The sequence below is a fragment of the Vulpes lagopus genome, chromosome 12 (genome assembly GCF_018345385.1).
Source record: "Vulpes lagopus strain Blue_001 chromosome 12, ASM1834538v1, whole genome shotgun sequence".
In the NCBI taxonomy this organism is placed as follows: Eukaryota; Metazoa; Chordata; class Mammalia; order Carnivora; family Canidae; genus Vulpes; species Vulpes lagopus.
This window is the reverse complement of record NC_054835.1, coordinates 34323972-34447699: the sequence shown is the minus strand read 5'-3', so window position 1 is coordinate 34447699 and position 123728 is coordinate 34323972. Positions and strand designations below refer to the sequence as shown.

The window sequence follows — 123728 nt, the reverse complement described above, 5'->3', positions numbered from 1 at the left end:
ACAGAGAAGGTGAAATCATGTGGTAGTTGTCTTTCTCCAACTTCACCTAGCATTATACTTTAGCTCCATCCATGTTGTTGCAAATGGCAAGGTTTCATTCTTTTTTATTTTTATAGCTAAATAGTCCTCCATATGTATCTATCCACCTACCACATCTTATCCATTCATCTACTGATAGACACGGGCTGCCACCATAATTTGGCTGTTGTAAATAATGCTGCAAATGAATACAAGGATGCAAGAATCCTTTTGCTTTAGTGTTTTTGTATTCTATGGATAAATACCCAGTAATGCAATTACTGGATGTAGGGTACTTCTATTTTTTAAAAAATTTTATTTATTTATTCATGAGAGAGAGAGAGAGAGAGAGAGGGAGGGAGAGAGGCAGAGACACAGGCAGAGGGAGAAGCAGGCTCCATGCAGGGAGCCTGACATGGGACTCGATCCCGGGTCTCCAGGATCACACCCTGGGCTGAAGGCAGGCGCTAAACCACTGCGCCACTGGGTCTGCCCTAGGGTACTTCTATTTTTAACTTTTTGAGAAACTTCCATACTGTTTTTCAGAGTGGCTGCACCAGTGTGCAATTCCAGCAGTGCAAGAGGATTCCTTTTTCTCTACATCCTCACCAATACTTGTGTTTTTAATTTTAGCCATTCTGACAGGTGTCAGGTGATACCTCATTGTAGTTTTGATTTGTATTTCTCTGATGATAAGGGATGATGAGCCCATATTTTCATGTGCCTAATGGCCATTTGTATTTTTCTTTTTTTAAAAAAGGTTTTATTTATTCATGAGAGACAGAGAGAGAGGCAGAGACATAGGCAGAGGGAGGAGAAGCAGGCTCCATACAGGAGCCCGATGTGGAACTTGATCCCAGAACTCCAGGATCACATCTTGAGCGGATCCTGCTGAGCCACCCAGGTGTCCCTGTATTTCTTTTTTATTAAAAAAAATTTATTTATTTATTCATGAGAGAGAGAGAGGCAGAGACACAGGCAGAGGGAGAAGCAGGCTCCATGCTGGGAACCCGATGTGGGACTCGATCCCGGACTCCAGGATCACACCCTGGGCTGAAGGCAGGTGAGCCACCCAGGTGTCCCTCAAATAAATAAAAAAATCTTAAAAAAATTAAAATGTATTACTGTTGGGGTGCTTGAGTGGCTCAGTTAGTTGGGCATCCACTCTTGATTTTGGTTCAGGTCGTGAGCTTAGGGCTGTGGGACTGAGCCATGTCTGCCTCCAGGCCCTGTGCTTAGGGTGGAGTCTGCTTGTCTATCTCCCTCTCCTCCTTCTCTCCACCTCCTCTAATAATTGAATAAAATCTTTAAAAAATGCATTACTTTTTACATAGTTATTTTTACATAGCCCTTTTTTGGCCTGCTTGTGAGGCTTAGAATTTGTAACAGGCCAAAATGGGTAGCCCTAGCCGCAGTAACAGCCTGCAAGAGGAAATCCTTTACTGTTGTCCCCTGATCACACGAGGCTGGATAACCACCACAGGAGTAAAGTTACTTGTTTGGGGGAAACACTCGGTACTCTTCAAGCATATGTTGGGCATTAAGCACACAGGAAACTAGTTTTCCCAAGAGGCATGTGATGGTTTAAAGAATAATATGTGTATCTCAAAGCTCATGGGACCGTAAATGAGAACCGAGCTGGGAATTGCAACGTACTAGGCGACCGTTCAAGCCATTTAAGGAAGGAAAGCAGGGCAGAAATTAGGTTCTATATTTTTCTTGCAGTGTGTTCTATTTCTCTAAAGTGTGATGATGAAATTAACCCCAGAAGACCCAATCCATCTATTATCTTACATCCATAAAATTCTCTACAAACTGCTCTTTTAGGAAAAGTTGAATAACTTTAGGAGTTGAATAACTCCTAATGAGTTAGTTGTTGGTAAAGGAGTGTGTCTTGCATTTCCTCTTCATAGAGAATAGTAAGAGCCAGCTGGGACCATTTACATCCCATGAATCCTGTCTGCCTTTGAAGTTAATGGAGCTTAAAAAAGCGCTCCCCACCCCGCCCCCACCGCCCCCACCAGCACACCAACCCTGAACCACTATGTTCTAGTTACAGTGATGGGCTCTCCCACCAGTGGTCCATGCTCTCACCTGCCTGTGCTGTAAGCCTTGCCATTTACCTGGGAAATCCTGCCTCAGACGCAGCCACGCCCACACAGGCCCCAAATACTGTTCCTCTCTCGTCAGCCAGGGGTAAACTTTTCCTCACACCTGTGCTGGCTTTCCCCTTATCAGGTCACAGGTTTGGTGAGGAAGGACCCCCCCCACCCCCACTTTCTCCAGGACACATGATTGCTTACAGAAGGCACTTGGGATTTTGAATAAAAAAGGAAACCCCTCGAAGACCAAAGCGTATTAAAGAATTGCTCCGATACGACTTAACTTTAACGTTTTATTTTGTGTAAAAAAAGGGCAAATTTAGTGAATTATTTTCATCTTGTACACAAAGTTATAATTTTAATGCTTTTCACATCCATGCTGAAAATTTGCAGTTTGGTAAAAATGAAAGGAACATAAATTTCTCCGAAGGAATTTTTCACGCCATTATATATACACTTCGTGAGAAAGTCTCAAATACTTTCTCAATGTTCACGAGTTACCAAGAAAATAAAAGATTAAATTTGTACAGATATTGATCTAGATATCAAATACATACAGAAATGATGTAAAAACCTTATGCAGTTTACTTTGACCTCTGTCCTCAAAAGGTTTGCCCAGGGACAGATGCTTTTCTTTTGTATAAATGACTGTGGCTTTATTTAAAATATGAAAGTCAAAGGAAGCAAACCCAGTTTCATCACAGTATTTTTAAAATCCCTTCCCAATAGTAAAGGATCATTACCAAATATATAGCACCATAATACAAGGATTGATGGGAGAGGGTATTCACATCACGCAAAATTAATATAATAAAAACAAACAAACACTGAAAACCCGTGTTAGTATCCGTAGAAGAAGTTGATAACAGCTTTAGCTTTCCTCATACACAGCAAGGAAAAGGTTAAAGGGCTTAAACTACCAAAAATCCCCAAATAATCCTAACAGGAAAAAAAACGAAAACAAACCCAAGGTCAGCAGTACGTTTTGAACCATAAAAGAGAATGGGGCTATTGGGTGGTACGACTGGAGTTATGGCTAAGACGTCAACCTCCCCTGCATTAACTTATTTTCTGTTCAGCAGCAGCAGGAGTTAGAGCCTGAACTCTGAGGAGGGCTTCAGACTGTGTTTAGACTGCAGGAAGTCCTCGCCAACCTTTAACTGGTGGTAGTGGGATCAAGACGAGAAACACTTCATGAACAGGTGGGACACTCGAGAACATACAGAGCCTGGTTTTGCTCTATGATTGGAAGCTTCTAAGACCTGGCTACAAATGAGCATTGTACACAGAGCTAATTAACCAGGCTCCAAATCAAATCTCTCCTGGTTTACTCAGTTCCCCACAGAGCCCGTAAGCCCAAGGCACGCCATGCAGCTGGCATCCTGTGCCCCCGTCATGGAACCAGAGCCTGAGAACAAAGATCGTGCTAAGCCCTGCGTTGGAAGTCTTCTAGGCTTTAAGTTTACGGGAAGATTCTTTAAAGTTAAAGATTTAGGAAGTGTGAGGATGTCACATTTACAGTAGGTCCCTCTCAGTAAGGTTGTTTAAGATAAATATCCAGTAATTTAACAGCTGAATTCACATATATTTGACACATGAGAATCAACTTGGCGTTGATATGATCTGCATTTATGCCCCTAAGAGTCAGTATTAAGAAATGTTGACATGCAATTCCATACATTCTTACACTATAAAGTAACAAATTTTACTTCCAGTAGCAACTACAAAACCTTATGTTATTAACCCCTCTTGCATAGAATGAGGTAAACCTGTGCGTATTACCAATGCTATTATTCCCAAAAGTAGAGCAATATTTTAGAAAATAAATTGCTGGTTTTTAATGTTCTATGCATTTTAAAATTCAAACAAAAATCTTACCTAAAACGGTCTCCTGGGGCTTTCCATTACCATTTATTTTTAAAGCATTCCATAGGCTAAAGGACTTTAGAGGTTAATCATTTTGATTAATTTCTAAGTAGCCCTACCTATATTCCAGAGGAGATGGCCAATGTTACCACTCTGAAGAGGCCAGGCTAAGACCCAGAAGCACTTCTAGAACAGATGCAATTAATTCCTGAGAGTTTAGTTTATGAACCTCACTGGTAAACGCTAGAGCTCTCTCATTCAGTCACAACTCAGAAAGTCAGAAAAATGCAGAGAGCAAACCTTTCACCAATTTACCCTTGTATCCTTTTTTAAAAGGAAGCCATGTGAATTTTAAAGTCAGGGAATGTCTGAAATGGTCCAAATCAGTTATTACTGTTAAAATTAATTTTGAATACAATTAAAAGACAATTCATACTATATATATATATATATATATATTTATATATATGGAATTTTAAGAAAATTAAATTCTCTTTCAAATTAGTTTTCTTTTTTTTAAAACAAATCCAGGATAGTTAAAAGCAGAGCTGGAATGATTTTGAATTCTAAACTGATTTTTGGCTTTAGACAACTTTTAATTTGATCCTACTGGTAATACAGAAGAACATCTGTTTTGGGGTGTGGTGATACCAAGTATTATCTAGCAGATGGAGGGAAGTGGCAGAGAACTGATCAGAATCCCTCTTGTGGGGTATCTCTCAGTAAGAAAAAGAAAATGGACGAAGGACAATATTGCATTTTCCCCAACCCCTCAACATGTAGACTGAGATCCTGTTGATCTTGTCAACCATTCCAGTTTAACACTTTAGTGTTAGGATAATTTTAATCATTTTTTAATTAAAAGAGAACATATAAAAGTATCCAGAGTTCTTCCAGTTTCATATAGAACTCCAAATAAATTTTCACAGAATGAAAAACATTTCTGTACAAACATTTAAAATGGGCTGCGATAAATGCCAACAAGCAGAATTAATTACCCCTTCCATGATCTATGTGGTGACGAACCCTCCACAAGGGGGGGTTCAGTTGCATATTTCTGCAGCAAAGGAAGCTGGAGATGTGACTGGCCTAACTTCTAAAATCCCAAAATCTCCCAACAGGTACCAAAAAGGTTCATTTGTAATGACAGTTCATTTGCATTTACAACTATATCCTTCTTAAATCATTTCCTTTAATCCTGCTACCTAAACTTTAATCTTACCAAAAAGTTAGAATTTCAGTTGTTAACAATGCACATAAATCCAAACTTGGAAAATATTACAAAATTCTTTCAAAAGCTTCAAATACAACACAAAAATTGTCCATCTTTATAAATTGAAAAATTTCCCCCCACGACTAAAATAGTTTCCCCACCCACCTGAAAAATCTGGAACTGAAATTTTCTATGTTTAGCAAAATGTCCCAGTAGAATAGCCCTGCTGTACAGCTCGATTGATAATAAATCAGTCCTGTGTAAAATTCTTCCCCTCCCGCCCTCAGTTCTCGAGCCTCCTCAGGGCTCTTGTTTGATGTAGAAGTTGGCAGAGCCATTGCTTTCCTGATCAGATGCTCCTTGGAGGAAGTGATAATCCTCTCCGTCTATCAACTCCTCCTTCAGCTGCAATGCAGTCACTGTGTGAAAGAGAGAAATATGTGGGATGTTAGTAAGCTTTTCCAGGATATTCAGGTTACTTTCAATCTTCAGGTTCCATCAGCTTTACAGTTAGTAAGACTTCTTCATGTCTTCAATAATTCTTAAAATTAACCTCCTGAAGTATGAACATTTAATTCATTTTAATTTTTCAAGGAAATCAGCAGTTAGGGTAAGTTCCGAAAAGGAACAATAAAATACTGCATGCTGGACAGCTTCAATGAAATGGTCAAGGTAGTTAACACTGATTTGGTGAGAATTATTAGAATTTGGCTTCAAATGAAGTATTCACTTTTATGTCAACGTCTATAAACAATGACATTTTTCTCATGATTTTAAACTATAATGTTTAAGATATGTAAAAAATATGACCTCAATATAATATTATTTCCAAGGAGCACCTTTATTAAAGACTCCCTGTAGAAAAAAAGATATAATTCTGATAATATTAAAATAGTACTATAAATCATACAAAGTATTCTATCATCTCTAAGATGAGTATTATGTGTATACATAATTTACATACTTATAAAAACAAATGATAAATCTGACATTAGATAACTATATTAAAACTAAAATCATGGAAAACCTCGAGTAGTCACTTTAGGTAAAATAAAACTTTACTGACATTGGCAATGTGAAAATCACTGGCACGAAACAGCTAACATTGCCAATGGCATCACCCAACAGCAGTACTGCCTGAGTCCTTATCTGAGGATTCCTTTTCTTGTTTTTTTTTTTTTTTTAAAGTAGGTTCCACGCCCCACGTGGGGCCTAAGTTCACAACCCTGAGATTAGACACATGCTCTACCAACCCTGAGATTAGACACATGCTCTACCAACTGAGCCAGCCCAGCGCCCCTGATGACTTTTTAATGAAAACCACCAACAGTATAGGCAGTCCTCAATTGATAAATAGGTCATAGTCCATTAGGTCTTTATTTTCATGGAGAACTGTTTATCATTTTGTAATATTTTCAGTGGGGGTGAGATTTCTTGATAGCCACTGAAGTTCTGCTAGTCAGAATCCTTAGGGACAAGAGGGAGGGCTCTTTCTAATGCATGGGCAAAGATGAAGAGAAAAATTTTTTTGTTGGGCCTGGCAGTGGTCTTGGGCAAAAACGTTAGACTGTTTAATTCTTGAGATTTTCCTCTTTTTTTTTTTTATAAATGCCTTTTAACTTACTGTCCCTCAACATCATTACCCAGTAACTTCAGATTGCTCTGAATCCACCCTGAGGGTCATGGCCCACTGGTGCTTCCTACAGAACTTCTACCCTTCAAAAAATTACTTCCTTACTTTTTAAATAAAAATGATCTCAGCTTGGTGCTAAAAATTAGTCTCATTACCAACCTCTCAGAGACGTGTCCAGGTTTCTTTAAATGTTACTGTTTAACCAAAATTGAGCTGGTCAAATTCCAAATATTTGAAAGAATGGGTGATCTTGTAAGGCTAACAGTAATACTGACTGGAATCTAACCCCATGGTGAGCAGTGCTAGTTTTCTTCCCCATTTCTTTAGCACACAGATGTGTTACATCAGAGGTCACAAACTGTGTCCTTCCCACTCCCCTCACCTGTGTCCCATGGTTCTTTTGAATTTGACTGAATATTCTGAACTAAGAAAATTCACGTAAGACCTGGGAAGGCAGCACAGGCCTGGTGGCTCAGCGGTTTAGCGCCGCCTTCAGTCCAGAACCTAATCCTGGAGACCCGGGATAGAGTCCTATGTCGGGCTCCCTGCATGGAGCCTGCTTCTCCCTCTGCCTGTGTCTCTGCCTCTCTTTCTCTGTGTCTCTCATGAATAAATAAACAAAATCTTAAAAAAAAAAAAAAAAAAAAAAAAAAAAGACCTGGGAAAGCAGAGAGACTTAGCAACAGGAGGCCAGCATCCTCCAGGGGCTGTAATCAGTGGCAGCTTGCTGGCTGCTATGTTCTTTAGCTGGGCCCCACTTTGCCCCGGTGCCTGTCACAAACGTCTACGTGCAACGTTTGACTCACAGTCCTGCTGGTGTACTACTACTCCCTGAAATAACCTGTCTGCTTCTTGCAGGCACTACCCTCCAAATAAAAGATGCAGATTGTTTCTTCTTGTATGGGTCTTTCTATTATAACTGGAAGGAAAGGATTCACACATATACAGAATGTAAATTGGGAGCTGCTTATACATAGAAAAATGGTTAATTTATGAGAAGAATTAGAACTCAGAATATTTATTTATTTATTAATTAATTATTATTTTTTAGGACTCAGAATATTTAGATGAATAGTAAGCCAATTAAGTTTCATGAAGCACTAAGTAGACAGTGTCAGCATTTGGAAAAATATTAAAATGGTTACACTCTTAAGTCAAATAATATGGTCATAGAAAAATATTTTTCATCCTGATCTTATAGTTACAAAAGATTAGTTCCCAAAACTGGTCTTTGGGGCACCTAGCTGGCTCAGTCTGCAGAGTATGCAACTCTTAATGTTGCGGTTGTAAGTTTAAGCCCCACATTGGGTATAAAGAGTACTTAAAAAAATCTTAAAAACACAGTGGTCTTTGACATCTTATTTAATAATTTAAAGAATAAAGAATAATCTTTTGAGAGAGTCAATTCATTTCATCTTACTTTGGTACTTGTTTTGGTAATGGAATTTCATAGCCCAAAGACAGAAAAGCGAATACACTATGCCTGCAGTAATAGCAAACACTAATCAGACTGTTGAAAGTCAAAAGCAAACAAAACTGTGCAATTCTTTTTTTTTAAATTAAAAATGCTTTTATGGAGAGTATTGAGTATGTAATAGTTATCTTTCAAATCTAACCAATACATATTAATTGTTAAGGACATTTGAATAATACCATGAAAATAAACACAAAAGAAAAACCCCAAGTTTCATTAAAGGTGCAGTACCCACAATAAAAGGTTGATTAAAACAAATCTTATTATAAGATGGTCAGATGGCTACATGAATGAGAAAAGAACTCCCGTGCTTCAAGACCAAACATGTTCCATTCAAATGGATGTTAATTGTTTTGTTTCTTGAATGTCAGAAAGGTAAGTTGATATTCTAAATAGTTCTGAAACTATTTGCGTTTATTATTAATGAATTTCTGTATTATGCTTCTATGCATGTTAAAATATGAAAACAATGTGCTTAAAAAAAAAGTAACTCAAGATAAAGGTGAAACATTCACTCAGATGTGGAATGCTTTGATGTAAAGTTTCCCTGTTTCATGAAACCTAAAATAAAACCTGTCTGGTATCTTTATGCTAATCATCTCTCCTTTCCAGGCCTTATTCTCAAAGAATGATGGATAAAATAAAATAGGTCCTGTGGGTGAATGTCACCTTCCATGCAAGTGCATTTTCTTAGCTCCGTTTTTAAAAGGAAGTCACCTTGCTGACTCTAATCACGAACATCTCAGGAGATAAACTGAAGCTGAAAGTCCTATTTTCCTAGCTGGAAGTCCACAAATAATATACTCTCAGTAGCTAATCAAACTGCAGCTTTCAGGTAGTTACGACAGGAACACAGTGCCCACACAGTTTTAGCAGAGTAGAATCACACCAAGCCCCACAAGATGTACCCCCAGCTCAGAAGACACTACAGACACTGATGGAAGAAGGAGACCTGGTGCTTTCCATCCCATGTGTCTATCCAAGTTCTTGGGTTTTGCCAATCCTAGAAGTTCTGTTTTATACGAATCAATAACCTCTCACAAAACCCGATACACATCTTCCAAATCAGCCTAATGCTCAACGAAAACACCTAAGTCCAATAAAAATTCAAACATATTCAGAGCTCACAAGATCTATACTCAATTACTTAGGTTAAATAAGACTATTTCATAAAAAAACAAGTATAAAAACAAAGTTAAAGAGACAAGAAAAGAAATTGAAGTGCTCTTTAGACTTTGAGCATTTTTCAAGGAAAGAACAGATAAAACTTAGATTTGCAGTCCTAACCTATTTTTTTATACAAAAAAGGTATAGTAATTTCCTCTAGATAGAAGGGTAACAAAGTGACCTTCAGAGAGATGGACTAGGGAGGAAGAAGATAACTTAATACACTGGTATGGAGGCAAAAGTTAAAGCACACATCTTAAAAGGCAAAAAAAACCAACCAAACAAACCCAAAATCTCAGAAAAGCCAAAACCCCCAAAAACTTTAGGTATAAAGATGTTATCAAACAGAGGAAGAAGAAGAAAACAGAGTATTAAGTCCCATCAGCATTTTCAATATACAAAAGGCATTTTGAGGACTACTGATTAAATAAAGCCATCGAGTTTAAAAGCAACAGTTAGGACACCACAGAATATATGCTAAGGCCTGGACGACTCTGGCCGTGAAGCTGTCTCTCCATACTCATGTCTGAAGTTCATCACATGCAAGTGAAGCTTTCTGATATTCTATGATAATACGTTTGTTCTCAGCAAAAGGGTAAAACCTTTTGCAGCTTTCCTGACAATCTACTAGCTTGGCCAAACCAATTAAATTCAAATTAAGTGTCACTTACTGAATCAGTGTAAAATAAACATGAAGTTATGGGAATGAGGTTAGTCAAATTCAACACCAAAATATTGGAGATACAAGTATTTATCTCCAAGTTCATATTATTCAACTACAATGGTGGTCAGTGTCACCACCAGGACCCAAATTCCATAGAAACGCAAAACACATTCTTCCTAATGAATGAGACACTGTGGAATGCTATAAGCAAAGCCTCATCTTTGGCTCTGATTAATCAGGCTGATCCCTAATGGTGTATCTTTCCCCCAGGTCAAGTCACATGGAATTCTGTGATGGAAAATGTTCAACTATTTTAATAAAACCATGAAACAGTACAAGTTGTCTCACAATTCCATCAACTGAAATGAGCTTGATCCTAACTGAAGCTCAGAAGTGGTTTAAAAGAAAATAAAAATCTCTCCCTGATGACTCAACTTAGTGATGTGACTACCAAGGACTAGTGAGGATGAAGTTTTTAGTTGAAAGAAAAAGAAAATTTTAATGAGTCAGCATCTGTCATGCCGGATCATGCTTTGTCTCCCACCACCCTGCCCAGACCTTCACCCCCTGTAGTACCTGAGGTGCTGATATGACTATTACCTGTTTTGAGGCTGGGACTGAACTCTCGGCTAGTGCTGGGAGGTGGGAAGGCCTCCGGGGCTGTCTGTGCTGGAAGGGTTCGATATGGAGGAGGAGTCAACTCTTCGTCACCAGAGAAGCTCCTCCGCACCCCACCTGTCATAGGCAGGCTCGACAAACTGACAGGCTTCTTCCCAACTGGCATCTTCCTCTCTAAATATCAAGTCAAACTAAAGTAAGCTTTTACTTACACGTGTGGTAAGAAACGTGCATTATAACTAGGAAAGACTGTGTTGCATAGGATACTCTGAAAAGAGAACCAACTATGCAAGGTCTGTATTTCTGAAAACAAGGAATGTGAATGTGTGTACGTGTGGGGGTGGATGTTCAGAGGAATGACCAGGGAGATTATTTCTAGTCTCTGAGAGCCTGGTAATCCTGGCTCCTGACTCTTAAATCAATTTAAAAACAAAACAAAACAAAACAAAAAACCAAAGGAGGGCACCTGCCGGCCCAGTGAGTGGAGCATCTGACTCTTGATTTTGGGGCTGTGAGTTTGAGCCCCACACTTGGTGTAGAGATTACTTAAAAATAACATCTTAAAAAAATTAAATAAAACAAAGCAAAATGAACTACCACCTAGAACATTCAGTGTGGAGAATAGCTGGCTAACTTCCTTCAAGAACATTTTATCTAAAAAGGGGAACCTGATCAGCGGTTTGGCGCCTGCCTTTGGCCCAGGGCGCGATCCTGGAGACCCGGGATCGAATCCCACATCAGGCTCCCGGCGCATGGAGCCTGCTTCTCCCTCTGCCTGTGTCTCTGCCTCTCTCTCTCTCTCTGTGTGACTATCATAAATAAAATAGAAATAAAAAAACAAAACAAAACAAAACATTTTATCTAAAAAAAAAAAAAAAAAGAACATTTTATCTGAGGGGGGTTGAAAATACAATGGTAGAGAGAGAAAGTTTTGAAACTCTCCTTGTAGAGTAGCATTTCACTGCCCATACAAAGCCAAACAACACTGGCTTTCAGGGAGAATCCGACAGTTGAATAAATGGATTATCTGGGTGGCAGAATTTTACTGATATGAAATGTGTTGTCCTACCTTTTGGTTTATAATCCAGTCTTTTAGAAAACACTTATAATTCTTACTCTGAAAAGCATTTCTAAAGTTGAAAGCTTGTTGCCTGCAAGCAATCTAATTTCTTTTGAAACACCTTTTGGTTAGTTTCATAAGCAAATATAAGCCTTCAAAGATTTACAGGATGCTTTCACCAGCAAAAAAAAAAAAAAAAAAAAAAGGTAATCTAAACTTTGCAAATACTGAACCAACATATTGCATTAGTCAGGTTGAAAGCTGAAGGATACTTACGTATCTCTGGGGCTATAAATTATGTTTTCTTCCAGAGTATACAAATGACCCAGGCAAGTGCAATCAGAGATTATGCTTCAGGAAATCAGGACTAAAAGATAAATCTAAGTCAGACAGTATTCCTATGTAAATGGTCTGGAAACTAAGTTGCTAGTGAGTACACATTCAACTCCCAACTGCCATACCAAAATCATGTGCAGCAAATCATTTACACCTTTCCTAATGTAGACACACCCAGAGGTAAACATCCAAAGAGGCTCTCCAACTCTCTACTATTTATAAAAAATAGCCCCTGAAGATGGTTCAGAAATCAGTGTGCTGGGTTCCCTGCTCTAGAATTACTAAACCTTGAAAAATATGGCTTTCCAGATTGGACAGACCACACGCATACAACTGTCTATCTGATCCTCCTGGCAGAGTGGCGGAACATTACTCTTATTTTTCAAAAGCACTAGTTGATAGTTATCTCTTTATAGCATGAACACAGATCACTGCAAAACAAGCCAGAACAATGAAGCCAATCAAGTATCTATTTCAGTTAAAAAACAAAAACACCAACAATAACCAAACAAAAACACTACCAAAGAACACACTGATGGATGATTTTAGGTACATAAAGCCCAAAGAGCTAGAAGATGAAACCAGAGCCAAAATATAATAATCTGGAAGCAAACTTAAAAACGAAGGAGTTTGTGGCTGATCTGCTAATGATACTGCATGCAATGGATAAATTAGGTTTACAGACTCCAAATTCTTTATTTGGGCAAGTCAAGTTTTGCAGGAAAAATTTCTAGTGAACTATCTGGTGATGAATGCAAAAAAATAAAAGAATACCCTTGCAATGAAGATTGCTTCTTCTTTATTCTCACGGCACTATAATTCGCTATCCTCAATTCCAAAATTCACAATTTTTCTGTAAGACTTTGGCAATAAAACCAGACCTCACTGGTGATACTATTTATAATCTTTATTTGGCCCCTTTAATGTAAACATTTACATTTATACTGCTTCCGAAAATGTGCCAGAGTCTGTAAGGGGTGTTACATAATATATGCTGCACACACTGTACTTTTCTAAAACCTGAAAAGTTCTTAATTCCAAAACACATCTGGTCCCAAGGATTTCTAATAAGGACTGTGGATTCATAGTCCTTTCCCTTTCTACGACTAATTCTATGACTAAAGGACAATTTAAAGGCATTAGAGATGATGTTGTAATACGAAGAGCTATTACAATGTTACAGATAAAGAACATGATGTATTTACAGCTAAATTCATTTTCCCAGTTAATCCAGAAATGTGGTAGTATTAAACATTACTAAAAACTGGCATATTGGGATGTCTGTGTGGCTTAGTGGTTGAGCACCTGCCTTCAGCTCAGGGTGTGATCCCAGGTTTCTGGGATCAAGTCCATATCGGGCTCCTTGCATGGAGCCTGCTTCTCCCCTCTCTGCCTATGTCTCTGCCTCTCTCTCTCTCTCTCTCTCATGAATGAATAAATAAAATCTTAAAAAAAAAAAAAAAGAAAAAAACCTAGCATATTGCTATTGTCACTTTATTAGTTTCATACTTCTTCCTATGGTTCCTGGCCCATTAATTCAAAATTGTTAAACCAAAAAAAAAAACACAAAAAAACAAAACAAAAAAAAAAACAAAATTGTTAAACCTTTAAACTGGAAACACACCAGCAAGAGTCACATTGAGGGAGGCATTTGAATTGTGTACCCAATGCTCAGAAATTTTTTTTTCAGAAATTATTTCTAAAAAATATGGCATAGAGTAAGAAATGTTCTTAATTCAGCACTTTGGAAAGAAAATCCTGAAATCTTGGTCTTGTCCAGCGGAAAGTGAAAAGACAAGCTAGTGCAGCCTGTGCCATCCAACCTCAGAAAAAGCTTTAGTGATCACATGCAGTATGGTTTGTCCACTGACAAAACCACCATGTGAATTCTTCCTCATTTCCAGACACATGAGAATTACTTTGATCTGCCTATCTGACAATATTCTCTAAAGTTCTTTCAGGTGAGTATCAAACCTGGCAAGTGGCTAGTGAGCAAAATAATTAGACAAATAGGAGGCCTATACCTCTAATATAAAAGAGAGGGTGAGAGAAAGGCCTGAAGGCTATGGCTATGGAGGCTGATGTGGGTTTCATGCCAGGACACGAAAACACCATGGCAGTGGCTGGTATAAGATTTTAGTCACCCAGGGAAAACAACTATAAACAAACGACTATAATCAGAAAGTAAGGGTATATTTGATTCTTCACGCTGCTTCAGTTTCTTGGTTGTTAATGAGAGAGAGATTAACACTTATTTGAACATGTGGCAAGTCAGATGGAAAAATAGGTTTTACTTTAAATCCTTAAATGTACTTTTGACTTTTAAAAACATCTTTATATAAAAATAGTCTTGGGACGCCTGGGTGGCTCTCAGGTCGTGATCGTCTTCTTCTCTAGGGACTGAGTCCTGCACTGGACTCCCTGAGGGGAGCCTGCTTCTCCCTCTGCCTATGTCTCTGCCTCTGTCTTTCATGAATAAATAAAATCTTAAAAAAAAACAGTCTTATTTCAGAATGAAATATTTCATGACAAGTGTCACGAAGAGAAAAACCTGTGGCTTCCTAGGGTGTGGGGCAAAAATTTTAAAATAATCAAATAGAGCTGTCAATATATTCTATATTATTTTGGCTACTAAAGCCAATAAGCATTCATTGTAAGGTAAAATATGACATAGAAAGCAAATTTATTTATTTGTTATTTTTAAAAAAGATTTTATTTATCCATGAGAGAGATGGAGAGAGAGGCAGAGACACAGGCAGAGAGAAAAGCAGGCTCCATGCAGGGAGCCCGATGTGGGACTTGATCTCAGGACTCTGGGACCACACCCCGAGCCAAAGGTAGATGCTCAACTGCTGAGCCACCCAGGCATCCATAGAAAGCAAATTTAGAAAATTTTTCTGAAGCCTGACTTTGTTAGCCATCAACTTTCTTGTCTCATTCTAGACAGAAAGTTTTGGTTTATAAGAAGGATGGGTTTCTTAGGCTTTAAGTCTGTTGTAAATATCAAGCATTTCTTTAACTTTTTTTTTAAAGATTAAAAAAAGGATTAATTTTCAGTAGGTTTACATATTATTTCAAGAACTACTTGTACTGTATTCTTTACCATATATATTTTAAAATACTATGGTGATAATTTTTCCTGTCCGTTAAAATATAAGAGTTTCTGTTTATTGAAAAGGTTTGCCTTTTATGGCATACTGCACCTTTAAGCAAAATACATAATGCACAGTCATAGGCTCTCACAGGGATATTAGTTTATATGCAAGAATACTGTGACCCCAATTGGTTAGCAACTTAGGAAATGTATATAAACACCATGTGGTGACCCACTTTTCTTATGTCCTTTGTATTGCTGGGACTTAGCCTTTTTCTTCTGTTTTGATGAACCTGATTGGCTTTCTCTTGATGCTGAAAAATAAAATGGAAAATTGGTACCAAGTAAGCATTGCAAACACATGAATCTAAATACAATTTAAGATGAATTATCTTTACCAAGGCCATTATACTTAAAAAAGTACAAGATGCTTTGAAAATAAGGGCGCTTGTTCTGTAAAACCCAAGACACCAGACAGATTCCATTATTTATTCAATAAGCACTTATTATATACCAGTAAATGTTAGCCTGTAATTTCAAACTCATTAAAACAAGTCTAGATGACTTTGGTGGGTACTCTTACTGTGGGGTTTCTATAGTCATCATGTAATTGACTACTGAGTTCACACTGCTGTGGTACTCATGGTCTGATTCTGTGATATTGTTGTTGAGTCTTAAGATCTTACCTGGCAACCAATCAGACAAAGGTATATTCTTGTCCTGTGAGCTCACAAGATGACTTATGTGAAACAGTCCTCTGGAGAATTGCGGATTTTTACAAAAGGACACCTTTTCTGTATACCAACTTACACTGTGACGCCGGAGGCTGTAGCTGATATCCGGTTAATTGACACCACCCTACAGGATAGAGGTCAGGGGACTCACAGTCTACCCACTGATCATATTCTTCTTCCCATCCATCAAAATGTATCCTCAAGAGACGATGAATAATTCGAGTTACTGTGGCTACACATATTAACCGTGGCTCCATGAGATCTACTGCTTCTAATTTCATTCCTACACGAAATCCGTGATTTGGAACATCCTGACACAGAGAAGCAGAGTATTACCACGGGTGAAAAAAAGAATGCATGAGTTCACAATCACCGAGAGAGAGAGAAAAAAAAAAAAAAAAAAGCAACATAACCAGATAACCTAAATTAAACCAAAAAAATTGCAAATGATTCTTTAGTTATTAAAACATATGTAGGTGAGAAGTATTTAAGAACTGATTAGGAAATGTATTCATTTCTATTTTACTCAGATTAAAAATGAAGCAAAGTTTGAAAATAAGCTTCATTTCCTAGGTAAAGAAAATATGTTGTTTTATTACTATATACTTGTTTATACTAATTTCCATTAAGAATTTCTAATATAAACCAAAGACATTTTGGTCAACAATGATTTGCATTTGTGAGGCATCAAAAAACTGTACATATTATGCCATTATTCAAATTTACCTTATTAAATAGTTTTACTGGTGCTGCAATGGAGCCAGTTTCCCTGAGGTAGTCAAACCATTTAAAAGGAAGTTTTGTATAACCTGAAAAACACACCTGATTTAATCAGCAGTTCATTTAAAATTAGCAAAATATTAAAATGTAGATAAAAAACTGACTCATTACACACTAAGATCTCAGGTTTTAGATTTTATAATAAACTTTTAACTCTTGCCCTAATACTGTCAAACGCAGTCATTCCTCTGTGTTATAAGGATTTCATTCTATTTCTAGTCAGACACAGGTGCACCTACTTACCTAATGCAAAAGTGTCTCAATCCTTTTACAGACCTTTGCTTTTAAAATCCTACACTTAGGAGAGTATAGCATTTCATATTTCACAGTGATATTTTTCTTTCTTTTCAAGTAAGAAAACTGGCTGGGCAAATACTATTTTTATAGACCTCTGTTTTGAGTTTTCCTCCCTTCTTTTCTTAGGAGAAAAACACGAGGCTCAGATGTTGAAATTAGGAAAGACACTGGTTAAGCCTTGAAAGCTATTTAAGGGTAAGTCTTTTTTTTTTTTTTTTTTTTTTTTAAGCCACATGATATTCTAAAGATGGAAACTTGCTTTCCCTCAAAGGCTTTAGCATGTATCTATTTTTAACAAAAGTTCATGTGTACAATTACCTACATCGCCATCTCAACAGGGCTTAGAGAATACCAATTCATATTATAAAATGTACAGATGCTCAGGAAAACTATACTAATGTAATTTATTAAAGCTAGCTAGAATACAGTGCCTTATATTTTTAGAGTACCCCTCAGCACTTGGTATGGATATGTACGTTTAAATGTACATACACACATGTATCATAGGTTCACAGAGTAGAAAATCCAGGGCTGTGTTAAATGATATTAGTAGATACCACGCAAAAAAAGAGGGCAAGGATGAAGACCCAGTGTACATATAGGATGAAGTACCTCTAGGTGGAGTGAGCTCAATCATGTTAATTTCACAGAAACCAACAGGGAAAATCGAAGGGGAGGTTGCATGATAACAGAACCAGTCAGATCCATCTGCTGCTTCTGAGCCATCGATCCCAATCATCAGGAATCCATCAGCCAGCACCTTTTCAATGAAGAGAATTCCAAGTATTTGAAATTAGATATCACTACTATAAAAGTGATCCTTTAAGTGATATTCTAAAAGAAAGGAAAATGTATTACATAAAGGTCTCTGAAAAGTGAAAAATGCTTCTTCACTGAATTGTGTTAGTAACTGAAATAGTAACGAGAAACCTCCACAGATTGCAGTGTGTACCAGAACAAAAGCAGGGTTACACAGAAGTGACTTCGGAGGTCTAGGACAAACAGTGCCTTTTGCCAATAGTAAGGTGCTGGCTGTTGTGGCCCATGAAGCAGGGCCCAGTGCTCCTCTCCAATTTAACTGTCTAGTCTCGGTAGGGTTCTGAGTCCTACTCAGTATAACTTTCCTTCTGATTTAGCAGAAAGGGGTTTTTCCAAACTTTTTTCCACCTTTACCAATCCTCCACTTTACCTCTCTTATGCTACAGATACCCATGCTCCTGTGTAAGAATCTAAGGCCACCCTGTGCAAGGGTCCCCATACTCCTTTCTTCGTGCCCCTGGCTGTTTTGAGATGTAATACCCTACCCCCAACACAAACCTTTCCATCATGTCCTATTACTGCTGGAACTTTGCTCCACAAACACTATTTCTTATACTCTAATGTCTTTCAAGATCAATTTTAAAATATTTTATTTTGAAACAGTTCACATTTACAGAAAAGGTACAACAGTATGATGAACTTCTACATACTTTACCCAGAGATCCACTTCCAAGTATATTCTATGTAACTCTTTGCAGTCTGATTTCTGTCCCAAACCTTCTACAATGCTAAATTCACCAGTGACCAAGTTTGTCAGATCTATTGCCTTTCCTGCAACACTTACCCTCCTCAAATCTCAGCCTCCCTGAAGTATCTCATACTTGCTGACTACTCTCAGCTTTCTAAAATGTTTTCTCCCTAACTCTCATGTAGTTTACTGGCCAATCTTTCCACCTCTCCTGTTTGGTGATGGTCCTGTTGGTGGCATCTTCTTACCTCCACAACCCTTACATTTCTGATGTTGGCCCTTTTCTTTCGATGTTGGTGATAGCACCCCCACACACTGTGTCAGAAACCAACGCTAGGCCCACATCTCCTCCAGTTTTATCAGGAGTTTGTCTCCTCTGCGGGCTCTTAGTCCTGTCTTTCCCCTACTGTGTGGTGAACACACCCTCTGAGAGTTCATGCAGGGTGTCAGAGCCAGCTTCAAAGGTAAGCAAGCACCAGGTCCCATGACTCCCCTTAAAGTCATTCCTTCTGTGTATGTCATGAACTCCCTTTCCACCACACTGAGAACAATGCTTTCAGGCTTCCTCTTTGGACATTTTCCATCTTACACAGCTTAACTTTCTTTTGTTATGACCTCTGTTCACACAGGAAAGCCTTTCCAACTTACCTTCTCACTAGAGAAAGCTTAGATGGCCTGACCAAATATTCAAAGCCTGAATGACTGGGCACCTGGGTGGCTCAGTCGGTTAGGGATCTGCCTGCAGCTCAGGTCATGATCTCAGGATCCTGGGATTGAGCCCCATGTCAGGTTCCCTGCTCAGCAGGGAGCCTGCTTCTCCCTATGTCCCTCCCCCTGTGCTGTCTCTCATTCTCTCTCCAGGATAAATAAGCAAAATTTAATCTTATTATTTATTCATGAGAGACACAGAGAGAGGCAGAGGTATAGGCACAGAGAGAAGCAGGCTCCCTCTGGGGAGACCAATGTGGGACTTGATTCCAGGACCCCAGGATCATGACCTGAGCCAAAGGCAGACGCTCAACCACTGAGCCAATGCTCAACCACTGAGCCAATAAACAATTAAAAAAAAAAAAAACAATACCCAAGCCTGTGTGACCTGGTTCCACATTACCTTTTAGTCTCTACCTTCATGTGCCTTTCTCCTAGTTGTTTCTCCTATGTTGGATATATATATAGTAACTTCCTCTTCCAGCTTAACAGATTTGTCTGCACCTTGGGAAAGGGCTACCCTCACTCACATGGGATTCCTTTCACCTTTTCTAACTACAGCTGACTGAAGTGGGGACTAGTGCCTACCCTTTAGAGACTAAGCCAGAGGCTGAGCTCAGCTAGTATCTTTCTCAGGATTAGGATCAACAGACACAGAAACTGCTGTCAAATCATGGGCTGAAGTTGGAACTGAAAGCCCATCATACAGAATGGAGCTAGCAGCCACACATGGAGACTGAGTGATTAGAACTCCAACCAAAAGAGTGAAAGGAAAGTGGCAGAGACTCAGAGCAGAGAAGGAGAGAAGGGATGGAACAAAGAGGCCCCGAGATATGGAGAAATTACCACTGAGTTTATGGCTTTCCAGTTCTCATCCCTGTGTCCTTGCTTGTCTATGAGACTGCCCTGTCCTTAGGGTAACTCTCCTAAAGCTAACTTGAGGGAGTTGCTGTTCCTTATAAAAGCTTTGACCAGGATACTCAGGGCAGCCTTTTGTCAGGGGAGTAGGGAGGCAGTGGTGGGTAGAGCAAGCACATGCACAGGGAAGGGACAGAGGAAGAGGGAGAGAAAATCTTTTTTTTTTTTTTAAGATTTTATTTATTTATTCATGAGAAGAGAGAGAGAGAGAGAGAGAGAGAGAGGCAGAGACATAGGCAGAGGGGGAAGCAGGCTTCATGCAGGGAGTCCAATGCAGTACTCGATCCTGGGACTCCAGGATCACACCCTGGGCTGAAGGCAGGCGGTAAACCACTGAGCCACCCAGTTGTTCCAAGGAGAATCTTAAGCAGACTGTGTGTGCGGAGCCCCACATGAGATTTGATCCCCCACCCATGATTGTGACCTGAGCCGAAATCAAGAGCTGGATGCAACTGGTTTGATGTGCACTGTGTGAACAACTTGTCTTACCCTACACCCTGCCTACACCTTCCCACCTTGATTCATTTGTGCACATCCTCTTTCTATAAGTTTCCTTCCTGCATCTCTGCGGGGCTGCTTTTCCCAACCGTCAAGACGAAGTTTTCAAATCTCTTCTCTTCTATCCAGCTTTCCCTAATTTCTCTGAGACATTGTAATATATCCTTTATTTGAATTCCAACAGTACTGTGTACCTTTCTTTTTTTTTTTTTTTTTTAAGATTTTATTTATTTATTCATGAAAGACACATACAGAGAAAGGCAGAGACATAGGCAGAGGGAGAGAAGCAGGCTCCATGCAGGAAGCCCGATGTGGGTCTTGTCCTGGGACTCCAGGATCATGCCCTGAGCCAAAGGCAGACGCTCAACCACCGAGGCACCCAGGCATCCCTACTGCATACCTTTCTTAAGTTATAGTTGATCCGGAATCAAACTTCCTTGTACATATCTTACCTTGTTCTACAAGACTGTAGGCTTTTTAGAGTCCAAACTGAACCTAGCATGGCATGTATAAACCAAGTAATTTTTGAGGAAAGTTTGATGCTATACTCATTGGACACTTCATTCTCCTTTCATGGCACAGAGCATGGTTTAACTGCACTGGTTCCCATATCTGACTGTCAGAATCACTGAGAGAATTTCATCCTTTTTAGACAAATACATTATCATGTGTAATACTTCTTGTGATTCTGATTAAGCGGATACAGAGTAGCTCACAGAAATCTGTTTTTTATTTATGTATTTATTTTAAAAATAATCTTTAACAACATTTTTTACATTAAAAAAAAAAGGGATTTTATTTACTTATTTGAGAGAACATAAGCAGGGGGAGGGACACAGAGGGAGGAAAAGGGAGAAGCAGGCTCTCTGTTCAGCAGGGAACCTGATGTGGGGCTTGATTTCAGGACCCTGGGATCATGACCTGAACTGAGGGCAGAGGCTTAACTGACCGAGCCACCCAGGTACCCTTAAAGGTAATCTTTTTTTTCTTCCCTTTTTTAGGTTTGAGAGAGAGCAAGAGTGTGTGTGGGGGGAGGGGCAGAGGCAGAGAATCTCAAAGAGACTCCGTGCTGGGCATGGAGCCCAACGTGGGGCTCAATCTCATGACCCTGATATCATGGTCTGAGCTGAAAGCAAGAGTTGGATGCTTAACAGACTGAGCCACCCAGGTGCCTGGGAAATCTGTTTTAAATTATAGTAGGTGATTCTGATCACTAGTCAAGTAAAGAGGAAGAATAAAAGCTTGGTGCCAATCCCATCTAGCTGTGTGACCTTGAGCATAAGAGGCTGGGACATGGCAGCAATCATAATCATAATTTTAATTCTTTTGACTCAAGGCTTTAAACTAGGTTGAAATGCAAATCACAATTTAAGCTGTAGTCTTATGTAAACAGACTCTGGATCAGTGGTTCTTAACCATGGCTGTACTGGAGAATTACCTGGGGATTTACAAGAAAAAAAAAAAAAAGGCCAATGCTAGGGCTCCCTAGCAGACTAATGAAATCAAAACATGCGTGGTAGGCATTTAAGAGGTCTGGTCACCTGTATTTTTCTTAAGTTTCCCAAGGTATTCTGATGCCTACTTAAATTGAAAACCACACTTCTTGATTTTTTCACAAAAGCAGCTCAACCACCGAGAAGAAAAAAGAGAAGAAAAAAAAGAAATAAGAAAAGAAAGAGAAGAAAGAAGAAAAAAAAAAAAAAGAAGAAATAAAGTACTATCAAAAGAATAATAAAGGCACAAAAGGAAATAAACTGGAAACTGAAGATAAACTTGGCCTAGTCACAATTCTGTGTTGGGGGCACCTGGGTGCCTCTGTCGGTAAGTGTCTGCCTTCAGCTCTGGTCATGATCTTGGGGTCCTGGGATTGAGCCCCATGTTGGGCTCCCTGTTCATCAAGGAGTCTGCTTCTCCTCTCTCTGCCCCTCTCCTCTGCTCATACTCTTTCTCTAATAAATAAAATCTTTACAAAAAACCCCCAAAACAAAAAAATAATTCTCTTGGATTAGCTTTGAGCAGAAAGTAACTTAAATATTCTTCCTCTTAACTCAAGATATATGTATTTCCATAAATAAAGGCAGCAGACTCAAGATGACAATCCTGACAAGCCACATAAAAACACTGATATGAAAATTGAAATTTATTTTGAAATTACTAGTATCCTTCTCCCAAGTGAAGATCCAGATATATACCTTGTATGTCAAAATGAGTATATTAAGGGCCTCCTCCTCCTATTACCTTAAGACCAGTTCTTACAAATGCATTTCTGTATTTTAAAACCTATAGTCTTACCTTTCTAATAGTCGCGACACATATTGTGGAAAGATTTAATGGGTCTATAGCTTCCAATTTCATTCCTTCCTTGAACCATTCCCCACTCTGGTCTACTTCTTTTACCTAAAGAATTACATGAAAGCACATCCACTGTTACAAATGTTATCATTTTAATAATTAAAATATTACCAAATTGAAAATGTTTATCAGATGAAAATACCAAAATGCCTTTTCCTACCTACCTAATATTGTAACTCAAACCTCCGTTAGAGAATATAGAGAATTCAGGCAAATAGACAGAATTTAAGAGTAATTATAATCAATAGTTGTGACACCTATGGATCACAAGGTCTTAATCCTTTTATAAGTGAACAAATATAATTGTGATTTCCATTATTTTAGGAAAAAACCCACAACCCTCTTTCAAACCTAATTTACAAATGAGGGTTCTTATAAAAACTTCTTACCTTAGCAAATAAATGTGGTGGTGTATCAAAATGTCCATCCTGTTTCTTTGTAATATCTACAAGGAAAAGTTACATACTAATCTGTCAGCATTTGTGAGAAGACCAAAACCACGTTTCTTTGAAGGTTTCAAACCCACAAGGTATGTATACTCTAAAACACGGCAGAAATACATGCCTTCTACATATATGGTGAAAAATATCCTCTAATAGTCTTCCTTTCTTCTGAGTACATGTGCTTATATTAAATACATTCAGCCAGTCAGAATGCTGGTAATTCCCTAGTTAGGGAATCACAACTTTAGAAGTATGCTTTATGTGTGTTCAATATTAAGTCTAACCACATTTAATCTTCCTCTTTTGATTAAAACTGAATGCAAAGGGAATGGCTACCTTTAGATCTTTCAAATGGGCTGGACAGGAAAAGTGTAAGACAATAAATGTAGTTGTGATGAAAAGTACATTATATTTGAATTGCGAACAAGTGGAAGGAATATAAATATATTAGGACACTCATATTCTGGTGTGAACCTTCCCTAAATTAAGATAGAATGAGCAGCCCAGATAACTAGAATGCTATTTCTGATCTCTACTATTCTGTAGAGAAAAAATAACCAAGTAGTACAATTTAGCTTCAATGATGTTTTCAACAGGTGGTCTTGTGACAAGTGCTTACCAGATCTTTTGAATCGATGGCCTATGCTTCGAGACCAACCGATATGATGGATTAACGGGCTGTGCATATGGCACCAGAAGTCATCTGTTCTATCTTCACTCTCTTCATACACTAGTCTTAATCTTCCTCCAATTACACTTTCCACCACTGCCACGCGTGTGCGACACAAATGCCTCTTGTCAACCACTTCTACTCTCATGCAAGGTTTGAAAGGATACTGCATACTCTCTGAAACCTTAAATAAAAACAGACAAAGACTGTTTGGAATTCATGACAAAGGTCTACAAATAATTTCAGTACTGTACCATTAAAAATAATGAGTGCACTTGACATTTAACTAGATCATCTGGCTCACTAAATTAAAACAATTCCTTAAAAAAACTTCCAGGCTATTCCTTTTTTAGAGCTCTCAATTGACACTTCAGTCCTTTCTAAGATCCTGTCTTTACCTTCTGTGAGAAATCGGGAGGAAGTGTTTTGGCACCAGTAAGTCGTTTCACTAGAAAAGCTTTCCAGTTTGTATACTTATGCTGAATAGCTAAAACAAAAGAAATAACCAGTTACACTTTAGCAAAGAGTAGAATTGCTTTATAAACTATTAAAAAAAAAAAAAAAAAAACCACAACAATTTTCCCTGCAATTCAGAGCATTAAGGTTCTGAAGAAGACTAACAAAAACAGAACAAATATGTCTTGCCAGTATTTAAGTTACATGAAACCAAAAAATATTGTAATTTTGATATCACTTGAATATTACTATGTGTGACACTGCACTGAGGTACATATATTTAAATTATACTTACTTCTAGGAGGGACAAGAGGTTTTCCACTGGCTGCACACCAGCCAACCGGATGGATGTCAGAGCCACAGACATTGCACCAGAAATCTAGCCCAGGGTCATTTTCAAATCCTTCATATCTTAAAAGGGCATTATAACCTGAAACCAACAAATCAATCACCACATAAGAAGAAAATGAAATGAAACAAAACAGGACACAACTGCTGGCCATTGGGTGGGTGGGTGTCACGTGCTAATATGCACCTGCAACAGAATCCCGTGCAGGGCATGTGAGCAATCAGCACCACCAGCCCCCCCCCGCCCCGCCCCGCCCCCCAACTCTAAGACTGAGTTACTAGGTCTAGGGGCAGTGTGAGAATATGCATTTCTAACAAGTCCCCAGGTGAAGCTGCATACTGGTGTATGGCTCCAACTTTGAGAACCAGTTGTTTAATGTCATTAGCTTAACTGTTTTCAGAGCATGGCTTCCTCCCTTTTAATGTACTTTGATTTTACCCCCAGTTTCTTAAGTTCTAAAAAAGAAATTCTCAATGGAAACAGGGGAGAAAGTCCTACCAGAATGCGTAGTTTTGAAAATAAAAGAAAGAAGGTTATATTAAGTTAGGAAAACCTTGTCAAGTCACAGCAATCTAGTTAAAGTAACATTTCAAAGAAACTGCTTTATCCAGCGGATTAGATGACCAAATATTTCTGGATAATTTGGATTTGGCTATCTCAAGCATCTAATTTTTTCTGTACTATTTATTTGGAAATAAAATATGAAAATGCTAGGTAACAAAGTTCAATAAACACAAATAAAAGTATGTTAAATGACTTAAAAACTGTATGTACTAAGCAAACAGGACGTCTTACTTCTTAGAACAAAAACTATGATACATCCTCTTTATAATTTAATAAACCTTCTGTTGGTAACAGATTACAATTTAATTTAAGGCCTTCAGGGGAATAAAAAAAGGCCCAACAAACTATTCCAGGCGCGGAGCTAAGTTCAGTCAGCATTTTCATGTGTTAAGGTTTATGATGAAAATTTATAACATTAAATCTTTAGTTTTAAAATTCAATAATTCACAGAATAATTCATGAGTTTGCCCACTGTTGCAGAGCTCTGTTCATGATTAACATCAGGCTCAATTCTGAAACGTCATTAAAGTGGCTTAAAATATGTTATGCAATTAGATAAAATGGAAATGTAAAATTGGAGACAGAAGGTAAAAATAATTCTATTGATATTAAATGCATTGATCTTTAGAGCTATTTAAATGCAACTGGCTTAAATATCTAGGACAGAAAGAATACATTGTTCTAAATTATGGTGTAGAGAACACCCAACCATTTAGAGAATGCTTACACAGCTGGGAGAATGTTTCAAGGAAAAGGTGGGAACATAACTGGGTAAATGTGCAAAGGCACAGAGGTCCTAACATGCTCTATGAGGGAGGAAGGAGAACTAGCCTCATCAGAACATAGATAGCATTCATGTTGGGGAGCAGCCAAAACTTGGGCCAGTGGTCTATGGAGCGACTCATCATCAGCTGTAAATGCTGACTATCTTGATCCCTTAAAGACAAAGAAGTGATTAAAGATTATTGAGCAGGGGATTCCTGGGTGGCTCAGTGGTTTGGCACCTGCCTTCAGCCCAAGGGCATGAGCCTGGAGTCTGGGGATTGAGTCCCACATCGGGCTTCCTGCATGGAGCCTGCTTCTCTGTATCTCTGCCTCTCTCTCTGTGTCTCTCATGAATAAATAAAAAATCTTAAAAATAAAATAAAGATGTTTGAGCAGACCCAGAAAAAAAATGCCTGAGCAGAAAAACAGAAGATCATCTACAGTAAATAATCAAGTTGGCAGGGCGTTTGGGGGAAAATGGCTGGAGAGAGGAATAGAAAGAGTAGGATGTATTAGATACCGCTGACTAATTGAAGGACGACTTATCTGAGTGGCTGCACCCTCCTACCCTGCTGCCCCATAGAGTACTACAATGTCCTACCACACCACTCCTGAGCACCACGTCACAAATGTAGTCAGCGTTTGGCAGATGGCGGCCAATGGAATAAGCTGGGTTTTATACTTCTGTGCATCACCTGCCCATAGTGGCTAACACAGTACTCTACACACCTAACGCAGTTATGTGATGAGCAATAAGGTAACAAGGCTAGGGAACATGGCAAGCAATGGGAGTGAAGAAGAACCCAAGATATATGAAATTAACACTAGTTTACTTTCAGTCTTCTTAGCACTGAAAAGCAGTCTTCTTTCAACTTTTTTCACTTTTCAAAGTATTTCCCTATACCACAGTTTGGCCAACTATATAATGGCCCACAATCTGCCCTACTGCCTGATTTTTTTTTTTTTTTTGGTCTGCCATTTAAGAATGGTTTTACATTGTAAATTTTTCTTGTTTGTTTTATGTTTTTAAATGGTTGAAAAAAATCAGAGGAAGAATAACATTTCATGATATGTGACAGTTACATAAAATTCAAATTTCAATGCTCATAAATAAAGTGTCACTAACACACAGCCATGTATCCATTTATATATTGCTATGGTTGCCTTCATGCTACGATGGTAGAGCTAAGGAACTGTGAGAGAGATTGATCTGCCCATAAAACTAAAAGTATTTACCATCTATTTTTTTATAAAAAAAATTTTGCTAACCTCTGTCCTATTACTGTATTCATTTTTTACTTGTCAACACTTGCAAAATTTACAAATATGCTTTCTTACAAATTACAAAAACATAACTGGCATTTTCTGGTAAATTATTATTTGTGCTTTCACCTGCTAATTTTACAATTCCAGCAATCCAGAAGACTTTGGTAGGTAGGCTGCAGTCTGTATTGGGAACTTCTACTCTCACATTTTCTGAGATATCACCCCAGCAGGTCCCCATAGGTGCCTGTCATATAAAAATTATTAAGTTATCATCTTAATAACATAAAAGCCTAAACACATTGTTTAAAATAAGCATTCTCATCAATAATGGAAATATTAAAAATGCCATTTAACTCATTCATTTTTCTCCAAAAATAGAGCTGTTATTTCCCTTTCCACAGAACTCTATTTGGAAAAAGCCAGTGTCAGGGGCGATCTCAAGATGAAGAGAATTTCACATATATTAGAATAGATCCATGTCAACTTCAAAATTCAATACTGTCCTAATGTAAGACCTGAGCAGCAATTTTTGTAAAAGCCAAATCATAAACTCAATAGATTTCACAGGATAAAGCAGAGAAACTTACTATTTTTAATATATGCTGAATGAATGCACTTCATCTTAACCTCTATTTTTAAAGGGTCCGTCCAAAGAGCAGAAAGAAAAAAAAATCTCCAACCATCAATGTGGTTTCAAATAACAGGAGAAACAAAATTTAGTTATATGTATTTTCAACTTAAGTTAAATTAATAAAATATAGTCTGTTAAAACTATATGTGGCAAAAGCACCAGACAGTTATTAAAGAGGTGGAATTGAAGAGTTTTTGGAGATGCATACCATGTAAATTGTTAAATAATTTATTATTTCTAAACAAAGAGGAAACTTTCAAAGTTAGAACTAGTAATCGCTAGCCTCCATACCACATGGTTAGAATGGGGACTCAGAAAGCTGATTAAATGAGTATAGTAAAGAGATTTTCCCAAGTCTAACATGCCCAAATTACAATTTCCATTACATTTTAATCCTTAAAACTTGAGGCCATTTATAGTTATTTGAAATTTATGCAACGTTTAATTAAATCAAATAAGTGAATTTAGGAATACAAATGCTGATAAATACTAAACAGTCTCTGTGGCCTTAACAGCTCCTTGTTAAATATAACTTAGAACCTTGAACATAGAGAAAAGGACTGGGTGAGGTTATAAAAGACCTGATAATATGGACAAACCAGGGAAAGACAATACAGCTTCAGAGTTCAAAGATGACCAAACAAAGACATCTAAGAGTTACATGATCTAGCCAATTTGAACACTGGTTAAATGTCTTCCATGCAAGGCTTCTCCTACTTTGGTGGATGCCAATCCATAGGAGGATTAGCTTAAAACGGTACTCAACCTCTGTCCTCTCAATAGTTCATGATGGAAGAAAAGGTCAAATCCTGAACTAGACAGAGTAAGTCTGGACACCAAAGATAGAATCAAATTATGACTATTACTTTAAGTAGCACAAGCAATGAATATGCCTCAGTAACTTGGGAGACCGTGGCTTATCTCAAATATTTGTGATTCTGGAAGAGTACATGTAACTTATCTCCCTGAGCTGTGCAAAAAACAGTACATCCATTATGACGACTACCTCTTTCTAATATTTTTTTAATTGAAAGACTGGACTCTTCAGGTTCTGCTATCTCCCCCTATATCATTCTAGACTGTAGGGCCATCCCTATTGCCAGCAGATATGATCAGAAAAGGAGAGGCTGGAAAGATGATAGTAATGTAGATTAAGCTAAGATATATCAACATAAAGACCATATTTTCATTTCTGTGAGGATGAACCAATTAGAGCAGATAGATACAGCTAATATATGCACTAAATTAAGGTAGGGTATCCACCCTTCTTTGTTTGGTTGCCAAATCTTGTGGAATGGTTTTGTTTTGTCTTTTTTTTTTGTTGAGAAGAAAGAAGCATGGTTATGCTGATAAATTGGGGGTTAGGTTGGCATACAGCTAAGTGAATTTGGTGTACAGTACTTCTCTTAGAGCTAGATATGACAATTTCATCCCAATTTTTTTTTTAGCCTTAACGATTATTTTTAGAAAATAACTTTCAGTCACATTTTATTAAAGAAAATAAAGTATCAATATGCTCACTTAAAAAATAAGGATGATACTCACTTCATTGGGGGATATTACGTTTTTGTCCCTACAGTCTGGATTGGTATAGGAGAAAGTAGCAGAAAGTGACATTTGTTCTTGCCTGTAAGGTTGTGGTTCTGCTAGGCCCTCTTAAACCAATCCATATGGTTCACTCTAAGAACAAAAAATGAAGAAACAAAAACAACAAAAAAGAGCACCATAGTTTCTACATAGCATGTGCTCAATGTGTTGAAATAATAAGGTAATTTCACAGATATATCTGCCCTTTTGTTTAAAATGAACACTCTTAAGTGTGGAAGACTAAATGACCCAGGGCTTGACAGCCATCTTCATCCAAGTCATCTGTCTTCTCTTGCTGGCAGGAGGGATACCTCTGAAAGTCTGGATTGGCATAGCATGAACTAGCAGAACCATAATTTACAGGTAACAACAAATTTACCTTCCAGACTCAGGACGAGAGGTCCACCTCAGGCTCCTCCCAAATCAGGAAGATCTGCTTCACCACTTCCTGCTCCAGGGCCACTCGTGAGGGCTATCTGGGAGCGACTCTCCTTCCCTGCAAGGTAAGCTGTCATCAGGTCCTGTAGGACATGGCCAAATCCAAATGCTGAGGGCTCCCCAGCACAAATGAATGATAACCTTCACCTGACTATCTATAAAAAATTGGGTGGGGAGTCTTATTGTCTGCACTTCAAGAACATTCCCAGATAGTCCAACAGCCCAGATGGCTAGTATTTAGACTCTCAGAGGGCTGATACACTGAACACATGATGCTTCATGGCAGAAATACGAATCTCCCTCCACAGAACTGCCAACCAATTATGATAACCACCCACAATCTTCAACAAGTGGGTAGCTGCAGAAGTTGCAGTGGGTAACCAAGAAAGAATCTATCTCAATGATGACATTGCAAATGTACAAACTAACAGTGAGAGACTAACAGGCATATGATTATTAATGTTCATCTAGTTGGGAAAGATGAAATATTATTTGGCCAAAAGGGAAGAAAACATTATAGGAAATTCACCGGAAAGAAATCAGAACTCCTAAATGCTACTTGCCGGAATTGGTACATTGAAATAGGAAAAAAATTGTTCCCTCTTTTTGCAGAAAGTCCACTCACCTTTTGGTTTGAGACCAGAATCTACTTTTTGAGGTGGTAGCTACAGAATGAGGACGAGTGTAAGGAGAGTATAAAAGGAAGATGGGATGTGTGCAGTGGAAGCAAGATTAAGAATGGGAGAATGCAGGACGCCTGGGTGTCTCAGCGGTTGAGTGTCTGCCTTTGGCTCAGGGTGTGATCCTGGAGTCCCGGGATCGAGTCCCACATCGGGCTCCCTGCATGGAGCCTGCTTCTCTGTGTCTCTCATGAATAAATAAAATCTTAAGGAAAAAAAAAAAAGAATTGGGAGATCCCAACAGAAAATCAAGAACCACTTTAAAAAACAGACCAACAGGGACACCTGGGTGGCTCAGCGGTTGAATGTCTGCCTTTGGCTCAAGGTGTGATCCCAGAGTCCCCGGATCAAGTCCCATATCAGGCTCCCTGCGTGGAGCCTGTTTCTCCCTCTGCCTGTGTCTCTGCCTTTCTCTGTGTCTCTCATGAATAAATAAAATCTTAAAAGAAAAAAAAAGGACCAACATTAAAATAATCTAGATTACTTAGGTTTTCTTTAAATCATAAAAAACAGGTGATTTTTATTATGTTAGAATCCACTGTTTTTCTGTAGAAATTTCATGGCAAGACCTGTGATAGTTAACTCAGAAGGAGCACTAATAAGTGCCAGAAACGAACTGAAATTTTATTTCCATTAAAATACAATTCTGTAATATAGGATGACAAACTGAAGATTTTAACTTTGGTTAGAACCGACATGGATATCTATCTTCAACTTTCAGTGGAGTTGTGTTATGTGTGGTCAAGGCTATGGAAAAAAAGCCAGAAAGTAATTTTACTTGATACAGATTCTTTTACTATTAAATGTATACTTGAGAAATGGATCATGAGTTTTACTAAAAGAGAAACTGTTATTGTACATACACAAAAAGACTTTTGCTTTACTTTAAAACCCAAAAATATATTTGTGATACATGTTGCAAAAAAGTGCAGATAATCTTACCTTCTCAAAACACCTGGCATACAGGTCAGGCATCAAAGAGAGGATTAGAATGTACTGCATCAGTGATATGAGGTATATTTGTGCAGTAAAGTCAGCTTTAGAGTTATGGTGTATACTGTGTCTCTGCCTCTCTCTCTAATTGATAAATAAATAATATCTTAAAAAAAATAAAGTTATGGAATATAAGTATACAGAGGGCCTTTAAAAAAATAATAAAACAGGGCAGCCTGTGTGGCTCAGCGGTTTAGCGCCACCTTCAGCCCAGGGCCTGATCCTGGAGTCCCGGGATTGAGTTCCACGTCGGGCTCCCTGCATGGAGCCTGTTTCTCCCTTTGCCTGCCTGCCTGCCTGTCTGTCTCTCTCTCTCTCTCTATATATATATCATGAATAAATAAATAAAATCTTAAAAAAAATGAAACTATTATCAAGGGAGATAAAAGGATGATTCCTGGTCTTAGCAATGAGTTATCAACAAGACACCAGAGTATATAGTCCAATATCAAACGAAAGAAATCTCAAGTCTTAAATATACGACTAAAGGATTATGATTTAGATGTTTCACATCCACTTGATATTTGCACATTTTGGCTTGTGCTATATATCTAGGAAAGAAGTGTTTTAGTTGACTTTAAAGTTTTGGGAAATAGGACTGCTTCAATTTAAAAGATTACAGTCTTGGGATCCCTGGGTGGCGCAGCGGTTTGGCGCCTGCCTTTGGCCCAGGGTGCGATCCTGGAGACCCGGGATCGAATCCCACATCGGGCTCCCGGTGCATGGAGCCTGCTTCTCTTCCTCTGCCTGTGTCTCTGCCTCTCTCTCTCTCTCACTGTGTGCCTATCATAAAAAAAAAAAAAATAAATAAATAAATAAATAAATAAATAAATAAATAAATAAATAAAAAAAAGAAGATTACAGTCTTGGGGCGCCTGGTGGCTCAGGTAGTTAAGCATTGAACTCTTGGTTTGGGCTCAGGTCATGATCTCAGGATTGTTGAGATTGAGTCCTGTGTTGAGCTGTGCACTCAGCAGAGTTTGTTTGAAATTCTTTCCCACTCTCTCTCAGCTTTCTCCCCTGACTTACATTCTCTTTATAAATAAATAAAATAAATAAGTAAATAAATAAAATAAAATCTTAAATCAATCAATCTTAAAGACTATGGTCTTTTAAAAACATTAAGAACGTTTTAAGCTCAATGTTCTGCATATGCATTGATCAACTGGAGACTCTCTTGGGTTCAAACATAAATTACTAGAAGAAAATATCACCTGTGAATTTCATGAATAGTGTTAGGTATAGTGTACCTAACTGGCATCAGTACTGCAGTGATATTTTGGATTTTTCCAGTTAGGATAGATATGGATACTGCTTTTAGAAGGCTGTGAAAAAATAGGAAATATATATAAAAATGAAGAAAAAAAAAGGGACACACACACAATTCAGTCTCTCTGACCCTTGTTCCTGGCACAGAGCTCTTAAGACCTTTGTAATTTCCTAAATGATAAGAGCACCAGGAGCATCTTTTGTTCTATTTAGTCTCTGACCTGGGTCCTGACATAGAGCTCCTAAATCCTCTGGAATCTCTTAAGTGATAGGAGCATCTTTTGTTCTAATGAGGAGACTCTGGGTGGGCTCCTGGATAGCCTCAGGATGGGGGGTTGGTTACCAGAAAGATGAGCCCATGAGAAGAGGCTCAGAACCCTCAGCCCCAGTCTCCATTGTCTGGGAAAGGGAGGGTGTGGAGACTGAGTTCATGATTGATCATGCCTATACAATGAAGCCTTCATCAGAAACCCAAAATATAGGCTTCACCTGCCATCCGAAAGTAGGTAAAACAATTACTATAACCATAAAACCTTTTGTAAGCCAAAATGGCATAAAGTGAGGAAGCACTCACCATTTCCTGAGAGCAAAAATCCATTTCTGATTTCTTTTGGTTAGTGAAAACAGGTACCAATGCAAGTCTTTTGCAAAAGTGAAGTGGTATAAAGTGGACTTTCATTTTTTTTTCCTAAGACTTTATTTATTTATTCATGGGACACACACACAGAGAGGCAGAGACAGGCAGAAGGAGAAGCAGGCTCCTCGAGGGGAGCCCAATGTGGGACTTGATCCCAGGACCACGCCCTGAGCTGAAGGCAGATACTCAACCACTGAGCCACCCCGGCGTCCCTAAAGTGGACTTTCAGATAGCGAGGGAAATCTGTATACGAGGTTCAGAGAGCTTCTGGGTTGGTGATCACATGGGGTGCTAGGAGAGTGGCATGCCCAGAGAGGGCATGAAGTTCCATGCCCCTTCTTATAACCATGCCTTATGTACCTTTTCACCTGGCTGTTCACTTGTATTGTTTATTATACCCTTTATAATAAACTAGCAAATATAAGTATTTGTTTCCCTAACTTTTGTAAACCATCCTAGGAAATTACTGAACCCAAGGAGCAGGTCACGGGAACTCTGATTTATAGTTAGTTGGGCAGAAGCACAGGTAACAGCCTGGGACTACTGATTGGTATCTGCATATCTGGTGTCAGAAATATTGTGTGGTAACAATGTATATGTGAAATACATGAGCGTTTTTCCTATGGGGACTTAATCAAAAACTACACCAAATAACTCCCCAAAACTTTAACTTATGAAAAGCAGGTTAAATCCTCAAATTGAATTTATAATTTGGCTACTGAAAAAAGTAGTTAAGAGTTTCATTTACAACAAGAGATGGATCAGATGAACTAGATGATTCCTAAGATACTTTACAGTTTTGGGACCATGTGATTTAAGATTAACTGAAAGTATTATTACCTAATTCAGTGGTTTCCAACCTCCAAGACTACCAAGGAAGGGGGAAGAACAATCAGGGGCCAAGGCTCTGGCCACCTCACCCCACCCTTGCTAAATCAATCAGTGCAGCTTCCTCTTACTCTAACTATGTCTATTAGGGAAAAGAATAATAATTCTGAAGCTTACACAAGCAAATGAACAAACCCCCAAAAACCAACCCCCCCCAAAAGAAAAAGTCTCAAAACTACCAAAGTACCACCTAGACAAAGGGAAAGATATACTAGATACATGGCAATCATGATAGAGATTTGAAGTAGGTATATTTAGTAACAGTTGAGGCTCGATTTCCACTAACTATAAAAAATGTCAACACTGTTCTAAGTGACCGAGTATAAAGCATTGTGCATTACAGCAACTATCAAAGAGGACACAGTCTTATGATATACTTTGCAGAAGCTTCAATCCCAGAAGTTGAAAGACTGTGGAAAAAGAATTCCACTCGTGAAATCCTATAATTTTAGAACCAATCACAAATATACTTAAGTGCCAGAAAATATAAAGTGTTTTTTTTTTAACCTTTGACCCTTACTCCAGAAGAGGCTGGGTTACGTTGAAGCAGCGAGGCATTCATAGAGCTCTGACACTGCTGCCAGCTCCGATTCTTGGTTCAGTCAGAACAGTTCTGCTTCTCTGTTACACACTGGATGTTTCTTAAAATGTTTGAAAAAGGATCCCTTAGGAGCAGGAAAAGGCCTCCAACCTGTGCTCAAGATGGGGACAAGGCAGATGTGATGTCTAGAGGAAGTGGGCCTTACTGGCGCACCAGTGTTAGGGCAGGCGGTTTGAGTCTTAGAAGACTAGAAGATGGATGAAACAAGGCAGGGCCTCGCGCTCCCAGGAGCTCCTGACAAAGACTTTTTAAAGTCAAAGCCAGTAACTCTCGTTGGAGACCTAGAAAACTATGTGGGGGAAGAACCAGGAAGAGTCAGCTCTAAAGGATGAAATCAAACGTAGTATAAGGTCTGACCTAAATCAAATGGCTTCATGTGCAGATGCTGGTTAAGGCAACAAAGCAGTCACTTGTGCTAAAATGAACTAAGAAATTACCCCTATCAGTCATTTTCCTACTTGGTAAGAAAAAGGTAGTAAAGAAAGTTGAGTGGAGCAGGTAGACACTGGGTGAAGAGATGCCTTGTTTCTCAGCAAGAAACAGGAGCCTGCACAATATCATCATTAATAATACAATAAGGCTAGTTGCCCTGATCTATATGATAGAACATCTTAAAAAAAGCAGAGTTGAAAACAAAATCAGTTTCATTATTATAATATAGATTTTCTTACAAAGAACTTTACTATTATTATTCAAAGACACGGACATGAAATAAAATATGCCTTTGGGATTTTCAAAAGCTTTTAAAAAAATTGATTACTTACGTAACACAGCTTTACATGGTTTATGGTATCAAAATATAAAAGAACCCCAGAATATTAAATTAAGGATAGGAAAAGAGATAAAGGCTATTCACAAGAGACTATAAATGTTCCAGGCATCTGGGAGAAAGGTGTTATTATAGCTGAGAACTTAATCTGAGTTTGAGCTTCTCAAAAGCAGAAAGAACTAGAGAGAAAGACAAAGATCTGCTTTCCAGTTCTCTTTAATGTTGCTGTTGCTGTGTATTTAATCTATTTCACAAATGTGACACTACCATACACGTTATGGTGAAGTACATCACCTACTTTACACTGAGTATCTAGGATCCCACTTAGGCTGCCTCAGAGTCAGCATGCCACCAACTATGGGCTGAGCACCTGTACTTTTAGGAAAGAAAACTAGCAAATTAATGTACTCAGCTTTAGTTTACATTTCTACCACTGATTTCATGTGCTTGGCCTTGATCAAGAGTCTGTACTGGCTGTGAACAAATGAAAATTCATTTGGGTTTCTACAGCAGGAACTCAAGCTCAGTTTTGTCCACATGCTGTTATTTAAAAGTGAAGTCCTAATTTAACAAAATGTTTAATGTAAGCAAAATTTCATTAATTTTCTAAATTCTCTGTTCTTTTTGTACATAGTAGCAGATAAAATCTTTTTTTTTCCTTCTAGCATATAGAGCCTTTAAATATAAATTAAACTTGTCGTAAGGTCAAAAAAGTATTTGAGAGAATCAACCACAGATCACTGAATAAAAAGGGAGAGGATCCAAAGAAACAAACATTTTTTTATAACGTTTTTTAACATAATTCCGAATTACTTAGTATACTCTGTAAGAATCTTTTTTTTTTTTTTTACTCTGTAATTGCCAAAAATATCCTGCAAAGGGTTTTCTGGTATGTATCACATATTACAGCCCATAATGCTCTATTACTGATAGTTCCTTGTTTTTGTGATTTTACCTTTAGAAATATAAACATAACCAGAAGGAAGATCCTTTTCTGAATTATCAGGTCAGATCACAAAGGTTTAGGTAACATGGGATTATGTTGAACCATACAACACTGCCAATACACATGATATACAAAATCAGCAACTGTATATCATTCAGCTTAGTAGGAAAATTTCAAATTATAATTTCTTTAAAGGACACTTTTACTTGTAAAACTTCTAGAAGTTATTTTTAGCTACTAATAAGTATAATAAAAAGAAACATTTTTATGACAATGGATACAGTAAAGATCTTCTAAAGACAAGACATTTAGGTGTTATGTTTAAAGCTGAAGATACAATGACTTTAAACAATGACTAAGCATTTCAATACAAGTGAGAAATTCCATACTCACATGTTTAAAGCAGGTAACTGGAGCTGCTATAAAGCTATTGCTATTGATGTAGTTACCCCAGCTGAAGCCTTCCATGGAGACTGCTGTTGAAAAAAAATAAATTTAGATATATTACAATTCTCAAATCTTTTATTCACAAGAAAATGTGAAATGCTATAAAATTAACTTATCACCTTGAAAGTTTTTTCCTGTAAAGATTTAAGAACTTTTCAAATAAACATGAACTTTTGCATAGATCCTATCTGCAAACAAATAGTTTAACTCTTCTATACACAGCATAAACTGGGAAATGGAGTAAGAGCGAGCTCTTTAGTAATAAGCAGCAAAGAACAGCTGAGAGCAGAAGTGTTCAGGATAACAAAGAATGCCATGGTGGCTTTTAGGTTTTTATTCCTATGCAGCTTTTACCTGGCACCTCAATGAGATTCCCATCCAGTATCTGCCACTGATACCTTCACTAGGGTTTTTCTTTGTTTTACTCCCTCCTACACCCCCTGCTTCTGCCTTCCTGTTAAGAATCTTCTATCAGAAGTGATCCTTTCCTCAATCTCTTCCTTACTACTCTCTTCTCCTCTCTCCCTTCAAAGCCTGTTAAATTTATCTCCACAATGCTCCCCACCATTCACAACATAGAGAATCTGTACATGGAAAATGATAAACCAAATAAAAAATGATAAGGATACTGCCCCAAGCACTGAACTTGTGAACACAACTATTCTCTTCTAGAATAATTTATTGAAACCAAAACCATTATCAGGAAGCCTCGTATGATAATGTACTAGTAGGGCCTAGAAATAGCTTAGTTAACAAAATTCAAAATTAAACTGTTATTAATTCAAATTAGATGAAGCAGTATCAAATATTTCACCTCTATTACATTGACCAGTATTACCTGCTTTAGTCTTTGCTTGATTTTGCAAGGTAGCTTGATACTGAGCATATGCGGCTAGTTTAGCAACTAAAGGTTGTTTCTGAAGAACTTTTGCTTTCTTTGTTGGAGGCTTACCCTAAAACAAGAAGAGTTAAGTAAATAGGATTCTTTTTCATCCACCCCCCTCCACCGAAAAAATTAACCTGATTGCATACTACTCATTCTGCTTAAGTAACATCAAGGGTTTAGAAAATTATTAAAGCAGAGGAAACATACAAGGAATTTTAACATGAGAAATGTTTTTTGGAGTTCTGCTACGATGTAGACATCTAACATGGGTAGCAGAGCTGGCACAGACTAAAACAGCAATATGCAAATTAATATGTTAATAAAAAATTATATCCCATAAGATGTTAAAATATAGGCTGTGGTGGATACTTGATTCCTTCTTATACTAGATAAAACCAGTGGTTATTCACTCATGCAGGTTGCCAAGCATTGCTATTTATATGGTAAGAGAAGATAATTTAATGTTTAAAGAGCAAGTGACTGAGGTTTTATACCTTTAGTGCTAACGCAAAAGATCAATGACAAAATGATCATGGGCCAAATTCACAGTGTGACAAACTGCCATCCATTTGGGTACAGACCACTGCTCAGGATCTTACGTACTGTCTATCTGAAATATAGAAATACATCTAAGTGATGTATTTCCTTAATTTGGGGAATTTATATAATCCTTTTAGTGCTACGTAATGATCACAATAAGTTAAAGGAGAGTAAGAAAGATGTGATCACTCAAATAAAATATATTACAGAAATCAGTTAAATGTCTTAAAAACATTTTTATATACAATAGCAACAACTTAGTCAAATGGTCAAATCTCCATTTTGTAGGCACTGATGTACATTTAAAAGAAAGATTTCTTTTTATACCATGAACGTTTCAAAAAGGTTAGTTGGATTAACCAAACACATTTGTTCAAGGTATCAAATAGGTTATAATCAAAACTACAAAGCAAAGATGATGGAGAATACCAAAGGGTAAATCATTTCCCCCCGAATATTGAATAACTGATTCTATCTTGATGTTACCTCAAAAGAAAACAAGGGGGAAAAATGGTTTCAATTTCTGTATATAACAAGGTGTTTATTATATTTATACTTATCTAGAAAAAAGAGTAAGTATTTTCAATTCATTATTACACAAACAGCTCATAGTTTACTTTGGAGAGTATGGCTTGTCTATAATAGCTGTTCAATTTTATAGACTGAACAAACTCTGGAGACCACATATTGAAAAAAAATTGTGGGGTATAAAGTGGTAACTGGTCAACTGGGTAGAGGTGGAGTGCAGTGAATCACAATCAAATGGCAGATAAACAGTGAAAGCCATAGTAATAAAAGAAATAAAGAATAAGAAGGTTTCTGTACCGTTACCTGAAGTCTGGCCAAAATGCTTGCCTTCTTGGAGTTTGACGAATAGCTTCGTGAACATGAAACGCTACAGAAACGCTTTGTTTTGGAGTAAAAAGCATCTCGCACACCAACCATGCCACACATTTCGCAGGTAGCTATTAAGAAAACAAAAACACTGGTGTCATGATCATATAATAAAACCCGTTTACCTAACAGTTTACGAACTTATTATCTGAAGCTTTTAATTTAAACATTAAACAGAACATGTCTTTTGTTACACAAATGATTAAAAAGCCTCCACAAAAGTTAGAGAAAAGATTGGTATGATGCCTGGCTACAGCTCCAGGAAGCCTGACCACAGCTCAAGGTCTGAGAGGCTTCACAAAGGGGCTAAACCCACAAATAGAAAGCAGATTCCACTTATATGTCCTAGGGCTCACCATGTGCCAGGCATTTTCATATATATTAAGAGCTCTAGTCTTTTGAAAGGATTCTAAACAAAAGATGAAAAGAAGTGCAACACAACTAAGGATAACACAAAGTGCAACCTAAAAAGAGCCAAGTCTTAAAAAAATGCTAAGGGTACTACATTCTTTCAAGTTATGTTCAGAGGACCAGAAGGAGAGGTTCAGAGTTTGTGGTAGGTGCTTGATTATTCACTTTGATAACAGAGGAAAACAAGACTTTGACTACTAATATGCCTCTTTTGTAAATTCACATATGGACAATAATCTGAAAGCTAGAATTAGAAGGGTCACAAGAACTGAAGTTCTGAGTAGATAAACAGATAGCTACCTGGGAGAGAGACTGCTAGGTCACGACAGCTCTAGTTTCAATTTTTTTGAGGAATTGCTCTATGTTCTGTAATGGCTATATACCAGTTTACATTCCCACCACCAGTATGTATGTTTTTTTTTTCCCATATCCTCATCATTTGTTATCTCTTATCTTTCTCATAACAGTCATTCCAACAGATGTAAGGCATCTTATCATGTGTGTTTTTAAAGATTTATTTATTCGACAGAGAGAGAGCTCAAGCAGGGGGAGCAGCACGCAAAGGGAGAGGGAAAAGCAGGTTCCCACCGAGCAAGGAGCTCCATGTGGGGCTCTATCCTGGGACCATGACCTGAGCTGAAGATGCCTAACAGACGGAGCCTCCTAGGTGCCCCTCTCATTGTGGTTTTGATTGGTGTTTTCCTGATGTTTAGTGATGCTGAGCCCTTTTCATGTATCTACATTTTTCTTTTTAAGATTTTATTTATTTATTCATGGGGGGGTGGGGGTGGGCAGAGACACAGGGAGAGGGAGAAGCAGGCTCCATGCAGGAAGCCTGATGTGGAACTCGATCCCAGGACTCCAGGATCACGCCCTAGGCCGAAGGCAGGTGCTAAATTGCTGAGCCACCCATTTTTCTTAGGAAAAATGTCTATGCAGGTCCTTGTCCATTTTTCATCTGGATTATTATTATTATTTTTTTTACTACTGAGTTGTATAAATTCTTTATCAGATATGACTTGTAAATATTTTTTTCCATTCTGTAATATGTCTTTTCAATTTATTGCTTCCATTGCTGTGCAGATCTTCTCGTTTTGATGTAGTCCCATTTGTTTATTTTTGCTTTTGTTGCCTGTACTTTTGGTGATTAACCAAGAAATCACTGCCAAGACCTATGTCAAAAAGCTTTTCCCCATGTTTTCTTCTAGATTTTTAGTTTTAGGTTTTACATGGAAGTCTAATCCATTTATTATTATTTTTAAAATATTTTATTCATTTATTCATGAGAGACACAAAGAAAGAAGCAGAGATATAGGCAGAGGGAGAAGCAGGCTCCATGCAGGGAGCCTGACGTGGGACTCCATCCCAGGACTCCAGGATCACGCCCTGGGCTGAAGGCAGTGCTAAACCACTGAACCACTCGGGCTGCCCCCAATATCATTTATTAAAGAGATTGTCCTTGCCCTATTCTATATTCTTGGTGCCCTTGTCAATAATTAGTTGACTGATTATCAGTATCTTGAACAGACATCTGCATTCCCATGTTGACTGCAGCATTAGTCATAGAGCCAAAACAATAAAGATGACAGTTAAATGTCCTTTGACAGATGAATGGATATAAAAATGTGGCATGTTTACATATATACAACATTATTCATTATAATGAAGCATTATTCGTTCACAAAAGAAGAAGGAAATCCTGCCATTTGTGACAACCCGGATGAACCTAGAGGGCATATGCTAAGTGAAGTAGTATATTGGGATCATTTACATATGGAATCCTTAAAAAAACCCAAAAAAACCAAAAACACCAATTTCATAGAAACAAAATGGAACAGTGATTGCCAGAGGCTAAGGGGAGGGCTACAGGTAGATCAAAGGGTACAAAGTTTCAGTTATAAGAAGAGTAAATCGTGAAGCTCTAACAAACAGCATGGAGGCAACTGAAGTTAATTAATACTGTACTGCACACTGGAAGTTGCTGAGAGTAGATACCTGTGTTCTTCTCCATCACTCCACACACAAAAAGAGAGCTAGCTATATGAAGAGATGGACAGGTTACTTATCTTGATCTTGGTAATCATTCTACAATGTGTATATATATCAAATCATCACATTGTACATATTAAATAAATACAACTATATTTGTCATTTATTCTTCAAAAGAATTAGGAAAAAGCTCCACAACAACCAGAAAGTAACACAGCAAACAACTGCTTGAGTTCAATTCTCCCCACCCAAGTAGTTAAACTGAAGAGACCTATAGTTTAACCAGTACTTATAAATCTATTGAGAAATCATGGAAGAAAGATAAGGTACCAGAGGATGAGAGATGAAGAAATGAGTGCTTAAGGAGAGGAAAAAACTGAATGGTTTTCTGTTGAGAAAATTGTAATTATAGAATTATAGAAAATTATAGACAAAAAAATCTGTGACCATCTAGGTAAAGAGGTTATGATCCCAAGGGACAGTGAATTTTTGTCAAGAATTATACATATCAAACTATAATTCCTACAACTAGGATTTAAGTTCCATTAGGGGAGGGACCATTTTACATTGTTTCTCTTTGTATCTCTAGTATTTAAAATAGAGCCTGGCACATATAAAGTTTCAATAAACCTTATTTCCTGTTGTGATAATATTACTGGACTGGTATAACTAAACCATGGCAAGAGCTATCAGCTAACCCTTGAACAACATGGGTTTGAACTACATGGGTCCATCTACATGTGGATTTTTTTTTTTGATAAATACAATACAGTACTATAAATGTATTTTCTCTTTATGATTGTCCTAAAATATTCTTTTCTCTAGCTTACTTTATTGATAGAATATATTATATAATACAAAAAATATAAAATGTGGTAATCAACTGTTAATGTTATCAGTAAGGCTTCTGGTCAACAGTAGGCTATTTGTAATTAAGTTTTTGGGCAGTCAAAATTTACACATGGATTTTCGACTACATGAGGGGTTGGCACTCCCAACCTGTGTTGAGGGTTGACTATATATTAATAGAGTTAGTAACTTTTTTTTCTTGGAGTTAATACATCTGATAAAATCTCTCATGCAGCTTTGTCAATAACGACTGAGAAATTCAAGGTGAAGCAGAAGATATCTAGGTTAAATTTTAACTGACTAGATGACCACAACTGGTGGTTCCTGATAAATGACAGGAAGTTTTTTTTTTTTTTTTTAAGATTTTATTTATCCATGAGAGACAGACAGAGAGAGAGAGACACACACACACACACACACAGACACAGGTAGAGGGAGAAGCAGGCTCCATACAGGAAGCTCAACACAGGACTCGATCCCGGGTCTCCAGGATCACACCCTGGGCCGAAGGCGGTGCTAAACCGCTGAGCCACCCAGGCTGTCCAGGAAGTTTTTTTTTTAAAGACTTTATTTGTAAGTAATCTCTACACATAGTGTAGGACTTGAATCCACAACCGCAAGATCAAGAGTTGCATGGTCTACCAGCTAAGCCAGTCAGGTACCCCTGTGAATGGGAAGTTTTTTGATAGTCTGCAGGACTCTGTACCAGGTTGCATGCTAATTCAACTTTTTAATCAAAAGACTAGAATATGGGACACCTGGGTGGCTCAGTGGTTGAGCATCTGTCTTTGGCTCAGGGCGTGATCCCAGGATCTGGGATCGAGTCCCACCTCGGGCTCCTTGCATGAAGCCTGCTTCTCCCTCTGCCTGTGTCTCTGCCTCTCTCTCTCATGAATAATTAAATAAAAGTTAAAAAAAAAAAAAGACTAGAATATGCCCTATAGGGCACCATTATCAAATCTACAAATTATATAAAACCAGAATATTATACAACACAACCTTCAATATTAAATGACAGAATTAGAAATAAGAAGTTTCTAGACGACCAAAATTTAGTAAGAAAAAGATGATGTGGATTAATTAATTAATTTTGCAGGGGGAGGGGAGAGGGAGACAGGTAATCTTAAGTAGGCTTAACTCAGAGCTCGATCTCATCTCCCTGAGATCATGACCTGAGCCGAAATCAAGAGTTTGATGCTTAACTGACTGAGCCACCCAGGTGACCCCGGAATAATTTAAAGTCCTAAACCTTGGATTTAAAAAATCAACTGCAGGGGCACCTGGGTGGCTTAGTTAGTTAAGCATCTACCTTCGACTCAGGTCATAATCCCAGGGTTCTGGGATCTAGCCCCACAGTGGGTTTCCTGCTTAGTAGGGAGCCTGCTTCTCTCTCTGCCCCCTCCAACCCCACCCAGCATGTATGCTCGCTCTCTCAAATAAATAAATAAATAAATAAATAAATAAATAAATAAATAAATAAATAAAATCTTAAAAAATCAACTGCAGCTGGAAAGGTGCTGGAACTTGGCAGGTCTCAAAAGGAAAGCTCCCAGAAGCTTTCCAAATCCAGGGCCTGGGGACTGAGGAGGTGCCTAATTCTTCCCAGATATCCTGCCACATTCAGAGACAGGTCTCCCAGGACCAGTATAGTGTGTAGCTCAACCAATGTCCAAAGGGGGAACCTCTTAGCCATACATGCTGCCCATCATCCTGATGGACAGGCTAGGGGACGTCAGTGCCAGTCTTCTGCCCTGAGACCCATGGCCAGGCCTCTCAACCTGGCTTTTGGCTGCTGAGGTTCTATGACAATTAGTGTAGCCCGATCACTGCTACTCCACTTCCCTTAAGAGAAATGTAAAGCTGATCTCATCAATTAGGTCCATCTACAGCCCCAACTTGAGAGGAGGCTTGAGATCACTCCTCGGCCCTTTTCAGGCCCTGAGTCATTTTTCAATTGTTAAAATCAGAATGATATCACAGCGGACTCACTTCTGAGTCTAAGTGGTATCAAACAAGCTGGGTCCCATTCCCATTCAGTGTTTCCAGGCATCCCTGGTATATGCAACCTCAGCCAGGGCTTCTTGGGATTCTTCCTCTCATCCTTGTCTTCAAGCCACCCCGCCTAGCAGGTAACCACACCCCAACAGTACAGACGGAAAAACAGGCTCAGTGGGTTAGAAGCCTTTTGGCCCAAGGCCAAAAATTTAACTCCAAATCTGCCCGATCCACCTTCTTTCCCCTGTGCCCTAGTCTTTGTGATGTCCTTGGAGATGACCTGGTTTGGCTCCCAAGTGAAGTGGGAGTGTGTCCTTCAGCTTTTGCCAATAGGAAGTCTCTTTGCTGACAGCAAGTACCAGAAACCAGGACCCGCAGGAGGCCCTCAGTGAGCACTGACTGATTTAAAAATAAGCTTTCAGACACGGCAGGCCCCAAGATGGTTGTATTTCCAGATCTTTCATCTCTCAGCAACGTTTCCTGTGGTCAGTCATCTATGTGCTTGGCACAACTGAATGGCTCAGCATTATTCCTTCAAAGTCCTACCTTCCCATCTTTGCTCATATAGTTCCTCCTTTCACAGGGTTCTCCCACAGAGAACTCTTGGCTTGTCTCTAAGCCAGTGCAAAGGCTGCCTGCCCTGTGAAGCCTGCCCTGGTTGGACCCAATGAGAGTTCATCACCTGTCCTTCATGTTCCCATGGCCCTGCTTATGCCTTTCCTAAAAGTATATTCAAATCGGCCTCATATCATTTATTAAAAAATAGAAAGTTGGGGTGTCAGGCTGGCTCAGTTGGTGGAGCATCTGACACTTGATCTTGGGGTTTTAAGTTCAAGCCTCACAATGGGTAGAGAGATTACTTAAAAATTTTTAAAAAAGTCAACTGCAAATGCACAAGACTGGTTTAATTGGTTTACTAGTAAAGCTGTAGGAAAGACTGAAGGGTTTCAGTTAAATGCAAAAATCAGTATTACTTTAAAAAAAGCTAAAGCAATTCTGTGGCATGAGTGGAAATGCAGTGTCCTGAAAAAGGGAGATGAAGGCAGAACTATCTTCTGCTCTAATTACATAGGTGATCAGCCATTTGCCTGAGGTGCTTTCTAGGATATGGGACTTACAATCCTAAAAAGAGGACAGTCTCCAGCAAGATAGGACAAGCTGTTACCTTACTCCCATGTAATCCGAAGTATGTCCAGAAGACAGTGAGCAGGATGTACCAATGAATTAAAATCGCTGTGATACTATGAGAAATCACTGAAGCAACAACTAGAGTTACCAAAGAGTGTTCTAGTGTGAAGGGATATCATAGTAACAAGGATTAGGATTATTCTGTGTACAATTCTTTTTTTTTCTGTGTACATTTATTTATTTATTAAATATTTTATTTATTCATGAGAGACACAGACGGAGAGGCAGAGATATAGAGGGAGAAGCAGGCTCCCTGCAAGGAGCCTGATGCAGGACTCGATCCCAGGACCCTGGGATTATGAACTGAGCCACAGGCAGATGCTTAAACACTGAGCCACACAGGTGCCCCTTCTGTGTACCTTTAAAAAGCAAAATTAAGACCCAAAGGCAAATTTAGAGGATGGGTAATTTTGGTGCAATATAAAGGATATTCTTTTTTTTTTTTTTTTTTTTAATTTTTATTTATTTATGATAGTCACACAGAGAGAGAGAGAGAGGCAGAGACACAGGCAGAGGGAGAAGCAGGCTCCATGCACCGGGAGCCTGACGTGGGATTCGATCCCGGGTCTCCAGGATCGCGCCCTGGGCCAAAGGCAGGCGCCAAACCGCTGCGCTACCCAGGGATCCCAAGGATATTCTGGTAATTACAGATACCTTTATCACTGGAAGTATTAAAAAGAAAACTTCCCAGAAGCACCTGTTATAGAGATTTTACCCTGCAAATGTCTGTCAACTCTACAAACCTGTGATCCTGCAAACTTCCAGTTACATGGGGATTTACTACCTAATGACTGAATTTATGTCCACATTATGTTTCTCAATAGCCTTTTGTTTTTATTTTGTTCTCCTTGCCTGCTGCCAGAACATAGCAGGTAGGCAAGATAAAGAGATCCAACAGAAATCTAGTGATCTTATCTACAACTCAAAGTGTCAGACTGCGTTTCTTTTCTCCTTGAAAAATTCTAAGGAAGGTAAATGACAGAAAAAATGGAACCAAAACATAACCTCCAACATGAAGCTGAGTAACAGCAGAAGGCTGTAAATACTCACCCATGCCAGATTTACCATCTGGGTATGTGTACACTTGTCCATTGTTTTTGATAATTGGGAGGTTAGAAGGTAAAGGAGCAACTTCTTCTTCACTCTCTTCAGAGCTGGAGCTGCTACTTGTGTCCTCACTGCAGCTATCATAACCGTCAAACATCCCGAACGAGTCTCTTCTTTTCCTTTCAGAGCGTGAAGAATGTTCAGTCTTAAAAGTAGAAGAAATCAAATAATACATGACACAGCACAGACACACCCTCTGCCACCGCCCTCCACCTGGGAAAGAACTTAGCTCAAATTGTTTAAGTGATAACTGAAAAATGAAGATCTAGCTCTGAGAAATGATAATTTTATTCTGTGATGAAATGTTTGTTTCAAAACGGAGGCTTCCCCTTCTACAAGGTGCAAATTTATTAGCTATCATGTTAACTGATAAGAATATCAACAGAGACAGTAAGAACACTGAATAGGATCAGGCCACGTAACTCAAGCTTTGCCATAAATGAGGTGGGTCATTTCTCTGTAAGAAAGGAGATTAGATGATTTTTTTTTTTAAAGTTATGATGAAATACCCATAATGATTTTTCAATCTGCCTTTCAGCTCTGAAACTGTAGATTTCTACAATAATTTAGAGCGTCCAGAAAATACACAGATGCTTTCAAAAATCACTGCTAAGAGGCTCTGGAGGGATTCAGAATTTTTAATTTTAGAGATAGTTTATAGATATTACCTATTTCAAAAATTATAGAAAACATTTGTACATATACGTATCTGTCTCCCTTTTTTTCCCTTAGCATAAACAATGGTTATAAAAACTCCAAGCTAAAATTTTCTTTTCTTTTTTTTAATTAATTAATTGATTATTCAGAGGAGACACACAGCGAGAGGCAGAGACATAAGCAGAGGGAGAAGCAGGCTTCCTGTGGGGAGTCTGATGCGGGACTCAATCCTACAACTCCGGGATTATGCCCTGAGCCGAAGGCAGACACTCAACCACTGAGCCACCCAGGCACCCCAACATTATTTTTTTTTAAAGGAAAAGCACAAAAGCACCAATTATCTTCAGTGAACGCTACACATTTGTTCCTCCAAAAAGATATGTCCTCTCTCAAAGCCACCCAAACCACCAAAATATAGTATTGCCAACTCCAACCTTTCCTGAAATACACTGCAAAACTTCAAGTTTAATAAGAAGTAAAAAGAAAATAGGAAATTAACGAAGAGAAAAAAAATCTTCAGGAAAAAAGAATCTGTAAGGAAACAGAAGAAACAGCAAAAGAAAACGTAAAAAAAAAAAAAGATATAAACACACAGAGAGTTACAACTAGAGTGAAAAGTATCAAACAAAGAATCTTTAGAGTTTGGCACCTATCCTTATTCTTTTCCTTCAGTTAGTATTTTTTATTTTTTACTCTTTATGCACAATTTTATTTCCTGGCTAGTTTAACTTCCAACCATGACCAATAACAAAGATGAAATCCTGACAAAATAAAACCAAGCAGGGCAGCCTGGGTGGCTCAGTGGTTTGGCGCCGCTTTCAGCCCAGGGTGTGATCCTGGAGACCTGGGATTGAGTCCCACATCGGGCTCCCTGTGTGGAGCCTGCTTCTCCCTCTGCCTGTGTCTCTGCCTCTCTCTCTCTCTCTCTCTGTGTCTCTCATGAGTAAATATATAAAATCTTAAAAACAAAACAAAACAAAAAGCAAATGCATCTCAGGTATACAGGTGCATTTCAGGTATACAGGTATGAAACATTTGTACTAAAATGGAAAACTGATTTTTACTTGTATCAGGTGTAACTATGAAAGCAACAAAATTAGTTTCTCAACCCAAACAATGGAAATCTTTTATACTAAAATGAATACCCTCTTTTAAAAGAAGGCCCTTTAGGAGGCTCTACAACTGCTACAATGCTGTTGCCACTACCTCTAACTTCTTATAATATTCTTTTTGTTTAAAAATTTTTTTAAAAAGATTTTATTTGAGAGACAGAGATAGCAACATAGAGCACAAGCGAGGAGAGGAACAAGCAGGCTCCCCACTGAGCAGGGAGCCTGATGTGGGGCTATATCCCAGGACCCTGGGATCATGACTTGAGCTGAAGGTAGATGCTTAACCAACTGAGCCACCCAGGTGCCCTAGTATTCTTCTTTTTCTTTTTTTTTTATTTTATTTATTTATTTATTTTTATTTTTTTTTTTGTATTCTTCTTTTAAAACTCTCTTTTAGATCCAATTTTAAAAAGAAAACCCTATTGTATGTGGCTACTTTGTAATTATTCCACTTCCCTCAATAGTTTTAACAAATTTGGATCTGAATAACCCGCAGGTATTTTAAAAAAATCAAATGTGAGGTGCCTCGGTGGATCAGCAGTTGAGTGTCTGCCTTTGGCTCTGGTGGTGATCCCAGGGTCCTGGGAGCAAGCCCTACATCAGGCTCCCCACAAGGAGTCTCTCTCAAAACTAAGTAAATAAAATCTTTAAAAAGTTAAAAAAAATCAAATATATTTTCAAAGAATCAAAATCTGCTACCACTAGATTTCTAAAGAACAAGATTCTGAAGGCAATGCCAAAAGAAAGTATAGCAACATTTTGAACTGATGAGGTGATAAGGAATGGGAGAGTCCTTGTCTGAGTGAAGGGTGGTGCTACGAGCATAGAATTCTGACAGCCATGCGTTTGAGTCTCAGCTTTGCTGTTCTTTAGCTTTGAAACAAGTAATGAGCCTCTTCTCTTACTCATTCAATATTCAACAACTATTTATCAGACATTTGTGTATCTCACAGTAGCAGAGGCTGAAGATAGAATGGTGTACAGAGCAGACACGATTCATGCTTTTCACAAAGGTTAGTTTATTGGCAGGAGGAATCCAAGCAAGGCCACGTGAAGACAGAGTCAAACTGAGGCAGGAGTAAAGAGTACTCAGCTAAGATTCAGGGGTGAGGAAAGGCCTTGGTAGGATGAGACTCCGATGTCAGAAAGGGCAGCCAATTGAATAGCTGGTGCTGGGATGTTCTAGGCAAAGCAAAGAACAAGACAAAGACCTTCAGGTTGGAATATACTTGGCACACTGAAAGGCCAGCGTGAGAAGTGTAAGAGATAAGGCTGGAAGAGGATACAGAGACCATATCATGGGGCCCCCTTGAAATACAGGGTAAAGAAGTGATACATTTCCTTTTTCCTGAGGGCAAAGGAAAGACATTATGAAATATTTATCACAGTGTCTGGAATGCACACTTAATAAACACTGGCTAGACATTTATTTATTTATTTATTTATTTATTTATTTATTTGTTTGTTTGTTTATTTATGCTAGAATTTTATTTTATTTTATTTTATTTTTTTTTTAATTAACTTTTATTGGTGTTTATATGCTAGAATTTTAAGTTCTAGTAGATTCATACAGCCCACGTCCATGCAAATACCCATAGTTTTCATGTAAGCTTGTCCACTTTACAGCCAGTTCGGTTAGGAGCTAATGCATATTTATTGACCCTTAAATATCAGCATAGAACATCTTATTCTGACTATCCTGGTGACTATAACCCTGAAATTTCAGGGCGTCAATGATTACGAACATCTTAGTGTCGACATTACAGGCTGTTAACATTAAAAAAATGAAAGTATTATGAGAATTAATTCCGTTAATATGGAAATTCCCAGGTTGAGACATTAAAGTAGTTCCAGGCCACTAGTGCCCCTTGACACACAAGAAAAAGAAAACCACATTTAAACAGATCATAGTATCACTCAAAAATACTAGAGAGAAGATTAAAAAAAAAAAGAAAAAAGAGAGAAGATTTAAAAAGGAATCAATCACCAAGTGAATCTCACTTCTCAAAAAGTCCAATTCGAGGCTCATTCAGTTCAATCAGTTGCTTAGTGACTAACCCTTAAGTATGAACAGACAGGCTAGGACCACCAATCAATCATTAAAGAAAGGCTTCGGAGAATGTGAAGAAGAATCTATAGGAAACAGAAGCAATACAGAGAGCAATAAAAAAAAAAAAAAGAACTTCAAAAAACGGAATTAATTCTTCAGGGACATAATAGGATATCATTGGTGAACGAGATCTTGGAATTTAAAAACGGAAGAGGCAAAATAATCTCTATGTCATATACCTGAAACTAATGTAATACTGTGTCAAATCCAAGTAAAAAAGTTAAAAAGAAAAAAGAAAAAAAAGAAAAAAGGTAATTCAGTGGAAAAAAGATAGTCTTTTCAACAAAAGGTGCTGGATCAAATAGGTTACCAAATTAAAAAAACAAAACAAAAGAAAACCCCCAACTCTGATCTGTACTTTACATCATCTATAAAAATTAACTCAAAATGAATTACAAGGACGCTTGGGTGGCTCAGCGGTTGGGCGCCTGCCTTCAGCTCAGGTTGAGATCCCGGAATCTGGGATCGAGTCCCGCACGGGGCTCCTTGTGAGGAGCCTGCTTCTCCCTCTGCCTATGTCTCTGCCTCTCAGTCTGTGTCTCTCATGAATAAATAAATTTAAAAAAATCTTAAAAAAATGAATTACAAAAAAAATATGGATCAGACCTAAATGTAAGAATTCAAACTATATAACTTCTAGAAAAAATATAGGAAAAAATCTTTATGACCTTAGGTAGGCATAAAATTTTTAGGTATAACATCTAAAGTATAACATTAAAGTATGATCCATATATGAAAAATACTGGTAAGTTAGACTTTATCAAAATTAAAAACTAGTCCAGGCTTCCCTTGTTCTCTTACTATTAAGAGAATAAGACAAGACACACAGATTGGACAACAATATTTGCAAGTCATGTGTCTGATAAAGGATTGGTATCTAGGATATATACAGGGCTACCAATAACTGAAACAGTCCAATTAAAAAACAAACAGGCACAACATCTCAACAAACAATTCATAAATCTATGGATGGCAAATAAGGACATGAAAAGATGTTCAACATCACTGGTCATTAGGAAATTAAAACCATGAGATATTCTTATACATTGATGTTGTTAGATTGCCCCAAATTAAAAAACAAAAAACAAAAAAAACAACCCTCTATGGTCTATGTAGTAAATGGAACTCTAAAACATTGCTGATGGGAAAGTAAATAGAACAAAAGCATTTTGCAAAAGAGGCAGTTTGTTAAAATGCTAAATGTAAACCACATATTACCCATTCCACTCCTATTTACCTAAAATAAATGAAAAAATATGTCCAAAGACATACATATATACGAATAGTTGTAATAGCTCAAAATTGAAAACCCAAATATCAACAGGTGAGTGAATAAACAAATTACAGCATATCCACAGTGATTCCATCTTGCTGCTTAGCAATAAAAAGAATGAGGTGATACACGTAACATGGAAACCTCAAAATATGCTGAGTGAAAAACCAGACAAGAGCACATTCTTCATAACTCTATATAAAATGCTAGAAAATGCAAACTATTTTTGCATTTCCTTCATTTTTACTTAATGTTCTATTTGTATCACAAAATTCCATATTACTTTTAGTTGTCATGCCCTTAAAGCTCCTCTTGGCTGTGACCGTTTCTCAGGTTTTCCTAGTTTTTGATGACCTTGGCAGTTTTGAGGATTACTGGTCAGGTATTTTGTTGAATGATCCTCTCCTAGGATTTGTCTCATAATTTCCTCAAGAACAGACTGGGGTAGTTTTTGGAAAACAAATCAGAGGTACTATAAAGTACCCTTTGTATCAGATTATACAAGGAAACATTCTATTCACATGACTCACCTCTGTTGGTACTGACACCTTGATCACCTCTACCTGCAGCAGTATTTTTCAGGTTTTTCTCCATTATAAAATGACTTCCTAACCCCCCTGCATACTGTACTTTTTAAGGGACTTCGTGAACTCCACACTTAGGAAGTGGGGAGCTATGCTCCCTTCTCCTCAATAGTGGGGCACCCACACAATTTGGAATTCTTCCAAATAGATTTCCTCTCCTTTTCTAAAATAAGTTATATATGTATATATATATATATATATATATACACACACACACACATATATATAAACCTTTTGGGTTTATGTGAGGTTTTTCTCTCCAGTTGTATATCTCCAGCTGAAATACTCTAACTGATGCTGTCTCTCAAAGTAGCAAATCCAGATTATGTGATTTCCACCTGCCTTTTATCAGTTATGAGAAGTTTGAAAATCTGGTACAGGTCTGGTTCTCCATTGTAGTCTTACTATTTTCCCTCTTTTAGTAAATAATTTATGGGGAGATACTTAGAGACCATGCAAATATTCTGTTCATGAAAATTTCACTCTAGATTTAGCATCCAATGATTATCTTGCCCAATCTGTAACTATGATTTTCCAGCCCCAGAGTTTCTTCCATATTTTCAGTTGACATTCTTATGTAGGGAAGATCCCTCTTTTTTCTATTATGGGTACCCACCACTCATGGATTCCTACTTTTCAGTGGCTTGTAACTCTTTATAATCCTAAATTATCTGGGAACTCAAACTGTTCCAGATTCAGCCAATGGGAACCTAAGCCTCATGTCATTCCAACAAGCCTCTATCATTGTTTGAGCAATTCCTTAACTTTCTGGCATAACAAGACATTCCAGCCTTATCCTATACTCATTTTCCTGTCCCAACCTTAGAATCAACCATTTCTTCAAAGAGCCCCGGTGAGAGATATCAGAAATAAAGATACAAGTATACCATGTGCTCATTGCTATTGAGGTCTCTGGTCTCTGGGCTCTTCAGTAGATGGGAGTTGGAATATACACCTAAGTGTATGTGACATATGTATACACGTATGTATCTTAGAAAATCATGAGTTCAGACTTTCAAATCCAATTCTGATCCATGCTTCAGGGTTTTTCCTTATTTCCCCAAATCTGTATTTGGAACTCTGTTCTTTCAGAGTGAAAAACCCTGGCTCTCACACAAATTACATGTACTCATTTGCTCAGTCTTTTTATACATTTAAATAGTTTCAGAAGCACAACATCCATAAGCTACAAGAAACAAATTTATAAGTCTAGAATTTCTTTGTAGTCCCATCTCCCTAAACTGAAGGTCAGAGTAATGAGTTTAAGAGTTACTTGGATTATTTATTTCTCCCTCCTTCAATGTGTTGTTATTTATTGAAATAAGTCAAGTTTGGTTTTTAGTCTTTCCTGCTATCCTTACCCGATTAATTTCATTTCTGGGGACTGCCTAAAAAATTGCCCTGCTTCCAAATATAAGAACTATATGTGAAGTTTTAACTTGGAAAAATGTCATTTCCTTCCCTGCTCCATCATTCACCTTTGTAGGCAGGTAATCAACTTTATTGCTCTCTGGTTCATCCTTCCTTTGTATATTTTGAAAAGGTAAAGAAGTATATTTATTTTGTTTTTCTTACAGAAAAGGCCACACATAATTTAAAATTTCTCTGTCCTTTGCTTTTATTAATTCAGAAATATATCCTGGAAATCATTCCATTTCAGTGCATATACATTTTCTTCATTCTTTTTTCAGCTGTACAGTACATGTGTGTGTTTACTCAATCTCCTTTGTTTGGACAGTTAGCAGTTTTCAATGTTTTGTGATTATGAGTATTGCTAAAATAAACGAACCTACACACGTGTGCATATACATTTAAAACTACTTGAGGTAAACCATCAGAGTATATTCTTTGGGTAGAAGAGTGAATGTGTATATAATTTAATTAGGTATTACCAAATTTCTGTCCATAGAAATTTTACCATTTTGCATTCGCACGACCAACAGTGAGAATGTTTTTGTGAATATAACAGATGAAAAATGGTATGTCAGTGTAGTCTTTTTTTTAATCTTCTACTTGGAAAGAACCTCAAACTTCTAGGGAAGTTGGAAGAATAGTACAATGAAATCTTGTGTACTCTACTGTAACCTGCCAATTATTAACATTTTGCCTCATTTGTTTTATACTTCTCTCTACACATAGACATTCTGCTACATCATTTGAGAGTAAGTCACATACATCATATCTTTTTGTTTGCCCAAAATTTAGTATGCATTTTCTAAAAATAAAATTGTTCTCTCCTAATTACAGCACATAGTTATCAGTTTCAGGAAATTAAACATCAATGCGATACTTTTCCCCAATGTACCAACCTTAGTCCAATGGACCCAATAATGTCCTTTATATAGCATTTCTTCCCCTCAGTCTAAGATCACAGGTCATATTTGTCTCTTAGTTTCCTGTAATCTGGAAGATTACTTCTGAATAATGCAGGCTCCCTTCCCATCTTTTTAACAGAATGTTTCTCATTTGAGGATCCTCATGTTTCTTCATTACATCAAGTTATGTATCCCCATAATACCACGAGATAACTTTCTTAGAATATTACATCTAGAGGCATAAGATGCTTATCTGGGCCCTCTCTGCCAATGTTAATTTTAATCACTCTTTCATGCTGTTGTCCAATTTTTTCTTACCATATTTTTCCTTGCAACTAATAAGCAATCTTGCAAATTTTAAAATCAGTATGAATTCACACCTCATTTACAGCGGTTTATAATCTATTACTGTCTTCACTTATTTTGGGGCTCAAATTATCCCATATTTAGCTGCTTGGATTCCTAGGCACTGCATCCTGCATCCCATTGAAAAGCTCCCATCAATAGTGCTGGGTATTGACTCTACCTATGTTGTTCCAATCCTGAAATCAACCCTTTCTCCAAGGAGCTCTCATTCTTTTCAGTGGGGATTGGCATTAAAAACCAGGATATGCTCAGTACGGTCTTATACATATAGAGCCATTTTTGTCTTCTTTCATAGGTCTGTGTGATGTGTGTTTTTGCCCTTTATCTTTAGGGTTTTTAGCCTATGTTTTTTTCAAAGCTCTGTGTATTTAAGAATTTACCTTTTGTAACATATCGCAAGTTTTGTTATAAAGTTGTCATGCAATTAAAAAAATTTTAAACATAGTAAAATTTATCAGTATTTTTATTTTTATAACTTGATTTTGGGATGGATGACTCAGTGGTTGAGCACCTGCCTTCGGCTCAGGGTGTGATCCCAGGGTCCTGGGATCAAGTCCCATATGGGGCTCCCAGAGGGGAGCTTGCCTCTCCCTCTGCCTAGGTCTCTGCCTCTCTCTCCATGTCTCTCATGGAGCCTGCTTCTCCTGTGTCCGCCTCTCTTTGTATCTCTCCTAAGTAAATAAAATCTTAAAAAACAAAAACTTGATTTTGACCCATTGAAAACTTTTCTTTATAATCACTGCATAGAAAAGTTTACCCATATTTTGTTATTTGTGCATTTTTAAATATTTTGACCTCTGATCCATTTGGAATTTATTCTTATGCATGGTGTGAAGAATTGACCCTAATATCATCTTTTCCTAAGGGGCTATCTAATGGTGCCAACATGCATTATTAAAATGTCCATTTTGTTTCAGTGATTTGAAATACTACTCTAATAAAGCATTGGGTTTCCATATGTAGCTGTATCTGTATCTGGACTTTATAGTACTTTATTGGTCTATCCATGTGCCAATGTCTTGTTTTTCAAATTATACAGGCTACCTATTTTGCTATTTGTTAGGGTTATATCACAAAGATCTTCTCCTTAATGTTTTGATATTCTTATTTTTCCAAATGAACTCCAGTATTAACTAGTTTAGCTCTATACAAAAATTGTTGGTATTAGGATCTCATAAATTAATTGAGGAATAAAGTGACATCATGAGGTTGAGAGGTCTTAACCAAAAACAAAGGATGTTGTTCCAATTGTTTAGTTTCACCTTGTGTCTTCAAGAAATGTTTTCTAGTTTGCTTCATATAGATTTTTATGATTATTGTTAAAACCAAATCCTTAGAAATTTAAGTATCCTTTTTCTTGCTATTGTCATGCATTTTCCCCTCATTACATTGTGTAATTGGTTACTGAGTACATAAAGGTTTATTTTATATCCTTCAATCTTCCTAAAATACTTTGAAATAGTTTTGTCATTGATTTTCTGGGGCTTTCCAGATGAACTATCAATGCCATGCTGCCTGTAAAGAAACTTTTATTTCTTTTCCATTACTATGCCTACAATCGTTTTCTCTTTCCTATCTGTACTTGTACATATCTGCAGTATGTCACATATCAGAGACAATGTGCATCTTTACTTTGTTTCTGATTTTAATGTCTATTAAGATGCTAGTCTTAGGATTTAGGGGTGTGTATATATATATGCATCTATGTATCTGTATTTATGAAAATCACCTGATGGATGTATCCATTTCCGTTTTCTCAAAACTTTTTTTTTTTTTAAAAGATTTTATTTATTTATTCATGAGAGACACAGAGATTGAGAGAGAGAGAGGCAGAGACACAGGCAGAGGGAGAAGCAGGCTCCATTCAGGGAGACTGATGTGGAACTTGATCCTGGGTCTCCAGGATCAGGCCCTGGGATGAAGGTGGCATTAAACCGTTGAGCCACCTGGGCTGCCCTTCTCAAAACCTTTGAGTTAGGAATGCTTGTTGAATTTGGCCAGATTTTTTTCAGCATCCATAAAGAGAATATGATTTTTCTCCTTAGGCCCATTAATATGGTGGATTATAGCAAGAGTTCCAAATACTGAATCATCCTTATGTTTCTACTATGTAAGCTTTCACTTCATCATGATGTATTTTCTTAATGTGCTGTTACATTGCATAATATTTAAGATTTTGCACTGATATTAATAAATATTTATCTATAATTTTCATTTTTGTGCCATCTTTATCAGGTTTAGAAATTGATATTATTTTTGCTTCATAAAAATTGCAAAGTTATTCTGCATTTTCTATGTTCTAAAGTAATTCATGTAGCATTGGGAAGGTATGATCTGTAAAGCTTTTGTAGAATTCCTTTGTGAAATCACATAGGTTTGGTGTTTTGTGGGTTAGCTCCTTGACAAATCTGTTTCTTCTACTAAAACTAAGTTAAAAATCGTTTTCATTTTTTGAGAAAATCTTAAGCAGGATCCACACTGGTGTGGAGCCTGACATGGGGCTTGATCTCCCAAACTGAGATCATGATCTGAGCTGAAAATCAATATTCTGACGCTTAACTGAGTCACCCGGGCACCCCTCCCCTTTCCTTTCAAAGTAGGCTATATGCCCGGTGTTGGGGCCTTAACTCCTGACCCTGAGATCAAGAGGTGGATGCTTAATTGATGGAGCCACTCTGGCACTCAAAGTTTTTATTTTTTTAAATCTTTAGAGAGGCACCTGGGTGGCTCAGTTGGTTAAGCATCTGCCTTTGGCTCAGGTCAAGATCCCAAGTCCTGTGATTGAGTCATTCTCCCTTTCCCTCTTCTCCCCCTTGCTTGTGCTGACACACAAAATCTTAAAAAAAAAAAAAAAAAAAAAAAAATCAAATCTCTAGTGAGGTTAATTTTCTTAAACTGTATCTTCCTAAGAAAGAATCTATTTCATCTAGGTTTTTTCTTTTTCTTAAAGATTTTATTTATTATTGAGAGACCCAGAGAGAGGGGCAGAGACACAGGCAGAGGGAGAAGCAGGCTCCATGCAGGGAGCCCGATGTGGGACTCGATCCCGGGACTCCAGGATCACGCTGAGCCAAAGGCAGGTGCTTAACTGTTGAGCCACCCAGGTGTCCCTCATCTAGGTTTTCAGATTTATTTGCATAGAGGTGTGTAAAATAGTTGCATGTGACTCTCTCAATGTCTTCCATATCATGTTCTTTGACTTCATTTCTTATTTGGTATATTTTGTGCTTTCTCTTTTCCGCCTTGGTGAAACCAGTAGCTTATTCATTTTATGAATTTTCCCCGAAAGGTCCAGGATCGATTCATCAACTTGGTGTACAGTTTTTCTGTTAACTCCTTAATTTCCACTTTTATCTTTATTTTTTTTTTTTAATGGGGCTTACTTTGTTGTTCTTTTTTAATTTTTGAGTTGGGAATTATTTTATTTTTATTTTTTTTGAATTGGGAATTATTTATTTTCATTCTTTTATTTTTACTGTGATAGAGTAACCTGATTAGGCCCAAGATGGAGCTGCTTAGGCTAAGCCACCTTAGCAAGTAATGAAGTCGTTATGTTCCTCTCTCCCTGAAAAGGCAAGCCTAAGTAAACTATCAGTGAGTGCCTGCTTAGAACACATAATGCCTGACCCAGGTCCAAGACTTCCTTCTGCTCCAGGAAGAAAAGCAATCCAGCTTTAACCAATCAGCAAGTGCCCAGTGTAACTTCCTTGTTCCCACACACTTTGGTTTATAAAAATTTCTCGTTTTGTAAAGGAACTTGATCGGAGCGCCTTTCTACCTGCTAGATTGGATGTTGCACAATTTACCAATGACTAAATAGAGTCCGTAAGATTTTAAAAATTTACTGTTGAATTTTATTAACAAATATTTAGGACTATGAATTTTCCTCTGCTCAATGTACTTCACACAGTTGCATGTAATATTTTCATTATAATTTTTTAGGATCTCTGTAATTTGTTTACATTCCTCCTTTACCCAAGGACATTACCCTCTTCTAAATAAGGCAGAATTCTGAATGTGTATCAAGATGTAGAAATTTTGTCAGACCAGAAAGCACCCTCATGTCCCTTCCCATTTAATCCTTCTCCTCTCCCAGAAAAGTTCTAGTACTACGGGTTAATTTTGGATATATTTATTTAAATGGAATAAAACTTGGAGATTTTTATATATAATTCAGCTTACTCAGCACAGTATTTTCAGACTTATCCATGTTATTGTATGTATAAATGGTTCATTGCTTTTTACTAATATTGTACTTTAACAGCGTATGTTTATCCGTTCTCTATCCAGATTTGACTTTGAATATTGAATAAAGTCACTATGAACATTCTTGTATGAGGTGAACATATAACAGGAGGCTTCTAAATTTTAAGGTGGAAATGCTCTTTTTGTTTTCTTGTATAGGCTCTACTGATGTTTTCTTAACATACGACCGATTTTTGTGAACACTTTGTGTTTGCGAGAGAGTATATTGTATTTAGGATGTAGTGATAGATACACCTGAAGATCGGCTTCATTGTGTTTAGATCTCTTACATCCCTACTCTGTATTTCACCTGTCTTGTGCTCAAAGTGTCAGCGTCCAATTTTTGTGCTTTTTAGTGCTTGCATTTCTAGTTTTTGCTTTATAAAGATTATTGCTGTTATTTTGTACATATATATTAGTAACTGTCACATTTTTGTTGTGAATTAGGGTTTTAGCATTACAGACTGTTCTCCTTTGTTATTGCTTTTTGGTTTGACTTCTATTTTGCTTTCATCATTGCCAATCCTGCTTTCCTATTATTTCTATTTGCTTGATTGGTTTTTGTCTATCTTTTTAAACTGCCTTAAGGGTCTCTTATGTTAAAAAGTTGGATTTTGATTTTGTTCCTTTTCTATTGAAATATAACTGACATTATAGTTTGCTGGGTTCTGATTTTTGAGCCAATCTGAAAATCTTTTTATTGGTGAAATAATCCTCATGGATGTGACTGGTAGATTTGATTTCAATTGCATCACGATTTTTCATGATGGGTTTTCTTTGGCCTTTGAAACATTTCGGTGTTTTCAAAGGTTTGTATTTTTTTCCTAATGCTTACTTTTGAATCTTTTATATTTCTATATATCCTTTTTTTTTTTTTAAGATTTTATTTATTTATTCATGAGACACACACACACAGAGGCAGAGACAGGCAGAGGGAGAAGTAGGCTCCGTGGAGGAGCCTGATGTGGGACTCGATCCCAGGACTCCAGGATCATGCGCTGGGCTGAAGGCAGGCGCTAAACCGCAGAGCCACCCAGGGATCCCCTATGTATCCTTTTTCTTAATCTTTTCAGTTTCAGATCGTATCATCTGATTTCCTTGTTGATATTTAACCTATAATCATTAGTCTTATTTTTTTCCTTTCCCCTCCCGTATTTTTTAGTTGCCTTCTTTCTACTTTCTCAGAACCTAAAACATTTATGTACTATTTTACCTACATCCCTACTCCTGATTTTAACCTTAGTTCAAATAGAAACATGAAATCCTGTCTATCCTTTTGTAGAAAATTTCCCACACATCTCTTTAGATGAAGCTCATCCTTCAACAGTTTCCTCAGGAGGGGTTAGGGAGTACAGAATTCACTGAATTCTTGGTATGTTTAAAACTTTGTTCATAGTCTTAATCTTTGAGAGATAGTTGAATGGATATAAAAATCTTTGGTTGGCATTTTCTTTCCTTATGCTGCTCCACTATTATCTTGCTTTTGACAAACTGGATACCAGTCTGCTTCTCTGGCCCTTGTAAGGTACTTTCATCATTTTGGCCTGGAAGCCTGGAGAATTTTTCTGTTTCATTTAAGTCCTGCAGTTTACATTCATGGTATGAACTTCTGATGTATAGACTTAGATATTTATTTCCAGAAAGTTTTCTTGGATATTATAGTTTTATTCTTTTTCCTTCTTGGGGGGGCACACATTAGACTTTTTAGACCCATCTTCCATTTAAAGTGTCAGTTAAAAAAGAATCTCATTTTCATTCTCTTGACTGCTTTCCTGCTTCTCTTCTATGTCTTTTATTATATCTGCATTCGAATCTACTGTTTGATGGGAACCTTTGTAACTTAAGCTTCCTTTCTGAGTTTTGCCTTCTCTTTTCTGAGTTTATTCTGATTTTATTTCTTCCTGTTTTTTTGTTCATTTCTGTTCTTAGTTTTATATTTCTGATTCAAGGTTTTTTCCCCATATTTCCAAACATGGGTTTGAGGATGTTTTATTTCATTTTGTGTTGTTGTGTTAATTTTCTTATGTTTTTTGGGTGGGGGAGGGGAAGATTTCCACTACTTGAAATGTTCTGATTTACTTTTTTTCCTACAGTAGTTCTATGTGTAGTCCATTCTTTCCTGTTTGTATTCATTTCATGGTCAAGAGTTCCTGGCTCAAGAACACTTCTAAGTTTACTTTCTCTTTCTTTTTCTGAAGGAGTGTTAATTCCTCCTCTTCCTTGTTTCTCTTCACTGCCATGTCTCCACCCCTTTCCTATGAAGCACTGCTTGTAACTTAAGTTACCAATTCTGGCACTGCTTACTTTTAAACTTTTCTCTGTGCCTAAAGCTGCAAACTACCAAATTTCAAACCTATGTTCAGTACTTTGGAACTTAAGTGTTGGATTTTCTTTTGGAAGTGATAATCTGTGCTTCATCTAAGTCTTTCGTGGCCTTAAACTCTATCAGTGAATCTGTTAAGCCTTCTCTCACTCTTCACATCCAAAGAATTGGGTAGAAGGAGCTCATGGAATCTAACTTATTTCTCTTAGAGATAATCTGAAGATTGTGGTAATGTTTCTTCATAATGCTGAAGAATTATGGGTGATGTGTGATGGATACGTGCTCTGTTTGCCTTATAGCTTGACAGAAAGGTGCGTGGGGAAATTGGATCAGGCTGCTGCCAATGTTCTCCAAAACTAGAAGTCTACACATACATAATTAAGTACTACTATCAAAGAAATAATGGTTTTGCCATTTTTTCAAACACTTTACCTATCATCAGATTTACCTTTTGTATCATCTAATAGTTTTCCAGAGTAAATCTTCTTCATTTTCATCTAATTTGGCTCAGAAACATGTTTTGTCCTATGGGAGTTCATAAATTCTGCAACAATGTCTTACTGGACTATTTTTGCTAGTAATTTGTAAAAAGTCTCTTACAGGGCAGCCTGGGTAGTTCAGCAGTTTAGCGCTGCCTTCAGCCCAGGGCGTGATCCTGGAGGCCGGGGATCGAGTCCCACGTCGGGCTCCCTGCATGGAGCCTGCTTCTCCCTCTGCCTTTGTCTCTGCCTCTCTCTCTGTGTCTCTCATGAATAAATAAAATCTTTAAAATAAATAAATAAATAAATAGTCTCTTACAATTAATAAATTTACAGGACGCTCAGTATGTGCAAGGGACATTCTAAGCACTTAATGTATAGTATGCATTTAATCCTCACAACTACTATTATTCCCATTTTACAGATAAGGAAGCAGAGGCTCCAAAAAGCTAAGCAAGTTGCCCAAGGTCATACAGCTAAAATGAACACTAGCAATATGAATCAAGAAAATAATCTTAGACCAATGTTAAATTTTAACCTTTCTCTTTTTTTTTTTCCCTTTCTTATTGTTCTGTCGGCCAACTTCTGTAAGCTTACATAGCAATGATCAAAAACTACTACTTCAAGTAATGTGCCTTTTTGAACACTGCTCTTTAAAATAAAACTGTAAAATCACGTTAGGTGACTATTTAAGACCTTGAGTAGAAGGTGATAGGATGACTGCAGGAGGAGAAATCTCACCTAATACTTTGGAATATATGGATTACAAAGGAACTCAAAATATCTAGAATTCATATACTGAGTGATATATGCCTAATACTTAGAATTATGGAGATGGATTCTAGGTTAAAAAAACCCTAAAAGAATTAAAAGTACTAGGGTACCTGGGTGGCTCAGTTGGTTAAGAATCTGCCTTTGGCTCAGGTCATGATCTCAGGGGTCATGGGACCATCAGGCTCCCTGCTCAGTGGGGAGTCTGCTTTTCCCTTTTCCTTTGCCCTCTGTCACTTGTGTTAGCTCTCTCTCAAATAAATAATTCATTAAACTGGTGGGGTGCCTGGGGTTCAGATGGTTAAGTGTCTGTCTTTGGCTCAGGTCATGATGCCAGAGACCTGGGCTCTCTACTCAGCAGGGAGTCTGCTTCTGTTTCTCCCTCTGCCCTTCCCCCTACTCATGCACTCTCTCTCAAATAAATAAAATACTTAAAAACTTCATTAAACTGATAAAAATGGAAAGATTGATGATATTTGGCATGGCAAATGTATGTGTGAAATAGTCCTGATAGATCCTTGACAGGAAGGAAAACTTATGCCATCTTCTAGGAAGGCAATTTGACATTAGTCGTGAAATCTTAAAAACAAACAAACAAACAAACAAAAAAAACACAAGAGTATGCCTTTCGACCATGTAATTCCACTTTCTGGAATCTGTTCTTTAGAAATACTCCATAGGAAACAAGAACCTATATGGAAAGAGGTTTCTTGCAGTGATAACATGATAGTGAGAAACTGGAGGCAATCTAACCAACAGTAGGGGAATCATTAGTAATTGGTAAGATACTGAGTGAAAAAAGTAAATTGCAAAATAGGAATAGCTTGACTCACTTTTTATTAAAAGAAACAATGTATGCTGGCATATGCACAGATTGATGTATCTTCGTTCATATATGCATTTAGGAAGATCCTAGGAGGAACAGCTAAACTATTAACAGGGTGAGAATGGACAATTTTAATTTTTCTATGGTTTTCATTTTCTTTTTTTAAAGAACAAATGTGTAATATTTCTTTAGTGAAAAAATAAAAAGGTTTTTATAGTGACAAAATATAAGGAAAAACCATAAATTACAGTAAAATTCCATTTCCCTGCTATAATTATTGCCCTGATGAATCTTGTACCCTATAAAATCTACAAAGGAATTGAAATGTAAGACTTTTCTAGGAAAAATTTTACACAAAATATTTGAGATTCTAAATGCAAGCATGAATACACAACCAAGTAATAATAGTATAATTTCAATATGAATACTCATCCTAAATTAATCAGCTCCTCATCATCCAAACCAATAGGGCAGTATAGGGGCCCACATGATTTTCCAGGTTTTATATTAGTCATGAAATATAAGTTTCCTAAATCCTTGAATTTGAAGGTTGTGTACACTCAAAGTTAAAACGAAATGAATTAAGAGATGTGATGACTGGACTCAATAGGAGCTATTTAGCTCTTACTGGTTTTCCTCATTCTGCCATCAGGATGAAAAGCAGTCTGGCATGGCGATAAAATTCACTGGCCTTAATAGATATGCCTTCTTTCTTTTTCAGCTTACTATTAAGAGGAAGATGAATGGTGAGGATTTGGGATTACTGGTTTTTTGTCTTCCACAAAACCAATGTGAAAGAATAAATTCATGAATGATACAATCAGAGGAAATGAAAGCAGTAATATAATAAGTAACCCCCTCAAAGAAACAAAAAAAAAATATCCAGGAACAACAGGAGAGGACAGTATTCCACACAACAGTATTCTACAGTTTAAAGCAACAGTGAGCAAAAGGAAGCTTTTCTTGGATATACAAAAAGTACACATTTCTATTCGTTTGAGTTCAAGTTCTGGTTCTATCATGACTCTTTGGATGTTACAATTACTTGGGTCTCAGTTTCCCTCTCTTCTAAATAAGGAAAACATCACTTACTACACAGGATGTATGATAAAGTAATTCACACAGATGGGCTTTCAGTTCTTCAAAAGAAAGCTATGAATCCTTAAGTATGAACCTGAAAAGCTAATTAAAAATAAGATGACCGGGTCAAAATTAAGCCTGAAAGGCAGTGGCCAAGAGGGTTTTTAAGATCATTATCAGCTATCTACTCTAAGGCAAATAATAGAATTCATGCTAAGGCTGGAATTGCAGTAGTACAAATGTAGTTTGAGCAATCAAATGAGCTCACTTATTAATATGTTAACACAGCAAAAAATAAGTTAAACAGGTGTGATACAACCTAAAAACATGGACCTAAGATGATGATAGTCTCTTGGTGTCTGTCTTTGAAAATATATTTGGAGCTGGTTGTGCAAAAGACAGATTATCACTAAACAATAATAAATCATGGGCTATTAATAATAAAATAATTAAAATAGGATTAAACACATACATACACACAAGGGAGTTATTTTTCTGTTGTATACAATAATCTTGCGACCAGCTAACTAAAGTTTTGAGACCTAAAAGTAAAGCAATAGATGATACCATCCGATATTTATTGAGCAATATAGACAGATTATGCTAAGCAACAGAAATACAAAAAAGGGCTAGATTTACTATGCATGTCCTCTACAGAGACTAGAAACTAGTGGTCAAATAGTTGGGGGAATAAAAAATTACTGAATTAATAAGTTATTGTATGTGACCTATTCCATAAAAAGTAGTAACAGGTATAGTGAAAAAGGAAAAAGGGATTTTGAGATCATCTCTTAATACTGTATCATTTATGCCAGCTCACAATTTCTTATATGCTGGTCATCATATCTGATTGGTTTACAGAAACCCTGGGAATGAGGCAGGGCTGCAGCTTGGCCCACAGGTAGGTGAGAAAGATGACACCTGAAGAGCTTAAGCAACTTGCTTAAGATCACAGGTCAGGAGGTAGCACAGCGAGAGCCTGGCCAGTTTGCCAACTTTGTCTAGAGCTTATTTCTACTACGTTAAACTTTAAGTTGTCAACACTAAAGTGAGAACTAGAAAGGAGTTCAGAAATATTCAAATGCAGTGTTTCCCTGATCAATCTGATAAAAACTTTGGGCATGCATTAAAAACAGAGTCCTAAGCCCCACTGCAGACCTACTGAATGATAATCACCAGAAGAGAGTCCTGTATTATTACAAGACCCCCAAGAGATGGTTTTAATGATTAGGTAAGCTTGGAAAGCACTCTTCTATATCTGCATGTCCAACATGGCAGATCTGTGGCTATTTAAATTTTCACTGATTAAATTAAAAGAAAAAAAAAACTGGGTCTTTTAATTGCACTAGCTACATTTTAGGTGCCCAAAAGCCACATATGGCTAGCGGCTGCTACATACTGGACAGCACACATATAAGACATTCCTATTACCGCAAGGAGTTCTTTTGGACAATGCTGATTCTAGACCAGCCCTTCAACTCTGAGATGAGAAGACTGAGGCTTAGGATCTCATTTGACAAGTGCAGTGAGGCTAGTCAGTGGCAGAATTGAAACACTAACCTAGTTGGCCAGTACCTCTCTTAATCATTTCATCCTACCTCAAATTGGGCTTTTTCAAATGGGAATTATTTTCTTTCCACTCTTTCTTGTGGGTTCCAGCAAAAAAAGAAGTCTAAATTTGTGTAAGTCTTAAAGAAAAAAAAAGAAAACAGTCATTAAACAATCATGATTAAATCTAAACCAATCTGCAATTTTTATATAAAACTAAAGGTTAGTGTTGGACAGATATGAATAACCTAGTGTTAGAAGGCAAATCTTAACTATTTTAATTCCATCCTCGGGGATCCCTGGGTGGCTCAGTGGTTTAGCACCTGCCTTTCGCCCGGGGCGCAATCCTGGAGTCCCGGGATCGAGTCCCACGTCGGGCTCCCAGCATGGAGCCTGCTTCTCCCTCTGCCTGTGTCTCTGCCTCTCTCTCTTTCTCTCTCTCTATCATGAGTAAATAAATAAAATCTTAAAAAAATTCCATCCTCTCCTATTGACTTGATGTTTTCACCTTTCTCTTGCACTCGAAACCCTGAAACTAATGTTATATTTTAACTGGCTTACCTTAATATTTAAATGTGAAAAGGTGACCTCTTATTCAGCAAACATTTTAAATATGAAAATTAAGAAATAAGGAGCAACCAAAAAATAGTGACTTTCTAATTTTAGAATGTGGTCACTCAAACCACTGAGCACTCTTGGCTTTCAGTAATCTAGTGGTTTTGTATTTGACATTAATATGTTGTTTTCACTTGTAACCCTACAGCTCTACCTTCTTTTGACTATGTTATATTTTCAAACAATTTGAGGGACTAGAAGCATCTGAACCTGTAGGAAGATTTGTTGGGAGTCTAATCAGGTCAACATATAACCAGTCACAAAAAATACAACAGTGTCTTCTTTAAAAATAAAACCAGTTGTTCCTGTCTAGTATGTTCAGAATGCAAATGTCTCTAAGTCAGTCAGCTTAAATCATGACAGTTCATGTTTAAAGTGAACAGGAAAATAACCTGGAAGTTCACGGTAATTAAAAATTTAAAGACAGAATCATATAGTTTTTTTCAGTACCTAGTATTGATTTCCATGTTAAATTCTAGTGACTGGATTTAGATGAAATTGATGTCAAACTCTATAAAATTAAAAACTGGATTGTTGAAAAAATGGCCCCACACAAGATACTTACAAATACTTATTCAAGACAGTTTTGCCATAATTTGCAAGGCACCAAGAAGCCTTGAGTATGGGGTCTATATAAATAGAAGCTACCTGTTATTCAGAGAAAGATGGTGCAAAAAAAAAAAGACTATTTTCTTTCTAAACACTCATTGTTGTTGACATAAACAAACAAACAAAAAAACCACAGTTTCAGTAAGCAGGGTAGAGCACAGCTAGAGTCTCTAAGTCATGAGAGGGGAGAGAGAGAAAAATGTGTTTCAGTATTTTAAAGAGACGACTGGTATTTTAAAAGGAAATTTATTCTATGGCTTTTAGACCTGATTCATTACTTCTATATCTAACCTGTTATGTCTTGACTTTTCACTATATTAGGAAGAAGAAAAACAAGTGCCCTGAGGATTCTTATGCCAAAAAAACTACTTTCGGAGGCAGCACAGCTCACCAAATGAAGAACATCAGAAAAACGTTTACTTAAAACAGCAGAAATGGAACTATCTCAACTACTGAGTGATAAATGGCATAGACTAACGTAAAGAACATGAAAACTATTGCAAACTGTAAGCAAATATAAAAGTGTTCCCAAAATTTCAAATCTCATAAAAGAACTGCAAAACAAAGTAATAATAAATAAAGAAAGAAAAGTATTGTGAAGGAGGGACCTTGAGAAGGAAGCCGCCAGGCTTGAAAGGAAGACGCAGGTCAAGGCGTGGGGGCAGTTCTGACCGCGTCTGTACCAGGAGATGCTTCTAACAGCTTCAGCACTACTATCCCCAAAAGACCATTTTAGGCAGCTTTAGGGAAAGCGATTTAGGCAAGAGGCAAATGTGCTTTGAGAGAGAAACAGAGATGCTGCTGAATTTTCTACCTATGAAAAGATGCACTAAGTGAGAGAAAACGGCCATGAAATCCCAGACTGTAATTCCCAAGCTTCCTGTCGAAAAATATCAACATACAAGCCAGCGCACCTGAAAATGACCCAGCCAAGTTTTCAGCTGGCCCTCACTATCTCTCAACCCCCCCCTTCCTCCACTTCCCTGCTGTTCTTTTCTGGCACACAAAATATAGGCCAATGAGCGGTGGGTGGGTGAGGAGGATGTGAGAGAAAATTTGAGAAGTAAAAAAGGGAGCAACTTCACAAGGACATGAATGAGACTGAAGGGTCTAATGAGGGGAGGCGAACAGTTCGAACGGAGCGGGCTTTTCCTGGGCAGCAGAGAGCGCTCAGAGTTGGGAAGGGTTTAAGCAGAGGCCAGACTACCTACCACTTGTCAGAGAGGCTGCAGAGGGGACGGCTGCTTTGGGTGACCTCTAATGTCTCTTCCGACTCTGAAATGTTAGGATTCTTATTTCACAAGAGAGAACGCCATGGTCCCGAAAGCCCACCGACCTAGAACCCTCTGAAACGAGCGGCCCAGGTGGCTGCTTCCCCAGCACCACTCCCACCCCTCCCTCCCTCCCTCCCACACGTGCCCACCCCGCCCCCTTTCAGTATTTCCACCTCCACGTGCGAAACGCCTCGCGGCGCTCGCCCCGGAGCGGAGAGGCACCTTTCCCCGCAAAGCCCCCAACTAGGCCCCCCCTCCCCGGGCCAAGGGAGGACTCCACTCTCCCACCCTGGACGGCTAAAAAAGGAAAAGTCTCAAATCCATCCTCCCTCCCCCCACCAGCCAGAGCTGAAGGGGGGGAGGGGGGGGCGGGACGCAGGGGAAAAACTTTCTTCTAAGATTTTTCTCCCAGAGAGTGAAGGGAGTGGAGGGAACCCCGCCGAGTCCGGGGGCTGAAGGGGCGGGGGGAGGGGAACCCCCCCGAATCGTTTAACGGCCGGTAGGGGGAGGGGCACTCTGGAGGTTGAGGGGGCGTGGGATGGAGAAGCAGGCCTGGGAGCGAGGTCAAGGAGCTGCAGGGGTTCCTGGGGTCGGGGAGCTGCAGGCGTCCCCCCCACCTGGCACACAAAGCGGCTGCCGCGCTCGGCTCTCACCAGATCCTTTGTGTTTTCCATCAGGGCCTCATGGGTAGGGGTTGTCCGTGCTCCCCGGGCCCGCGGCGCCCCCTCCCCGAGCTGGGGGCAGGCGCCTCTCCCTGGGACTACGGCGACTACAGGGGGGTCCCCGCTGGGCCCAGACCGGCGGCGGCTGCGGCAGCCCCCGGATTTCCCCCCTTTAACTCGGGTGGCCCCAGGATATCAACAACATTAGCATAGCCCTCCCTCCCCAGCGCGCCTGCGCCGTGACCCGCGCCCCGATTGGCCCACTTCCCTACATACCCTCCTCTCTCGCTCCTCCAGCGTGGGACCCTCTGCAGGCTCCGTACTCCAAGGGCCGTACCAAGACGAGGGGGTGGGAGAGGCCACCGCGGCTGGAGGGAGGTCGAGTGGCTAGCAAGTCAGGAAGAGGAGCAGAAGTTTCATTCAGTCATCCCAGCTGACACTGCGGCTTTCCTGCGTTCCTTTCAATCAGTTGCAGCTGCGAAGTTGTGTTGGAAAAAAATTTCCACTCCGGTCACGCCGCTTCCCCCTCCACCCGGAAGATTGGTCCTCCCGGAGGAACTCCCCTACGGGGAGGGGCTGGGGAGGGGAGTGGGCGTTACGTAGGGAGAGAGTGCTGGTCACGTGCTAGCGGGCCGCGCAGGCTCCTTCCCACCCCGCGGGGCCTCGGCGGCCGCGGCAAACGCACCGCGTCGGCGCACGCGCAGCGAGGCTCCACGTGAGCGCCTGCGTTTCTTCCCAAGCCCAGCGATGCCGCCGGAACGTAGAAGCCGAACGAGACCGGACCGGAGAACCGGGGCGAGGCTGGACCGGAGGAGCCGAAAGAAGCCGGACCGGAGAGCCGCAGCAGGGCCGGGCGGGCCGCCCCGCAAGGCTGCTCCTTCATCCCAGCGGAAACCGCCGGCCCGGCCGAGCGCAGCGGCCGCTGCGATCGCAGTCGCGGCGGAGGAGGAGAGACGGCTCCGGCAGCGGAACCGCCTGGCGCTGGAGGAGGACAAGCCGGCCGTGGAGCGGTGCCTGGAGGAGCTGGTGTTCGGCGACGTCGAGGACGACGAGGACGTGTTGCTGCGGCGTCTGCAGGGCTCGCGGGTGAGGGAGGCCGCGGCGCGCGGGCTGGGCGCGCTCGGGCGGGGCGCGCGGTGGGCGGCGAGCCTCCGGGGGCGGAGCCTGGGCGACCTGCGGCGCCGGGCGCGCTCAGGTCGGCGAGCGCCGGGGAACGCGGGCGCCGGCGGCTGCGGGGCTGCCGACCTCGGCTGGGCGGAGACCTCGCCTTTCCCCGCCCCCGCGGAGCGCCCCCGCCCGGTATTCAGCAGGCGCCCGGCGCGTACGCGTGGCCCGCGGCAGTCGAGAGCGTTTTTCGCGGCTCGGTCCCGCTAGTCTCTCTCCCCAAACCCAGTGTTTCTTTCCTCGTGGTCGTTCGATCCCCTGCCTTGCTGTGATTCGGGAGCTGTGGGATCCGAATGTGCGTTTTAAAACAGCTTCTCCAGTGGCTGGCTCGCCAACTTTTGAAAACGATCGTGCATATTTATTCACCAGATCGCTGTTAGTCTGCTGGGGGGCCACGTCCTTTTCCTGGCCGTGAAAGCCCCGCGTGCTTTTTATCATCCCCCTTTTCCCCATGTATTTTAATCACTTTTTGGGGACACTTTAAGTTATCCCTTTTACGCCTTACCTGGCTTTTCTCCCAAGACAGGGAGTTCCAGGCATCCTTCTAGGCAATGGAGGAGACACAACAATGGACAAAACCAGACAAAAATCCCTCGCTCTCTTGGAGCATGTGTACTAGTGGCAGAAGAAGAAGATAAAGTAAAATGCAAGGACGTCAGTGATGAGTGCGGAAGAGAAGGAAAATGAAAGCATTGGGGAAAGGAAGATGAGTGTATGTAGGACAGGTGAAATTTTACATAGGATGGCCAAGCAAAGCCTCAAGGCAATACTGTTTGGTAGATGAATGCGGGCCTAGAAAGTGGCCAGTGTCCATTGATCGTCATTACCTCCTGTGGGGGGTAATGAGGGAAGCTGCAAAAATCCCCTTGGGAGATAGAGAACTGTTACTGGAAAGCTGCTGGCCTGTGGGACAGTTTCACAGTCAAGAGAAGGAAGAGTCTGGGTGAGGTGGGGTTTATTGGACTTTGAGGGATCATAGGTTGGTAATAGACCAGCAAGAAAATATATGTATATATTTTTTTGAAAAGCACTTGTTGGCATTTAATGAATCTCCCCCTCTGTGGCTTCAAGCTACTAGAACGCAGGGGTCCCCCACACCCTTTATCTTCTCCTCAGCTCTTTTACTGAAGAATTTGGCCTTCACGATGACAGGCTGTTTTGGGAGCTTTCCCTTTCCCAAAACTTTGTAGTAGCCCGATCGCACCACATGGATAATAGGAGCAGCTCCAGTCTTGTTTTTGGCAGCCTTTAACCCGTGTCTGCTCACTGACTAAGGTCCACACTTTATCAAGGTTGACAGTTGGGCAGAAGCTCTGGTTCCTCTTTAAGTGGTAATGTCTCATACCGACTTTTCCAAAGTAACCTGGGTGATATTTGTTGAAGTTGATCCAGTGATGATGCATGCCGGCCTCCGGGGTGCTTCCGGTGCTTGTCTATGTGGCCGTGGCCATGGCTCACATGGCCCAGAAGTTTCCCGGGTCTTCCTCCCTCTGCATGGCGTGTAGGCCCAGAGGAAAAAGGGAGGTGTCTGCGAAATCTCGCAAGCTACCGACAACGGGAGCGGAGCCAAGAGACTCCGCAGGAAAATATTTTGACATGTATTAGTAGTCTTTGGGAAAGCTCAAGCTCACATCTGGGAGTATTCTGTGATCTAGATCTATTTATTTATTTACATTTTTTTTTTTATTTAAAAATTTTTTTTTTTTTTTTTTTTAATTTATGATAGTCACACACACACACAGAGAGAGAGAGAGGCAGAGACACAGGCAGAGGGAGAAGCAGGCTCCATGCACCGGGAGCCTGACGTGGGATTCGATCCCGGGTCTCTAGGATCGCGCCCTGGGCCAAAGGCAGGCGCCAAACCGCTGCGCCACCCAGGGATCCCTATTTATTTACATTTTTAAAAGATTTTCTTTATTCATGAGAGAGACACAGAGAGAGGCAGAGATACAGCAGAAGCAGAGGGAGAATCAGGCTCCATGCAGGGAGCCCGATGTGGGGACTCGATCCTGGGTCTCCAGGATCATGCCCTGGGCTGAAGGCAGACGCTTAACCGCTGAGCCACCCGGGCATCCCTGTGATCTAGATTTAGGTTTGACAGTCAGGTATAAGTTTTCTTAAGGTAGGGTGTCAAAAATGGTGATGGAGCAATGGAGAAGAGGTAGGTCTAAGAATGTGAAATGCTAGTCATGATTTTTGATACTAGTCTGCTCTGGATCCCGTGATTTCTGTAGTTCCAGGATTTTTCCTGCTCCTTTTCTTATCTGTCAACTTAACCTTTTGTTCTTGCCTTACTTGGTCCTTTGCTTTCAGCATGTCAGCTTTCTCTCCGTGACTGTTGGTCCTACCTACCTGTCCAGCGTATGGTACCTTTCTCTAATCTTTTTTTTTCTCTTCTGCCGCCAGCATTTGCTGTGGTAGCATTCTGTCCCATTATTCGATAAGAGGGCCTACAAAGCATTCTACAAGACCTCTAACTGTAAGGTGTGTTGTCTGCTGGAAAAACTCAGTGCTTGAGGGCATTTTGTCTCCTAGGTTCAAGCACAGGAAGACTCAGATGATTCGGAAACAGAGAAGGAACCAAAAGATAATTTTCTATTTCAAAAGAAGCCGGTTTGGGTGGATGAAGAGGATGAAGATGATGAAATGTAGGTTGCCTAGTTTTTCCTCACAGAATATCTCTGGATACTTCAAAAGTTATTTTGCAAGTTTTAAAGAAGTTCTCTTTGTTGTGATTTACTACATTCTGATTACATGAAGATTTGAAAAATACTGTAAAGCAGAGGAAAGAAAAGGTCATTCATAAACCCACCCCAAGGGAGAACTGCTGTTAACATGTTGGCATTCTTCTCTCCTGCTCTCTTCTCTTGTATACTTCATTCAGTAGCAAAGAAAGCATAGTGTTTGCTGTCACATTTGAGTTTGCCTTTTAATTTGACCAGTTCCTAAGTGACCAAGGGCAAGTTTGGAACCTGCCTTTTCTTTTTTGAACGGAGGTAATAATAGTAATATCAGAAGGCTCTTGAGATTAAGTGGAATAGTGTATGCAGAGCTCTTAGCACAATGTCTGAAACAGAAAAGGCAGAAAAACTGGCACACTCAATGTTGTACTTTTAAGGGATGAGAATGTATCTTGTAAGCATTTCTCCCTCACTTAAGAATAAAATCATTTATAAATGTTTTTAAATGGATAGATTATAGTCTATTATTTGAATTAACTGTAATTTACATAGGTATTGTCAGAAAAGATTTCCCATTTTTCCCTTTAGTAAGTTGATACTGAGACAAGCATTTTTCTGCATAAACCTTCTGCTTTATATTTATTTCTATAAGAAAGATGTTCTGAGGTAGAATTACTTAAAGGGTATAGGCACATATAAGATTCTTGATAAGAACTGCCAGACCGTGAGGTTCTCCCAGTTTACCTTCCCATTGAATGGTGTGCATTTCACTCCATTCTCATAAACAATGCTTATCTTTTTTCAGACTTTGCCAGTTTAATGGGCAAGAAATAAGTACTTAATTTGTGTGTTTTTTTTCATTAAGTATTGGTATTTTTTCAGAGCATTCTTTATTATGTGTTTATCTTTTTAAAAAAATAATGTGTATTTGATATTCCAGACCTTGCAAATCTTGACCTATATTTGATTAAATGTGTTCTTAAATTATTAAAGGGAACAATTCTGACATCTTTAAAGTTAGTAATTTTAAGCATACTGTTCTGTTTTTAATAGGGTTGACATGATGAACAATAGGTTTCGGAAAGATATGATGAAAAATACCAGTGAAAGCCAACTTTCAAAAGACAAGCTTCAAAAGAGACTGAAGGAAGAGTAAGTGTCCTTTTCCATATAATTTACCAAGCTTTAACTTATAGTCATTGGTCTATTTGGATTCACTGAATCTTTGGTTATAACAGTTTCTTGGGCAGTGCGATTTCCATTTTGAAGTAGTGAGAACATTGCTACTGGAAGAAATGGTTAAGTTTTAGTATTTTGGAGGGAGAGTGAATACAAATACAAAAGAATTTTGGAGACTCTTGGAATCCTACCATCCACATATAATCAGCGATAATAGCGCTTGCTTGCTCATTTATTTGTTTATGGTAAATCATCTCTTTCCCATAGGCTCTTTTTTTTTTTTTTTTTCCCCATAGGCTCTTTCTAGGCTCCTTTAGTTGAACAAAGCTGGGAAATGGATGTGTATTTTATTATTTTTTTAAAGATTTTATTTATTTATTCATGAGAGACACAGGCAGAGAGAGAAACAGGCTCCATGCAGGGAGCCCGATGTGGGACTTGATCCCAGGACTCCAGGATCATGCCCTGAGCCGAAGGCAGGCACTCAACTGCTAAGCCATCCAGGCGTCCTGGATGTGTATTTTAAAATAATGATTTCATGGGGGTACCTAGGTGGCTCAGTCTTTTAAGCATTGGACTTCGGCTCAGGTTGTGATCTCAGAGTCCGGGATCGAGCCCTGTGTTGGGCTCTGCACTGAGAGGGTAGTCTGCTTCTTCCTCTCTGTTCCCCCTACCCACCTTGTAAGCACTCCCCCCCTCCCCTTCAAATAAATGAATAAAATTAAAAAAAAAAAAACCATTTTTCTCTTTAAAAGAGAGAAATCAAATTAAAAGATTTCATCCTGATTCTTCCTTTTTTATTTTATTTATTTTTTTATTTTTTAAAGGTTTTATTTATTTATGATAGACATAGAGAGAGAGAGGCAGACACACAGGCAGAGGGAGAGGGAGAAGCAGGCTCCATGCCGGGAGCCCGACGCGGGACTCGATCCCGGGACTCCAGGATCGTGCCCTGGGCCAAAGGCAGGCGCTAAACTGCTGAGCCACCCAGGGATCCCCATCCTGATTCTTCCAATTCACATTTACAGATCTTCAGAAATACTTTTTTTCTTTCAATATTTTAAATTCAAGTTAGTAAACATACAGTTTCAGGGTAGCATTTAGTGATTCATCACTTGTACATAACACCCAGTATTCATTACGAGTGTCCTCCTTATTGCTCATCACCCATTTAGCTCATCCCCTACCCACCTCTATCAACCCTGTTTGTTTTATCTTTAAGAGTCTCTTACGGTTTTTTTCCTTTTCTCTGTCTTTCCCCTTCCCAAAGTTTATTTCTTTTGTTTCCTAAATTACACATATGAGTGAAGTCATATGGTATTTGTTTTTTTTGGATTGATTTCACTTAGCATAGTACACTGTGTTAATATACTGCATTATTGTAAACGGTAGATTTTATTCTTTTTGATGGCTGAGTAATATTCAATTGTATAAATATACCACATCTTCTTTTTCCATTCATCAGTTGATGGACACTTGAGCTCTTTCCATAGTTGGGCTATTGTTGATAATTTTACCATAAATGTTGGCAGGTTTGTACCCCCTTTGAATCTGTATCTTTTGGGTAAATTCCTAATAATACAATTGCTGGATCATAGGGTAGTTCTGTTTTTAATCTTTTGAGGAACCTCCATACTATTTTCCAGAGTCGCTTACCCCAGTTTGCATTCCCACCAACAGTGCAAGAAGATTCCTCTTTCTCCACATCTCTTTCTCAACGTCTGTTGTTTCCTGTGTTGTTAATTTTAGCCATTCTGACAGGTGTGAGATGGTATCTCATCATGGTTTTTATTTATATTTTCCTGATAATGAGTGATGTTGAACAATTTTTCATATGTCTGTTAGCTGTCTGGATGTCTTCTTTGGAAAAGTGTCTGTTCCTGTCTTCTGGATTATTTGTTTTTTGGGTGTTGAGTTTGGTGAGTTCCTTACAGATTTTTGGATACTATTGCTTTATTGGATATGTCATTTGCAAATATCTCTCATTTCACAGGCTACCTTTTAGTTTTGTTGATTGCTTACTTTGTCGTGCAAAAACTTTTTATCTTGATGAGATCCCAGTAGTTCATTTTTGTGTTTGTTTCCCTTGTCTCTAGTAAAAAAATTGCTGTGGTTGAGGTTAAAAAAGTTACTGCCTGTGTTTTCCTCTAGGGTTTTGATGATTTCCTGTCTCACATTAGGTCTTTTATACATTTTGAATTTATTTTTGTGGATGGTGTAAAGAAGTGATCCAGTTTCATTCTTCTGCATGTTGCTGTCCAGTTTACTCAGCACTATTTGTTGAAGAGACTGTATTTTATTAGAAATTCTCCTTTTTTGAAGATGAGTTGACTATATAGTTGTGGATAAAAACATTTTGTTTTTGTATTTTTAAAGATTTTATTTGTTTGAGAGTAAGTGAAAGAGAGAGGGCATAATAAGTAAGGGGAGGAGCAGAGAAATAAGAGCAGCAGACTCCGCACTGAGCAGGCAGCCTGATGTGGGACTCCATCTTGGAATTGCAGGATCATGACCTGAGCCAAAGGCAGACACTTAACCAACTGAGTCACCCAGATTCCCCTAAAAACATTTAAAACTCAAAATTTTTAGGGGCACCCAGCTGGCTCAGCCAGTAGAGCATGTGACTCTTGATCTCGAAGTCATGAGTTCAGGTCCCACACTGGACTTAGATCCTACTTTAAAAAAATTAATAAGAATTTTTACTAGTTTTGACATACTCTTTTTTTTTTTTTAAAGATTTTATTTTATTCATGAGAGACACACAGAGAGAGGCAGAGTCATAGGCATAGGGAGAAGCAGGCTCCATGCAGGGAACCTGATGTGGGACTCTATCCTGGGACTCCAGGATCACGCCCTGTGCTGAAGGCAGACACTGAACTACCAGGCGTCCCTTGACAACTTTTTTTGTATTCGTATAGATTCATTGCACTGTCACCTATCACTTTTTTTCAATTTTTAATTTTTTTAAAAGGTTTTATTTATTTATGAGAGAGACAGAGAGAGACAGAGACCTAGGCAGAGGGAGAGGGAGGCTCTTCGCAGGGAGTCCAATGTGGGACTTGATCCTGGAACTCTGGGATTACTCCCTGAGCTGAAGGCAGACATTCAACCACTGAACTACCCAGGTATACCTCAGTTTTTTTTTTTTTTTTAAAGCTTTATTTATTTCAGAGAGTGTGAGTTGGGGAAGGGGCAGAGGAAGAGGGAGAGAATCTCAAGCATACTCCACACTGAGCCCAGTCTGACACAGGGCTCAAACTCATGACCCTGAGATCATGACCTGAGCTAAAACCGAGAGTTGTATACTCAACTGACTGAGTCACCCATGTGCCCCATCACACACTTCCCTCCCTCCCTCCCTCTCTTCCTCCCTTCCTTCCTTTCTTCCTTCCTTCCTTCTTTCTTTCATTCATTTATTAGAGAGAGAGAGAGTATGAGCCGGTGGGGGTGGGTGGGAGAGAGAGAAGCAGACTCCATGCTGAGCCGGATGCCTGATGTGGGGCTCCATCCCAGGATCCCAGAATCATGACCTGAGCCAAAAGGCAGATGTATAACCAACTGAGCCACTCAGGTGCCCCTGTCACTCACTTTTTTTTTTTTTTTTTTAAAGATTTTATTTATTAATGAGAGAGGCAGAGACAATAGGCAGAGGGAGAGGCAGGCTCCATGCAGGAAGCCCGATGTGGGATTTGATCCTGGGACTCCAGGATTACGCTCTGGGCCAAAGGCAGACACCCAACTGCTGAGCCACCCAGGTGTCCCTCACTAACTTTTTTAAAGCAGGTTTATTGAGGTATAATTTACACAGGGCTAAATACACCCTCTTAAAGTATTTTTCTGTCAGTTGTGTTAAACACATACAGTCATGTAAACACAATTAAGGAATTAAGATACGGAACATGGCCATCACCACCAGAAACTTCTCTTATGCCTCTGTAGTCCATGCTCTCTCCTCAACTTTTAATTTTTTAGTTTCTGACAACCAACTGGTCTGTTTTTTCTTAACAAATTTCCTTTTTCCAGAACATAAACATAAACGAAATCATATGGTATGTGGTCTTTTGAATTGTTAAATTCATTTGAATCTGTATTTCAAGTATATTTTTCAGCTTGAGAGAAAATCTTTTTAGCATGAGACCTTTTGTCTTGCTTTGTTCCTATTTTTATTACGCTTATAATCTCTTTAAATACTTAAGTATATTTGTGTTCACTCTTTGAAAGTCCTTGTATGCTAATTTTGTCAAGTGTGTCTTTTCTGTGTCTTTCTGATGACTGACTTTTCTACTGGTTATGGCTCATGTTTTTCTGCTTTTCTGCATGTCTAGAAATTTTGATTGGATTTTAGGCAGTGTGAATGTTAAGTTGATCAGGGTCTGGATTTTGATTTTTGCTTTTTAATGAGTGTTGAATGAATGAGTACTTTTAATGATTCTGTATCGGGGGCAATTAATTGGCTTGGGGATCAATTTAATACTTTTAGGACTGGTTTTTAGTTTTGTTGCAGAGTAGCATCTACTGTAGGCTGATTTAGACCCCCATTTCTGAGATACGCCCTTTCTGCTATCTCTGCTAAATGACCTGAGTTTCCAAAAGGACCTTCCCTTGGCTGGTTGGAACTCAAGTGTCTAAACTCTGGTGTTGTTTATCTGCCAGCTCCCTAGGGTTCTTTGCTGGACCTCATGGAGTTTCATCCTGTGAATGTTCAGCTTAGTATTCAGCAAAAATGTGTGTGGACCCCTGTGCAGATTTTTGGAGCTTTTTTTTCCCCTTTCTTTCAAGTAGTCTCCATGCCCAGTAGGGAGCCCAGTGTGGGACTTGAACTCATGACCCTGAGATCAAGAGCTGAGCTGAGATCAAGAGTTAGATGCCTAATCAACTAAGCCACACAAGTGCCTTTTTTTTTTTTAATTTTAATTTTTAAATTTTTTTAAAAAAATTATTTATTATTCATAGACATAGAGAGAGAGAGAGAGAAAGAGAGAGAGAGAGGCAGAGACACAGGCAGAAGGAGAAGCAGGATCCATGCTGGGAGCCCGACGTGGGACTCGATCCCGGGACTCCAGGATCGCGCCCTGGGCCAAAGACAGGCGCTAAACTGCGGAGCCACCCAGGGATCCCCAATTTTTAATTTTTTTTTTTTTAAGATTTTATTTATTCATGAGAGGCAGAGACACAGGCAGAGGGAGACGCAGACTCCCTGTAGGGAGGCTGATGCGGGACTCTACCCTGGGACTGTGGGATCACCCCCTGAGCCAAAGGCAGATGCTCAGCGACTGAGCCACCCAGGCGTCCCGTATTTATTATTTTTTTTAAGGTAAATCCTTTCTTTAATTTTTTTTTTTTTCTTATTTTGAAGTAGGGTCTACACCCAGTATGGAGCTCCACTGTGGGACTTGAACTCACAACTGTGTGATCATGACCTGAGCTGAAATCAAGAGTCGGTCACCCAACCTGCTGAACCACCTAGGCTCTTTTTTTTCCTCTTCTGTTGTCTATTGCCTCTCAACTTTCATTTGTCTCCGCCTCTTTCAAGTCTTTTTCTCTTTGGTTGTGTGCCAGGGTCTCAAAAAATTGCCTCCCTGGGAGGCAAATCTTGGGATGGCAGCGCCACCTTGTTATTTCGTTTCTCTCAGCGATCACAGTCTTATGTTGTTTGTTGTCCAATTTCTGAAAACAGTTTCATATATTTTATCCAGTTTTCTAGTTGTTTATGGCCAGTGGGTTGAGTTTGGTAGCTTTGCCTGCACTTCTCTATCAAACAGAATGACTCTCTGTACTCTTCCAGAAACCAGTCTTTAAGAATATGCTTCTTACGCTTCTCCTAAAACTTAACTTTTTTCAGAGTGAATTGCTGCAATTTTATTCGAAGGATATGTGATTGTGTTTTGTATATTTTTACCAACCTGGTCTTTTATTTTTAGACCTGTTTTACCATGTGCTCTATTACTGTAGCATTGGTTTATAGCCATAAGCAGAGTTCTTTACTTAGTCCTAAGATCTGAGATATGTTGATATGAGCAAATAAACAGACATGTAACTAGACAAAAATAATTAACAAATATGTATCCAGGTGTCCTAAATCTAAGACTAGTTTATATGGTTAGAAGTTCATAGAAGTTTCCCATGTAAACAAGCCTATTCTCTGCAAGTAGCCCTTCTGTTCTTAAAGATCATAATTTCTTTGGCACAGATTCTATGCATGTTCTCAAGGGTGAGCTAATCTATACACTTTAAATCTCTCAAGCTTTGTGAACATTTTTTAGTTAACACAAAATTTCATCTTTGTATTTTTGCTTAGATTCCAGCATGCCATGGGCGGAGTACCTGCCTGGGCAGAGACTAACAAGCAGAAAACATCTTTAGAAGGTGAGTATTGATAACTCTGTTTAAGTTAGTAAATAAATCTGTGTTGCTGTTCTGTTACATGAGCTTTCTCATGAGGCTGATTAAAACCTGGTGTTTCAAATATGTCTTTTTTTCCCTCTCCTGTAAGTGTTTGGTTTCGAAGTCTACCAATTCTCTGAGGGAAGCTCTTTTACAATAGTATAAGACCATTTAGTTGCATGTTCTCTGTTGTATGGACAGCAATGGGTGAGTTTTATGAATTATGTTGCATTATGGCATAGGGTTAAGGAAAAATGACTTATTCTTCAGTCAGAGCCCTTCTGAAGACATTGGCAGCTAATCTAGCTGTGTACTAGGAAATAAGATATCTGGGGAGCACATGTCAGGTCAGGCCCAGATGATCAGTCACTTTGTAAAGACCCATTTTTCAACTCCAGGTTTGTTTTTTTTTTTTTTTTAATTTTTATTTATTTATGATAGTCACAGAGAGATAGAGAGGCAGAGACACAGGCAGAGGGAGAAGCAGGCTCCATGCACCGGGAGCCCGACGTGGGATTTGATACTGGGTCTCCAGGATCGCGCCCTGGGCCAAAGGCAGGCGCCAAACCGCTGTGCCACCCAGGGATCCCTCAACTCCAGGTTTTAAGTTTGGTTATATTATAACTGCTCTGTCCTTTTTAGCTCCTTGAGTTTATTTATTTATTTATTAATATTTTATTTATTTATTCATGAGAGACAGAGGTGGAGAAACAGGCTCCATGCAGGAAGCCTGACACAGGACTTGATCCCGTGTCTCCAGGATCACACCCTGGGCTGAAGGCAACACTAAACCGCTGAGCCACCTGGGCTGTCCACTCCTTGAGTTTAGATATCATAAATGTGGATGGCTTACTAAGATTTGATTTGTGCTTGGAGTTACATATTTTAGAACTTGGAATTGACTTGAAATCCATTAGGGAGGTCGGAATATATCCTTCCATATAATGCAGTAGCTCTCTCCTTAGCATCCTTGATTTTGGATAAGCATCTGTTTGATTACCACCACCACTTCTCCTTCCTTTCTCCCTACTTGGCAGTCCCGTCCTCATGGTCTTCAACTACAGGGAGCACATATATAAGGAACCAGTTGTTTTCTCTAATTCTTTTAGAAAATTCAATCTGTTACTAACTCAAAAGTTACTTCCATGTTTCCAGCCACATACTTTTAGAGGTTGAAGGAATTAGTGATATAGTCTGACGTTATCCCCTGCAATAATCTTTTCTGCAACATCTATTATAGATAAACAGGTAAAAGAAAGTAAAAAAGGCAAAAAGTCCTACATTTTAAAAGTATACAGTTTAGAAAAAATAAGTCTATAGATTGTAAAAAAAAAGTATATAGTTTATTTTACCCCATTTCCTGTAGAATTCTGTTGTTAGAGAAATGTCTTTCCAAGGTTTTTTTTTTTTTTTTTTTTTTTAAGATTTTATTTATTTCATGAGGGAGAGAGACATAGGCAGAGGGAGAAGGAGGCTCCAGGCAGGGAGCCCGATGTGGGATTTGATCCCAGGACTGTGGGATCACACCCTGAGCCAAAGGCAGACACTCAACCGCCGAGCCACCCAGGTGCCTCTCTTTCCAAGTTTTTTTTTTAACAAGTTTCACATCCCTTATCCTTTTACTTTTTTATATGATTTATATGATTTTTATATGATTTACTTTTTTATGTGATTTCTATCTCCTAGTTTACTGGTTGCCTTCTTAGATGAAATATAATTTTATTACTCATTTTAGAATGCTGCATGCACAGAACAATTTAGGCCCATGTAATTATAGGTGATCTTATGCTAGCTCTTGAGACAGAAAACCTCCCAAATCTCAGTGGATTAATCTAGTAGAAATTGTTTTTTTTTAATGCGTATAAAACTATGGTGGTAAGAATGGGATGATGTGCTTTGGGGACTCAGGAGGTTCTCCCAGCTTCACACTGGGTTTTTCCAAGTTGCCCAAGAGGTTGACATCCAGGCAGCTTACAGGGGAAGAGTGAGTGGCTCACCCAATAACGGCTTTAATATGGCCTGTCCTGGGCGTGGTACATGATACTTTGACTTAGATTGTATTGGTCAGAGCTCAGTCATGAGACCACACTAACTACATGGGCTCCCAGGAAATGCAGTTTGTCTTTGTGCCCATGAGAAAACTGTCACCAGACCCCAGCTTCACACCTGTCCCAGCATGTTAATTATATCAAATATTTCATCGAGTATCTTTAAAAGAGAAGAAATGTACTCCCACTTTAAATGTAATTAGAATACTATCATAGTATCGTAGTATCATCATAGGCCTTCAAAAATCAACAGTTAATTTCTTAATATGATGGATTGTTTAGTTGTTGCTGTGTTGTTCGTTTATCTCCTCCCATCCTCCAGCCCAGATCTTTTTAGCCTCCTTTGTATTCTGCTTGGTCTTAACAGTGCTTTTGAATCTAACTTGATGTCTTTTTTAAGTTTTGGAAATTCTTACTGATCATCTTTTCAAATACTGTTGATGTGCCAGTCTTCTTTTTCTTCCAGTCCACCAATTACATGTGTGTTAAATGTTTTTATTTATTTTTTAAAACCTATTTTGCGTTCTTTTTTGCATTTTCCATCCTTTTTACTTTCTGTACTTTAGTCTGGATATTTTTTTTCTGATCCATTTTCCAGAGCACTGATTGTCTCTCCAGCTAATTTTTATATGCCGTTAAAAACATCCACTGGTGTTTTAGTTTTAACTATTATAATTTTCGGTTTTAGAATTTGCGTTGAGCTCTTTTTTTAATAATCTGGTTCTCTGGTTCAATTCTGAATATTGTCTTTCATTATTCTTGAACATTTTAAACATAATAACTTACTTTAAAAAATGTTTTGTGTAATTATTGGAGAGAGAGAGAAGGAGAGAGCACAAGCAGGGGGAGCAACAGAGGGAGAAGCAGACTCGCCACTGAGCAGGAGCTGGGGTTCATGACCTGAGCTGAAGCAGCCACTTAACTGACTCAGGCACCTCTCAACAGAATGTTTTAAAAGCTTCTGTCTGAAAAATTCAGTTATTTAGATCACCTGCGGAGATTGTCAGTTATTCCTTAGGTTTTCAGTCAGGTTGCCCTACCTTGCCATTACTGACCTAGTTATATTTCATTGAGTGCTGGACACTGTAGTAAATAGTATTGCTTAATAAGAAGACCAGGATATCTTTTCCTCCAGAGAATTTGTACATTTGTTTCTGAGTAGTAGCTGGGTAAGGGGCACTAGCAGTCCCACAGCATCTTATTCCAGTGAGAGATTGAAAAGATTGAGAGCTGGGTTTCAGTTCATGGAGGATTTTCTTATAATTCTTTGATTTTACCTTTAGTCCCCGAGTAGCCTTTTGTGACCCCCACCTGAAGCCTGGTGGTTTACCAGACCCCCTTAAGAACCTCAGAGGGCTTTTTTTTTTTTTTTTTTAAATTTTTATTTATTTATGATAGTCACACAGAGAGAGAGAGAGAGAGGCAGAGACACAGGCAGAGGGAGAAGCAGGCTCCATGCACCGGGAGCCCGATGTGGGATTCGATCCCGGGTCTCCAGGATCGCGCCCTGGGCCAAAGACAAGCGCCAAACCGCTGCGCCACCCAGGGATCCCCTCAGAGGGCTTTTTGTGCTGTTTTTTGCTCTCTTCTCCCTGAGAGTATTTTAAAAATATTGCTCAGCTCCTTGGGTCTCTTTAGTAGAACCATCAGGAGGAAGGCAGCCCTGTTAGCTTCTTTGAATTTCTGATACTCAGTTTGCCGACCTTGATATCATTCATCTAAACATGCTAGTTCTTTTTCATGTGAGTTAAGCTAGATCTGCTATCTTATTAGCCATTTTGCCATAATTACGAATTGTTATTCTGAAATTAAATACTGCCTTTAACTTTTATTTTCTTGCATCCTTGTCTGTGAAGGTAGATGTTTCATTCCAGAGTCAGGCTTTTCTTTTAACCATACATATTGGGTTCTGTGTTATTTTCCCCCTCCCCTTCAGGTTTGTTTTGCTGTTTTACCAACTGCAGCGTAATAAAGTGATTGATTGAGATTGGAGGCTGGAATGGGGGGAGTCGAAGTTTGAAATGGGGAAGGTAAAGGCCATCTCATTGATTCTAAAGCTCAGCCTGTGGGTTTGTTTGACTTAGATGAAAGTGAAGAGGATGAAGATGATCTGTTGCAAAGGACTGGGAATTTCATATCCACATCAACCTCACTTCCTAAAGGAATCCTAAAGGTGAGAGTCAGGGAAATGGGGCCTCTAGCCAACTATCTATGAAACCCAGAATGCTTCCTGATTGCAAGTATATAGGTTCGCATTCTCTGTGGGATTAAATGTATTGCTGTTGTTTATTCTTCTGTGGAAATGGTCAAGAAGATTAAATTAGGTCCCCAGGGATCTTTTGACCATTGTGTTTGACTTCTTCAAGGTTTCTTTTAACCCTTCTTTAGGTTTCTTTTAATTTCCATGGGCAATAGCCTGGTTCATGTTGTCGTCATCTCTTACCTCCTGTATCGCGTACTGCAGTCACTTTGTGTGACTCGCCTCTCACTTCCACTTTACTCTTCTTATTCTTCATTTAGTACTACCCAGGAGGGTCTTCCAAAAATAAAACATCAGGTCATATCACTTTTCATCACTTTTTGAAAACTTGTGAATTCTTTTTTTTTTTTTTTAAAGATTATTTATTCATTAGAGACATAGAAAGGCAGAGACCTAGGCAGAGAGAGAAGCAGACTCCCCACAGGGAGCCTAATGTGGACTTGATCCCGGGAGCTGGGGATCTCCCTGAGCCAAAGGCAGACATCAACCACTGAGCCACCCAGGATCCCAAAACTTCTGAATTCTTTTTCACATTCTACACTGCTCTTCATAACCTGGCATCTGCCTACGTCTGAAATTTCATCTCAGAAGTTTTCCCCTTACTTCCTACCTACGTTCCCTAGGTCTTCTTTCTGTTTCTTAAACATGTTGAGTCCTTTCTCACCTTAGAACTTCTGCTCTTTGTCCTGCCTGTCTGTCTGTCAGGCATTGCTAATGGCCAGCCCATTGGTACCTTTCCCCTCAAATGACACTTAGGTCCTTCGTGACTATCTTGTGTAAGTGGTCCACACTAGTTACTTTCTTACTCATCACTGTATCTAACTTGCTCATTGTGGTAACGAAGTGCCTGCCCAATATAGTGCTTCAGTTAAATGTCTGTTAAATAACCAGATCTCTCTCTGACATACATTTTTTCCCCATTATAAAATGGTGGCATGCTTTAGATGGGGGAGGAAACCCTATTATGACAAATTACGAGGAGACAGAGTATTTGTGTTTCCTTTACCTTATGAAGGTAGTTTACTCAGCCCTTCATAGGGTAAATTCATTTCCCCAAAATTGCAGTTACCATAAAACTCTAACTCCATTTGTTACAAACAAAATATACACATAGTACTCACTTTATATTTTGTGTAATTTTTAATTTTTATTTATTTAAAAAAATTTTTTTTTTTTTTAAATTTTATTTATTTATGATAGGCACACAGTGAGAGAGAGAGAAGCAGAGACATAGGCAGAGGGAGAAGCAGGCTCCATGCACCGGGAGCCCGACATGGGATTCGATCCCGGGTCTCCAGGATCGCGCCCCGGGCCAAAGGCAGGCGCCAAACCGCTGCGCCACCCAGGGATCCCTAAAAAAAATTTTTATTTACTTATTTCACAGAGAGAGAAAGCACACAAGCAAGGAGAGAGGCAGAGGAAAAGGGAGAGGCAGGCTTCCTGCTGGGCAGGGAACTCAACACACAGCTCAATCCCAGGACCTTGCGATCATGACCTGAGCCGAAGGCAGACGCCTTACTGAGCCACTTAGGCACCTCATATAATTGAAGTTTTAATATATAGAAAATAACCCACAAAAACCAAGAAATAACTGAAAATAGCCTAGATGCATGAGGTCATCATTGCTTTAAACTAGGAGCCATGTGTTCTATGGGGAGAACATAAGCTATGCATGCCAACCACAGAACCATGGGGACAATTATATAGTGCCTCTTATTTTGTTCCATGAATGTAAAGATGCTAAAGTAGCAGTTTTAAGTAAAAAATTTCTGGAAGTCAGAGTATCGTAATTTATATGGTGTATCATGAGAAAATGACTGTATCCTGATGCTTTAAGACCTTAACGATTTCATCCCTTCATTTGAAAGAAGGTAAAAATGGATTATTCTATAGTAAAATGACTTGCTAGTTTGGTAGCAGAGCTGTGGTCTTCTGGTTACCTTTCCAGTGCACTTTTTTTTAAAGATTTTATTTATCTGTCTGAGAAGGAGCACAAGCAGGGGGAGGGGCAAAGGAGAGGGAGAAACAGGCTGCCCACTGAGCAGGGACCCTGATAGGGGGCTCGATCCCTGGACCCTGAAATCATGACCTAAGCCAAAGGCAACTGCTTAACTGAGCCACCCAGGCACCCCTCCAGTGCCCTATCTTCTGCATCATGAGCTGTGTTATGTCTTTTCTTTATGATTAAAAAAAATTATGTTAACCCATTTGCAATGATTAAATTCCAGGTTTATTTTTCCATAGATAAAGAACTGTCAGCATGCTAATGCGGAACGTCCCACTACTGCTAGGATTTCCTCTGTGCAGTTCCATCCTCGTGCTCAGGTTGTGATGGTTGCTGCACTAGATAATGCTGTATCGTTGTTTCAGGTATGCATTTTTAAATTAAAACTTGTAGTCAGTAGTATTTACTCCCAGGATACAGAGTCTAGGAAATAACCAAAAGGAATGTTTGCATTTCCTTATAGGTTGATGGAAGAACAAATCCTAAAATCCAGAGCATCTATTTGGAAAAGTTTCCAATCTATAAGGCTTGTTTTAGTGCTAATGGAGAAGAGGTTTTAGCCACGAGTATCCACAGCAAGGTTCTTTATGTCTATGATATGCTGGCTGGAAAGTTAATTCCTGTGCATCAAGTGAGAGGTAAGGTTTCTCTTGCACATGCGGCCGATCACCCCTCTTCCCTGCCAGCCCCACAGCTGAGTTCAATTTAACAGTGTTTACAACCACTTTCCCCCATTGGATTCTTAAAAATGAGAGTATCTTTAGTTTTAGCATTCAAGGTATGTCATTGTGTTGAGATAACACATCCAAATGAAAGTAGTGAACTTTTTATTGAGTGCTTATGGGAAAATTGGAATTTTTTTCTCCTAGAGCAGAAAAGCAACTGGAAATGCTTGGCTGTAAAATTAGCAGTTGATGCAGCAGCAAGAGCTTGAGAGCTAGAAGACTTGAGTCCCAAGTCCTCAAAGTATTTCACCTCTCTGGTCTTCAGGAAATTTGGGTTCTCTCTTGTTCCTCTCATGTGTGTTATAATAGAGTTTTGGTTTACATTTAAAGGAAGTAAGCGTTGCTTTTGGACATCATAATGTATTTTAAAGACTATTTTAAAAAATCTTTTTATTAGGTGAAAATGTATCTTCTTCTGCCCTTCCCATTTTTCCCCTCCACATATCATCACAAAATCCAGTGACACCTTTATGAACCCTCTGTGAACCTAGGCCCTTGTAGTGAGGTTGGCTGGGTTAGCATTGTAAGTGTTGGGAGGTGGCGTTAATGATGCTCTGGCTTCCTGGAGTTTCCCTGTTACACTGTAGGTATGTTTGGGGCTGTAAAGGACAAGGATAGCTCTTTACAGCTTTTTTTCTAATTGTTCAAAGTGAATGAGACCAACTTCAGAAACATTTATGTTGTTTCTTTTCAGTGTTTCCAGTCTTCTGTTTTCTGTGTTCCCTGACACTTGGTGATCCTTTCCATGTGGGTTCTTAGTTTAAGCATGTTTTAACCCCATGCTTCTCAGTAATGTGCATATGAATCACCTGGGGATCTGGTTAAAGCACAGACTGATTCTCTAGGTGTGAAGTGGGCCTGATTCTGTATTTTTAACAAGCACTTAGGTGATGCTGACCTCACTTTGAGTTGAAAAGGCTTAACCAGTCTACCCATATTGAAGCAGAAAACAGCATATAGTTGTTAACTTTTTTCATGTTCTGTTCTACTAAATGAAAAGGTACAGGCTTTTTTCCATCCTTGCCTTCCATCCTTTTGCGAATAGCAAACCCGGGGTTGGCCAAGATACAGTTAGTGATGTTTACCATGGAATCTGCTGGTACGCAGGAGTGTGGATCTGATCGCTAGTTTATTCTGAGACGTGGCATTTGCCTTTCCCTCTCAGTATTTCCTCTCTTATTCTTTCCTCTATAAGCATAGCTTGGCAATAATGATGATAATGATAAAGTTAAGTGTATTTCCTTTTGTGGGTTGGTTGAACACTATTTTCAGTCTTATAAAACACTATAAATGACTCAAATTAATGAAGGACGTTAGGATGGAGGGAGAAATTGCTGACTGGTTAGAATATGCAAAGGTATACATATGTAAATTTGTCTTAAATGTAAGTTTAAAAAATGAGGAATACAGAATTGATGGATTCTAAAGAATTCTGAATTGATGGTTTGGTCCATTAACCCGATGGTGCTCATAATATGGGGTCCAGGGACTCTCAAAATTCTCTGATAGAATTTAGAGGTCTGTGAAGTCAGTTGAGAAGAATATTACATCTTTATTTTTACTAACCTATAACTGAGGTTTAGCATGTCCTTCAGTTATGAAAGTTTTTGAACAAGAAGGGGACCATATTGTTTCACTAGACTGACACAAAAAGGTTGAGCACCCCAGATTACTAGTTCAAACTAGTCCAGAAGCAGTTTCTGTTATATTATTTAGGACAATTTTTTTTAAAGATTATTTGTTTATTTATTTATTCATGAGATAGACACAGAGGCAGAGACACAGGCAGAAGGAGAAGCAGGCTCCATGCAGGGAGCCCGATGTGGGACTTGATCCTGGGACTGCAGGATCATGCCTTCAGCCAAAGGCAAACACTCACCACTAAGCCACTCAGATGTTCCTAGAAGGACAATTCTTCCTTTCTTTTTTTTTTTTCTCTAGAGGGACAGTTCTTAAGAGAGATCTTGTTCTAGGTAAACACATGAGGAATTTGACCATTTGGGAATTAAATTAGTTGGTCAGGCAGCCATTTTGATTATAAGCATAGTACTCAAAGGTGTGGTAATATCTGAGCTTCAGTTTTCTCTTTGTATAAAGTTGAGGGTCCTAAATATTAAAAAAGGTAAATTTAGGGCAGCTCGGGTGGCTCAGTGGTTTAGCGCCGCCTTCAGCCCAGGACCTTATCCTGGAGACCCAGGATCTAGTCTCGCATTGAGCTCCCTGCATGGATCCTGCTTCTCTCTCTGCCTGTGTCTCTGCCTCTGTCTGTCTCTTTCTATCATGAATAAATACATAATCTTTAAAAAAAATTTTTTAAATTTTTTTTAGTTTTATTTTTCTAGTTTTTATTTTAATTCCAGTTAGCATACAGTGTTCTGTTTCAAGTGTACAATATAGTGATTCAGCACTTCCATACATCACCTGGTGCTCATCACAAGTACACGCCTTAATCCCCATCACCTAGTTAACTCATTCCCCCATCCCTCGACTCCCCTTCCTTCTGGTAACCATCACTTTATTCAAAAGAGAAAATTTTTACCATGAGTACAACCACATGGTAAGTGCTCAGTTAGCAGTAACTACCACCATTTTAGGAGTAACATATAATCTGTCCCATCACAGTCCACTTTCCATCTTATGGAATTTGGCACTATTATGATTAAATTGGCCATTCTTTTTCTTATCACTTGTTCATAGTTGACCTAAAAATCTCATTCACAGATCTGTAAAAAGATGTCTATCTGGTGTCTTTATTTTATTTATTTTTATTTTTAAAAGATTTTTTGTTTATTCATAAGAGACACAGAGAGAGAGGCAGAGACACAGGCAGAGGAAGAAGCAGGCCCCTCACAGGGAGCCCAATGTGGAGCTTGGTCCCCAGACCCTGGGATCACAACCTGGGCCAAAGGCAGATGCTCAATCACTGAACCACCCACATGTCCATATCTGGTATCCTTAAAACATTATATTTTCTTTGGCAAGGTCATATACATTTTATCTGGTTCCTATTTTGGAAGATTCAGCATTTGTTAAAAGTAATTAAAATGTTGATATTAGCATTTATTACCACTTTTTGCGAGGTTAAAAGTAAAATGCTATATACGTATAACTGGTATGCTGTAAGTTTTGGATGACAATACTGTTATCTTATTTTTTTTTTCAATTAATTGCTAAATCAACTACCAGACTTAATTTGGTGCAAGTCTAGTATTTACTTCTGAAAGACCCCCCCCCCCCCTTTCTTGAATTCCCTCAAAACAACAAGCTTACTCAGGCATAAGGTCTTTTAGCCAGCTGTGGGCAGAGAGCAGGCACTGTGTAATGAGCCCTTTGGCACTTTGCCTTTTGCTGCCACACCAGGTCTGTCTCTGCCCAGTATGAGAGAACTTTGTTCCCTGTGGCTCTCATGATACATGTGCAGTCCGTATTCCTCTGTGGGTCTGGTGGTCCCCAGCTGTAGGCCATTCTCATATTTCTTCTGTGTCAGTAAGATTTGGTCTGGAGGAGTTTCCAGCTCTACACTGCTGGAACTAGCCTCCCTTCCCTGCTTCATCATGTGATGGGATTTTCCTTTTGCTTGGAGCTGTTTCTGTATACTGTAGTCAGAATGTAAATTTTGACCAGAGTGGGGGATGAAAATTATCATAGATGGAATAGATTCATAGTGAAGGAGTAACCCCAGTAATTGAAAATTGTGTCTGGATTGATTTCCATCAAGAGACCTAGGGTATAGTCCCTGGGGCAGCACTAGAGTGGGAGGCCCAGTTTTGTAGGATTTTTGAACCATTTAGACAAAAACTGTTAATAGGATAAAAGATCGTCTGTGGGAGCCTTAACTAGCATTTTCCTGTAGAGGAACAAGGGTTCTTCACTAGATTTTTCTAAATGTATTTATTCTGATGACTATATTAACTTAGCAACTTAAACATTTTTTGAAATAATACTTTTTGATCAGTGCATTCATTTGGTGCAAAAATCCAATACATAAAAAAGGGTGAAGAGTGAAAAGTTTCCCCTGGTCTGTCTCCTTCGCCACCTGCTTCCCTTCCCTAGAGGTAGCCAGTTGTACCTATTTATGTATCCTTTCTGTTAGACAATTTTTTAATGAGTTAAGTTTGCTCACTAAGTCATCTTGATAGAGTCTTCTGTATGGTCAGTATGAGCCTTTTAGGCATGGAAAAAAGAGTATGTCCCTTTGTAAAGTAAGTAAATCGACACTCTATATACTTAGCTCATGTGGTTAGGTTACACAAGTCACATTTTCGGAAGCTAATCAACTCTTGAATACATTGACACTTTGTGGTTTTCTTTTTTCCTTTCTTATTTGTTTATTTAGTTTTTCCTTTTTGCCTCTACCTAGTTAAGACTAGACTGCTTCATCATGGGCTATTTAGTTGGTAGTCAGCAACTAGTTTCAGTGTGTTACTGTGTTTTAGCTGTCTCTCATGGCTGTATATTTCCCTCCTGGTAAATGAACTTTGTGACAAAGAAGTATAATTTATCCTTTTAGTTAATTACAGATATCACCATTTACATTTGGAAAATTAGTTGGTATGTTTACTATTCGGAGAGCTGAATCTCTGGCTGCAGTTCAAATGGTGAATGTTAACCAAGACAGAGAAGAAGAGTAAGCACTTTGTAATGACCTTGTATTTGGGTCAGACTCACTCAGTGTGAGCCTACTTTTGGTTTAGTTTGAGGCATTTAGATGTTTTAAAAGAAATTCTCAATTGCCAGTGAATGATAACGTTACAGAAAACCATATTAGGGACGCCTGGGTGGCTCAGTGGTTGAGCCTCTGCTTTTGGCTCCTGGGATCCCGGGGTCCTGGGATTGAGTCCTGCATCATGCTTCCCACTGGGAGCTTGCTTCTCCCTCTACCTATGTCTCTGCCCCTCTCTCTGTCTCTCTCATGAATAAATAAATAAAATCCTTAAAAAAAAAAACCATGTTAATTCTTATTGATTTGTCTCCTCTCTTAGGTTTGAAAGTGAAGCTAGTGAGGAGCTTTGAAGTCTCTCCAGATGGGTCCTTCTTGCTGATAAACGGTGTTGCTGGATATCTTCATTTGTTGTCGATGAAGGTGAACCATTATTAGTGGTTGCTTGTTCTTTTAGGACAAGATTTTAGTGTAAGGATAGTTTTTGAACCATAACTCACAGTGTCCTGAAATCTGCATCTTAAGCAGAGGGGCACAGTAGGACTTGGGAAGAGCTTCCGAGTGTAGGGGCAAACACAGCTGAGTAGGTACTACGAATCACACTGAGCCAGTGTGATTCTTCTATGCACCTCTTAGCATTTTGATAAGTAATATTTGTTATTCTTCCAGACTAAAGAATTGATTGGTAGCATGAAAATTAATGGGAGGGTTGCAGCGTCCACATTCTCTTCAGATAGCAAGAAAGTATATGCCTCTTCAGGTAAGTTAATGACATGATCATCTAAATCTTTTCTTAAAGGCTTTGGATGTGTTTATATTTCAGATTCAACCAAAAACAGTGTTTGATTTTAGACTTTTGTGTTAGTTAGAAAGTCATTTTTAATTTTAGAATTTGTCGTTGCCGGGCAGCCCGGGTGGCTCAGCGGTTTAGTGCTGCCTTCAGCCCAGGGTGTGATCCTGGAGACCTGGGATCAAGTCCCATGTCAGCTCCTTGCATGGAGCCTGCTTCTCCCTCTGCCTGTGTCTCTGCCTCTCTCTCTCTCTGTCTCTCTCTCTCTCTCTCTTTCTCTCTGTTTCTCATCAATAAATAAATTTAAAAATAAATAATTTGTCATTGCCATTTGCCTTCTTATTTACTAACTAGTAATAGTGAAGAGCTAACTGTTTAACCATGTTACCATGTTTGGGGAAAAGATGGAAAGAAAATACTTATTTAAAAGATGATTCATTTTCAGATTTTGTTTTTGAAAGTTACTTGGAATCATCACCCTTTTTTTTTTAGAAGCATGTCTTCACATGGATAACGTTTTGAATGTTCTTCATTATTGACGGAAGACAATTCAGATCTAACCCTCTGACTTCTTGTGGTGCAGTTGACTATTTCTCACTCTTGACAGTCTCTAATCTGGCACTTTTCTGCTCTTTGCCTCTGTCCTGTGCCGCCTTGGACTCTTAGTCCCTTAACTGTAGGATCTTGGGGCCATCATAATCTCAGTGTAGTTCATGCTGCTTGGTAGTGGGAGGCATCAGAGTGGTTCTACCTGTGAGTACTATTCTTCAATCTCTGTGGGGCTCTTTAGCATAATTTTTGCTATACTTCAGCTAATAGCACCTGATGAGATAGCATTAGGGGCTTTTTTTGAGGTATAATTGACATATATTAAGTCACAACAGTGATTAAATGTTTGTATATATTGCAAATGATCACAATAAGTCTAGATATCATCTGTCACCGTACAGTTACAATTTTTTTTTTCTTGTGATGAGAACTTATAACATCTCTCTTAGCAACTTTCAAATATGCTCTACTGGGACACCTGGGTAGCTCAGTGGTTTAGCGCCTGCCTTCGGCCCAGGGCATGATCCTGGAGTCCTGGGATCGAGTCCCACGTCGGGCTCCCTGCATGGTGCCTGCTTCTCCCTCTGCCTGTGTCTCTGCCTCTCTCTCTCTGTGTCTCTCATGAATAAATAAATAAAATCTTAAAAAAAAACAAAAAAAAGCAAATATGCTCTACTGTGTTGTTAACTGTAGTTCACGATATTATATATTGTCTCCATGATTTATTTTATAACTGGCTTGAAAAGTTGTTTTGGGGTTTTTTTGTTTGTTTTTTTTTTTTTTTTTACAGACTTATTTATTTTAGAGAGTGCACTAGTGAGGGAGGGGGAAGCAGACCCCCTGCTGAGCAGGGATTTCCCAACAAGGGGCTCTATCCCAGGACCCTGAGCTCATGACCTGAGCTGAACCCAGGAGTTGGACACTTAGCTCAGAGTGATGTTCCTGTTGAAATGGCCCTTTGATCCTTGGAGCGTCAGAGTGGGAGAGAAGAGGTGGAGGGTCAGAGATAGTAAAATTTGGAATATGAATTAGATTTAGATGTAAAATATTTATAAATTTGGTCATTACTGTGGAGGTTTTAGTTTTCATAACAAAGGTCCTAAAAGCAGCAAGGAAGAAAAATCAAAAGTTGGCTTTGGTAACATCTAGATGACCTTCCTGCCATTGATCCTTTTTCTTCCCATTTTAGTCCATTGCTATCTGGGCTAACCTTTATTTTTTTATTTTTTTTTTTGGGGGGGCTAACCTTTAAATGCCTTCCTTTATTGTTATATAACTGTACAGGCAAATGCAAAGATTTTTAAATTTGACCTTGTTCAGTTTTTCCAAATGTATTTTACTACTACCTAGTCTAAACCCTTATGCCAACCTGGGAAATCTTTGTCAAGCAAATAGTTGAAATAGTGAGACTAGTTGCATTCTCATTGGGAGGATAGGACTATAGAGAAATGAACTTTAGGGGCACCTGGCTGGCTCAGTTGGTTGGGTGACCAACTCTTGATTCAGGCTCAGGTCACAATCTTGGGGTCCTGAGATCAAGTCCTGCGTTGGGCTTGAGCTCAGCTTGGAGTCTATTTGTCCCTCTACCCCTGAGTCTACTTGTCCCTCTACCCCTGCTTCTTCTCTTCAAGTACGTGTGTGCATGCTTTTTCTCTCTCAAAAAATAAATAAAATTTTAGAAAAGTGAATTTTAGCACAATATCCACAGAAAAGACAAAGATAAAATGGATGAGTGAGGAACATCTTTGTGATGAGTGTAGGGTCATTAAGAAATCTTTAAATGGGGGGGCGCCTGGGTGGCTCAGTGGTTGAGCGTCTGCCTTCTGCTCAGGGCATGATCCTGGGATCCGGGATCAAGTCCCACATCCGGGATCGAGTCCCACATCGGGCTCCTTGTGGGGAGCCTGCTTATGTCTGTGCCTCTCATAAATAAATAAAATCCTTTAAAAAAAAAAAAGAAATCTTTAAATGGGTGTGAGGAAGAGGGTGGGTAAGTTAATGCTGTTAGTCATCAGTATCAAGAAGATATTTGTGTTCTCTTCAGATTTAACATATTCCTCAGTATTATGTACATTCTCCCTTCTCTAAACTATTTGTGCTTATTGCTCACAGTTGGCATTTATTTTTTTTAAGATTTATTTATTTTAGAGAGTGTGCACTTGAGCAGGGGGAGGGACAGAGCGGAGAGAAAGAATCCCAAGCAGACTCCCCACTGAGCACAGAGCCCAAGGTGGGTCTCCATCCCAGGACCCTGAGATCTTGACCTGAGCTGAAATCCAGAGTGGAGGCTTACCTGACTGAGCCCCCCTCCAGGGGCCACTGACAGTTGGCATTTACTGTTTAAGTGACTTAAACTCCCTTGTGGTCTGGATCCCTTCATCTCCACTTCTGCCACCATGACATTCATTATCAGCTTGTTATGTAAATCACCTGGTCTCACATATAGGCGCTCTAGTGCCTGTTGATGGAAGTTGGAACTTGATAGATATTTTGTTTTCTGGAATTTTTGTTCCAATAATTCATCTGAGTGAAATATAGACGTTCTTTCTGAGAGCTCAAGCCAAGAGTTTGTGATTTTCACTCTAAACTTAAAGGTACTGTTTTTAGATAGCTAGTTAGAATGTAGTTTTCTAGATGTGGGAATGTATATCAGAAATATTTTTAGGCCGGTTTTCTAGGTGTAGGATATTTATAGTGAGTTTTTGTTTCTAGCCCTTTTGTACTCTTGAAGAGGGGCTGAGGATGGTCAGCTCAGTTGGCTTTCAACTTAAAAACAAAATTAACCAAACTGTTTTTTTGGCTCTTTAATTCAGGTGACGGGGAAGTTTATGTTTGGGATGTGAACTCTAGAAAGTGCCTTAACAGATTCGTTGATGAAGGCAGTTTATATGGATTAAGCATTGCCACATCTAGGAATGGACAGTATGTGGCTTGTGGGTAAGTAAAGAGAGGTTCTTGTAACCTTAATCATGTTGTGCTAGTGGAAAAATATTAAAGAATTGAATACACTAGATAGTGCTTAAGTAGTTCTATTTATAAACTGTTCAGTAATAGAAAATCAGTACACCCAGGTCTTTTGCACATCATCTTAATGCAATGTTTAATAATGTTAATGGTGGCTTATCAGCTCTTTGACAAAGAAATACTGGACTGCTTTATATCATTGTATTTTTTCTTATATTTGAAATATTCATTTAATCACATCAGGTTTTCTTATTACTCTTTTGGTTTCTTGCCATTGATAAGGAAACAATAAGTTAAACTTTGGTTTTAAGTTTCAAAGATACTTAAAGCACTTTTTTCTTTGGCTAGTGGTATAAATCAAACATGTTGCTAAGAAATACTGTTTGTTAATACTGTAGAAACTTTGAAAATATTATCTAGAACATGCTACTGTGTTGTCACTGGAAAGAAATGGTTGTTACACTAGGGGAAAGATGGCTCTATTCTCCTACTTGATTCTTTTTTTTTAGTATTTTTATTTTATTTACTCATGAGAGACACAGAGAGAGAGAGAGAGAGAGGGGCAGAAACATAGGAAGAGGGAGAAGCAGGCTTCCCACAGAGAGCCTGATGCAGGACTCAATCCCAGGACCCCGGGATCACAACCTGAACCGAAGGCAGAGGCTCAGCTACTGAGTCATCCAGGTGCCCTCTCCTGTTTGATTCTAAAGATGCATGGGGCGAGGGGGCATTGGAGACTTACCTGGATTTCTGATTATCTTATTTTCCAAGCCACTCATCAGCACCTGAAACTTTAGATCTTCTGACAGTGGATTTTTATGACTTTCTTAGTGTATACACAACTTCAGTCAAATCTCCCTGGGTGAGAGATGAAGTGGGTCTTGCCATCTGTTAGTATGGCATATGCTTTCTTCATTCCCTCCTTCAGGTTAAAATTGGGGCAAATCCTTGTAAACATCCCCACCACCATTTGAAAATTGGTCACCTACTACCTTTGGGGCATGGGGTGGGGGCGGGAAAGAAGATAAAACCAGGCTGTGGAGCTTGGAGACCAGGTCCAAATAAAGGCCTTGACAAAGGCCCCTTCCTGTCCTATGTTCTCTCTAGTCACCACACCTACTACAGACCTATAGGGAGGGATGCCCCTATGTGAGCCCAGCATTTGCCCAGTGTGTGCATGATGGCAGTAGTCCATGGTTAGCAGAACTTCTGGGAGTAAAGCTCCTTTAAAATGAAAGCTGATGTTGAAACTAATTTTAAATAATTTAAAGCAGAATTGCCCCCAAATGACCTTCACTTAAATTTGTGAAGTTAGTTTTCTGGTCCTTGCCTCTCTTTTTTGAATTACTTTTATTATTTTATTCATTGGACCCTTTGAAGAGCCCAAAAAGGAAAGAATCTAATACTAGTTTAAACTCATTTGATTTATTTGTCCTCAGTGTAATAGAATTCTGATGTTCTTGGTCAAAGACCATTATTAGGTTTTTATTGTTATACCTGTAGAGAAAGGCCTTAACCTTGTTAGAGGAATTTCTGAGGTTATTAGAGAGGTAGGGAGGAGTTACTGGTGGTGGAGAAGCCAGAGGCAGGAGTAGCTGAACCCCACTGGCTGGTGCTGGCTCCCTTTCTCTCCCCTTCCCCTTTCTTCTGTCAGTGCCTTGCTTCTCTTCTCTCTACCCTCTGCTGCCCTCTTTGCCCTCCTCCTCGTAGTACTGCCCTGAAACCCCTCTCTCTAGGCCTCTGCTGTTAGGAATTGACTCCTTTGGTCTAAAAACTCCTCTGTTTTGTATCTGTTAATTCTTCTCATTCAGTGTCCTGACATAAGGTAGATGCTTTGAATGCGGTTTTAGCTCTGATAGGGCGATAGGGAAACTAAGATTGTAAATAGTTCCACTTATGTTGTTTTTTATGGCATTTGTTAATGTAAGGATTGCAATATGCTTAGAGTGTACTTGGGAAATGTCTGGCCTACCTTCATTCTGTGGATAGGGACTGATGCTCTGAAGTGTTCTCTAGGAGACCACTGAAATCATTGACAGAGTAGGGCCTAGAACCCTGTAATCTCACTTTTTCAGGTGCAGTACCTCTCTCACTCCACTGGGTGGAATCTGTAGTTAGGTCATACCTTTGCTGCATCTTCTGTAAGTGCAATAGGGTGTCTTGTTCTGTGACTTCCTAGCTGGTCCGGAAGTCAGTCATTAAAAAGAAAGACATGTGAATGTCTACTAGGTGCAAAGCACTGTATATTGAAGAATGAAAAGGAATTGAGACATGGCATATTCTGTCTTGTGTGTGATAGCCCTTTGTGTGCAGAGGCCCCTCTGACCTCAGAAGGTAGCTTACCAAATTCAGATATCCTCATAAGGTGACTGAGTGAGTCTCCTTTATTTTGTTTTATTTTCTCTGCTGACAGTGAGGAAGTTGGGAATGTCTCATCCTGCAGCCATGCCACAAATCACTAGCTTAGCCTCCTGTCTTTACTAGGGGTGCAAGCTACAAACCACTTTGGGGTCTTTGCATTTTGAGAACTTTAGGTCAATGCCATAGAAGTATCTATTTTTGCATTTTCAGATCAAAGTTCTATCAGGTGATTAGAGATTTGTTGGCTCTAGCCTTTATCAGCTCCTTATAAATACACAAATTAAAATAGCCTTTTTAGGGCTCCTGGTGGCTTAGTCAATTAAGTGGCTGCCTTTGGCTCAGCTCATGATCCCAGGTTCCTGGAATCGAGCCCCACATTGGTCTTCCTGCTCCATGGGGAGTCTGCTTCTCCCTCTCCCTCCACCGCTCCCCTCGCTCATGTGTTCACTCTCAGATAAAATCTTTAGAAAAAAATAAATAAAATTGCCTTTATTGTTCCCATCTAAATAGTTTCAAACTTTGATTAATAATTACAATGAAAAGACTTATCAGCAAATTTTTTCCCATCATTTACCATGTGCCAAGGACAGTTTTTCTTGTATAACTATATGTACATATGTGTGTGTGTATTAACTATATATGTGTATGGGTGTATCTCTATATTTTTCATATATGAATTAAGTCTTAATTCCTACTTCACAATATGGGTACTATTATCTCCATTTTACAGGTTGGGGAGCTGAGGCATTGTGAGTTAAGTAACTTGGTTAATGTTACACAGAGAGTAAGAGGTAGAGCCAGCAGTTACAACCCAAATAGTCTGGCTGCAAAGCCCGAGCTCTTAATGACTCTACTGCCTGTTTTGAAGCTATACTTTTCTGCATTTGTGTTTACATATGTACAGGCGGGACGTCTGGGTTGCTCATTGGTTGAGCCTCTGCCTTTGGCAGGGTCCTGGGATAGAGTCCCCATCAGGGAGTCTGATTCTCCTCTTCCTGTGTCTCTGCCTCTCTCTCTCTGGGTCTCTCATGAATAAATACAATCTTAAAAAAAAAATGTAAAGGCAGTTTACTAGGAGTTTTGTAGATTAAGAAATCTTATAAGAAGCAAAGAAAGTTTATAGTTTAGTTTGTCTTGAGTATGAATCCTTTTGTACCATGTATATAATCCCTTTGGAAAATCTGCTTCAACTATTCTGTTTCAGCTTTTACATAGCTTTATTTTTTATCTCTTTAAATCTCTAAATGTACCTTGGATTGCTATTTCTTCTACTTAAATCTGGATTTTAAATCCTTAGCTTAAGACTTTGCTTCAGGATTTTTGTGATATCAGTAACCTTTCTGGGTTTGGAAAATATGAGAACTAGTCTTCTGGAACTTAAAGCTAATGAACAAGTGTCTCTTTCATCTTTGTGCTGTAGGGTATTTTCAGTATTCGTTTATTCTCATCGTTACTGTCCTGTTTCTGTTCCCTCCCTTGTTTGTGTCCAGATGGCATCTTAGTCTAATCCTGCATGTCCATCACAGTAGCCAGTACCACATTTAAAGTGTTCAGTAGCTGCATGCATGTAGTGGCTTCTCATCTTGGACAGTGCAGATACAAAGCATTTCATTATCATAGGAAGGTGTGTTGAATCACACTTTGTTGATAAAGAGGTCTAAGAGTTGGTTAATTTAACTTTTTTCATTGGTTGTTAATCATTAAACTGATTTTTGGCAGAGCCAGGTCTGGAACTCAGGTTGTCTCATTCCCAGTTCTGTGTTCTTTCCACACTGCCAACCTCAATCAAATATTTTGATTTTATATTCAGAAAATACTGGATAATTCAGGGCTATAGAAAAATATGAAATTCATTAGGATTTAGGGCCCAGAATTAATTGTTCTATCAAAAAAATTATTTTTTTTAAAAAGATTTGATTTATTTATTCATGAGAGACACAGAGAGAGGCAGAGACATAGGCAGAAGGAGAAGCAGGCTCCATGCAGGGAGCCTGATGTGGGACTCAATCCTGGGACTCCAGGATCACACCCTGGGCGGAAGGGAGGCGCTAAACTGCTGGGCCACCCAGGCGTCCCAATTGTCCTTTAATTTTAGCACTCTCATTGAATATATAAAATGGGTTTCATTTTAGTTCATGTAGAGAATTTTCAGGCCATATATGTTTTACAGTGCCAGGAAAATCTTCAGGACATGTATGTTTCACAGTGCCGGGAAAACCTGTTTTATTGAATGTTGTGTTTCTGCCTTGGGTTTTTCATTGCTAAAAACATTGACCATTTAGCTAGGGACTGAGATAGAAGAACAACAGCGTGTCACCATCTTATGATTCCTGGTCCCGTGGTGAGGACAGATGTGCATCCATGTATCTCTTTATAGACAAGTCTTCATGAGGTCTGCAGTTGAGATACAGTGTTTTTTAAGAGCGCAGGAAACAGGTGAAGGCTGTCCTAACCGTCATCTGGAAAAGTATTTTTGCAGGTATTGGCACTTGAGCTAAGCATTTGAGGGCCAGGTAGGATTCAGAGAAAGGCATTGCAGGTAGTGGAAATGAAGGGTCTGGAGGGGAGACGATTCAGGTTTAGATTCTGAGTGGAGTGCAGATGGGATGACTTCTGAGGGCTTCGGCTACAGAGAGAAACAGGAGAGGGAGAACTTGTAGGGGTGTTTTACCGTGTGTCGAAGACTGTGGACATGACATTGAGTGGAAAGAGAAAGTATCAAGGTTTTTTAAGTAGAGGAGAATCGTGATTGTATCTGAATTTGAGAGTTTGAAGTAGACAGTTCCTGTGACAGCCTTTAGGGGGAGCAGCAGAGGTGCAGGGAGCTTTGAGGTGGTTGCAGTAATCCTGGTGGGGCTGTCGCTGAGGACAGTGGGAATGAGAGCAGGGGAGAGGGGCCCCTGGGTGGCTCAGTGGTTGAGCATCTGCCTTTGGCTTGGGGCATGATCCTGGGGTTCTGGGATCAAGTTCTACATCCGGCTTCCTGCATGGGGCCTGCTTCTTCCTCTGCCTGTGTATCTCTCTCTCTCTCTCTCTCTCTCTCTCTCTCTCCCGGTCTCTAATGAATAAATAAATAAAATCTTAAAAAAAAAAAAAAACAACGCAAGAGAGACAGGCACTGATGTTTGTGATGTATGTCATAGCCGCTTAGAGAATTGGGATGGAAGAGAAGCAGTGATGTTCTCGGGTTCCAGGCCTGAGTAGCCAGAAGAATGGACTTGTCTTAGTATGAGCGGGGAGGAGGTGGCATGTTGAAAGAGGTGCATTCATTCCCACAAGCAGAAGTGTGGTGTGGCTGAGAGTAAAGGCACTAATTTGGACGTGATAGGAGACAGGTGGTCTGGTCCGTAGGAGAAAATGAGGTGAATGAGATGCTAGAGGTAGGTGGGAAGTAGAACGCTGGGGACCAGAGTCACTGGAGAAGGGAGGTGACTGAAAGTGAGAAGAAAATCAAGAGTTTGGTCTTTTTTGGTCTTGAAAAAGAGTTCTTTGTTCAACCAGTTTAAGTTCTATATGACACCTGTGGCTAGGGGGACGCCTAGCCCCCCTTAGCTAGGGGTTGGGGGTATTGTCCCTGGTTGAATAACTACTGTTCGACCTTATAATTTCTTTTGTTCATAATATTAATTTCTTTGTGCTCTTCTTTTTTCGCACCACCACCTTGGTTCCTAGTCCTAGTTCATAAGACAAACATTGGTTTGGCTTGTTGCCATCATTCCTTTTTGTGAAAGTTTTTGTGTACCAGGACACTCTGTGGTTGCTATTCTGCTAATACATTGACTACCCGGGATTCAGGAACTTGTTTGTAGCCCAGTCAGCTGTAGTTGTGGGTGGATGGATGACGGTCATGTCTGCTTCTTTAGTTATAAGTTCTGGGGTAAGCTAGTAAGCATGCTTATTTTTCTGTTCTGTTCTTCCCCTTACCTATGATACTGGTATTTTGTTTTGTCCAGCTCGAGTCCAGTGTCTTCCACTATGTTTCATCTGGTCCAGCTTCACCTCATACTGATTTTTCCTTTCTCTGAACATAGGTCACGTACAGAGCTTAATGTGCTTTATTATATTATCTTATATTTTTGGCTGTTTCATGCAGATATTTTTTTTTCTGGGATAAATTCCTTCTGATATTTTGTATTCCTTATTACGTACTGTTGGACATACAGTACTCATTCAATAAATACTAAACACTGTCAGTGACATTAGAATCTATTTATATCAATTTTTTATGTCCATTTTTTAAAGATTTAAACATTTATTTTTAAAAAAAGATTTTATTTATTCATGAGACACAGAGAGAGGCAGAGATATAGGTGAGGGTGGGGGGGGGGGAGGCAGGCTCTATGCAGGGAGCATGATGTGGGACTCCTTCCTGGGACCCCAGGATCACACCCTGAGCTGAAGGTAGGCGCTCACCACAGAGCCACCCAGGTGTCCCTAAAAACTTATTTTAAAGAGAGAGTGTATCCATGAGGGTGAAGAGGAGGGACAGGGAGAGAGGAACCCAGTTAGACTCTGCATAGAGCATGGAGCCTGGAGCCCAAAGTAGGACTCGATCTCATGACCTGAGCTGAAACTGAGAGTAGATGCTCAACCGACTACACTGTCCAGGCATCCCAGAATCAGTTATATTCTTTTAGCAGAACTACTACTATTAAAATAAGTTTCTATATATCAAAATGATTAACTTGTGCCATTTTTGTTCCACAAATTTAAGCAACAGTCAAGTAAGAATGAGCAGGCCTTTATTTAAAGTTCATGATAGTAAGATTTGATCTAAAATTGATATGTAGAAGAGAGCCATATGGATTATAACTTTTTGTACCTAATTAAGATGGATTTAGCCATAAATCAGTGTTCAGTAAGAAAAGAGATTTGGTATAAGTACAATGAGTAGATATTTTGATCCAAGTTAAAGTTAAAAATATGGGTAAGGAAAAGATGAAATTTGTCTTAGTCCATTTGGGTTGCTGTAATGAAGACCCATAGACTAGCTTATAAATAACAGAAGTGTATTTCTCATATTTCTGGAGACTGGGAGTCTGAGGTTGGGGTGCAAGCATGATTGGGTTCTGGTGGAGACCCCCCTCCCAGCTTACAGACAGTCGATTTTTTGTGTTCTCACACGGAAAGAGGGAGAGAGCCTCTGGGGTCACTTTTGTGAAGACTCTAATCCCATTCAGGAGGGCTCCACCATCATGACCTAATTCCCTCCCAAAGGCCCCACTCTCTAATAAGGAGGGAGGGTGGAATTAAGGTTTCATCATAGGAATTTTAGTGGAGCATAGATATTCAGTCCATAACAAATATGTTTTTTAAGGATTTTATTTATTCATGAGAGACACAGAAAGAGAGAGGCAGAGAACATAAACATAGGCAGAGGGAAAAGCAGGCTCCATGCAGGGAGTCCAATGTAGGACTTGATCCCGGGACTTTAGGATCATGCCCTGAGTCGAAGGCAGACAGACGCTCAACCACTGAGCCACCAGGGCGTCCCCCATAACAACACTAAATAAAACAGGGATATATGTTGTGTCTCCTGAGTGGTTATGGTTAGTTCTACTTAAAAGGTCTTAGAATCAAATGAGAAAATGGGTATGTAAATAGTTTGAAGACTTGAAAGCACTAACATACTGTTTGTATGCTTGGTTGTCACTGCAAGTACAGAACCTTGTGTGTGAACTGAATTGGTCTTGTTAAGGCACTGTGTCTGGTTCATTGTAGGCAGTCAGTATATACTAAGAGAATAAATGAAGATATCTGAGTGTTAGGAATGAGAGTGTTTAGTGGAATGTACATATGTCACCCTTGTGACTTTGAGACTTTATCTCTTACATCTTTCAGGTTTATGCTGCATTTGCCAATGAAATTTGAATTAAGTATCTATGAATTACAAGTGCCTGGTCCCTATTCCTTAGAAATGATACCCATAACAGGAGGTAGTCTGGACGTTTACTGAAAGTTCTTGTCTGTGAATGATTCTGTTAATAGGCAGGTCATCGGGATTTACTTTTTATGAGTATTGGATGTAATTCACTGCTGGTAAACCTTTCAGTAAACTTACAGTACATGATCACTTCCGTCATTCATTGACTATAGATATTTCCAGGAGAGAGAACAAAGATACATATTACAGCTGCTGTTCCACACTGTTTTGGCAGTTCTCACAAATATAATAGAATAAAAGAGAAAAGAGGTGCTCTAAATAGGGGAAGGACAGCTCTTGTTCCCATTTTCAAATGTTGTGTTGGCCGTAAACACTGTGGGAGTGGCAGGCTTGGTCTCAGTCTTGTTCACCTTTGCATCCCAGGCACTTAATTCTAGTGCTTGGCATAAAGTTGACATTCAATAAATATTTATTGAAGGAATGAATAATGGAGAGTCTGTGCTATCTTGGATTTTTCTAGCTCACAGTTGAAAGGCTGCCAGAGTTCACAGAGTTGAGCAGGACTGTGGTAGAACTGGTAGAGTGGGTCTAGCTTTTTTGCCTTGGGATGAACTCTACAGTCTTGGTCTGTTTGTAACACAATATGATGTGATTCCTGCAAATATCAGTGTGTGGGGTTCAATCTATGTTCACTTAGGTTGTGAAAGCCCTTTTGCTCTTTTTTTAATTTGTTGTATTCCCTTTTCTCTTTGCAGTTCTAATTGTGGAGTGGTAAACATATACAATCAAGATTCTTGCCTCCAAGAAACAAATCCAAAGCCAATAAAAGCTATAATGAACTTGGTTACAGGTGTTACTTCTCTGACCTTCAATCCTACTACAGAAATCTTGGCAATTGCTTCAGAAGAAATGAAAGAAGCAGTCAGATTGGTAATATAGCTTTACCTTTAAAAAAAAACACTGAGGGATCCCTGGGTGGCGCAGCGGTTTGGTGCCTGCCTTTGGCCCAGGGCGCGATCCTGGAGACCCAGGATCGAATCCCACGTCGGGCTCCCGGTGCATGGAGCCGGCTTCTCCCTCTGCCTGTGTCTCTGCCTCTCTCTCTCTCTGTGTGACTATCATAAATAAATAAAAATTAAAAAAAAAAAACCAACTGATAATCCTTGGGCTCCACATTGGGCATGGAGCCTAATTTAAAAAAAAAAAAATCTAAAATATACTGAAAGATATGTACTAGTTTCCTTCCCAAAAAAAAAAAAATCTCAGATTTTAAGTTGAAAACTTTGAGGGATAATAGGAAAGAAGAGTATTGGATTATTTTTAAAAGAGTAGCTTCTTTTGAAGCTACTAGTATTCTTTTACTAGTATCATGGCTTTTGGGTGTAGTTGCAGAAGGGTTGATGCACAGTAGCTGCTAAATTTGTCTTAGGGAATATGTTTATAGCAAACACTTTATTTTTCTACAGTTGTCTTTCCTTATATCTACCTTTTAAGCCCTACTATCCTAATGGAGGAAGGGAGGCAATTCTTAGATTCTGAAAATAAATTGAACTTGAAAATTGTGTAAAAAGGTAACAGCTTACCTGGCTAGCTAGTACTTGTGAATATGCCTCCATGCTAGGAGGCCCCAAGCTCTCCCCAAGCTGGTGATTTGCTAGGATTCACAGGACTGTATATGATCTCATGATCATAACCAAGAATTACTACAAGGAAAGGATACACAGCACAGTCAGCCAAGGGAGGGGCGCCTGGGGCGAAGTCTGGTGGAAACCAGGTGCCGGCTTCTGTTCTCTCCTAGTGGAGTCACACAGGACATGTTTAATCCTGTAGGAGGTTCTGAGTACATATGTTAAGCGTGCTCTATCATTAGGAAGTCCGTGCTCATGGTCCGTATTGGTGGTTGATCATGTAGTTCCTCTCTGCCTAGCATGTACCAGAATTCTAGGCCTGGAGAAGTAAAGGCAGGTGGTCCATGGAAAGCACGTGGTATGAATGCTTTAGGCCTGGGGAGCTATCCTTATCCTCTAGGGACAGTGTCAAGTCAGTGTAGGAACTATTGATCAGTCAAGTTTCCAAAGGTGGTGTAAGGGCCGCCCTTGCAGCCTCAGGTCTGCATTACCTCCTTTCTTCCCAGCCACAGAGCCCAGCTCACGTGTCACCATGTCTCCCGGAAGTCACCTACCCTTGAGGCAGAACCAGTTTCTTATTATTTAACAGTAACTTGCTCCAGGCAGCAGGTCCACACAAGGCACAGTACTCTGAATGGCAGTGCTGCACTGTGTTGATACGTGTGTACTACCAGATTGTAAGCCCTTAAACTCTTAGATTTATCTTGTTCGTGCAGCAAAAGGTTTTGCATGCTTCATTAGCTTTGTGTAATAGCAGCACATAGTTTACGAAGAGTTACAAAGAGTTCTTCACAATAATTGGGGCCAAGTAACAGTCCTCAGAGGATTAACTCACCCAAAGTCGAGAGCTAGTAAAGGGCAGAACTGTGCTTCTAGATTCTCCATTCTTCCTAGTACTTTAGTGGTTTTCCAACTGAATTCCTCTGTTCCCTGAAATGTGTACAAAACTTCAAATGGCAAGTAGAGCAAGGAGGCTAAGCCCTACCCATATCACACAGAGCAGCTTTGCTGTTATCATTGGTGTATGTTGGCATTCTCCATAAGATTTTCTTGGAGGGAACAAAGAATTCTGTTGGAAAAGAATGAAAAATACAGCATTGTGTTTTACTGCCTTTATGTTGAATGGATGGTTTGATGCATGAGAAGGTTCTAATTCAAGTCAGTTTTAAAGTCCTCAGTTCTCTAATGGGAGTGGATGACTAGCACACAGTGACCTTTTATCATTTTAATGGTATTAAATTGTTCTAGAAAACCATGGGATCCGTCTCCTGTTGACATAATATATCCTGCTAGATGCCTCGTAGTTAGTTCTGCCTAGTTTGCTTCAGTGAGCATGGCAGCATTTATGGTTTTTTACTGTGGCAAAATCACACAAGGAATTCATTAGTAACAGCCAAATCCCATTTTTTAAATGGTAGTCAACCATAATATCTAATGGAAAGAAGCCAGGCATAGCAGCTTCAGAATGCCTCAGCGAAACAGCATTAGTATCATTAAAGGCAGTCTCTTATAATGATCCAAACAATCCTGTTACCCCAGCACAAAACAGTGAGTATAAATCTAAGCCATTGAGGCAGTAAGAGACTCAGAAGTTAAATTGTTAGTGCATCTACAATATTTGATAGTAGAAAGTCGTGGAACTTTTTATCCATTAAATTAAGGATGAGTGAGCTTTTTTACTTGATGAATTTTGATACCTTGGCCCTTAAATGTAATGCAGATGTAGTGTCAGAGGTAAAGGGAACTTTCTGAGGTAAAGAAGTTGTGTTTTTTTCTTTTCTTTTAAAGAATCTATTTATTTTAGAGAGCATGCGTGAGTGCAAGGGGTTGGGTGCAAGGAGCAGAGGGAGAGAGAGAAACTCAAGCAGCAGACTCCCCTCTGAGCATGGATCCTGCGGTGGGGCTTGATCCCAGCATCCTGAGATCATGACCTGAGTCAAAATCAAGTGTCAGATGCTTAATCGACTGAGCCACCAGGCCCTTGAGCTTTTTCTTAATTAACAATTCAATTAGAGCTTTTAATACAAGGGCCATAAAGAGAGGTTTGAGCACAGCTGATGTCTCAGCAGGTGGGTGGGAGTTGGCTGGTTTGAAGGAGGAAGTGCTGATTCAGGGGCGGGGGTGGGGAGGGGGGGGGTGGGTACTTCACAAATAGATACAGCTGGGTCTCTTAGGAGACCACTGTAAACATGTTTTTGCTCTTGATAGTCAAGTCTGGAGGAGATAAAATATAAAAATAAGTGGTTGATGAATTGGTTTTTATCCTCTGTCTGAAGGAGCACACTGGCCTGTTGTATGAAGCCATGGCCAACTGTGTAGAGTTGTGTAGGTTATTTGTTATCTGAGGAATCACCATTTATATCATAAACTTTGTTAAGTATGTGTATTTACCACAGTATTTCTGATACTCTCTTCTGTTTATTTAGCTAAAAATAACACAGTGACCTTCTGGTAAAAATGGCTTTTAAAAAATTTATGTTATGTCTTATGCCCCAATGTTTGCCCCATAGTGAGTTCCCTATTTGTAATAAGCAGTTGACCTAAGTATAAAGTTACATGAATCCAAATTAGGAGACTGTTTTTTCCAATTTAGGTTAGAAAATAAAGAGGATGGCTTAATTATCTTTAAGAAGTTATTCAAGTGGAAAGGTCAGTTCTGGTGTGTTTCATTTTGGAAGAGTCAGAAAAGCAGCTTCTCAGACTTCAACGTCATGCTAGCAAAGTTAATAAGCAAATATCTGGGGCATAGTTTAAAAGTACCAGGTGACATATAGGGTGGAAACAAAAGTGAGGCATAGGACAGTTGGCACTTGTAGAAAATGGTTATTTCCTGATGGTCTGTTCCCATGATGCCTTGGATCTCCTGTTTAAAGTCGGTGCTTGCTTGGAGGATGCAAACTTAGAACAGCCTAAGCAGAGTACAAGAAGCCAAACCACTTTTCAAAAATTCATATAATTTCCACATTCCCAAAGTAAGTGTAAATAAATTTTGCGATATTCACATTGTGGCTTCTCTCCTGAAATAACTAGTCTGTGTTAAGTATTTAGTTTTTTTTTAAAATATATTTTTCAAGGAACCTATATAGAAAATGGTATTTAAGAACTTTAAAAGTTAAGATCAAGTCCAGGCACTGCCAGCTTCTTGGCTGTAATGGATCTAGACCACTTCTCAGTAGTACTACTGTCTGTGCGTTGATGCTATGCTGCACAGGAAGACTCTGCTTTCTGGGAAAGTTGAGAATGGAAGTGGCTTGGAGATTCACCTTGAACTTTGCTTTCTTTCTTTTTTTTTTTTTTTTAAATGTTTATTTATTTATGATAGTCACACAGAGAGAGAGAGAGAGAGGCAGAGACACAGGCAGAGGGAGAAGCAGGCTCCATGCACCAGGAGCCCGATGTGGGATTCAATCCCAGGTCTCCAGGATCGCGCCCTGGGCCAAAGGCAGGCACTAAACCGCTGCGCCACCCAGGGATCCCTGAACTTTGCTTTCTTACACTTAACAAAACGGTCCGTAGGTATATATCAGAATGAATAGGGCCTAATAAGTGACTAACTGAAATCTATAGACAGATGTGTATATCACTAGGTTTTACCCGGGGCTCATCTATGAAAATAACCTTGATTGGATGGTTTAAAGTCTCATCTAAACGTGTGGAGGGTGACAGGCTACCAACATAAATAGCTGAGTGATAGCTCTCCGCATATCTTGGAATATGAAGGTACAGTATGTTTTAGAAGAGGTAGAGAATATTTGAAAGTGAGAGTTGTTAAAATCCTAGTCTATTTTGGGTAACTGCTTTTGTGCTAGCGTTCTGTTTATCCACAAGTCGGATGAGGGCTCGTTCCATCAGTCTTAGGTTCAGGCTCATTTCCCCTGAAGTAGACTCTTTTGGAGAAAGAGCCTGTGTGGCCCCCACCCCCACGCCCCATGTTTAGGTCAGGCCTGGGAGTGAGTTTTTGGCTCTGTCTAAATTGGAATGCAGTTTCACTTGACGAAGCAGGTTTTCATGAGTTTGTTTTCCTTCAGAGGAGATTGGAAAAGGCCAAGAATACATTATATAGGTTGAAAATAAAAGTGTAGAAAGGAAATTATGTGATATTGGAATAGTTGGTAGGACTTTGCTAGGCTTCAGTTATATAAAATCAGACTCTTCATAGTTGAGGTCATAATTGTGACCAAATTTTAGTATTGTTTACCATGATCCTTACGTTACAGCAGTAATGGGTACCGTTGTGGACTTTTACTTTAGTGTGTGTGTTCATTTACTCATTCACTCAGCAAACATCAGAATCTCACGGAGCACCATGCTAGATGCTGCATTAGAAGTATTAAGGAGACACTTTTCTTCTCTTCCTCCGTTCTCTTAGTTAAAGCAAATCGAAAAGCAAATTTTAATTTCAGAACACTTTGCTCTGTACTACAATCAAAATGAACTTACTGTTCTATCAGAAAGGTGGACAATACCTAAAATTTAAGAAAGATGAGTTTGCAATTATTGTGATTTAAAGTTTTGAACTATTTCCTACAGGTTCACCTTCCCTCCTGTACAGTATTTTCAAACTTCCCAGTCATTAAAAAGAAGACTATTTCTCTTGTTCATACCATGGATTTTTCTCCCAGAAGTGGATATTTTGCCTTGGGGAACGAAAAGGGCAAGGCCCTGCTATATAGGTGGGTGTTATTTATCTGTTTTAAAGGTCAGAAATACTTGTAACCTTCTTTTGAGAGTATGAAGAGATACTGTTGTTATATTCTCATTTCAACACTTAAATGCAGTTTATTAATTCTGCAGCTTATTGATCAACTACAGTCATAAATTATTGTAGAGTTAAGCTTGTCAATTTAGCTTGACTGTCCTCCTCATTGTCTAACAAAATGCATCTTTCTACCATAAAATGTGACTAGAAGAAAAGTTCACCTGGAGGTTTATTTATTAATTAAAAAAATATTTATTTGGGAGTGGTAAGGTATATTTTGAGAATGTCAATTTGAGGAAGAGTAGCCACTTTAATGATGCCACTTTCTTAGTGCCTTATGTTTAGATTAACCCTTGTCGATTTGATAATTCATATTTATTCCACAAGATTTAAGTGATTTTTTTTTTTGAAAAAGGTACTGCTTTCCCTGCAGCTGTAGCTGTAAATAAGGATATCAACCATAGAGAGATCTAAAAGTTATGCTCTGCCCAGGTTCTTTTCTGCACTCAACATATTGGGCTATAAAGCGGGAACAAACAAACTCTAATTGCATAGTTGCTAGAAGATACAGGTGACGAGGTGGCTCTTCTGGGGGAGCTGATGAACTGGAAGCCTGTAACTTTGGTCACAGCCTCTGTCCTTGCTCCCTTGAGTTGATGGTGAATATTGCTTAGGACCCTATGTTTATTTCAGGATACTGAAATCTGGCATGAAGAAAAGGAGGAATGTAAATTGGTTTTGAGGAGATAATTGTGAAAAGAGGATATAGCAAACAGTAATAAGATCTCAAGTTCTGCTTTGAAAGGAAAATGGGATACACCTGGAAAATTGATGCATTCCATCATTCTCCTTCCCAATCATTTTTGGAGTGGTTCTTTTAGTTCAAGTTTTATAAAAGCATGCAGGTTCCTACTGCACTTAGAAATTCTCTCCCAAAGCTTTGATTTTATTATAATTGCATCCTCTTTTCTCTAAGTTTAAGCACTAGAAGCATTAGGGTCTTCTTGAGAGCACTGCTATCTAGTGAGACTGTTTCTAGCAAGTGAGTTGGACTAACGTGTCTGTTGGGTACGACTGATGAGGTATTTCCTAGACTCCCACTGATGCTGTGGAGCAAGTGTAATTTTTTTTTTTTTAAGATTTTATTTATTTATTCATGAGAGAGAGAGTAGGCAGAGGGAGAGAAGCCGGCCTCCATGCGGGGGGAGCCCGATTTGGGACTTGATCCTGGGATCACACCCTGAGCTGAAGACAGACGCTAAACCACCCAGGCATCCCACAAGTGTAATGTTTTTACTAAAATCTGAGGAGTTAGCTTTAGGATCCTTCAGAATGTCAGATTGAGGAGTCTTAACCTAGCTGCCTGGTGAGAATGATTACAATCACATTTTTCCCCCTGAAAATCTTCCTATTTGCTATTCCGTGATCTGATTGACAATACTCCTGGTAATCACACAGTTGTTTAGATGATTTGTCTTTTACTTTTTCAGGTTGCACCATTACTCAGACTTCTAAAGAGAATATTTAAAGTAAGAAAATCTTTTATTCTTTAGGTTTTAAAGGTTATATCCATTGCTGTCATTTAGCAGAGGGACCACCTTAGCTGTACCTGGGTTGCTGTATCTTTGGGTGGGGAAGTAGGATGGAAGTAGATCATGAACAGCCTAGTTGGACTTGAACCCTCCTTGGGAATTTTTATTCCAATCACAATTGGGCTCTTTTTCTGAGGTCAGATTTCTAATATGGTGTTCGGTAATGGTCATCAGAATTGTTATTACTGAACATGTAATCCACAAAGGATAGACATAATAGTGAGAAGTATCTTCAGATACAGTTACAGTTTCCATGGCTCAAACCCCCTTATTTTTTGCTTCTTGAGAGATTAAAAATGGCTTGCCCTTTGGCAACTTAAATGGTAGCTTGTCATGGAGCTAGGTAATGGCTGGTCATTAGTTTTGCTGCCCAGTATTTAAAATAGTAGGACATCCTTCCCTTTTCCATGGCTTGATCTTTGACTTGGAAATGTGATGGTTCTGAGGTTGAGCTTTGCATTGGCTTGTTCATCACAATTGACTAAGTTGGTCTTTTCTGAGTTTCATACATGTTCTCTCCACATTGAGGAGACTCTTGAGAGTGCATATAGGTTTAATTGTTGAACAAAACATTAGCCAAGAGGGGAAAAGCGGTCTGTCCTGCCTCTCCAAATTATAGAGCCAGCATGTATGTTTGTTGATGACTAGCAGCTGTAAATCATGTATAATTTCTTTTGTTCTTTTCTCAGATGCAGTTGAGCCACAAGAGAAGCCCATCCTGATATATCTTTTCAGAAACTTTCTAATGTGTGATGATATATGTATAATGATTTGAGTCAGCTGTGCTTATTTAACAGCAACGTCTTAATAAATAGCAACTTTTGTTTGAAAATTATGTTGTTCTTTCCTTCCCACCTACACACAAACACACTGTTTGGGACGCATTTCTTTTCTGACTAAACATGAGAGATTGGAAACACCTGTCAGGAGCCAGAAATAATACAAAAAGATACTCTCCTACTTCACAGTTTACCCTAATTACTATTTCCCCCTTTCCCAGCATAGAACTCTCCGTGTTTCAGTGTATCAGCTAACAGAGCCTCTTTGGAGCTTTGGAGCTATTGAAGTCACTTGGCTTGATAGGAGAGCAGTGAGATCTCATGGAATTAATTTTGAGCTTCCAAGTTTTCTTGGAATGGTGATAATGGAAATAAGACTTTTCTGGGCATATTACTTCAAATTGTCATTGGTGTTTGTGGGGGTACATGTGTCCTGATTAGCCACTCCATTTCCTAGAAATATTTATTATGTCAATTTAAATGTTCCATTTAGGGGCACTTGGGTGGCTGAGTCGGTTAAGCATCTGCCTTCGGCTCTGGTCATGATCTTGGGCTCCCTGCTCAGTGGGGAGTCTTCTCCCTCTGCTTCTCCCCCTGCTCATGCTCGCTCGTTCTCTCAAATTAAAAAAAAAAGTTCCATTTAATTTAGGTTCCAGGGCTGATGGTTGCCTAATTTGGTTGTAGTGTAACTTTGTTTTAAACCAGTCTCTACATTTCTTAGGGAATGCTGACATCGACCATGTATTTAAGGAGTATTAGTTATGCAAAGTATCAAGTAGGTCTAAGAACTTTCACCCCACCCCCTTGCGAACACCTGGAAAAGTCAGGTTAGAGGAAGAAGCTTTTTGACAATGGCTCTGACTCTGCCCGAAGAAATAACAGATCCCACTTAACTGTATTTCAAACAAACAGCTCAGTGAAGGGCATCTTCAGTGTCTTCAAGGTCCTTCTAGGCCATCTACTGGTGATGACCTAGAGCAGCCCAATAGGTCTTGTGTTAACGTGTGCTGGGATCTTTCTGAAAAGACACTTTTTATTAAAGGTGGGCTATTGGCTGTGTAATTGTAGAGGCCCCTACCTGTCCCCTCCTTGCTGAGCAACAACTTCAGTAGTAGATATTAATGCTAAAAATGTCAGTCCTGAAACTGTTGATGTGTTCGTGTTATGCCTCTCATGAAGTACTAGAGGGCAGCATTGGACTGCAAGTAATCAAAGGCAAGGCTCTTCATAGCTGTTTATCATCACCTCCTCTTTCACTTCGGCTACATCATTGTTTATTTCAGATACGGATACCAAGCCTTCGATGTGCTTATTTTGCATATGCTTTTCAGTTCCTAGGAGTATAAGGATTTACAGGAATTAATCATTCTAGAGAAAATGATGGAAGTAGGAGTTGAAATTTTAACTACTTTTAACACCTCTAGATCATTTTTATACTCTGCGAGGGGCAGAGCAAAGAATTCCCAGTTCTGATCTCTAAGATAGATAAATGTGCTGTTTGCTCTACAGACAGGCTACCAAACCTGTGTCTTGTCTTTGAATGTTTATTTACCCTCGATGGGAGTTGGGAATTTTAGTCAGATTCTCATTGCTTTGTGTAGCTAGTGCCAAGCTAAGTCCTCGAGGAGTTGAGAGCCACAGTCATGATCTCATTTACAGTTCTCTCTTGGCACTTGCTACGATAGCATGAATGTGGCTTCTGTCTGTTTTGGGATGGGGGGGCATCTTGAGCTGTGATGTGATATTTTGCCGTCCAGAGCCTCACAGGATATACTCAGGTTTATTTGGAGTTTGAAATTGAAATCTTTGGTGTATCCCACTCATCTCTCCCCTATCCCCACTAATAGTGATCTAAAGAATTATTAATCTGTTGAAATTCTTGTAATTGTCTGAACAGATTACAGTTGAGAAGTCTTTCCAGATGTAAGTGTGCATATGTAAGTCTGGTGAGGCTATGGAGCCCTTATCAAGTCTGCACAGAATGTGGTGACCTACTGCAGGGCTTGTGACCAGCATTTCTGCACTTCAGCTAGAGGATGGGATGGAAACTAGCAAATGTGCATGAAAGGAAGTGCCTACCACTAGCTCAGGCTACTAGGCATCCCATTTTATGCATTTCCAAATTCATCACAAAGAAAAATCACGTGAGACACAAGCATTGTCTCTTCTGCCATTCTCATGAGGAAATGGGGGCTGGGGCAAGAGGTGTGGGGAGAAGGTAGGATGTGGAGTGGAAATAGCATTTCTGAGCCTCTGACACTGTACTTTTGCTGACATCAGTATATGCATGTAATCTCATGAAATTCTCATTGTCCCTCTAAGGAAAGGGATACTTTTTTTTTTTATAGTTGCAACTTTTTTAAAGATTTTGTTTATTTATTCATAAGAGACACAGAGAGAGGCAGAGACACAGGCAGAGAGAGAAGCAGGCTCCATGCAGGGAGCCTGATGTGGGACTTGATCCTGGGACTCCAGGATCATGCCCTGGGCTGAAGGCAGGTGCTAAACCGCTGAGCCACCCAGGTGTCCCAACTAGGGACCAGGTGTCCTTAGTTGCAACTTTTTAAAAAAGATTTTATTTTAGAGAGAAAGGGAGTGTGAGCAGTGGGAGGGGCAGAGGGAAAGGGAGAGAGGGAATCCTCAAGCAGACTCCCAGCTGAACACAGAGCCTGAAGACTCAGCACTAGATCTCACAACCCAGAGGTCATGACCCGAGCTAAAACTAAGAGTTGGACTAACCGAGTAAGCCACCGAGGCGCCCTGAGACTTCCTTTTTACAGGGAAATAAATTGAGTTTTGGAGAGGTTGAACATCCCAGTCTCTAAAGCCATCATCCTTAAATTGATCACTGATCCTCAAAGTAGGGTGTGCTTACTCTAACAGTATACAGCCCTAATAGATGGCGGGAGGGAAATAGTACAACTCCCACGCTGTGCAAAATGTATTTATACTAAAGATTGTGTGGGTCATCTATAAACAAATATGTTTATTTTGGGAATATATACTCAAGGCCATCAGTTTGGAGGTCTAACCTATTGCCACAGCAAACCTGGCACATCCCAAACTGAACACATTTCGACACCCTTCCCTCCACTATCCCAAACTTGTCTTCGCATTCCCTGTCACGTTAACAGCTCCTCCATTAACCTAGTCACTTCAACAAGGTACCTGAGACTGACTTGAAACCTGAGATTTTTCTCTCTCTCTCCTTCTCACCACAAGGACTAGTTACTAAGCCATTTTATTTTTCTTGCAAAAAGCCCTTTTTTCTTTATCTATTCCCCAGCTCTTATCAGCCCTCATCTGTTAATCCCCTGGCTGGGTGTCATTACTTCCTGCTTCACGCTTTTCAGTTGGATGTTCACATTGCAGCCAGAGATTTTATTTAAAAAAACATTTATTATGGAAAATTTCAAACATATTCAAAAGGAGAGATACTAATATAATAAACCTTTTTGGAGGGATCACCCAGCTTTGGCAATAATCAGCTCCTGGAAATCTTTATGTCCCCACCTACACACTCTCTGGTAATTTTGAAGCCAAGCCAAGATGTATCACTTCATCTGTAAATATTTGAGTATGTATAGAGATGTGTTTTAAAAATACAAATCTCAACGTACTACTCTTGCTCAAAATCCTACAGCTCATCTCTCCCAAATCCTTTCCTTTCCCCATCTACAGAAAAGATATAATAATTGAGCTGCCTTGCAGGACTAGTTATCAGGCTAGACCAGCTCCTGGCCCAGAGCAAGCTGTCAATGAATGTTAGCTGCTGCCATTATAATCCATTGTGACCACAGTCATGGACAAGATGATACTCAAGCTCCTTCATTTGGTAGAGAGGCCCATTATCTATCTGGCCTCTTCCTGTCTCTCCAGCTTTCTCATTTACCTGGTGCTCCAGAAATCTTGAGCTACTTGAAATTTCTCCCCCATACCTTTGTTCTTGCTGATGCTTCCTCCTCGCCTTTTCTTTTTCTCCCTTTCAAACACTGCACATCTAGCAGGATGGAGATGGACTTCTTTCATGGTACCTATACCCTTTGTTGCATTTGTTTCTTTGTTTATATGGTCTTTTTATGGAAGGTTTGAAGTGGTTTTCCAAAACACACAGTGAAGAGAAAAAAGATAAATGAATCAGGGTCTGGAAAAATGGAGGTGTAAGACTGGAGAAATTGGAATCCAAATGTATAGGCCATGTATGGTTACTAAAGTTGAACTGTAATTGTTTTTTTTTTTCTTTCAATTTTTAGCTTAAATACTCAAATATGTTTTTTGGAAAAAATGTACTTCAAGAAAAATGAAAGTCTTTTCCCTTCATACCTGAGGGGACCTCTATTAATAAATAGTTGGATGTGTATCTTCCTAGTAGGTTTTTTGTTTTTATTTTTGTCATCAATTATTTGTGTTCAGATGCAAGAAACAAAACCTTTTTTTCAGACTATGGCTCAGCACCACTTTTCTTTCTTTTTTAAAGATTTTATTTATTTGAGAGAGAGAGAGAGAGAGAGAGAGAGAGCAAGCATAAGCAGGGGGAGAGGAAGAGGGAGAAGCAGACTCCCCACTGAGCAGAGAACCCGATGTGGGACTGGACCCTGAGATCATGACCTGAGCTGAAGGCAGATGCTTAACTGACTGAACCACTCAGGTGCTCCAGTAGTCTCAGATTTTAATACTCTCCAACTATTTTCATTTAATTTCACTTATCTGACAGATGTGATAGGATGGACTTAGCTCATTCTTTGTAACTTTTGCATAGTATGTCTTATTGAAAAGCACTTGGGTAGTTTCCTGTCTTTTAGTATTGCAAGCAATGCTGCAAGTAGCTTCCTTATATAGGTCTCTTTGTATACATGTGTATTTTCCCACGAGAGATACCTGAAGTAGAATTGCCAGCTAAACACATTAAAAAATATTTTTAAAAGATTTTATTTGACAGAGAGAGAGAGAGAAAGACAGAAAGAGCACAAGTAGGGGGAGCAGCAGGCAGAGGGAGAGGAAGAAGCAGACTCTCCATTGAGCAGAGAGTCCAATGTGGGACTAGATCCTGGAATCATGACCTGAGCCAAAGGCAGATGCTTAATTAACTGACTGAGCTACCCAGGCGCCCCCACATTTAAATTTTTGATTAAAAATTTTGATAGAAATTCTCTAAAGTATCTATGACAATGACATTCCCACCGACGGTAAATGAGAGAATCACTTCCCTCTTTCTCTTTGACAGGCAATGATAAAAATCTTACCACTAGATATTGAGTAATGAGTGAAAAATGATAGCTATCATTTGAATTTGCTTGTGCTGTATTTTGATTTCATCCATTGGAAAAGGAGCAAAAGTTACATAATTCACATAACGTCTAAGAGAAGTTAATTCTAGTTCCTCAGAGAAAGTAGTCTCCCCTCCCTCCTTCCTGACTGTATTTGTTAACACATTTTTCTCCTGTTATTACTTTATCCATCTTTGTAACTCAACATCTAGTTCAATGCTTGCTCCACATATTAGATACATAATTTTATAAGCTTAAAAAAGTCTGACTTGATTATAGAGAGAACAAAGGGGAAATGTGGGGTAATGATGACCAAAAGCATATTTCCAGAATCCCAAATCAAGATACATGGATTGGCTAAGGATTTTTGTGCCTCTCTCAGATATGAGAAGCCATCTTAGAGGTATAATATGAAATTAGAAATGATGAAACTTCTAAGGTATTTTGATGGTTTATATAGAGAGCAGGTCAGAATATTTGGAATTGGGACTATTTTAGAGGTTAAATTGTAAAGTAGAGCTTAAGAGGGAATCCTGAGGCATAAGGAGAGATGAACTATATATAGGTAGCTGGAGGCGAAGCTCAAGTCAGTAGTTTTTAAAATAGATGATGAGTTGAGAATAAACCGTGAAACTTTGAATCAGCCAGCAGCCGGCAAATGCGTTTTCTCATTGACAGCCAAGCAGTGATAAAATTCCCTCATTGTAGGTCCTGCCTCCCCGTCAGAAAGCATACATGGGCTTGGCATAGTAAAGTGAAATAAAATTTCCAGAAGTCCCAGTAAGATGGTATACTGTTATTTTATATGCTATTTTCCTCAAACCCTTGCTTCTTCCAACATAATTCCTTCCTCCTATGGTACCTTCATCTAGATTTTCAGACCATCCATCTCCTACCTTCCCCAACCCCTCCCAACCCCTAGGATATCTCAGTTGAGAGACTGCGTGTGTCAGGTGCTCTGTTGTTCACCCTGGATTCCTAGTAGTCCTAGATGGATACAGTCCCCACCCTCATGAAGGGAAAGTCCCATGTTAGGTAATTACCAGTTCAACCAGTGTGATCAAAGTGGAAGGGCAGAGTGCTTTGGGAACCTGGAGGGGGCAGGGGGAGCTTGACCAGATCTAATGGGTCCCCAAGGAGGCCATGTTGAAATTGAGTTTGGAAGACAGGAGGAGTTCCTCCCCCCTGCCCCTCCAGCCACCTCATGCCACTTCTCCTCCATGCTCTGTGGAATCACCCAACCTCTTATGAAGAAGATGCCCTGTGCATTCCCTAACTGCTTCTCTTTAGGTGGCACCCTGGGTCCTCCAGGAAGCTCTTGGGACTCCTGTGGACCTCTCCCTCCTCTTGGATAGCTCTGCCTCAGTCATCCCTTCTGTTTGCTGAGAATGGACACTGCAGTGACTCTTCTTAGTGCCCTAACATGACTTTGAAAGGGCATGAAGCAATCATTTTGTTTTATTTCTAAGTTTTGGATAACTTGCTTATGATGTTCATATGGCACTTTAGCATTGAGTCCAGCAAGTGTAAGGTCTTGATAAGTTGTATTACTGCTATTATTATTTTTTTAAAATGTTAGCTATGGCTTTTTAAAAAAGATTTTATTTATTTGAGAGAGTGAGAGAGAGATCACAGAGAGAGAGAGGGAGAGGGAGAAGCAGACTCACCACTGAGCAGGGAGCCAAATGCAGGGCTTGATTCCAGGACCCTGGGATCCTGACCTGAGCCGAAGGCAGATGCTTAACTGACTGAGCCACTCAGGTGCCCTGTTGCACAGTTTTAAAGACATGGGGCCTTCTTGGGGATGTGCTCCGGGAGGCAGTACGGTGTCATAGTTAAGAGCACAGAGTCAGTCAACTTGCTTTAAATAGCCCAAATCTTTGACACTCTCCAAGTCTCAGATTCTTGCCTTATAAAAAAGAGAGAACAGCAGAGCCACTCCAGAGCTTGGTGGAGAATTAGGAGGCACTACAGCAACAAAGCCACGCCCTGTGGCCCGGCACATGGCAAGCATTCAACAAATGCCAGTTATACTTATTTCCTCATGTGAAGCTAGAGCTGCCTCCAGAGGTAGGCAGGGCAGGTGCTATTAACCCTTTTATACCCCGGGAAGGCTCAGTTTCAGAAATGTTAAATGACTTGATCTGAGGTCACAAATCCAGTAAATGGCAATCAGGCCCCCAGGTGTCCTGACTCTGAGTTTGGTGCTCTTTCTCCTCTCAGAGTGGCCTTTGGAACGAATGGTCTTTCCCTTGGGAACCTACATGACCCACTTACGTGTTTGTGAATTCTCTTTTTGGCTTCTCCTCCTCTTGCCAGAATTCTTCCTGGTGCTCACATCCAGAGGCCTAAAGGCCAAATTTCTGCCTGTGGCTCAGTGGCCGCCAGGATGGGATGCAGGCCTGTCTCAGGAGGGATCAGGAAGGGTGCTCAGTGGTTACGGGGCTGGTAGGTCCACCAATACAGAGGATGCCCTGAATCTTCAGCTGGGCATTCACTTAGTTGTCTGTTGAGTGGAATTACTTCGAGTCCCTCCAAAGACCTATCTATATGTTCATGCATTTGAAAATTGCAGAACCGTTTAATCCTTAAAGCAGATATTGTAAAAAAAAATATGTATGATATTGCTGAAAAGATACTAATGAATTTTACACTGTTGCACTTTCTGCAAAGGATAACTTCTCATGCAAGGCCTCTGGGGTTCTCGCTTTTATATGTCACCAAGAACATTGCATTGTGTTCAGTAAAAGCCTTGGGTTTCATCCTTCTTCATTGTTTGATACATTTACAGGGTAGATGCTGGTGTCTCCTTGTTCTCTTACTCTGGAGTACTAATTTCTGAAGCAAAAGTTCTCTTGCTTGTTGGCTAAGTGACTCTGGGTAAGTCACTGAACCCCTCTGAGCCTTTTTTGTCACATTGGAAATGATGATAATTATCTCGCAGAGATGTGTAAAGGGTTCAGTGAGAGGATGTGTTGAAAGCGCCTCCCATAGCCCTGTCCCTGACATTCAGCAGGTGCTCAGTTAGCCGGAGTTCCTCTTTATCTGGTATTTCTATAGACCTTCACATTTATCCATGCAGAGCCACATTCATTATCTTATTTTCTTCTGACCCTGTGAAGCACATGGGACCAGTATTAATTTGAAATATAGATAGATATGGTTAAATTGCCTTACAAAAACCTTTATCAGTTCATACCCTCATCGACCCTGAGTGAAAATCCCCAACTGACTGTCTTTACTTAAGCATATCATAGTTTTTTATTGAGAAAGAAAACACAGATACAAAAAGCCACACATAACAAAAGCATGGCTCAATGACTTATTATAAGATCAACACTGCTCAGATCAAGAAATTGAATGCTGGCCCTGCTCCGGGGACCCCTCCATGTGCACTGTCCCCATCCAGCCCCCACTCTCCTGATTTGCGTAGTAGCCACTTCTTTGCTTTTTTCATTCTGTTATGCAAATGTGTGCTCCCGGACAATGTTGGCATAAAAAAATGTGATATTTCTTTTAAGTGTCTTTCAATCTGTAAATTCCTTATTCGTCCTCTTTTTTTTCCTTCACAATTTATTTGTTGAAGAATTCCAACCATTTGACTGGCAGAGTTCTGCAGTCTGGGCTTTGTGGGTGGCATGCTTGTGGTAGAGTCAAGCATATCCCTGCTGGTCTTTCTTCGGATGTGTAAGTTCATTAAGGTTGCAAAATGGTAATACTCTAATTCCATCATTTCTTTTTCATTTATTAGTTGGAATACTTTTATAGAGAGATACGCTCATTTATCATTTGGTTACCAAGTGTTGGTAACCAGTCATATAGGAATGGCAGGATAAATGCTGGATTATTTCCCTCTACTGACCAGTTTTCAAGACAAGTTAATTTCCTAACTATCCTCCAATGGTTTCCAATTTTTTTAAAAAAATATTTACAAACCTATGGATTTAAATGTATTTGATGGGT

At 39.3% G+C, this 123728-nt stretch overlaps 2 protein-coding genes and 1 pseudogene across 16 annotated transcripts; 1 reads left to right on the top strand and 2 right to left on the bottom strand.

Moving 5' to 3' along the window:
• Window positions 1-2405: 2405 nt before the first annotated feature.
• Window positions 2406-70560, bottom strand: MBTD1 (mbt domain containing 1). 15 transcript variants are annotated; one of them, XM_041724876.1, is made up of 18 exons: window positions 70423-70560; window positions 69422-69485; window positions 50018-50248; window positions 47241-47442; window positions 39690-39829; window positions 38277-38391; window positions 37385-37467; window positions 27679-27796; window positions 24904-25038; window positions 24551-24639; window positions 24102-24336; window positions 23429-23484; window positions 22980-23084; window positions 17669-17816; window positions 16706-16788; window positions 16056-16290; window positions 15482-15559; window positions 8013-10929 (listed from the first exon to the last, which is right to left on the bottom strand). In XM_041724876.1, the coding sequence occupies exons 4-18, from the start codon at window positions 47392-47394 to the stop codon at window positions 10664-10666; spliced, it is 2040 nt and encodes a 679-aa protein (XP_041580810.1). In that variant the 5' UTR covers window positions 47395-47442; window positions 50018-50248; window positions 69422-69485; window positions 70423-70560; the 3' UTR covers window positions 8013-10663. The 15 variants fall into 15 exon arrangements, 14 of the variants coding, with proteins under 14 accessions (XP_041580812.1, XP_041580813.1, XP_041580810.1 ...); XM_041724874.1 differs by lacking the exon at window positions 70423-70560 and adding an exon at window positions 70138-70401; XM_041724873.1 differs by lacking the exon at window positions 50018-50248.
• Window positions 70561-70749: 189 nt separating this feature from the next.
• On the top strand, window positions 70750-114551 carry UTP18 (UTP18 small subunit processome component). The gene is made up of 14 exons (XM_041724884.1): window positions 70750-71232; window positions 73846-73958; window positions 75045-75143; window positions 81469-81536; window positions 85687-85775; window positions 88107-88232; window positions 88331-88505; window positions 93575-93675; window positions 93922-94012; window positions 97405-97528; window positions 106556-106730; window positions 111959-112101; window positions 113618-113656; window positions 114409-114551. Exons 1-13 carry the CDS (start codon window positions 70894-70896, stop codon window positions 113640-113642), a joined length of 1668 nt encoding a protein of 555 aa, XP_041580818.1. The 5' UTR covers window positions 70750-70893; the 3' UTR covers window positions 113643-113656; window positions 114409-114551.
• On the bottom strand, window positions 72362-72728 carry LOC121473022 (annotated as a pseudogene).
• Window positions 114552-123728: the final 9177 nt, after the last annotated feature.

Excerpts from the sequence above, each read along its gene's own strand:
- MBTD1 (XM_041724868.1), bottom strand. The coding sequence starts at position 70,158 with ATGGAAAACACAAAGGATCTG. Across the intron at positions 39,830-47,240 it reads AGATGGTAAATCTGGCATGG|CTACCTGCGAAATGTGTGGC; the intron begins GTGAGTATTTAC and ends TTTTCTTAATAG. Across the intron at positions 23,085-23,428 it reads CACCACATTTATTTGCTAAG|GTAAAAGAAGTAGACCAGAG; the intron begins GTAAGAAGTTTT and ends GTAATTCTTTAG.
- UTP18 (XM_041724884.1), top strand. The coding sequence starts at position 70,894 with ATGCCGCCGGAACGTAGAAGCCGAACGAGACCGGACCGGAGAACCGGG. Across the intron at positions 85,776-88,106 it reads TTCCTAAAGGAATCCTAAAG|ATAAAGAACTGTCAGCATGC; the intron begins GTGAGAGTCAGG and ends ATTTTTCCATAG. Across the intron at positions 97,529-106,555 it reads GGACAGTATGTGGCTTGTGG|TTCTAATTGTGGAGTGGTAA; the intron begins GTAAGTAAAGAG and ends TTCTCTTTGCAG.